The following is a 133,021-nucleotide window of genomic DNA, read 5'->3' as shown; positions in this document are numbered from 1 at the left end:
TGAGCCCAGCGAGCTACAAAGAATAGAAGGGACACTTAGGAAATTATGTATCCAAACATATCACTGTGAGCAGCTGGATTGGAGTGAGGAGAAGCAGTGATGGGATTGACTTGTCTTGTTCAGAGGAGCTGCCAGAATGAGCAGTAATTGCTGGTGGGTTAGGATGTGGGGAATCAAGCACAGCCATGCCGGAAATAGGCAGTTTCACAGCTTGAAGATAGCTCGTGTCAGCTCTTATCAATGTAAACACAGCTCACCTGAAGAATGCAGGGGTGTTCAAGAGTAGTAGGTAGGTCCTTCTTCCTGCAAGATCCTGTAAAATTAATCTCATCATTTGCATGGAAATGTCTTGGCAAATCCAGTCCTTGCCTAAGCTTTTCTTATTAATGCATCTCCAATTGCAAACAAGTGCATTTCACATGAGAAAAAAAGTGTTAGGGTGATACTCCATGTCTTCTGATGTGGTCATCCTGAAAGACCATGCCTGGATACTTTTGGGACAGAGTGCTTATTAACTCTAAAAGCAACGTGTGACTAAAATCACTACAATCAGAGCTGCTGACATTGGGGACAAAAATTTCCTCTTCATGGCATCTCTCTTATGGTTCCAAGGCTGGAAAACATAACTGGGTAGCATGGACAGCCTGCAGCTATAAAGCTGGAATTTGCTATTTTTATGCAAAACATTCCCAAACCGTGAATCATCTGAGGTTTCCCCTCGTCACTGATACTTGAGTACACACCCTGTGTTACCTCGCAGTGTGGGACCTCACAGAGCAACAGCAAGGGCAAGGAAAACAAAGTTAACATTTGTTCTTTCTAATTGACAAATTTATTAGGGACAGAAGTTAGCTAACAAAGACCTTTTCTTTGGACTTCAGCCCTGTATTTTTATTCTGCCTGGCTGAGTGTTGCATTCTGTGTTATAATATATGTCCTCAGCTCCTCAACCCCTGACATTCAGGCTGATTAAGTCCCTGAAGGTCATTGGGAAACATAGCAGGAGCTTGTAACATATGGTGCTGATAAACATCTCGGCATCAGAGATAAGGAGCTGCTCAGTGTAATCTTAGGAAGCTCAGGTTTTGTTGCCATAAAACTGTACAATGTAAAGCCTAATCCCTACACAGGTTTAATTAGCTGTTAAACATATCAGATTCATGATGAATGGTGTTCTGGTTACCTAGACATTGTTCATTGGCTGCCACCAGTTGGTTCAAATGTGAAGTATCTCTGCCCTGCAGCTTGTAGGATGACATGTTATGGTGAATGATGGCCGCTCTGTAAGTTCTGGGGAGGACTGGGGGGGAAATGAATTCAATTTCCAGACCCAGCTGCAATGTCAGACACAGCCTCTGGTGCCACATAAAATGGCAGTGCCATGTGGTTTCTTAAGTCCTGGTCAAAAAAGAGACTTCCTCAAAAGGTGGAACGTATGAAACGAAGTTCAGTTATCTTTTCCAAGGAGAGCTGAATCTGTTCACCATTCTACAAAGCTGTTTCCTTGGGCTCCATGCTGATCTCTTCCAGTATAGTCATGCTAAGTGGCATGATTAGCAATGGTTTCACAAAGACAGTTTAGCTTAATTTCTCTTGGTCTGTTTTCACACTACAGTCAGAAGCGTGATTGCCACTCATTGTAGACAGACGCAAGGTAGTTTTCATCCTGCCCAGCTAAGCAGCAGTACCAGTGAGGGTTTGGCATTGCCAGTTATAGGGATGACCCCATGATAGTGGGGCACAACAAAGTCTGTGCTGCTGCCACCAAGCTCACTAGCAGGATGTCAGCCACAGGGTAACCTCTGTATGTGCTGAAGTCACACCTTCAGCTGCAGCATCTCCCCATTTGGGAATAACCAGAGGAATGCAAGTCATGTCTGGTTTCTGGAGTTTCTTGCACTTCTTGGTATATTCCATTCCCCTGTTGTGTCATGTACTGCAGCAGCAAAGGTTATCTGTCATGTTTCACCTCTATCAGACTCATTTGAAGCTGAAGATGGCAGGTTGTTTTCCACCACTTATTCCAGTGTACTGGACCCTGGTTAACTGCAGCTGATGGAGGCCAGCAGGCAGCAGAGGCCTTGGTTTTGGGACTGACACTCTGCCTGGGCTTGGCAGTGCTGCATGCATGGAACAGGGGAGAGGAGCCAATGACTGAAAGAAAATTTTAATAATTGTGTATATCCTTTTCAAATATGCATGGGTCCTGGAGAGTTGTGCTTCAGCACCAGGAGCCAAGGAAGAACAAAGGGATTTTGCTTGTTAGAGGCCTTCAGGTTGCACTGTTGGATTGGAAGACCAGCACTGCTTTCTGCTACTTATGTAGACACTGCTTTATAGTGCATATTTCATGCAGAAATATGCCCCTTTATTCCTAGAAAGGATAATTCCTGAAGTTTTCCAGGTTTTCACTTGTGGACTTGCTCCATTTGTTTCTCTGTTCACCATGTTCAGGCTATGGTTTAAGAGCTGATCAGTTGGGCAAGACATCTGAACCAGCAATGGACTCTTATGTTTAATATCCTTTGATGGATTTTCCACTTTTTGAACCCGTGTGTAGCCCTTAACATTTGCAACATCCCACAGCAAGAGCTGTTTGCATGCAGATTTTCACTTGATGGCCCAAGCTGTTTTCCAGCACATTGATCAAGTTTTCCCTACTCACTTTCATCATGATATTCAGGATTTTATGGACAGCTATCCCCCAGTCTTTCCCTTTGAAGTCAGAGTATTCCTGAAAAATCTGTTTGCATCTCCCCAAACCTGTAAATAGGGCCCCTTGGTGGGAAGGTGACATCTGTCTGGCATGATTCCCAAGCAGGTCTCCACAAGATACCCGGCTTCCGTCGGGAGGAAGGAGGGTGTGGGACAGTCAGCAGAGGACCGCGTTTTGTCGAGGCATTCGCGTGACGGATGGACCGCAGCATTGGCCAGCATCAGTCAATGTCAAGACCTGACTTTGCTGGCATCTTCTCAGCGCTGCTATTTTTGGCTGGTGAAAGGTTTCCGGGGCTGGGCTGGGCTTTTCTCCCGTGTGCAGTGTCGCCCTGTTCCCAGGCTGTTTGTGCTGGCTCCTGGCTGGCTGCGGGGAGGGATAAGAGGCAGAAGGCAGGGGCTGGATAACTGAAATGCAGCACATTTACCACCATGAACCAGCCAAAGAGAGAGAAAGCCAGGCCTATCTTATCAGTTACTTACTGAGTTAAGACTCAGGGGTATAAAAGCTCTCTTTAAACTCTGGGTAATACCCATAAACGGAGCTCTTAGGAGATAACTTCTCCAGCAGAACTTTTTTGATGCACTTATGTGTAGTTTTGTATTACAATCACAAAGACATCTTTATATTGTCTGATAAACTTCTTAAACTGGCAACAACTATTTAACATTTCAGTATAGTCAAGTACTAAAACAGCAGGGAGTGTGTAGCTAAAGCAATACAATTATTAATGCATGCTTGCTAATGCTATCAGAACAATGGCTTTAGTAATTCCAAGCCTGCTCCCGGGCTAATGTTGCTAATTTTTCAGGAGGATTATTGAGTTTTATTAGCAATTTTCTTCTCAGTATAATTATATAGCTATTAGAGAAATCAATATTGTATCATGTGGAGTCCCTTAATAGCTATAGTTTGTAGAGTCTGTTGTGGGGCCAGCTTTGAAATCAAATAATTAGGAATCTTTATAATTCTGCTGAAACTGGGCTTTGCATGATGAGATAGATGTCTTAGACATTGAAGAAAAGGTTGAAAATCTGTCCACAGTCTTAAATCTTTGCATTCAATTAGCAGTTTTACAAGCAGACTGTAGAAAAACATTGCTGTATGTTTAAAATTTCCCCATCCTCTTCTGGTTCCTAGATATCATTAAAATTTCTGACCACTACATAGCTTTCAAGCAAATTAATATATTCATCTAAATATGTATATTCAAATCACTATGCCATAAACATATTTGTTAATTACTCCAAAAATTATCTAGCGTAATGAAGAACAGTTTGCCACAGAAGTGTCTGTGATAGATTTCTCATCTGAATTGATGAAGTGGTTTTTATTTTTCATTATATGGTGCTTTTTCTTTTTTAAGAGCAGATTCATAGGTTTGAGTATGTTAGAGTTCATCAGAGCTTAAATATCATGGTAAAAATGGAAGGTGTATTTCAGGCAGCTCTTGTTTCACAAGCTGCACTTGCAGTATATATACTTTCAGTATAGCTCAACCCAGCATTTCTCTGACACTTTGACATTAAGTGTCTGAGTTGGGCAGGTTCTTCCCCAGAAGAAACTCCCTAACTCTGGCTTAGGACTCTTGGGCTTCACCCTTACCCCATGTTCTGTGGGGATTTTTGTGCCAGCAAAGGATAGAGCTGACTGAAAACCAAATTGGGGTGGGGTTATTTGGATGGTTGATTGGTTTTCTCAGGTTATTTTGAACTCGGCTCCCAGGACATGGTTCACTGAGCATCACAGCTATAAAAAGGGATGTGGGAGCGGCAGGAGGGAAAGCTGTGGATGCTGGAAGTAGTGGAGTGGCACAGCTTCAGTCCTTCCTCCAGCTAACACTGCTTGTGAAACTAAAACCACTCAACCTTTTTCAGATGTAGCACAGTGTGTCTATGTGGCTGTGAGCTGCAAATGGGGGACAGTCACCCACTGCTTCCGTCTGGGGCATTTTCTGGGATGGGAAGAAAGACATTTTCCTCTGTCCACTCTGTTACTGTGTTTTCTTCAGTAGCTGAAGGAACTTCAAGTAAACCTGCAGATATTCCTTCAGATGTGTAAAATTCTTCATCAAAAGAGTTCTCTGCATTCATTTTACTTGTGTTACAGAGAATAAGATAATACAGAGAATAGATAATACTTTGCTCACGCTTCACATAGGTTGTGTCTTACAGTTACAGAGTTGTAGGGAAAAACTTTTTCTGACTGTTCCAGCATAAGAACTAGTGAGCATCGGCTGCAAATACATTAATATAGCTTTCATCTGTGCTCAGTAAACTTGTGAAATTCTTTTCCACAGGTTGTAAAAATTTACATCAGTTAAGCAAACTGTTAAGCAAATTAATGGAAGAAGAAATCATTCAGAAGCACTAAATATATAAAACACATCACGAGTTCAGGAAATCTCTGAGCTGCAAATCATGGGAAACTGAGACAGGGTGTTTGGGAGAAATTTTCTATGTGCTTATCCTGCTGATTTACTGTTACTTCAGCTTCCACTATCAACTGTAAAAGTTCCTAGTAGGGTGCTTTGGGTACTGCAATATGACCCCCTGAAGCTTTTATAAGTGAACTTGTAAGCTCTTGTTGTTAACTAAAACATTGTCTTGACACTAATTCTCTGCAAGAGTTACAGATTTTGGGCTGCATGTAAAAGATGATAAATGTGTGTTTTCCAACACACACTTAAAGTGCTCTGCAAAGAGCGCCGTATACATTGGTAAAAGAAATTCTGCTAAAATTGCTCTTAGTGCTTCCAAGCCCTTGGAAAAGGAGTGTGTCTTCAAAGAGAGCGTGAAGGCCAGTGGACCAGACATTGTCACAGACACCTCACATGGGTGGCTTCAGCCTGCAGTTTGATTTCAGTGATGCTTCATCACCACCAAGTACCCGCTTCACAGCTTGTATCTCTCTCAGCAGCTTGTTGAAGAGTCATGTAACCTCTGGGTAAGAGACTTTAGGCCCTGATTTTCAGCCTTTTTGCTGCAAATAAACACTGCATTCCTGACATTTCAAGTACACAGGCAGAATATCCTCAGCTCCATCAAGCTGCTGACATGTTGTGCAGAGGAAATCTATTACAGCCTCAGGAACTGATGGGTTTCCTACTCATTCTGAACAGATTGACTGGTGCTAAATATATATATCCTGTATTTCCACACAATCATGGTGAAGAAGTCAACCTGTTTACCATTTTTTTAAGATGGAAAAAACCGAAAGGTGAATGTAAATTGGTAATTCATTAAGGAAAAACTAAATCACATTTTTCTTATCACTCCATGTTTCTAGCTCAAAGTTCACCGAACACAACACGAGACCATGCTCAGCAATGCACAGAGAGGGAAAGCTCATTGACACCATTGGGATGCCTGTGTAGTTTGTAATTTTGCAGAGAAAAATTTCCTTGAGGCTAAAGCATGGAAATTCTAAACAACTGCTGAAAGTCCATGACATGGGAAGGCTGTTTACTTTGATGTCTTTGGATGTTGCCCTGTGGCATCCACCTTTAAGAGATAGTCAGTATTCTGGCCTTGGGAAAATCCCCAGTGACAAAACATAGCTAGATACACTGAGTCCTACAGCTGGAGGGACTTGTGCATCCACAGCCTCGCTGCAAACAAATGAATAACTGCCCTGAGTATGAGCCTGAGCAGAAACAACCCGTCAGATTTGCAGCTTGGTGTTTAGTGCAGACCAGCACCAAATATCTGGCAGTGCTGCTACAGCTCTGTCAGCCCATGCACAGCAGGTGTGTGAGAGGCCTGGAGCCAGGGGCTGTACAAACCATGTCATGCAGTACAGGTAAGATGCTTTCACAAGACTCTAAGACAGCAGTTAACCTGCCTGACTCCTTCCAAGCCTTTCCCATAAGACTGAAGAAGGGGAGAAAGGGAATTGAAGAAACAGACAGCCTGATAAAGCTGCCCTCTGGGAAACCCAGCTCCCTGTTTCAGCTGACACCTCATTACTATCTGTGCCCTTTTCCAGCAAGTGACTGGCTCACTTTAAGTCTTGTCCCATGTGAGAGGTATGATATGAGCTAGTAAACAAGCTTGTTCTGCAAATATCACTGTAAATCTGGTGTGGGACCACAGGAAATTTCAGACACAACTTACTTTACTCTCCCTTAAAAATACTCTACCTTAAAACTAAGATTAGACCATAGATGTTAATGATTCAAATAGGTTTTTTCTTCCTTATTCCCCTGTTTCGCATACACTCTAACACTTTAACATTCCAGTCATCCTCCCAGCTATGTTTAAAGCAAGACTCTAGAAACCTGGTATAGCTTTCCTTAGTTATTGCTAGGAATAGATGGAGATGCAAGCAAGGCTGTGATTGGCATTGTCAAAGCAGGAGCTAATCAGCCCCTGGGAACAAACATTTTCTGTTCTGCTTGGAAAGCAGTAGGGAAAACTCAAGTTACATCTGATTTTCTCTCAACTCAGCTCTTTGCAGACAAGGACATGTTAAAATAAAACTCATTAGAAGAATAATATGTTAGTATTACCTGAGACTGAAATAAAAGGGGAAAGCAGACAGGTCAGCCCTCTAAGCCTAGAATCAGTGAAGCTGAACTAGCTGTGGCTCCTGCTCTTGCCATCAGATTTTGTAATGCCTGTTAAGTCACAAACTCCATCTGAAGTCTTTCCCCAGCACTAGACTATATATAAAATTATAAAATGGAAAATGAATAGATTCAAGTAGTTAGTTGGCTAAAAGGTTACTGCAGGGGGCAGGAAGGGAGAACAGGCAGAGAGTGTGATCATATTAGAGTGATTTCCGGCCCAGGGTCTGCAAGAGACATCAGAGTGATGTTATGCAAAAAGTTAAATGCCATACATATTATACCACAACGACCTAATACATTTTTTAGAGAGTCCAGGGAGCCAGTTTTCTCTGAAGTTCACAGGATTGTTGCCCTCATATAAACCTCCTCCTTGTGAGGAACATCATCCTGCAGAAAGGACTGTGTGAAAATTTGTCCTCACTGAAACCCAAGAGTGTTTCACCTTGGATTTTAAACCAGCCAATATTTTAAGTGTTGCTGTCTCGGCAAGAACTGTGCATAGAAAAATCACCTTTCACTGGCCTCACAGTTTCTGAAGCTCATGGGACAGTATCTGTGGAAAAAAACAAGGCCAATTAGACAACAATAACCCAGGCTTCTCCCTACAAAACAGCAGTCCCCTCCCAATGCAGCTAAAGGAAGCAACAAGGCAGATGAGGAAGGTAAACTTGGGATCTGAAAGGAAAGAGTCTCTGGTATTTATAAAAGCCAGAGGTTCACACGGAAACTTGGTTACAGCACTGATCCTCTCCAATCTATTTCAGGACACACAGCCCCTTTTCAGCTATAGTATTTGACTCATTAGTGCTGGAATACTGCTTCTCTTTTTAACTCTTTAAGTGGAAAACCTTGTACTTTGATTTGAAACCATAGCGACAGCTAGAATATATGAAGTGAGAGCCGAGTGCTGAAATTCATTGCATGAGTAAAATCAGAGAGAAAACCAAACCACAGCTTCAGCATGTGAACTGTAAGCAAAAAAGCCATTTGACCCATCATGGTTTTCTGTGATGGACATACCCACGACATGGAAAAACAGAAAGGGAAATTGCCTGCAGCAGGCACTGTGGCGAAGTGCAAAGAGTGCTGATGCATGCTACATTTCAAATGTTAATACTCTCTGAAAGAACAGCATGAATTGCATTTAATGTCTTCTCACGGGATCTTGGGCTGACTGAGGTTTGAAGGGACTACAGAGGGTCTCTCCTCTAGCCTCCTGCTGAAGCATGGCCAGCTCTGAGATCAGATGAAAGTAGACTTCACCATCCTCTTTGAAATATTAATAATGATGTTAAATACAAGAATAGTTTACAAGAAGGACACCTGTGGTACCCGATTTATTACCAGCTCCTAGGTGGAGGATGACCCATTAACCCTCAAAGCCTGATTATCCAACCAATTTTTCAGCCCTCTAGTTATCCACTCATCCAGACTATAGAGCTCTAACATGGGATACGAGATCGTTGTGAGTGGCAGCCTCAAAAGCCTCACCAAAGGCATCTGCAAAGCCAGTTATTTTATCACAGGAGACAATCAGGTTGATCAGGCATGACTTACCACTCTTAAGTCCATGCTAACTGATACCAATCACCTTCATTCCTTTATATGCCAAAAAATTCTTCCAAGAGTACTTGTTTCAAAATTTTCCCAGGGATCAAAGTGAGACTGACCGTGTGCACTGGATTGTCCTTTTTGGTCTTTTTTGACCATGTGTGTGTAGCATTTGCTTTTCTCCAGTCACTAGAGAGAGGCCTCTCCCAGTTTCGCTGACTTTTCAAAGATCATACAGAGGGAACCTTGCATCTCAGTGGACTGTAGCTACAACTTCTCAAGGTACCAGAGTCACTTCAATCCTTTAACCCTGAAAGCCAAGAAAATATTTTGAGGTAGTTGGTCCTCAGCCCTGTGAGGTCTTCTGGGGTCTAATATCTTACATTTTCTATTTAATATGTCTATATGGTACTAGATGAGAAATAAAGGCTCTAGCTATGATGATTAATAGCTATCAAACAGCAAGCTTAAAGGATCAAACTATAGATGACACCTGACTCTTAAGTTTCTGTTGCTCCTGTCCAGGTGATAAGTTGACTCGAAGGATATGATCCTTTCATTTAGAGAGGATTCAATACTAAAACCTAAAAAAGAGCTAGATACCTCAATCCCCACAACAGGAATACACTTACATATGCCTAAATATCTACAGTAGGAATAACTGGGAAACAAGTGGGATGTCCTAAGGAAGGAGGTGTATAGCTATTCACAACCCAAGTGCAAAATGTCTTTATCAGAATCACAGAATATGCTGAGTTGGAAGGGACCCACCAGGATCATCAAGTCCAAATTCTGGCCATGTGCACCCAAGGGTCACACCATGTGCCTGGGGGTAAACTCCTCTTTCCATCCATAGATGACTGTAACATTTTAGCAATTAATGCTGGATTATTCATCACTCATACTAACAATGCTTCATTCTTGGATTTTCTGCCTTTGGACCCTGCACTGACCTTTGTGAGCTTTCTGCTGCAGTGGATGTAGAAAACGGCAGCCAGGCCAGCCAGAGTCACAGTAACATCCTTACATACATTATCCCACTACATAGACCCTATTGGTTTTCAGGTACTGGGAGGAGACCAGCACAATTTCATATGTAGCTCCTTGGAAAGCTCAGAAAAAGTGCCTGGATCCTCAGAAGTGCTAGGGCTTCCCCATGCAGTTATGATCCATAGAAAAGGCATGCCTGGTTTTTGTTGGCTCATGATTTTTCTGAGAGCCTTTTTGCAGAGATATTATCCTAGGAAGGACAGGCATGTTGGGAAAAATTCTACTGTGTGGGGACGATCCTCCTTTGCAAATGCTGATGAGGTATAAGGAAAGGTGCAGGCTCAAATTTAATCTATTGGAAGGTGGGTAAGCTTTTTGTCATCCTAGAGAATATCTCTTGGTTTTTTGCTGTTGTACCTGGGTAATTTCTTGTAAATAAGAGCTCTTGGATTTGTCGACCAACAGGAACTGTCTATAAAACTATGTCAGCATTAGCACCAATGCAACTCTGTAGCATGATTCATGAGCTGATGCCAAGGACTTGGTGACCAAACTGTATGTGGGGAGAGGAGGTTGCTTTGAACCATTTCTAATCTGACTCGGAGCCTGAATGCCCTTAAGTGGCTGGGGCATGTCTGTTGTGTTTCTCAATCCCACCCTTTTGTCTGGCATCATCTGAAGGGATCCTGGTTTACACATGCTATAATGGTATCAAAGAATTCAGCCATGGGCAGGAGTGGAAGATTTGCTTTCAAAATGTTCCTTTAAAAAAAGAATAAAATGCTAAGGTCAGTACACCCTAAATACTGGTCTTGATTGTAGGAGTTTCCATATCACTGTTAGTCCAGGTTCCTCTCCTTGTGCAGACCTTTTCTACGACTTGTTAATATAAGCCTTTAGCTTTTCTCAACAAATTGGTTTGAACTTTCTAACCTCAAAGGTTAAGCCTGCTGCTCAGCGAGTATCTCATATTATCTGCCTTTATAAACTGGAAGAATGCCTGTGTCATCCCAGCCCTAGGTGTTTGCTCCACTCCTGGCAGGATTTTAAAATTGCAGGTTACACCTGTTTATCATCTGGAATGAGAAAAGCAATGTGATTCCCTCTGTAGCAGTACTGTGTTTATCTGACAGCTCAAGCTCAGGATCATGAGATCCTCAGGAGACCACGTTTCAACTTGGCATCCTGATTTGTGGCCTCTAATTGTTTGTTTTGAAAACAGAACTGTCACCAGCATCGCTTGAAAACAGAGCTCTGGTTTTAACTCTTTTGTAGCAGTCACTTGATATTACCGCTAAAATGAGAGAGCACGTTGGTGTTAATCGAGGTCAGCATCAGATGTGTTTTATTGGCTTCTGATTGCTACCACTACAACCATTATTCCTACTGCTTACTTTTCTATAACCTCCTGCTCATCCATTAGGTAATATATCAGTTAAGCAGGTTTCTTCCCCTCATAATTATAGGAAACGAGGAAAATAAGAAAGTCAGCTTCTGTTCCTTGAAAGTAATGGAAATGTTGTCATTTCACCAGCATCATATCAAGCTAATTGTGCTGAAAGACATATTATATAATTTCCCTTCTTCAAAAAAAGAGAGAAAAAAAATTGAAAAGTTAGGATTATGCACTTAAATCAGTTCCTAAAACTTAAGAGCTATAATTCCAAAAAGGAATAAGAAAGAGGCAGGCACCTGTCAGCACCATCACCATGAATAATGATGGCCTCAGTTCTAGTAATAAGCACTTTTCTCTGCTTTGTCTTTGGGGAGACATTCATGCCTGAAAATAATCACAGGGCACATAATTCACAAGTACATTCAAATGTAGATGTGTCACAGGGAATTTGAGATATAACAGAGAGATGTGCTGGACAGAAGTGCTGGGGAAGGTCATACCGTTCTGGGCAATCTCAAGCAAGATCCTGAGATGATGGAGGAAAGATCTAGTATGGTCTAGCAGGAACCTTCCACAAAGACCTACAAAGAACCGAGGTGTCCCACGTCTTTTTCTGCTTCATGGCTTAGAGGATATGCTACAGCCCCTTTTCAAAGCATGTGGTCAGTTTCTCCAAAAAGTAGGATCTTATTTTTGCATCAGGTGTTGATGTTCCATGAATCCTTCCTTAAAAGGAATGATGTGCTTTGTAAGCAGTTTAAGATATTTCCAAACACTGCATTCCTCACTAAGTAAATACAATTTCTTCTCCTTCTGCTCCTGTTAGCTTGCATTTATCTGATCATATAAGTCAAGTTCCTGTGGTGTTTTTAGTCTTAGTGGTAATTTTGATTTATTTTGATTAACGTTTCAAGATTTTACAAGGGAGCATAAGAGAGAAGTTTTGCAATAAACCAACTCACATTTGCGGGGAGATAATGGAGTTTGAATTCATGCTTGAACATTCCCTTTTTTCTCCCTGGTGAGTAAGGTGAGAAGTCACAACTCGGGGGCTCAGGGTTGAAGGCAATTGGCCTGGGAATATCATGCTTATCACCTCCTGAACGAAGTGAGAACGGGTAAAGATGACTAGGCAGGGCAGCAGGTATGTTTCTGCCCAACTGGCCCTGCTACCCAGAGACACTGGAGGAGTGCAGTAAAAAGAAATGAAAAATAAGTGCTGTGAAGGATGACTTTTTGAGTTGGCCAAGTTGCATGTTAAAGTCAGATTTTGGGAAGAGATCAGGCTTGGGAAGAGATAAAAATTATAAGAGTGTCTTACTCTCTGTTGACAAGCCAGTTTGGGTAGTTGGAAGCTTCGATTTCTTTTGCCTTTTTTATCTATTTCCACACAGCACTTGTAGCAAATTACCTTAGAAGTGTGACCAGGATGGAGCTCACTCTGGCTGGTCAGGGCTTCACTCCTAACCAGCAGGGACAAGCCCCAGGGGCCAACAGAGGTGAAGTGGGATGTGCTTGGAGGGACAAGGTTTGAACACCAAGCTATGCCCAAGCACTTATAGGATAAGGGTCGCACATGGACAGACTAACTTTACTATCATTGTTTGGATGTCATCAACACTCATCTGTCCTGGAATTAAGCTGCATGCTTTTAAAATAAGGCACTGTGTTTATCCGGTTAACAAGATGACTGGCAATGACCTAATCTTGAGGTGTAATATTTACATAGTAAAAGTAAGGATCTTTGATGAATAAAAAATAGTAATTAATGGTAAGAAACCAGGGATTCATTCACAATAAACCTGAGCCTGACTGAAGAAAGGCACCCTAAACAAGGGTTGAAAGAACCTTGGGAGAAGAAAATCATCATTCATCTTTGCACATCTTTTGGTTGAAGTTGTTTTAGGAATCACGTTTCAGAAGGAAAACACCCAGAGCATATAAACCACTTTGGCCATTGTTTATCCAAGGCAAAACACAGGGACACAGCTTAAGTGTGTATAAACAGTTAATTTCATGGGGAATTAGTCTGTATTTCAGGGATCAACAGGGCAGCAAGGTACAATGTGCTTCAAGTTGCCACTGAAACTCAGAAGGTCTATGACAAAGGTTTAAGTAGAATTTTTAATGGTTTTCAGAATATTTATCTTTGTAACAATTTTTCTGCTCTGATGTTTACTTTTTACCCGCAACAGCACCTACCAAAACTGAGGTAACAGTCCAGAATATTTATCCAACTTACTTAGGACATTTAAGGTGAGGATGCTTCTCTGGGGGCTCTGAAGTCAATCTTTCACATTACGGTCTATGATAATATATTTTAAATTAAAAAATATAGCATAAAAATAAATATTAAAAAATCAAAACAAAGTTCTAAATTTACCATACAAATTTTGTATTTCAGGCAAATTTGAAATAAAAGTAGGAGCTGACTGGCTCTGCTTCTGTATGTGGCATTTAACATGAAAAAAGTCAACAAGAACATCATGGTTGTTACTTCCAGGAAGCAATCTATTTTTAATATTACAAATGATTTCCTGTTTTCTTTTATCTGAGATTTCTTAAGAGCAAATGAAATTCAAGGGTTTAAACATTTTTTTTTCTCTTTGGCTGTGGTATGCAATCAAAGAGCGATATCATCATTTGTTATTTATTTTAAGAAAGCCTCTGCACTATATCAACTGGGCAGGGTAACATTGATAGGCTTTATGGTTCACAAATATCACCCTTGTCCTAGGTGAAAAGCTACTGCTGCTAGAAAGCTCACGCACTGTGCGTGCACCCAGTGTACGTGGGATACATGTTCTGAGACTGAGAGCAGCCAGGACATCTACTGATCTGCAATTAGATTATCCATGTTATTATTTTTAGTTCTTATTGAATTGGAAGCAAAGTGAGCTCAAAAAGAAACCGTCAAATGGCTCCAACTGAGATCAGTGATAAACAATGTTTTTTTCATACAGCAAAAAGCAGAGTAAACACAGCCCAGGTTTGCTCTGGTGGTGAAACTTGAAACAGCAAGAACATCGTTTTCAAATTCTTGTCCAGACTGCTGCAACCTGCAGAGAGTGATGTGTTAGAGAGACTTCTGCAGGCTTTACACAATCTTTGTGACACCTGCAGCACAGTCTGGAGGTGCCAGGGGAGCAAAGAGGAGTATGTATACACATAGCTGCCTATACAGCAGGTACTCATGTAGATGGCCAGACAACGTGGGGGGTCCTGCAAATTAGGAGGAAAATCCAGTGATGGAGCTGATTGCCTTTTCTAGTGAAGATCTATGAGAAAATCACATTTCTTGTTTTAATTTGACAAGAACTTCCGTCAGTAAAGCCAGTCAAGTTGCTGGTGTCAGGATGCAGCCTGGTAGTTCCCTGATTTTGCTTTGCAAGGTACCTTTCTCAGTGAGAGGATCTTATAACTTCCAGAAAGCTGTTAACTGCTTTTGCTGAAAAATGCCCAAACTTAGCATAAACCACTTTTAAAAACAAGCGTGTTTGGATTTGTCCATGTGTTATACTACTCCAGTTCTTTACTGCAAATTCAGAAGCTGTAATGACGCCCAAATGGATCTTTGAGTTTACCTCTTCACTGAGGAATGAGATGTCTGGGTTTTAGCTCCAGTCAGAATCCCCGTCTCCAGAGAATCATTGAAGTTTTGCCTTGTGACTACACTGCTAATCTTATGCAATGTGTACTCAATATTGAAAAGCCTACAATTGTTATTTGTGCACCCAGACTTAACCATAAAACTGATTTTCATACACTCAGATGCTTCCTCAGTGTCCACTTCAGAGTGATCTGTATTTGTGTTGCTCCATCCTCTTCTCTCTGACCATTTTGTTAGTTCTGAAACAGAATTGTTGCCATTGCAAACTGAGTTAAATTATTTTCTGGTCCTTCATGCTTTGTCATGAGTCACACCAGAACTGCTGACTTTCAGCAAGACACAGAGCTGGAGTCATTAGGCTCATAATGATCGGCAGCCATCTTCCTTGCTAGCACCTGCTTCCTTTTCTGATGCACTACAACAAAAAATGTAAGCAATATGGCAAATTCCAGAGCCATTCACAGTCATCTGGCATCCCTCCACTGACCTTGGTCCACAAACTGAAGGCCAGCTGAAAGACCTGTGAGTTGATTCATTGCCAGTTTATCCTGGAAATCCTTGGTAGCTTTTTTATCCGCTTTGAATACATGACTTTGGTGGTCTTCCAGCAGCTCAGGTGGAGTCATCCATTTCCCTCCCAGCCCTAAGCCCCCATGCCTTTGTCTTCACTCTCAGCTGCTCCCCTGGGCTGTTCATACTGCTGGCTGTCTCCAAGCCTTCACTGATGGTCTGTCCACAATCCAGGTGGCTTAGACTGTTCTGTGACACGGTGAGGGAAGCACCCACCATTCATGCAAGGGCATTGACAGGCACTCCTGCTTCTGTTCACCTCCCAAAACCAACAATGAATAGAGAACAGCAGGTTTAACAACTTCAGTAATGACCTAGACCACGGGGCAGAGCACACACTCAGCAAGTTTGAAGGCAGTACTAATCGGGAGGAGTGGTTAATATACCAGATCATTGTGTTGCCATGCAGTGGGACCTGGACAGGCCAGAAGAATGGACTGGCAGGATCTTCATAATGTTCAACAAGGGGAAATGCAGAGTCCTTCACTTTATGAAGAGTAACCCCAGACACGAGTACAGGCTGGGGAGTTAAGATCTGGAAATCAGGCAGAGGTGGCCTTGAGGGTCCTGGTGGCACCAAGCTGAACATGAGATAGGCATGAGCTCCTGCAGTCTAGAAGTTCAACAACCTCCTGGACTGTACTAGGAAGACTGTCTCCAGCAGGTTGAAGAGGGAATCTTACCTCTCTACTCAACATTGGTGAGACAGATCTGGAGTGCCGGGTCTAGTTCTGGGCTCACCAGTTCAAAAAGCACATGGACATACTGGAGTGAGTCTGCCAAACAGCTACAAAGACAATTAAGGAACTGGGACATCTCTCAAATGAGGAAAGGCTGAGAGAGCTGAGACTCTTCATTCAGCGCGGAGAGCAGAAGTCTTGGGGGAATCTTAGCTGTGTGTGTACATACCCGGGGGGAAGGAGTAAAGAAGATGGAGTCAGACATTTCTCAGTGGTACCCAGTGGGGAGAGAACACAGACTGAAACACTGGAAACACTTTTTTATTGTGAGGGTGACTGCACACTTGCACAGGTTGCCCAAGGAAGCTGTGGACTCTCCATCTGTGGAGATATTCAGAATCTGACTGGGCATGGCTGTGAACAAAACAGCCTGAGCAGAAGAGTTAGACTGGGTGATCTCCAGAGGTTCCTGCCAGCCTTGCCCATCCTGTGATTCTCTGATATTTGCAGTATCTGGAGCTGGATTATTCAATCCCTCCCCTTTCCATGGTTAGAAACCAGTCATAATGATAAAAAAACTGATCTGACCCTTTATTGTTGTGGATGACTTCTACAATATCCTGCAAAGTGTCTGGTTTCTTTTGGGAAATATCTGTGTTTGTTTCTTGAGTCCTTGTAGGAGCTCCTTTCTGCTAGCAAGAGCCAAGCTGGGCAGAGGCTTCTTAGTGCCTCTAAATTTCTACTTCACGTCAGGCAGGCTGCTGTCCTTGTTTTTCCAAGCTGTGAGTGTTGCAAGGTGCAACGCTGTGAGTGTTGCAAGGTTCCCATTCCTCTAGGAGTTAGTTGATTTTATTCAGAAAATGCTTTAAAAAATGCATCCCAGGCAAAATACCTTCCATATGCTATTTTTGTGAAGCCTTAAAGTTCTGTTTGAAACTGTGCCAAACAGATTATTTAAATTCATACATCGTGGACCAGCTTTAAGGTATGTGAGAACCTCTACTATCTGTTTGTTCATGTTTCAGGAGTTGTCTTTCCACATTAAACCAGTCACAGTTCTTGACACTAGCTCATGCTATTTGAAGATCCGATCTTCCCAAGAAGATAAAATCAGGAGATAGAATCAGGGATGGGATATAATCTTGGATTCTCTCAGAGATGCATTGCCTTTTTTTCCTGGATTCTCCTGAATTCAAATAGAAAAGAGATCAGATTTTGTACCCAAAAGTCCTTCCACAAGTATATGACTCTTCCAGTCAACTTAACTCCTTCTGAGGGCAGTGGCACTTCATTGTCCACTGCTAGTGTATCTTTATTGATTAGTACTTAATTAATAGTGTAGCATATCAGTATTAATTAGTACCTTTTGCCTTTCTGCTCCTTTTCTCCCAGGCCCTTGGCATTGCTAGGTCACTTCCTAGGACAAACATAGAATATAGGATGTGAGCCATAGAAATACATGGATGCTTTGATTAAAACCTTCTTTGCACTCCCGTTTTGGCAGCAGCTGCTTTGACCTGACTGACAAGAGGAGCTCAATGGATTCTTTATGTTTTTCTTCAGTAAAAATAGACCAAATTTAGGGAGGTAGTCCAACACATAATAAGGTTTATTTCATTACCATGGACCTGGTTTTGGCAGACTCTGGACTTGGTGATCCAAGAATGATGCCACAAGTAAATGTCTATTCCTCAGACCTCACCTAGTGGAATAATACCTGACAATCTCTAGGGAGACTGCACCTTCAAAGAAAAGTTACTGATGACTAGAGATACCAAAATGGATTTTTTGTTTTTCTTTTCAGCACTCAGGGACTTACACTGTAGAAGTAACCCAAGGCTCTAGCAGATTTCAAACTACTGACTGTCTAACAGCAAGCATGTGGACACTTACCAAGCTATTTAATACAAAATACAGGCCTGCCCTGGCATTTGCAAACGGGTGTCTGTGGCTGATGTTCTCTGCTGTATGTCTTAATTTTTAATTCCTTCACTTTCATTACCTGCAAGTAGTGATTTTTCCATTATATTTTTAAAGATACAGACAGAAAAAAAAAAAAAAAGGCAGCATAAAACAAGTGGCCACTAGGCAGGAAATGAATCACTTTGACTTCAGTATACTAACTACAGATATTGCAAATATACAGAACCACTTTGAAAACTTTCCAAGGACAGTACTCTGTTAAAACTATAACATGTATTCTGAGGATATGAATGTATTATTACACAACTCTTTAAAAACAATAAACCAAATTAAGAACTCAGTAAAAAAAAAACACAGGGATGTGTTTGGATGGGAACATTTGTTTCAAATGGACTGACATCTACTACTCTCAAACCAGGTCTCTGTTCCCCTTTCTAGGAAGGACTCAGGAGTCTACTGACTGAGTTACATCAATTCTTGCCAGATAATTTCTCTTTTTTTCCTGCACAACAGTATCAACCCCAAAGGATATTGCCATAACCTGTTGGCATGTTTTGTTGGAGAATATATGATTTTTTTTTTTTCAAAAGGAGAAGTAAGGGTTTTTTCTATGCCCTCCTGTGACATTTGGCACTTTTCAGAAGATGACCTTGGCCATTTGCCAACATATGAACATTTTTACATCCTATTTCCAGTTTGATTTGTTTCATTGTATCCCATTTGCTCAAGAGGGCTGAAGATATACAGTTAAGATCTAAGGTTTCTCATAAACTTTTCAATCTCCTCTACTCCCAAGTTGTAATCAGAGGAGAATATTTAAAGAAAAGCTGCAAGCTATAGACAAAATTTAATCCTAACTCATCCTCGTTGATTCAATTTAAGTGATGGGAAACACCAGCAGTTTGAATAGGATTCACTGTTCCCAACATTTTACACCGTGTCATTTGTAGAAATCATGTTTATTTCATTATGCTTTTAGGTATGTGCAGAGGATTATCTAAAAATCAAATAAAATATTGACTTTCTTTCTGAGACTTCTTCGTTGAGACTCCTGTTTGAGCTGCCCAGATGTGGCCTGGATAATAGGTGACTCAACCAGGGATGAAAAAACTCAGCAAAGTAAAACATCTGTGGTTCATTTCGGAAAACATTGTAACAAATAGTATAAAGTGTGAAAGCTCATGCAGCTTTATTTGAACAGCCAGACTCAGAACAAACCTGCTGCGTGCCTTTTCCCTCAACTCTCCGCACAGAATGTGGTTTGTCCTGGCCATTTGGCCTTCAGCTGGACCTGCAGCTGGCTCAGCTCTCAAACGCAGAATTGCTGGAGGGATTTTATCCAAAAAAAAAAAAAAAAAAAAAAGCCCAAGAGGAGAAAAAACCCAGTTAGTAACAGCTGCTACATACTCAACAGAAAATTTTAAATTAGCTAGTCCAGACTATGGGAGAGGCTCCCTTTCCTGCTAGGCTGCAGGCTGCTTCACCACATGGAGTGAGGAGCGCTGTGCGCTGTGCCAGCACCACCACACACACCAGCTCAGGTTCCTGAACAGGTTCTTCAGGATCTCTTCTTCTTCAGACATGTCACCTCTGTCTGGCTGTGTGGGAGGCAGGGGCTACGATGCCTCAAGGACATTTCACAACTCTTTTGTCAACAGCCTGGCTTTACTACTCATCCAGAAAGGGTCATTATTTCACTATAACGGTTTGATACGTGTATGAGAAGCTCAGGTTTCACTGAGCGGTGTTTGGATGGACTCAGGGGATGACCAATGTGAGGACTTACAAACCCATGCAGGAGGGATATGACATGCCATCTGCCTCTGGGGACTGGTGGGGTTCTCCCCCTCACCCACAGCGTCCCTTGGCACAGCCCAGACAAACAAGGATCTGTCATCGAGCATGTTCACCTCCACTCTTTCTGCATGACCATTTATTCTCCTGAGAGTGCTCCTGCCTCGGCAGTCTCTGGAAGAGGTCCAGCACTCGTATAAAGTCAACAAGAGGTGGAGAATTCACCAGAGAATTGCCCTTGATCAAGCACTGAGATCAGAGAGTTATGGCTTTGGCTTCCAGCTGCCAGCTCTTGCTCCATCTCTGGACCTTAAAATTATTCCCTTGTCAAGGTAAATTCAGTGTAATCAAACCACTTTTTATTTTTCTATTCTCCCTCTTTTACTGCTTCCCTCTTCTGCACTTTTCTCATGAACTGCAATATCTCTCATAAAATGTGAACGCAGACCTGTACATTACCCTTATCTCTTCCTTGCACAGGAAAAAATGGTCTCTGCTGCTTCTCCCTTGCATATGCCTTCAGACTTGGCACTGAACCTCTGGGGTTGCTTCAGATCAGGATTATTTTTCATGCACAATAGTTACTACGGTGTTCCAGGATACTGAACCATCTGAGCTCACGGAAGTAAAGCAGGGCCTTTCCTTCATCTTGACTGTTAGGTTGTGTTCAGCCCATGGAAAAAAGGCACTGGCTTCAATCTTTGAGTCTGTACACTCAAATGTACATATTCAGATGTGTGAAGGCACTCTGGAGAAGTCACAACAGTCTCATACCATCACAAACACTCATCTCCTGCCTCACCTCCAGTGCCTTCCACCCTCTCAGGAACACCTTCTTCACAGAGATTCCTCCTGGACTTTTATTTCACATTTCTTCACTCTGATACACAGCATCAAAAGTCTTTTTAAATTAAGTCATCACTAATAGATATTTCAGAATGCAACAGGTAATAGGAATAAAACTAAGATAAACTCCACTTGGATATGGTTATCATTGAGATTTCAAACCTCACAGCCTGAAGAAATGCTTCTCTCAACCAGATGTCTAAGGAATGAAATGAAACAACTTTGTAAATCACAATATAAAAAAAACATATTCAGGTGCCACTCATGCATGTAATTAATGTTATTAGCAAATATTTGCATTATGAGTTTTAATAAGCTTCTAAAAAATAAGCCATTTATTCAAGGTTGTGTAATTTCTCTTCATAACTTGGATGCATAGAGAAAACAGTAGATAAGCCCCTAAAATTAGAAAATGAAGATGTATAAATGATGCACCAATTGATGGGAAGCCAGTGACAGCTTTCAGAGTGAAGTGATAAAGGAAGAACAGAAGAAAAGGAAAGTGACCTTCCCCAGAAACAGTGGTTTGGATGGATTGATAAAGGTGTAGTTCCCTAATAGGAGACCAACAAAAATACAGAAAGATAAGTTCAAAGTGACAAAAATCTAAGGAATTTTTTAGTAGCTTAATATAGCATGCTAAAACAAGAAGGACAGACTCTGTGCTGAGTGAAACCACATCCTTATAAACTAAATTACCTACCTGCTAATGCTTTTTCTGAGTACTGATGCTTTATAACATATTATAGAAAACTCTGACTTCAGTGCACCTTCTTCTGCAACTCTAAGCAAAAAGCTTACCAAAAAAAAGCATATAAATATTTTGTAATTAATATGTTTATTTTGTAATTAACATGTTTATTTTGTAATTAACACATTTATTTTGCATTGTTTGTTGTTTAAAAAACTTTAATCAAAGACAGGTTTTTAAGTTCCCTAAACCCAAACTGTTTTCAGATGTCCTGGTGTTCTTGTACTACTCACTGCTTGCTCACTGTCCTTCTGTAAAATTTGCCATACCTGATATTAAATTACTGATTCTTACTGAAATGTTTCAATGTGCAAGTAACATAATGAACCATGCTATGAGATTCACACGATCATAAAATCATAGAATCACAGAATGGTTTGGATTAGAAGGGACTTTTAAAATCACCTGGTTCCAACCCCCTTGCTGTGGTAAGGGGCATTTTCCACTAGATCAGGCTGCTCTGCCCTTGAACACTTCCATGGATGGGGCATCCACATCTTCTCTGGGCAACCTATGCCAGTGAATGAATGACCACCCTCACAGTGAATTTCTTTCTGATATTTAATCCAAGCTTACCTTCTTTCTATTTGAAGCCATTACCCCTTGTCTTACTCCTACATGTTCTTGTCAAATGTCCCTCTCCATTTTTCTTGTAGGCTCCCTTTAAGTACTGGAAGGCTACAGGGTCTTTTTGGAGTCTTCTCCTCTCCAGGATGAATAACCCCTGCCTGCCTTAACCGAGAGGTGCTCCATTTCTCTGTTCTTTGTGGCCTCCTCTGGGATTGCTCCAGCAGGTCCACATCCTTATGTTAGGAGCCCAAGTAGTTAAACCCTATTTTCTTACATACTTTAAGTAATCCAACTTTACATTGCCTATGTAGCAATGAAATGTATACTTTTATACACTGCATCCAATGACCTTAAATAAAGTATTTTCAAGGCTGTTATGAAGCACAAAGCACATACAATCAAAATAGATTGGCATAATTGAACTCCTTAATCTGGAAGATCCGCAGTTGCTGTGTTGCTCCTCTTTATTGTAAAGACAGACTGGAAGCCTTCTTACCACCATTACTTCCCTTTGCTGCTTTTATTTCCCTAAGTGAAAGGAGTGATAGCCAGCGAGGCAAGCTTTCCTCGGGGTTGCAGAGCCATCTAGTGCCAGATGAACAAGGTTCTCACATAAATAGTTTCTTTCCATTTACTCTTTAATTCCTTGAATGTGTTGTCAATCCATAGCTTAAGGATTTTATCACTGTTTCTCAGGCCTCTTTTTGTTCTATGCATTGCCTTCTTTTCTTTTCCTTTTATTTTCAGTCTTTAGAAATTTGGCGTGAAAGGACTATGCTATACCTGTACACAAATTATGGCACCAACTTTTTCCAACTTTCTGTATTTGTTTCTTCCCTAGGCTAGAAAAGCTGAAGGAACACAAACCGAGGGAATATAGGGATGGACCTCACCAAAGATTCTTTTATTGAGTTCTTTGCAATACCTAAGGGTCAATTATGCCTCAGCTAGCCCTAGTAGATATTTGTCTGTCCCATCCCCAAAAAGCATCCAGAACATCCCTATTCCAAAGGTAGGAATTTGCATTCTCTCTGGCCAGCCTTTCCCCTGTGGTTGCTCATTTTCACTCGGGAAGTTTGCTCTCAACTCGAGGTTCAGGCTGTTTCTTGCAAGTTTAGGTGGCTTCTTTTTGTCCTTTGTTGGAATAATAGGAGACACTTGACCAGTGCTGTCTTTGTTGTATCATTTGCCTGTTGGTGGATGTTCTTCCTCTTCTGCTTTTTCTGTGTGCAAAGCAAGTGTCTTTCTCACAGACTTTCCAGTCTGGAAGTGTTTGTGGGACCTCTCTGCCATGCCTCCTTGCTTCCTCCTGACCTGTCTCTGTGTCTGGCCTCTTACTCCCAGAGATGTGGCAGCATTGCAAACTGCTTCAGCAAAGGTGTTTTTAGTGCAGCCCAGAGGGATGCCTGTGCCTTACAAATGACAAACTTGGTGCTGAGCTTGGGTGACCACCTCAGGTAGGACAGAGACAGTCTGAAGGGCTGCAGACAACCCCGAGCATAGCAAGCAAAGGAACGTCTGAGTGCAGGTTGCTCAGAAAAAGAAGACTAGAGGATCTAATGCGAAATATTTTCTTCAGATCTATCTGGCTTATCAACACTGGTGGCCCTCTGGGTCAGGAGGAGCAGTGTATGTAAATTGTGCATAAACATGCACATTTTCTACTTAAAGTTTCAGGTCACTGGATACAAGATAAAAACTATTTTAGAGGTGGAATAAAACTGTGTGTTTTGCCAGATTGGCTTAAGAACAGGTCAGCTAAATGTAGGTGCAATTTTACTTTGTGACCAAAATACTTCTCCAAGTCAACAGAAAGTGTTTATGTAGATGTCTGTTCTGGGTCCATTAATTATCAGTTAAAAAAAAGAAATAAAACCTTGCATCCAGAAAGTTTCCTTATTTCAAAACTAGATTTGACTGTATAGGATTTAGCTACGGAGTCTGTGTTTGTATTTGTGGTGGTATGTGTTATCCAATATGACCCACAAAAGATAGGCTGCTCTATCCCACACAAGACAGAACCTCAAAGGGATTCCCTTTGAGGATACTCAACTCCAGCTAGAGCAGATTTCAGTGATCTGCTTTGGAAGTGATGAAGAAATAAATTTCACACAAGCTGCTATCCAAGAGCAGAGGCAAATGTAAATGACAACCTGAAAGGGACTGATGATAGGGGGAATATTGTTACCTAAACATGTGGATATCCGTGTTAGATAAAGAAAGGCATTTATCACCCATGATTCTGTTTAGGATCTGAAAATAACAAGCCCAACAGAATTTCAAAAGCACACAACAGGAGGCGGGCAACCTTGGATTTCCAATGAGATGATTTACTTTTAGGCTAGTTTGCTGAGAAAGATCGTGTGTCATCACACTGTCTGTCTTCCACTAGTAACTTCTGAACCTGCTAGGTAGGTTGGATGGAAGACTAGCAGTCTCAAGGACATGAAATTGCTGTATGCTCCATGAAAATCAGTCGCTGGGAGATGGAAAGAGACCCAAATGAGTATCTCTGTAGAGAGACAAGTCATCTAATGAATGAGCTGTTCTTGGTACAGTTTGTTCTACCAGAAAGTAGATACTGAGCAGACTGTAAGTAAATACAGGCACACACACTGCAGACCCAGGCACAGCAGAGCACTGCCTGCTGTCTTTTGGGGCTCTATTGTGCCCAGCTGCTAGGACAAAATGGGGTGTCCCAGGGGAAAAGGGGAAATATGAAACAGATGGCGAAACTGGAAAGGGGAGCTCTTACTCACAGAGTATGAGCTATACTCATTATTGCTGGTGAGTGGAAGATACTAGATCCTTTGCAGTATATAAAACATCTGTTTCTTTCTCTGCTATGCTACAAAAAGACATAATTTGTCTAAATAAAGCATTTGTCTAGCTTTTGTTTGTGTTATTTATGCAGCAATCAACAATTACATTAACTGGAGATTACTTTAAGAAGAAAAAACTCCACTCATTTGCCTCACAACCAGTGTGGTTTTTTCCTTATTACTCTTTCCTATCCTTACTGCTGTGACATACAGGAGGGGAAATGCAATTTACCAATGTAAAACCCCCATTTCTGCACATTGTGTATAGCACACACACATTTAAACCCCTTGGGCCTTTTGGTTCTCTGTATTTATGATGTGATCATGTAATGTCCTATGTGATCACCTGAGCATTCCCAACTTTCAAAGAAGACAGTAGGGTCTTCTCCATCTTCCAAGACACACCTGTTGGGCAAGCCAGGGGCCAGGAGATCTCTGCAGCCAGCAGCACTGTCAGCTCTTGGCTCACTGGTATCCTCCCATGATGATGAAGCTGGAAGCTTTTGTGGTAACCAAAATGTATTTGGATCAACATACAAAATGTCTGCAGTGGTCTGACAGTGAATTATGATGTTCACTGAGTGCTCTGCCCAGTGCGGGTGGTGCAGGAACTGGTGGCACAGCAGACGCCTTTGGGGACACTTTGCTGGTCAGTTCCAAACCCTTGTCTATCTCCCATCTTAACAAAGCTCAGTCTGGAGTTCTTGATGGCCTTCCCACGCTGCTGGAATGTGCAACCACTCATTAAAGACCAATCCTTGATGAGACTTTCTAGTGACTGCCCTGTGGTCTTGTGCTTCCCCCCACTCAGCAGCCTGTGTCTCATTCCCCTTTAGCCCTGGCAGGTCACAGCTCTGATATAGCTCCTCTCTTAATTAATGCATGGCATCATGGTAGATGCCTTATTGAAACCATAAGAGAGCAAATCTGCTGGGAATATCATCTGTCTTGTCAAAGGAAGACACTGGATTAGTGTGGCACTGTCTGTCTTTCAATGAACCTACGCTGCCTTTTCCCTGTTTGTAGCTTACCTTCATGTCTTGAATTACAGCTTCCTCCTACCAAGTGGCAGATCTTAGGAGGGTAAAATGCCTGTACTCAGGCCAGTACCAGTCATCAGCCCTCTTATAAACAATAGGGTTTTTCATCTGGGATATTCCTCAGTATTAATAGCACCTTTGGTCATAAACAGGAGCTGATTAATCAAAAAAAAAATCTCCACCAGTATCATAGCCTGACATGAGGACAGGATTTGTCTATAAAATAGAGGCAGGTAGCACTAAGGAGTCTTACTGCCATTGCTGGCTAGACTAACCCATCAATTCGTGTGCAGCAAAGAGGCGTTTGTTTTCAGCAACAGTGGTTAGATGAAGAGATGAATTAAATACATTCAGGAATTAATAGGGAAGATACCTGTCAAAACACAATCAGTATCTGGAAGAAGACGCTGAGATTATAGTGGTAATATAACCACCATTCACTCTATGTGGGGACAGGTTCCTACCTCTGCAAAAGGTCAGACTGTGTTTGATCTGTCTGCTGTTACTACCAGACACTAAGAGCCTGGTCTCACCCCAGCGGGTGCCAGTTTCCTGGAAATCACATTTGGTTTGCAAGCAAAAACTATTTGGTCCACTCTATGTCCTTAGAGAACCACCAATGGCAGTGAGTGATCTCTTCATCTCTTCTCACTGAGGAACATTTTCATTCCAGAGTTGTTTATCTCTGCAAGGAGACCTGAGCTGCTGTACCAGGATGGCAATTTGCTCCTCTGGATGTGTTCCTGAGGTACAGCTTGCTCTTTTTTCTTTGCACCTGAAGGCTGGGTTACAGCCACATGATGCAAGGAAGTCTGGTTAGGTCGTGTGAGATGTTCAAATGCTGTTTAGCTGATGGAAAAGTCCAGTTTCCCATGAAGAGGAAACAGTGGCCTATAATTTTGTGCCCTTGTTCTCTGTGGGGTTTGGGGCTGATAGCAAGAGAGAGGACATGGTGGCAGTCTTTTGTCTTTCAAGAAATGCCAACAGCCCCACAGAGTGGGAGTTCCCTTCTACCAAGACACTGAATTGGTTGTTTCTGAGTAAGAATGGGTAACCAGAGCCCTCAGTCTCTCTGAACTAATAAAGAATTATTGGAAGTGTGTTTCAGTGTCATTCTTCTGGAGATTTTCAGCTGCCACTCTGCAGCAAGGTGATAAACACAAGCCCTAGGAGACTTCACAACCTTCCTCTATGCTGTAGCGTATTTTGTAGATCTAAAATAGAACTGTTGAAACTGGCAGTGAAGCATTCTGCCTCCACTCTGCACACCACTGCCTCTCCTACATTGCCAGCTTGAGCTGGTTGGTGAATTTTGTGCTGTCCTTCAGCATTTTTTAAACAAACAAACAATCCTCAACCATTTAAATGAACTTCAGTAAATACAGCAGACCAGAGACTCAGATTCTAAAATGCTTGGGTCAGCAATCAGGTGATTGTTGTATACAATGGCGTAATAAGAGAGAGATGACTCTTATCCTGACTTTATGTGCCTCTGAGGCACATCTACATTCCAGCTTGGCAGCTAAGCACCCTTTAGAGTCATCAGAGTTAATGAAATGTAGAAAGCATAGCACTCTTGCCCAAAGTAGTTGACTAGATTTGCCCAGGTGGATTATGACATTTCAGCTGACAAGCTCTCTGGCAGAATGGGCACCTCGACACGAAGTGCAGATGCAGGCAGCTGCTGCTGTGGTGGATGGCTAATGCTGGGCAAGATGAATGTGGTCCAGGTATCTAATGCTTCCTCAAGATGACCAGGTACAACTGCTACAAGAGTGATTAAGAGGATGCTATTAGAAATAACCGAAACAGTGCCAAAGCAAAAGATTTTCAGAAAGAGGTTATTTCTCCACTGCTGACATGATTAGGAATCTTAGTTCCTTACTAAATGAAGTTCACCCTTCCTTGCACCTTCCTTTCACAGGCCTATTAGAGGTAAGCAGGAACCTTTGCTGCCCTTTCTCAAGAGTCCCATTCTTTTTCTTTCTGCTGCTGTTGATTGCGGGACCTGCACAAGATCTAAAGCAGAGATACTCCACGGTCACAGGCTAATAACAAGCTTCTTTTTTGCATTTTTTCTTAGATATAGGGAATTTGTGCCCCGCTTTAAAACAAACAAACAAACACACCAAAAAAAAATCATACAATGAGAAGTATACCTAAACCAATACTCAGTTCTGGATGAATCCTGTTTTAAAAAAACAATTGGAATCAGACAACATTAGCATATTTAGGCTGTTGTTCTAAAGAGTAGCAAGAGAGTTAATTAAGGAAAATCACCCTATATTGTGAGCAATATTGCATGACTGTAGCATGGACAAAACTAAGCAATTCTTTGATGAATACTGCCTCATAGGTTACTAATGTCAGATTTATAAATAATGCTATCCCGTGCTCCTGAAGCCTTGTTTCTCAGCAAGGAGCCTCCCTAAGGGAAATGCTAAAGAGAGCAGTTCAAAGATTTACATAGGTCAGGATGTAAATCTTGAGGGAAGTAACAGATTTCCCAAAGCAAAGAAACAGGAAAAGGAAAAACAGCAGCTTTCCTTCTTCTGAAAGGGGAAAACAGATAAAGGGCCCTGGTGGCTCCTGCCAAGTCCTTGTGCCTGCTGTGCTGCAGATAGCCCTGCTTTTTATGCGCCACAGAGCAGTGACCACTCATTATTAGAGAAGAATCAACTTAATTTCAATTTATTTTTCCTTTTTAAATTACAGGAACTGGCTTGTGGGAGAAGCTAGCAGTTTGGGTTGCTGTATTGTGCCAATAATGGTCCACCAGCAGCATTAAAAAGCAGCAGTAGAAATACAATTTTCTTGTCTGAGCCTTCTCTCTCACCTCCCCCCCACCCCACCCTGATGACTATCAGTGCCTGTAGCTTGATAATTAGTGTTCTAGAGAGAAAGTGCATGGCCTGGCTGGCAGCCATGGGTCATGGTACCCTGCTCTCCCCAGAAGCCCCTGAGGCCAGTGGTCAAGAAGTGGTGTGGCACTGACAGAGTAAGATGTCAAAACATGTGCCTTTCCTCAGAAGCCCTTTCATCTTGATGTCTGGGCACTTTCCTATGCAAGACACTTCAGTGGAAAGTTGATTCATATCTGTTTACAGCCAAATTCAATCCTGTAAGGCCAAATGTTAAACGTTTTTATGTTAAAAGCAAAAAATGCTTTGGTTGGAGGAGAGGGTTTCTATTCCAATAACAAAATGTTGACTTTTGGATGGTCTACTTCTTCTGAAATTTCTGCTAGTGAAATGAGCAGTTGTGGGTGAACAGAACACAAATGTGTTTTGTGATCGCAGGCTGCCAAAAACCCTTTTTCCCAGTTTTATATTCCCCATGGTATGGGGGTTGGAGCTAAGCGATCTTTAAGGTCCCTTCCAAGCCAATACTTTCTCTGATTTCTCTGACACTGCAGGGCAGTCCGATTAATAACCAGGAAACGTGCAAGCCCTCAGCTCCTCAAGGCACAAGAAGGAGTTTCCTAGGTGCTTTTCAGTGATTTGTTGGGAGCTCATGAAAACTGTTCCAAGACTGGACTGATACCCTTGCACGTTTCACAAGCTACAGCCGGAGGATTTTGCAGAACCACCTTCCATGCAAGCTCTTGCCACAGAGAGGCAGCCTCCACCAGTGAGACAGAGGGAGAAAAAAAAAAAACCCTAAAAAACAAAGCAGTGAATGTGAAAGAGGAGCTCTGCAGGAAGCATCAGTAAATGGAAAATAGGGACTGTATAGGCGGGATGTGGGGCTGTGCCTGAGCTCCCGAGGCACCCCTGCGCTCTGTACTGCGGCTGGAGGCAGCGCTTGAGCGAGGTGGTTCACACAGAGTAACAAGGTTAAGTGCTCCTGACCTGTGAAGGCAAAAAGTTTTATCCGGTGTGAAATGACAGCGTTGTCTTTGCCGCTGCTGGTGCTCAGGACCGGGGCAGCAGTGGTACCTATCCTGATGGTTTCTGTGCCCTCTCTGAAGGGTTTGGGGGATTCCTGGGCCCACCTTCTGAACCAGGGGACCTTGCTGGTGGAGACCACTCTGTCCTAGCACGGTGAACTGTCAAATCAGAGCAGGAATAATTTACAGCAAATAGGGATTGACTAAAAACATCAAAACCATACGTAATACATATTTTGTATGTATTATATTAAATATATTTATATTGTTGTATTATTTGTTTGCATTATATTGAAAGACTAAGATGAAGAATTCCCGGGTTTTTCTAACTGAATATATGGACCTTTGTTGTTGGTTTTTGGTTTTTTTTTTTTTTTTTTAACTGGGAACTCTGTGATATCAACATTTCTGAAGACAAAGTCCTTAGCTTTCCAGCTGCATTTCAAGGATGTTTTTCTATTAAATTCCTAATTGTATCAATGAGGTTTACTCATTGTTTCAAAACTACTAGTAACAATTAGTGTGCTGATGATCACTGATTAAGAAAAGAAGGGGGGAAAAAGGCTAAGGTAAATAAATCAACTTAAAAATTATCCCTTTCTGCAAACAACAGCTGCACAGGAAAAGGAAGACTGTTAGCCATCTTTCACTGATGCACTAGGCTGATCCAGTAGATGCGTTTCAAGTACTCTGCGGCTGCAAGTCAATATATCCTACACTCCACAGGAAACAACCATGCAGGAAAACAAAAAAAAAAAAAAAGGCAGAACAATTGTGTGAACCAAGTGCCCCATCTTATTCTGAAAACATCTGTGCCGCTGAACGTTTCGTTCATTCATTTGGTTTATTTGGTACAAAAGCTAGGCGGGCATTAGCAGCCTGTCTCAGATAATATAGAAAAAGCAAATGTTGGTGTAGAGGTCCTTTGCCTTTTATTTGGTAGGAAATGGACTTGGAAAACAGAAACCACTCCATGGCTGAGGCTATATAGTGTAGGATGAGATATGGTATAGGGGAGGACAGCTTGGTGTGTAATGCTAGGACTATGGAATGGATAAGAAATTGCAGGAGTTTTGCAAATACTGGTTTATGGAGAGCCTCAGTTCAGTAAAAAGTACAGCAATGTTGGAGAAAAAGACTGCAGAGGTGAAAGAAATGAATAAAATGCAGACTCTCAAAGTTTGGGACGATTGTGGTACAAAGCTTCCAAAAAGCTTTCGGGATTTTACCAGTCTACATACCACAGTTTCCAAATTCTGATATGCTCATCGCAGGACTCTGCTTTGGTGCAGAGGAGTATTCTGTAAAGAGTTAATGGTGAAAGAGCAACTGCTTCGTTTTATGTAGATAACACAACAAAGCCTGGAAATGCAAATGCATTCAGAAAAAGTCTTTGAACGGGTCTTCTTTTTCCTCTGAAAGTTGTTATGTTATGGAGATTTAAGAAAAGTCCTCACTGTTTATTGTCGAGTGTTTATTACAGAAGACGTCAGGAATGGCTGACAAGTTTATAGAAAAAATTCCGGATCTTAACATTTTCCCAGTTGTTACTTTTCCTTTCCTACTGCTTCATCTTTGAAGAAGAAAGGGATTAAAGTGATGTATTTTGTCACACTTTTTCCTGCAGTGAATTAACCCTTGGTCAACAATGACAATGAAGACAGCGCAGCTCTATGGAAATTAACTTGACAGCCCATAATCATGGGAGGCTGTTGTTCACTGGATTTCATTTTAATAGGCATTAACAAGGTTTTTGGGTTAAGTAAGCAAATGGAACTAGCCCTGAAACTATCATTTCATAGCCCTTTTCACAGGGATTAGATATCAGTCTGAAAGGCCTATGAGGCTTCATCTAGCTTTTTAATTCAAATCGTACTGAATCCATCACAATTCCCTGTTGTTCCTAAAATGCTACAAACATGTAAACAATATCCATTGTGGATGCTTAAATTTCTTGGTATGTGTCAGATTTTTAATGAGAAATCTGATGTTGGAATAGTGCAGATTTGCACTACTCTGCCAAGGGTAGATGCTGCCTTTTCACAGATCTTAAGTTATAGAGAGTCTGTTCTGTGACAGAAATTTTACTTTAGAAACTGTCAAAGGTGCATTGACAAGTTTAAGGAACAGCTACACTTGTTTCCCCTTCTCTCAAATTTTAGGCATGGTCTGTGTCTGTCTGGGCTGAACTTGCATTGGTTACAAGCTCTCTGGGTCGAGGCACCAAGCTTGTGTCGCTTTGCAAGTTAATCAAAACCAAAGAGACACCTCACTACCGACCTTGATGCTGTCGTTCAGCTCATCCTCCTTCTCAACTATTTTACCATCCCAGAAGTAATACAACAACTAACAGCTGGGTATGAACACAAGCATACTGTACACACTTCACTTAAGGGTTAAAATTGCAAAGCAACCACAATGACAAAGAATCAAGATGAGTGGTTTTAATAATCGCTTCTGGCTGAGACCAGAGTATGGGAATTTAAAATCAGGGCGTTTATATGTACTCAGACTGAACAAATCTTCCAGTCTAGAGAAAACATAGGGCTTCCTAACAATCAGGACCTTCATGTAGGAGGTGCCATTGGACCCACAGCTGGTGATGCTGGGACCATGCTGAATGGATGGCTCCAGTTCTGCACGGAGGCATCACACACTGAACACTTCGGTGACCCTGAGCAGCTAAATGGAGTTGTACCTCAGGGAGTCTGGCATTCCAGAGAGAAGCCCCTATTTCAAACCAGCCCTGTAAAGCTGAGGACCACACTGTAAGTGACATAGTGAGTGCATCCTCCTGTGACCATAAAACAAACGAGCCTGGCTGGTCCTGGGCAGAGGCCAGTTGGTGCTAATACCTGGTGTAGGGTTGTACTGGAGCTTGCTCATAGCCTGCTGCACAGATACTGCTAAATCAGGCTAGAGAATGGTGATCAGATGGTGCTGATACTGCAGCATGTGACAGGAGGGCAAGCTGTGTAGCACTACCATGTCCACTGATGCATGCTTCTCAAAGTGTTGAGTGGATAGAATTGGGTGATTGATGGAAAATTATTTTCCAGGGGATTCACAATTCAATCAACCATGCTTATATTCTTTTCACCTACCTTAATGCAATTGTTTGTACAGATATTTGTGAACAGACTTTTATTTATGAATAGGTATTGTTAACAGAGAAGTGAATGTATTGACACCTGAACAAATGGGTTCTCAGAAATACAAGCATGCTTTCTCTGGAAGTGACTGCCCTGCCACCCTATACATACACATCTACTTGATGATAATGTGACTAGAAAAACAAAATGTAAAGCATACAAGATTGCCAATAAATGCCATTTATGTGTCCTGGTCAGGAAGGAAACCAGCCATTTTTAAAACTGGGTTTTATAAAAATAGCCAAATGCAAGGCATGGTATGAAGAGGAAAAGCAGGAATTAAAAATGCTCAGTAGCTTTCCTGTAGTACACAGCTTATTCCCCATCTCTGCTACAGGCCCAAACTCAAATAGAACAGTGCCTTTCTTACTCCTATTAGTGTGATTTCTCCTCTTTTAGTTAATAGCATCAGCACATTAAAAAAAAATCAATCTGTGGAAATATGCAGGACAGGGCTTAGGACTTCGGTGTGGCTTTGATTCAGATTTCTTACTCATGATCAGAAGGGTTGAGAGCAGATTTTTCTGTGTTTCTACCTCATGGTGTCCTTAATAGATCTTCACCCTGTCTTGTGGCATACATGAACCTGAAGGTGGTTCTTCAGATGAATGGGCCAAGACAGCAACGCTTCACTTTTTCTCTCTCCTTTCTTTCAGGAATTCAGAAAAGACCCAAAGGAGTTAAATTGTCCAAGCAAAATCCCAATGCCAGCACTTGTGCCTGATGGCTCATTTAGCATTCTCAAGTCTCCAGCCAGAGCTCCCCTGGAAGACCCTGCCCTGCAGCCCCTGGTAAGAAGGATGTCCTCTGGAAAGGTATATGAACAGGATCCTTGGATGGGCATGTTGTCTGAGACTCAGGAAGATAAGGCACTCAGTGCCTGGAAAAGTCTGTGTCTCCGTGCTAAAGAGCAGGAATGTAAATAGTATATTCAGACCTTGTATTTGACATCTGTGATCTCAGCAGAGGGGAGGAGAAGGAGGAGGAGGAGGAGGAGGTTGTCATGAAGAAAACATCAATGCATACTACATGAAGGTTTCTATTTCAAAGATTTTTCAAAAATGTTTTGTGTGTTATTTGCAAAGTTGTATACTATGTAAACATGAACTGAAATATTTATTAAGACACTGCATATCCCTCTTGGCTCCCTCTCTCAAGCTTGGAACTATTATATCAGCTTTGGGAGGCTTGTGTGCAACTAACAGCCCAGAGACTTAATTTTGTGCAGCACTTCCCAAACAGCTACAACTGCAAGCTCTGCTTCAGCAGAGTGTGAGGTTAGAATATAACAAGATATTGCTGTTTTAGTGCTCCTGTCACATAGGTATATAAGGAATGGGGGGTAAACAGGAGGTGGTTATTAAAAATCAGTTTACTCCAGTGTGAAGTGGAGTCTAAAGTGCAGATATCCACCATTATAAGTAATGTAAAAAACCCCCACCAGCTTTATTGTGAATCTCCTAATACGTGAGTAACCTTTTTTTTTTTTTTTCTTGGAGTTGCAGTTCCTGGGAAAAAGGAACCCCTTAGTGAATTCACTTACTAGTGCATTTTTAGGTTTTTCTGTTCCACCTGCATTGACTTCATGCCATAATTACCAATGAATATGATACTTCGGTTTCAAGGTGATTTTTTTCCACTCTTCCAAAATTTGAAGTCTTGATTTTAGTCTCTAAGTTAATTCTAGCCCATAGCATAAGTTTTTACTTTTTTTGCTTGCCTTACTGCGGAAAGATTATGTCCTTCAATAAAACCTATTGCCCTCATGCTTTGAAATGACAGCTTACTTTCACACACATAACCCTGCCATATTTAAATGGCATTATAAAGATGACAATCTCATGCCTCATGCCAGTCATGTGAAAGGTCAGAAATGCCAGAATTATATCAACATATATTTTGAGGGGCTTCTTTTCGTGTTATGATGTTGACCCTATGCATAGGATCATGTGCTATTTCTTTGTAGAGGCTCCGTCTTGCCCAGCAAGTTGCTTTCACATGACTCAAACACATCTGATTTAGTGATAAATACTGAAATAGAGGAAGAGAAGCTTCTGTCTTTTCTTCTGCAAGGCTCTGGACATCCCTTTTCATTATTCTAATGAATATCCAGTAGAATTAGACCTTCATGTGTCTCCATTTATTGTGACATCACAGATGTCCATTTAACAATAAGTTCATTCAGTATTATATGACTCAGATCATAGCAAAGTAAGTAAAATTTCTTTCAAAGTTATTCTAGATTCACATTGGTGACTGTCTGGGGACAGACAAGCCTTGGCTACAGGCTCCTTTGAGGCATCCTGAAAGCCCACAGATTCAGAGTCCTTTGGCTCGTGTGCTCTCCATAATTTTTTTCCTTAGACAAGGAGAAGGCACTGCAACCAGTGGCCGGATATTCTTCCCCTTCCTCTGCACTCCCAACACACCATCAACCCATCAGCTGAGCAAGAATTGCTGCTGCACAGGAGGGGTTCAGTGGTCACATGCCTGTTTTTTTCTCCAAAAGCAGTCTCACACTGATCACCAGTCTGAATAGCAAACCCAAAGCAGACAAGTTAAGAATGCAGAAAAGGCAGGAACTTCACTCAGAGCTCAGATTTTGAAAAGCAGCAAGCCTCCTGCCTCCAGGTTGTGAGGACTGTACGGCTGCGTGTGCACACTGCTTTTAACTGTACTCCTTCAGAGAGGACTTTTTGCTGATCTTAGTTAAATGGCAAACAAAAGCCAAATAAGTGATAATTTCAAAAGGTACCAAAAACCTACTATTCTCCAGATGCCTTGTGACTGGAACAAGAAACAGTAGCAAAGGAAACAGGAAACTTTTTTCTTCACTTTCTGCCCAGGAGTCAAGTACTGTAGTATTAATGTGGGAGGCCGTGGAAATGCCATCCTGGAGCATTTTCAGGACAGGTAAGAAAATATCTCCCAGAAACAGGTTAGGAATTGCAAATCCCACATGAGGGTAGAAGAGCCTTCCTGGCTACCTGAGCGATGCTGGCTCATGTTCAGCTACTGTGGACCAGCACCCACAGGTACTTTTCTGATGGGCAGCTTTCCAGCCACTCTGTCCCAAGACTGACCCAACACTTGGCCTTGTTGGCCTCATACCAGTAGCCTGGGTCCATCAGTCCAACCTGCCCAGATCCCTCTGCAAATGATTCCTGCCCTCCAGCAGACCAACACTCTCACCCAACACTTCTGCCTCTCCCTGATTAACTTCCTGCTTCCTCACCTGCGCAACTGTGGCTGTTATGTGGCACACCCAAACAGTTTGGAGACAATTACACCACACTCAGTGGTGTTCAAGTGCATTCAGCATCCACTGCTCTGCATGACGCGACTGACTCATCACTGGAAAGACACACTGGAAGAGTAAGGTAAATCCATCTCAGTGCCTGCAAACTGGACTGATTGTCTTCCCATAAGAACTTTCTTTCAGGAACTGGATTTCAACACTTCTTCCATCACTCTCCATCATTCCCATAACCACTGAGATAGCTGGTAGTGTAAGGAGTCATAGAAACCTTAGTGTAGCTACTGTGCCATGCTAGAAGTAAACACAAGTGAAAAAGAATAGCTAACAGATTTTTTAACTCTATTAAGATCTCATTTTAAGATTTCACATCTCAACAGCAAAAAAACAGCGGGAGTGTGGCTCACACCGTCTTGAGGGGACAAATGAGCTTAGACAACGCGGCAGCCAACGAGCAGAAGATGGGGAGCTACTGAGCAGGACAGCTCGATGCCAAGAGCAAGCAGGGAGCTGATGTGCCACCAGCTTCATCTGAATATTCAGGAAAGTAAGTTAAATGGTGACACCTTGTCCTGGCACGCATCCTATCCTCTCCTGTAAAACAAACCCTGGCACACAGCACATGTCGTGTCACTTTCTTTTTTTTCTTTTGGAGGAAGAGTGAAAAAATTCTGCACATTTGTGAGACATCTGCACTTAAAGCCACAATAGCAGGGTATGTGGATGATTATGCCCTTCAAAAAAAAAAAAAAAAAAAAATCCTGGGGCATATTTTCATGGAGTGATTTGTGCCCTGCCCTTGCTAGACCATGAAGTTTTAAGACCATGGTCACAAGGACTAAGGGAGAAGCATTGCACAGACTGAAGGTATCCACCACACTAGGCAAACATTTCTAAATTTAGATGAGTAAAACCAATGGTACCTGAGATGTCAGAATGCTCCTAAAATTGGCTATGTGAGTTTTCTGGCTGTCCATGGCATGGAGGAAATGCTTTTGAGGACCAGGGTGGTGTTTGTGAATCAGCAGTTCTTCCTGCCAGAGAATTTGAGGGGGGAACGCTGTAAAAGTGGGATGCATTTGGCAATCTGTGGGTCGAGGTGGGAGGCAGCAAGAGCTGATGGAGGAATGCTTGGGCGGCACACAGGGAGGCTGGCAGAGGAGGCAGGCTCATTTTCAGAAATAGCTCTGAGGTGGTGCAGGTCTTAGTGGGGCAAAGCAACCGCTTTGTTCATGGAAAGTGAGGGCTGTAGGGAGGGTGGTAGCTTTAGGGGAGCTCACCCAGACCTTAGTCCCCTTTTGCCTCACCCACCATTTTCTCTGGCAAATCTAGAAAGTGCTTGGCAGTGCCCTGTTGCCCCTCATCCAACTCCCCTGGGAGAAGCCCAGTCAGCAGCCATTGAAATGCCTCCCATGAACCCTCCCTATCACTCTGAGTGCCCACGCATGCCCCCCAGTGCAGCTCAGCCTGCTCAGCTGGCTTCTGTGCTGGCTGACCCTGCACAGGATGCTCAGTCGCTGGAGCCTGTCAGCTCCACAGCAGCAGCTGCCCAGCCAGTGTGGCCACCACTAGAAAAGTAGACTGAACTCAGGAGCAAAGAGCCTGTTTTCCAGGGTTGTTATTGGGCACTTAGTGGTTTGCCTCTCAGGTGACAATGTTGGTTATAGTATCGGGGACTGTGAATTAGCTAGTTTCAAACACCACGTTCATCTTGCAAGTTAAAAATGAGACCAGAAAAGGTGATCAGAAAGACTCTTCAAAACTTAAAGGTCATGTCTCTGTCTTGACAGAGAAGTGGGTGTTTCTCTGGTTGTAGGAAATTATTCTTCTGTGGAGTATATATTTTGTGAAACATCATGAAACACTGGGTTCAAGCTTCCCCTAGAAATTTATACCTCTGTCTCTTTATCCAGGCCAAATCCAGGCTGAAGAAATGCCCATGTCAATCCATTTAAGAGGGAGGATCACAGCAAACACCTCATGACACCAGCTGACCTTACAAGAATGCCCCTTCACTGTGGCAGAGACTTGACATCCACCCTTGAACTTGCAAAACATTGTTGTTTTGTTGTTTTTAATGACTGCATTGGAACAACGCATCCCCAAGCCTTCAACCTGAAATCCAGTCTGTTTGGAAGAATTCAAGTGAATATTTTGCAGTATTTATTTTCAAGTATTTGAGCTGGCTTGAGGAAAGCAGGATTTTTTCATCTTCACAGTAGCCATTTCTCAATGGAAATACAAGGGTATTTTAAGGTAAAGGAATAGATTGTTTTCAGCTGGTTAATAATGAAAAGAAATTACATTGAAGAGTTTGCATTATCAAATCCTTCTATTAAGCATAGAGGGGGAAGAGTAACAGAGTACAGCTTCAGGCTAGGATGGCAATATAGCATTATTCCTATTCCCCCTCTATTACAGCTCTTAAAACGATCTGCAGACTGTGTCTCAAGAGAGCTTTAGACAAAGGGTCTCACAGAGCCAGAGATAAGCACCATGCTTGATGACTGCAAACCCCTTTGGTCCCCTTGACTTAAATAGAGGTAATCTAGACTGGGAGCCTAATGTTCATGTACCTTTTGATATCTTTCTGACTGTATAAAGGTACCACAAATGCAGCTTAAGTACAATTCATATATACTATAGCCTCACTTTTCATTGCCCCAGTGGAGACTTGCTAACTATGAGACTCAGGCCTAGAAAGCTCACATTAATTCATCCATTTGTTGTTTCTTCAAAGTGTAAAATGGAAGTTGTGTAGCTGAAAATACCAATGGCTGCACTGTAGCTTCATAATGGGAGACAAAGAAAGCATTCAGTGTTCAGAAAATATTGCAAGGGCCTGTCTTGGTGAATCTGCTGATCACCACAGCGTTCATCAAGCAAAATTACTCAGAGAGAAGTCATCTGTGTTTGAGACTTCTCATACATCTGACAGCTCAGGAGATGACTCACACACCGTGGGATGGGGGAGCTGAGGTAGAGTTAAGCTGGCCAGCTTTGGTCAAAATCATCTCTGAGAGCAGACACATGAGTGGGAAGAAAGAGGAATGGCCCATTGTTAGAGGCACGCCCATGCTGGGGCTAAGGCAGCAGGAAGGCCACTGCCACTTTTTTTGCCTCCCCCAAGGAAACCTGGGCTCCATATGTTTTGATTTCCTTCACTGAGGAGCAGTCAGTGCCACTGGGCTGCGTGAACTTCTGAGTCTGCACATCCAGGGGATCAGTGGCTGGCAAAGGCAGGCACTGACCGCTTACACCTCACCATGGCTCTGCCAGGTGGAGCCCAGGGATCATGGCACTAGGTGATTTAGTGTCAGTAGAGTTAGGAAGTATTTGCAGTCCCTGTGCCCAACCTGTGCTACCTGAAGCAGGGACAAGGAGGTCCATGACAAAAGGAAACCCAAGTGGCAGAATGGGGGAGCCTTCTGAGGTTTGATAGTGCTCCCCTTAGAGCATCCATCTCACCCTCTGTAGTCCTCTGCACCAGAAATGTTCTCATTTAAGTGGTTCTTAAAGGCATGCAGGCTAACTCTACTGTTTAACAATTGTTAGTAGCAACACAACTTCTCTTTATCTTCTTAATCTCACATTAATCCAGGAATGAGTGTTTACATTTAGGATTTCTAAGTATCATGCTTCTCATGTGTGCCTGATTGTTAATGACCTTCTGAATAATTCATTCTAAAAGCCTTTTTTTTTTTTTTCCCTCCAGTTTAATTAACCTCTTGGTGCAGTTAGTGGTATTTTGCCATAAAAGCATAATGCATTTTGCATTAGTGTGTAACTCATGCTGGAAGAATCTAAGTCTAACTAAGGAGTTAATAGCAGATTCTGACTTAATACCATTTTATTATGGATGATGAATAGTAACAGATAATTTTCTTTATATGCCTGAGCACTGCCTTAGGATACAAAGGAAGGAATACTCATTCTGCCCAGCACCCCGGCACATGTCTGCCACCTTGCACTGAGGCAAGGGCAGTATCCCGCATATGTTTTTGATAGAGTCATCCCCGCCCTTGCCAAAAGGCTGAAGAAGGCTCCCAAACCTCCACTTGTGCTCTGCCAGAGCTTCAGGTGCTAAATGTTATGAGTAACACAATTACAAGGTCAGGAGGCTCTTGACTGATACATGAGTTCCCAGGCAGTGCCATTCCAGGCTCCTACCAACAGGCGTCATTGAACATCCCGTCCAAAGACTTGGAATTCATCAGCAGAAAAGAGTGTTTCTCCATTGTGCTGTAAGTTGGCAGTGCTTATCAAGAACTGTGAGCTAAAGCTCCTTGTCCAAGGACTTAGACTGCTTTCTTCAATGAGAAATATTTTTTTAGTTTGCAAATAAAAGCTGCTGTAATGTGGTAGTGGCATTTATGTGGCCCATGTATGATGTATCTTACTTCATAACTTGTTATCTATTCTAGGGTGTCTAACTGCTCGGTGACTGCCAGCAAACTCACCTGCCTAATTTCTCAGACTTTGGGGATATTATTCTCTCTCTTACAGAAGTTGGGATATAGTGATACAACAGTGAACAAAAAAAAAAAAACAAAAAAAAAAAAAAAAACCCAACAAAAAACAAACCAACAAAAAAAATTGTCTCCAGTTCTGTTATATAGGGAAGGGACTCTCAGGGTCATTTGCTTGCCCATCCCCCCCATGGTACATTACTTGCAAAGTAAGGTTTTCTGCAAAATGTCCCCGTGTTCATACATGCTCTTAGCAGCTACAGGGGAGCTCTTGTCTGCAGCTGCTTCAGTGGGAGAAGACCTTCCTGATGCCATTGATCCCATCTCTGGGCAAGTTTCTGTATCTCTTTCTTTGTAGAAAGCTGTACTTGACCAAGTGATGGCTGAGTACCTTTAGTGCAATAATTCCCAATGGACCAACCAAGCATCACTTTGGTCCTGTGGTGAGGGATGACACTGGGGCACATCAGGCTGTGCTGGGCTAGAACCCAGAAGATGTGCAAGAGTTTGCAAGAGCAAGGATCTGTGTTTTTCCTTGGGATTGTGAAAGATAACCAACATTAGATATATAGGCTAATGATTAAGCCCCAGCTGGTTTGGTCTGGACTAATTAAGGCTGAATCTTTAACTAGAAAAAGTGGTGCTGGATTTCAACCAGCCGTGCACCGTTTCGGGAAACAGATTCTCCCAGGCTGCTTTCTTTTGCCCCTAACTATTGCCCGGGTTCAGATTGTCAAAACACGCAGTGGCAGTTATTCACTGTTAATTATTCGATCCTTTCTTAAGATCCTCTTATGCAACCGCTTGCTTATGCAATAAGCAGCGGCAGGTTGCCGCACAGCAGCCGGCGGGCTGCGAGGAAGCCGCCGTGCCTTAGATAAGCGGCGGGGGCTGGCGGCAGCGGGCGCGGGGCCGGCGGGCAGGGCGCTGGCTCGGGCTCGCCGCGGGCAGCGCTTCCTATGCAGAAGCTGCAGCAGCGCTTCGGCTTCCTGAGCATCTGCGGCTCACGGGACGGGCAGCCCCCACCGCTTTCCCAGTGAGGGCCGTTTGCTTCCTTTCCACCCAGACGAAAATATAATAAACCACCTACATTTTGCAATGGGGCTAAACTGAAACCGCCTGCTTCGGGGGTTTCTCTTCTTCCTCTCTCTCTGTGTACACATGTGTTCGTGTGTGTGCACAAATACACTCGAAAGACTGCAGTGTAGAGGTGATTTTCTCAGTGGTGGGGTATAATTGTGAGAAGAGACAATTTCTACACTGTTTTTCTCCTTTTGAAATCTTTTGTAATTCTCTTTACCAGACATTTTAGACCTTTATTTTTTCCTCGCTGCACAGCACATCTCAAACTTTAACCAGAGTGGCAACCACTGTCTCCGTGAGAGAAGCAGTATAACTGTACATTATTTTGCTCCCAAGACTTTCTGAAGACATTTGAGTGATTTGCATCCCGGCTTTTTCTGAGCATGGACGGAAAGCCAACATTTCTGGAGTCTTTGCTATTGCAGGCTGCAAAATGTCCCACATGTGGACCAGAGAGACTCAGAAGTGGACAGAAATGGCACTCTAGTGGCTCCATTCCCTGTGATTTAAGGGAGCTCAGAGAGGGCATCACAGAAGCCCAAGCTGGGCTACCTTTTGGCGCTCAGGCTCTCAACACAGGGCTCTTCTAACTTGCCCTGGAAAGCAGCTGGCAGGAACACCCCAGCAGGAGATGGGGAACGCCTGACTGCTTTCTGTCAGGTGCTCATTCCTGGCACGTAAAACCTCGTTTCCAGCTTATTTAGGGGAAAATGTAAGGGATAGCTTTATCTCTGAAGACTGATGTGGCTTCTGGGCACCAGTTCCTGCCCCTCTCCTCACAGAAAACACAACACAGCGTTTTTAGACATGGGCATTTGTCCAAATGTTAAATGCCAGGGTTTAGGTTGTTAGGATACCTGTATGTTTAAAAAGGCATTTTATTTTAAGATATTTTAATATTTATCTAAATGCTTATAGCTCCCAAGATTTCTCCAAAGACTAACTTAAAACTTTTTTGCATTGCACATGAAGGTGATCATATACTTCATAGAAGGGGATGCACTCATGGGAATGTTATGATGAGCTGTCTCTTGTGGTGTCTCAAATAATTTATGGTAAGACATTTTCTACTAATGCACGTTAGTTCAAAAAACTGGTGTTCTGTATCTGGAGTTTCAAAATTAAGAAAGTATTCAAATACTATTTTTCTCTGAAAGTTTCAAAGTGGTCCCAAGCAACAGTTCTCTGAGAAATTTGTATTTTAACACTTTTTTATTTTTATAATTTAAGGAAGTGCAAAATTTAAGGGATAAACTCATTGACTCAACCATTAAAAGCTGAAGTAAGCATAAGAAATATAGATGTTTTCATTTTTTCCCCTGTGTAAGGAAGTAAACATCGTGCATCCATAATTCAGTCTGATTGTGCTTTTGTCTTGTAATAAGATGTTTTTCTTTTCCCCAACATCCTAGCATTAGAAGCATATGCCCAAAGTATTGCTTAAATTCCAGCCAATCTAGATTGCTTGTTCTTGTTTGTTTCAAAGCCTCATTCTCAGTCAAGAAAGCTAGATTTCTGTGTCCTACTAGATATTGATTTTTATTATCAAAATTATTCGCACTGAATGAAAACATACGGGAAATGCAAATAGCTTGTGGGCTTTACAGATCACTGTGGAGGAAATTCAACATGCAATCTGTCTGTCCAGCTGTGACTCGCTATGTGTTGAAACCTTTACATGCTAAACATATGGTATACGGTTGAAGTCTGCTCATGCTATGGATAACACATCCTTGAGGGAGTGACTTTAAAATGTTCCTTTGCTTGGGAGAGTTACCAGTGTGCAGCAGAGCTCTTTGAGCTGACTGTCATCGAGTCTTTACCAGCAAATAAACTGGGGAGGGGAACAGGCTCAAGCACTGCATTTGGATGATTTACACGCTGCAGGGAAAGGCCTATAGCCCAATCAGGGACTGTTTTATAGAAAACCTCAAAAGCTGAGCAGTGCTGTTGTTTATGTACTGAAAGTGTGAATTTTCAAAGGAAAAAAGACACTCAGAAAGTTTCCATTGCTGAAATGCAGGTTTTCCTTACTGATGCATGTGTGCCAGCATAAACACTGCTGTGTTGTGCATTTAGAGATTTTCCAGATCACCCCAACACAAACCTCCTTGCTGAATTTTCTAGCTGTAAATCAGCTTCCAAAATCTCTGACTACCCCATGCATTTCTTTATGGGACAGTGTTGCAAGGCTATAAGAAATGTCATCTAAAGAGCATAACGTAATCCTCCACCATAAATTATCTTAGTCAGTCTTCGGGAAAGCTCAATTGCCAAGGGCAAAACATCGCCTCTCTGCATCTGTCAAACTGGGCTAATAGTAATGCTTACCTAAATCACCAGGGTGCATTTAGGATGAATTACTCCTCTTCATGCCAAGGATAAATTTATCCCATGGTGTTTGGTGCTGCCACCCATTAGTGGTAATTTGTATAACTCATTATTGCGATGCCTGCCTGCCTGCCAATGTTTTCACACACACACACACCCCCCTCCCCCCCATACCAACTTCCTTCTAGAAGACTTCTTGGCATTAGCACAAGTTCTGAGCAGATCTTTCCCAGCTAGGTCTCACTTACGTTTTCTTTATCTTTAAAACAGCCTTGACAGATGAGTTCCCAAGCAACCTGGGCTGTTTTTCCATAAGGCAAAAGTATTTCCTGGTGACATTTCAGGATACACTTTTCAGCCATCTTTTAGTAAAGGAATCAGAGCAGGATCCAGAAAGAGCCTGTCCAAAACCAGGCTGTGAATCTTTCTGTTCTAGCTAGTGACATGAAGTTATGGCGTGCAGCTCAGTAAGAATGTACGGCTCCATCACATCAGGGCTGAGGTAACACTCGGTTCCCCAAGTCAATTGGAAAACTAATTCCCATTTCCAAAAGTCATTTACAAACTGACTGAAACTGTTAATGTTTAATGGATTCACCTCCCACAGCCTCAGCAGTATAAATGCCTTGTTTGTAAGCTTGAGTGATTCATCCTGTCACAGGGTAAGCATCCAAGACAGGTGAAACGATCTCTCTGCTGGCTGCAGAACTAAACTGGGGCAGGAGCTTGGCAAGGATGCCTAACATTCAGACAGCCAAAATTAACCGAAATTAATCCTGCTTTAAGATGCTTTTGAAGATGGGTATTAGTTTGTAAAGTCACGGCAGCCTAGAACATCAAAGGTCAGTGAGCACTTCTCTTGGGCTCTTCTCTCAGGTCTGAAAATGTTCTTTCTGTATCACATGAAACTCTGGTGCTCAGTGAAAAATGCCTTCCCGCTTGTAAATTTGAACATGTAAATACAAAGTCCTGTATATAGCACAGCACACTATACTGTTTGCATTTATTAAATCCTTTTCCACTGGAAAATTGGCTCTGTGGCTTTGGATATGCATGACACATAGGAAGGATGTCTGTAATCACTTACACAAATGTCCATATCCTTCTGTTCTTCCTGCTCCCTCCTTACTGTCTCTCATGTCCAACCAAACTGCACCTTAAACTGGGAAATGAAAAAGCCATGAAGTATTTTCAGTCAGCTAGAACTATGTCTGGGTCTTGAGTATCATAAAAGCCAGAAAAACTGCATTTACTGAAACCTTTTTCTCTGAAAATATATTAATAATGTATGATCATACTTTGTAGATAATGCAGTAATTGCTTGCTTGATTATGTAGCCAAAATAATCATTTTCAGAGATGCTTGATTTTTGCCTGGTGACTTCATTTTGTAACATTTTCAGGGTAACAGATGCTCAGCTATTTGTTCTGGTTCAAAAATCAGCCCTAAATTGAAAATGAATTACTGTAAATCTTCCACCGATATCTAATTTTACTTTAAAAATACATGCAGACTAAATAGTCTTATACTCAGGAGGGGGAAATCCACACACAAAGCCCATGTTCAAAAGAGCTCAGCACACTGCAATTAGCATCACACCCTTCCAAACAAGACAAAATATGTACCCAGAGAGCACCCATTCACACACGCACACATGCAAAAACATGTGCTGTCTCTCAAACCTTGTTTTCATGTGTTGATTCTGCTTCTATGCCCCAGAATAACAGTATTTTATGTAAGTTTTTTTAACTATCTGTCTATTTAATTATATAAATAAATGGATACATAAATAAAGGAAAACGAATACATATAAGTAAATAAATAACTAAATAGAAGTTAATAAATAAAAGCTGTGGTCTTGGCTAGGCTCAAATGCATTTGAAAACCTGTTTGGGTGGGTAATGCTCTAGAAAGTAACAGACTATGCAAAACCTGACCTCTGAAATGGAACCAATCCAACATACATCTAAGGATAAAAAAGTAGTAAAAAAATACTAAAAGAGCAAAACTTACAAAGAAAATGAAACTTTGAACTGCCTGTTTCCACCAACTTCATAGACTCAGTCATTTAGACTGAAAAAGACATTCAAGACTATCTACTCCAACCATTAAGCCAGCGCTGCCAAGATCACCACTAAACCGCATCTCCACAGAGTCTTCTTTGCCATGATGGTAATTAATAAGGGATCATCATCCTTTATCTCAACCTATTAGCTTTTCCATCTTGATCTGTTGCCCCTTGCCAGTACCACTATGACCAAGGCTTCGCGAAGGTCCCAGTTCACGAGTGCGTGCAGATCAGCTTTCTTGCTAAGTGCATAGGTATCCTTTTACTGTTCAAATTCAAGAGCAAAGCTCCCTGAAGAAGGAACTTTCCCACCTCTGGTGTGGTGCCATGCAGCAAGAGTGTCAAGGAGAGCATACTGCTGGTAGGCAAAGCCTGAACAGAGAGGGCATCCACTCTCATGCCAAGGGACAGCATGGCTAGCGTGTCGCCTGGTGAAGCTGAGCCTCCCACTTGCAGGCATTGCTGCCCCAAGGAGGAGGCTATTTGGAAATCAGATCTCACCATGGACTGCTGATTTTTTTACTGAATTCTGAAAACTTCTGGTCTTGGTTTTGCCAGCTACTTTTTATTAAAAAACAAATTGCTTTATTTCACTCTCTACAACTTCCTGACAGGTGGTTGTAGTCAGGTGGAGGTTGGTCTCTTTCTCCAGGCAGCAACTGACAGAATCAGAGGACACAGTCTGAAGCGGCGCCAAGGGAAATATAGGTTGGATATTAGGAAAAAGTTTTTTACAGAGTGACAAAGTTCTGGAATGGCCTGCATGGGGAGGTGGTGGAGCCACCATCCCTGGATGTGTTTAAAATAAGACTGGATGTGGCACACAGTGCCATGGTCTAGCTGAGGTGTTAGGGCATGGGTTGGACTCGATGATCTTGAAGGTCTCTTTCAACGTAGTGATTCTGTGATTCTGTGATTTTTCACACAGTTGTGGGTACATTGTCTTCTCCCTTGTTCACATTTTCACTGTGGCCAGGCCTGAGGTAGGAGGCAATTAGGAAGCGAGCTGTGACCAGATGTAGCCAGTAGTGTAAATGGGCTCCCCGCTACTCAATTCCACATATCAGATCCTCATCCAGGGTGCTGCAATTAGATGAAGTAATGTCTGAGACTAAAAGAGGGAGAATTATCTTTTCTATGGTTAGTTTTCCAAATAAGACATTGAAATAAAATGTTGCACTGAAGAGGAAAATAGAAGAAAGAAGTGGCCAATCTGGTTAGTGATAGACTACCTAAGATCTGTTTCTAAACAGGAACTTGGGCTGGAAAAGCAGAAGAAAACATCCCATAAGGTACATCTGGTCATGGCATGCAGACTAAAGATAAGGGCATCAAAAAGAGAATCTGTGCTCAGCATGGAAGAGGTCAGTGCTCAGAAATTACTCCATACATTTCTTGTGGGAAGCAATGAGGACACACTCTCACCCCTTCTCCTGTGGGCATCTGTCCCAGCCTGGTGGCATTGCCTCCTCCTTGTGCTGCCTTTGCCCAGTCCACTGAGAACATGGGAAAGACTGCAATAAAAATGCTAAGTCTTGGAAAATAAGCTTAAATAAAAGAAAAAGTAGAGGCAATCTACTTTGGTTATTACCTACATTGTTATTAAACACTTCATTTAAGGGGTAATTTTGCAGTCACTATCTATCTGATTTTGAATCTTAAAATGCAATTAATATGGTTAAAAAATATTTCTGGAGTGATCTACCTCCAATCACAGCCACAGGTCGCTGTTCCTGAACAACAGGTAAATGCAGACTAGGGAGCAAACTAGGAGGCAAGAGCTATGATATTCTTCATTTCAGCTGGTGCTTCATACCATGCAGCACAAAATCCTACCTGCTGAAGCACCAGATGCTGGTTTGTGTAGTGCCTAAGCATGAACTGAGATCTTCTTTAAACACAACACAGTGGGAACTACCTCTGTTTCAATAAAGCCCTTAATGGAATGGCACAAGCATCAGTATTAGATCTGGACTTATTTAATATATTTCATAATTCATTATGTAGAATTTTACAAAGTAGTAAATTAATTACAGCTGAAGAACAAGCAAAACTGGAAAGTACATACTACACTGCTGCCAGTAGTTAAACTACTTCTCTGGCAGGAAGATTTTTTTTCCTTTCAGCCAAAATTAGCTGTGAAATTACCCCAAATTGCTCTCTCTCCCTGTCCTGGGAGCAACTCCTCCAGGCAGTAGAGCTGGGTGCCATCAACCCTGTGGAGTGCCTCCCAAGGGAGCTGCATGTCTGACGGTGGTGCCTGTGCCAGACTGTTTCAGGAGCTTGTTCAGATTGCATGGACAAAATAGCACAGAATCCATGCCTTCCACACATTTAGCCTATCTACTTTTATCCTTTCTGTATACTTCTTCCCACATACTTCCGTGGCAGGCACAGAGGGGAAGAGCAGCTGCGCAATGACTGCAGGTGGGTATTGGAATGCACTGGTAAGGATGTAATGAAGAAGACGCGTTGGCAGGAGCTATCCTGGTAACAAGGAGTATCCTCAGAAGCAAACAGTTAGTTTAGCAAGTTGCATCTGCAGGCACTTGGTAAAATAGTTTTTGTGACAGACTTGTCAAAAATAATCAGATTTTTTTACTACAAAAGGCCTCTTGATAGCAAGACTAAAAATGCTGCATCTAAAGGATAGGTGAAAGAATAATGCAAATTCCAAAGTATTTCTTCTTCTTGTAAAGTGTCCATGGTTAGTTTGCCATGCATAGTCATGTCATAATATGCATAATATGCATAAGTCATGATGCATAGACATAGAGCTGGCTGTCACAGCAGTCCTGTAGAGCCCGCTTTCTACACTTGGGGTAAAATGCTAACATCTACTTCAAAAGAGTTATATTGAGTCTGTCTGCTTGGAAGTGATAGACTTTCTGAAGCTTTACGGATGTTCAGGAATGATCTTTTCAAGTTTAGCATATACTTAATCAGGAGAGAGGTTTTGGACATTATTAGACAAAATGAACCGTATTCATATGGTGTTTATAAAATACACTTGGTTGTTATTTCCCATTGCAGCAGATGGTACCCAAAATAAGAAATGACCTGGAACCTCATTACCAACTGCATCAAGTCTGCACAGCACTGCTCAGGGAAGTAGGAAAATACTTGACTCATTTTAATTTGAAGAAGGCTTTTCTTACTTTCAGGCTCTTAAAAAAGAAATTTAGTGGAAGAGATTAATCACAAATATTCACCATGCCACTGGGCAGGATGGAAAATTAGAAGAAATATCCAGCCTTGTGGTGCAGAGTACCAAATATTGGTCACTGCTTTGGGTTAAGAAGATACATCCCTGCCATGAGGCAGCTATTCCCGAGGTGCAGGTGATGGACCACTTGTTTCCACCCTCCCCTGAAGCAGCTGATGGGGCTGTTGTCCAAGACTACAACACTAAATACCAGAAATAATTTTCCAGGGAAACAGACGAAGTTTCTATAGATGATCAGCTTCGAGGCTGGATCTCCCCACATTTGGGGTCTTTGTTGGGTGTCTGACACCACATTCTCAGTATGCCTCCTACAACTCGGCTTTATTGCAGGACTCCTTCACTCCTGCAAACTTCTGCTGTCTTGCCTTTCCATTTCATGCAAGTTTGCACAAAGTGGCCTTCCCACGGAAGGAATGACCTCCAGCTACACTGGATTTCACAGCAGGTACAACTGCCCCCTGAGAGGCTCAGCCCAGCCCAGCCAGTCAGCCCTTACATCACAAAGCTTGGCTGTCCTGCCTCTTCTCCTTCCTACTTTTTGATGCATTGAGCAATTTCATATTTTGATATGAATTTGAACCTAGAAAAATGTGCGCTAGTGTGAAATTCATGTTTAATCTGCCACCAGAAAAATTACTCTTTTTAATATAAAGTAACCATTTACTCGATGACTAAGCTTTTCAGTTTTTACTGGATGAAAAGATATCCCAGAGGAACAATGCTTCAGTGTAGGAAAGCTGGTTTTAGCCTGTTTTCTAAAACTTCCACCAAGCCCCAGAGGCTATTTTTTTGTCATGGAGGAGAAACAAAATAGTTTTTGTTCAAGTTCCTTGTGCAAAGGAGCAGATACATTTTCTTCTCCAGCTGATATGCTGTAGATCAGCTTTAACCATATTCGCAGGTATTGCTGCGGTTAGGCTTGTATGAAGCCACAGATTACAATTCGGGTGCCAAACTATCTAGATAGCTCATCATACGACTGTAACGATCTCATAGCACAGCACAAGAGGGGTCTGTGGTTGTCTGTGCCATCTTTGCTCTAGAACTGGCTGCACACAAGTATAAAACTACAACTTCTTCCTATCTCTTCTTGACTGGAAGGAGAAGGCTTGGGTAGGCAGGCAAGGTGTGCCTTGTACTTGTCCACAGTTCTAATTTGTGCATATCCATGGGCTTGGGCACAAGTCAGGCTCAGCTTCCGTTAGGCTTTTGATATCAGAAGAAAAAAATCTTGAAAAGATGATGAATCTGCACACGCTCTCTTGGCTGGTGATACCAGTCGCATGTGTTGCTTGACAAGACGTGGGCATCGGGCCAGAAAACATCCTTGGTGATTTTATTTCTGAAAATATTTCTCTTGTCACATAAGTGGTTCCTTGGACTGTCCAGTTACTAGATGGTAAATAAAAGCATTGAAATTCTTACTTCCAACTGGTTAACAGATATTTTCTTCATAATTTGTAACTACATTACTAATGATCCTCTAATGTATAATGCAAAATACTTTGACTTTCTATCAAGACTCTCATTTTTCTCTCTCTAACTCTGAACAAAGGGAAAAGTGTAATGAAGCAGGCATGTCTTCCGACTGAATTATTTTACTGCCCTGAAAAACATGACAAAACATGGTTCTTCTTCAGCCTTCCCTTCCCTCCCCTCCTTCCATTCAGGGGGGAATGCTCTTTGCTTTGAACAAATGACAAGAGCATGTCCAAACCACTGTCACATGGCTGTTCACACAGGCATTGCTCAGGGCAGAGCTGACAGCGCCACTCTGGTCCCAAGGAAGTGGATCAATCTATTACTTGTGATTGGAAAAGTGCCGGGGTGGTGATCGGAGCACATGACTATCACATGGCCTCAGGATCCCACGTAATTGCAGCAATAGCTTACAAAGATGATTAAAAGGAGATTTGTTCCTAAAGCCATTCAAAGAAGAGGCCAGAGGGCCTTGGGTCAAACAGCGCCGGCAGTGTGTTTGCCTGCGGGACAGTGCTTGCTGCAGCTACAGCCCTACACAATATGCACATCCCAAAGTGAGAGCTGAGCCTCCTCCTGCTAGAGAGAGCCCTTGAGCAGTTTGCCTAAAACCAGCAACTTTTCCAGTATTGTACTCCTTCACAGAAAAATCAAAAATATGGAACCCAGCAAGAGTTGAGGGTGGCAAGGCAACTTTATAAAGGAGCAATAAAAAAATCAAACCAAAGCAACCAACCAACCAACAAAAACAAACAAACAAACAAAAACCCAAACAAACAAACAAAACAAAACAAACAAAAACAGACAAAGAAAACCACCAAAACCAAAGAAGGATAGAAGATACTAAGTTTTTTTTTTCCTTCCAGCTCTTTGGGGCAGAGGCTGTAAAGAAGCAGATAATATGCTTCCTGCTGGGATTAACTGACAGAGTAACAGAGACTACCTGGGAAGCAAATCCTCTGAGTCAGCTCTTCTCAGTGCTAGAGAAATTGCCGCTCCCTGTCAAGTGCTGGTGGCATCTTTGCAAGAGGCCAGTGAGATCCAGTGCAGATGTTCTTCTTGACCCTAGAAGTGCCACATGTGGCTCCACAGAGAAGTTGTCTGGTGAGTGCTGGTGGGGATGCTCATCCCCGTGGTGGAATCCCACTGCTCTTGCTGCCTTGGTCCTGCTGGTGCCTCCCAGAAGGAGCCACACAGCAGAGTGCAGGCAGTGCAACGCTACTTGCAGTCAATGGAGGAATCCTGAAAGCGTGTTTTTTTGATGAAAAAAAAAAGGTTTTGTTTTTTTTTTCTTCCACTCAAGTGACCAAAAATCAAATCAGCTTGGTTCTTTTTCCTGCAACCTTACATGTGAAATTCAAAACAACTGCTGCCATTCAAAGGGATCTGAGAAATGCTAGGAAATCTCTCTCTCGATGACAGTCAGTGGCCGGGCAGGATGCAGCAAGGCACTGGCCAGCCATGTCCTCTGGCTCCTGCGGGAGCTGCCTCCCACTTCTGAATGGTGACTGCCCATTACCAGGCTCAGGTATTCCCTGGATTTGCTGCAGCCCTCTGAAGTCTCCAGTAGTTTAACAATAAATTTCTGAAAGGTAATTATAGTCCTTGTGTTCTGTCAATTTCCTGGGGAGGGAGGGGTTATCAGCACTGCTCATATTTTTCTATTTTATCCATGCCCCAAAATGCTAGAAACTCTAAAAGGAAAAAATAAAACTTCAAATTTAGATAACTGCTTGTAGTGAAGCTATCAGATTTTATCTTACTTAATTTATTTCATCAATATAGGTCAAAGGATGCTGACAAACATCCTCTACAAACATTTGTTTTCATTATTAAAAGAGAAGGTAATGTAAAATACACTTAATTCCCCACCCCTACCCTTTTTTGTGTCAGCGTCCTCAGATTGAAGAGCTAAAATGTATTACACCAGTCATTTCTCTCTCTTCCCTCAAAAGAGAAGCTCTGCAAACACCAGGATTAGAGAGGAAACCTTTACAGGCCTGACTTCTGAAGGGATAAAGCCAACATTTCTTCCTCTGCTGCAGCCAGGCTTTCCCATGTGCTGGTATCCAGACCAGAGCCTTGACAGGCTTCTGCTTCTCTTAGCAATGCAGCAACTCCAGGCTGTCCTCAGACAGCAGGGGCTGTGCAACTGCTTACTGCTTTTGGTGTAGCATTTGCCACTTTTGATGTGTTGTTTCTAGTCCAAGTCCTTCCCTGGGTCCTTTGGCTCAGAGACATCCTATTGACCAGAGTGACTTAAAAACCAAAATACGTTACACCATAATATGGGAAATTTCAAATACTGTTAATTTCTAGAAGTAACTAGCTAGTGTTTAGTCCCAAAAGAAGAAAAATGCAAACAGTTTTTGAATAAAAAATGGCTGAAGGGCAAAATACAAATATGCTTTCATCTCATAAACAAGTTTGAATTGGCTTTGCTATTTTAACTCAAAAGAGAAAATGCCAAAACCAGCATCTGTGAGGTTACAATTGCCCTTTTTTATTGCACTCCTGTGAAGAACTGGTTTAATTTTAAAATATTAATGCTTCAACGTTGTTTAGTTTCATTTCTTGAACTGTGGGTTATGCATCTGCTATTTGATTATCAAATGGAAAGGTACCAGAAGGACACACGCCCTGGCAGTAGCAGCACATGCAGCAGATGCACAGAAAGGCTCTGTTGCCGGGTAAGCCCCTGGAGGGGAGGAGAGGAGCGGGCGTCCTCTAGGCCATAGAGAAGGGTTCTGATGGCCACCCCAGCTCCACCCACAGCCCCACATTAGGAGCAAGGCCCCCTGCCCAGTAATGGCACTCGAACCAGTTCCAAATACACAGTTCAGATGCCACTGGCACGCCTGCATCTCAAAATGCACAAATTTGGCACTTTCTGCAGCTGGAGAAAGTGCTGAGGGTAACTTGTGCTACACAGTGCTGTTTGCTGGTCTATAAGGGACGTTACATGCCGTGCCTTCCCGTGCGGGGACCCGATGGTTGGATAACGCTCAATGTGCCCTGCAAAGCCCTTATCTGATGTCGCTGACAGCGCTTAGCGGGGAGCGCACACTCCGAGCCCAGCGGGCCCCTTGGGCTACACTGCTTTCTGCTGCCTGTCACAACCTAGCTAAAATGATTTCTAGGGCACAGACTGAAAATTCAAGTGACTGGAGCTACTGCTGCTAGTAAATAATCTCTGCTGCCTGGCTTGTAGCTGACAGATAATGATCCTCACTAAGAGTGAATGATAATCAATTTAAGAAATATGGACAATCTTTCAGGAAACAGCTTCAGAGGAATTTCTGGACAGAAAATTGCTAGTTACAACATAATCTTCTAAGAAATTAGTGCACAGGAAACATGGCAATTGAAGGCCATCTTTTAACCATTACTCATAGTTACAGAAGTTTCTGTAAGCCACAACTGAACTGCAGAGTAGATTATCAAATTTTTGTTACAATTTGGGTTCTAAACCAGAAGCTAAAAAGTCTGTGCAACTGTTCCTTCTCCTCTATTGAGACTCAAACTTCCCTACAGGACAAGTAGGAAGATCCCTAATCCATATATAGGAAGATGGAAACATTTCACTCTCTGGGTTTCAGCCTACAACACACTAGAATTAAGGATGCTGTTGTCCAGCTTCTCCAGTGATCAGTGTGAACATTTTGTCCAGGGTGTGAATGGTTATTCCCTGGTGACTTGGCCCAGGAACATGTCTCCATTTGCCTTCCCAAAGACCTATGTAGAGATGTAAAGAAGAACCAGAAACAAACAAACAAAAAAGCATGTGGTGGTGATGGATATGATACTGATCACTAACTCCATGTATACCCTAGTGTTTCCATGATCTTTCCTCTTCTCTCCCACAGAGCTTACAAGTATTTTCTTTTCTAGCTAGTAAAGGGAACAGAAGACAAGTCACTCTCTAATGTTCAGCATAAGGCGGGGGGATTTTCTTTTCTGCTTCTGGCTGAGTACATGTTACAGCTGAGATTCTCCAAAGTTCCCTTGGCTGATTGCAAAATCACAGAAGGGTTGAGGTTGTAAGGCAGGTCATCTGGCCCAAGTCCCCTGCTTAAGGAGGGACACCTAGAGCCCCCTGCCTGGGACCATGTCCACAGGGCTTTTTATTATCTCCAAGCACAGAAACCTCATAATCTCTGGGACAATCTGTGCTAGTGCTTAGTCACCCTTACACTAAAAAAAAAAGGTGTTTCCTGATGTTGATGGACATTTACACATTTTCATTTGTGCCCAGTGCCTCTGGTCCTGTCTCTGTGCACCACTGTGAAGAGCCTGAACCAATCTTCTGCACTCTCCCTTCAGACATTAGGTCCATGATAGTCCGTGGCCCTGATGGTCCATGATGACAATATGGTGATGGTTGCTCTTTATAGCTGGGTACAATAATGCTTTGAAGACATATTAAATGTCAGTATGTGCTTTTCCACAAAAGCTATTGCTTAGAACTGGCAACAAAATAATTCAGAAGGAGACGGGTTTGACCATGAGCAGGAATGGAAGTAGTAATCACTGCAAACCTTGTAGTAAGAAAATAGGAGCAAGATTTTTTCAGAAAACAGAGATGCAATATCCTTGGGTGTTTCAGAATGGGAAACATTTCAGGAAAATAAAATTAATGATGTGCTAACCAAATAAATACATAAAATAGCTCATTTGGCTGTGCTAAACAAGAATTCACAAATTATTTGTGCAATTCAGCTGCAGGAATCCCTCAGTATGAATTCTGCTTGAATGTGGGGGTGAACAAGATAGGAAAAAAATGGTTCCATATCAGACATCATCCTGGTATTTTCTGAAGCATTATTAAAAACAATGAGAATGCCAGTTGTAACAAAGCTTGTACCTCATGGCCCCTGACAAAACTAGGTTATAATTCCCTTAATTAGTTTTAACAAGCCAAGTAAAGACCTGTGTGGAAGAAAAAAGAAAAAAAAAGAAAAAGAAAAAAAAAAAAAAAAAAAAGGAACATGTTTTACAAAGGAAGCTGAAAAAGGGGAAAAGGGGAGCTTTCAAGGTGGCCTGCTGACAGAACAGGAGTGTTTAAGGACCAAAACAGTTGAGGTCTGTCTCCCATATAAGTTAGTAGGGGCTTTAGTAGGGTAATTCTAGAGACTTATAGGCTCTGTAACTATTATTAAATCATATACCAACCAGGCAAACCCTTGGGCAGCACAGGAACAAGTGTGAGTAGGGGAGTCACAGATTTCAAACCTGGAGTAACTACATCAGAGGGTCTCTCACAAAGACACAGAGCACCTGCTCAAGCAAGGGAAGCTTTCCCTTTATGACCCCTCCCACTGCAGCAGCCCCAGGTATCTCCAGCCGCCTCCCAGCAGCGCCGCACTCGGCCAGTCCAGCACGAGCTCTCACTCCAGCCTGAAAGAAGGGCCAAGAGCATATGCATTTTTTAAACAATATTCAGCATCACTGCAGCCTTTGAGTGGCTCCAACTGCCTCGTGCAACTATTTCCTTAGCAATGCCGAGAGATCTTCATTTTAAATACTATTCATGACACACAGACTGCACCAACAGTCTACAAGATCAATCTTTTAACTGCAATTTTCTTCCAGAACAAAGCTGCATTGGAATTTTCAAGTATTTGTCCCACTCATTCACAGGTAAAGAACTCACATAGCAAATAAAAATTTTTGACAGGTACTTGCAAAAGTGTTTCAGAATGCCAGATTTGACCTGTGTGTGGCCAGACACTGAGGTTTTGCTTCAACCCAGGAATTTATTAAGACTTAACATGAAAATATTCAGTTTTAACATAATACACATCATTAGCATTTGAATACATATTTACAGATTTATTTGAACTTTTCTTAACTGCAATTCTACAACTGAGCAACATATCCATAAGTGTTTCATAAACTTTCAAACACTTACATATTTATACATATAGTTTTTGCATATATATATATATAAAAATATTTTTGAGACTTGAGGACTGAGAATAGTCAAAAGGACATTATTGCTACATTTCCATATTTACAAAAACAATGCATAAACCCATTCAAAACACCAAGCCATTGCAAAATAAGTTTCAAACCCCCCCAAATTATAAAAATATAAATTTCAAGAACAAAAAAACCCAAACCTCTTTCAGCTAAGTGTCTGTAAAGTACCGAGACATCTATAACAACTAGTTTGTCTACAGTTGCTCCAAAAGCCAACACGTTACAAAAGAGCTTTTATAGCATTAAACTGAAAATGCTCAACAACTAGTATGCCTAAGAGTGCATCCAAACAAATGGCTAACTTTGGAAAGGTGCAACAGCCTAAGTAAGTTCAGTGCAAATGGCTAATTTTTTTATTTAACTTTGAAAGATGGATTCCTGTAACAATAAACCAAATGCACAGTCACAGAAGGAGCGCAGTATTCAATGTAACCCAAAATATACTACCAGTGTGTGTATTTACAATTGCCTTGTATTTGGGCTGTTAGTTACACATTTGAATTGCATGTAAACTCAACCAAAATCCTGGTAAAGTAAGTTACAGAGTGCTTAAGTGCATTGTAAATAAATAAGTACTCAAGTAGTACTCTGCCTCTGAGAAATACTTCTCTCAATGCCTTTACTTAATTTTAGGGGTCAGAAACAAAGGAAGAAAAGGACCAGCAGTGTTCCTGGTGGGAAGAAAAGGGGTTAGAAAACACTTTTAAGCACAATCCTTGGCTCAACAGATGCCGACCCCAATGCTTCATGTCCGTCAAAGAAGAATGAAAGGATTCTTTCTTTTATGCCATTTATAAATTTGGCACTTCTCAGTTACACTCTTCTTGATTATCATCTCCGGACTACCAGAGAAACAACTTGGGGTGGAGGAGAATAGCCCTTTCCAGTTAGCACTATCCAAGACTGCCTGTGGGAAAGATTCACCTGGGTAGGACAAGATAAAAAAAGGGCCCCCAGGAGAGCATTATTTTTCTCTGCTCTCCCTTAGATAAGATGACTCGTTAAACGGCCTCTTCTCCAGACACAGTTTACTGGAAGCCGCCTTCCTTCTCTTTTTTCACCAATTTGGCAGGATCCACCTATCTCTATCTTTGGTGAACACTTTTAGATGCAACTATTAGCAAAACAAATGTCAAAGTCTTTGGGCACCCCAGGCAGAGGGCCACAGAAGCAGTTCAGGCTCCATGGTGGAGTGAGACCCAGCAATGGGCAGCTTCATCCTGGCAGGGAATGCACCAGTGGGAAGTAGTGCATCTATCCATGGAAACAGTGCAACTGGTCTGCAAAGGTGACAGCACAGGTGGGAAATAAAAATGAAAATCCATGCTCTTCCTCCCTTCTCCTCTGGTTTAAACCCCAGAGCACCCAGGAGGGTTTCCAGCTGTGCAGATCAATTTTGGAAAAGTCTTGGTTCCTTCACCTCTTTCTCCCAGGTAAATACAGCACCCTCACTGGCCTCCAACCTATGATACCTGTCTGGGAAAGCCTCTCAGGCTTGGTTGGATGTGGAAAGGGGTTTACAAAACCATCAACTTAATACTTGTTTATTTTGTAACTTCAGAAAAACAAGATTAACTAGAAAATGACTGTATGCATTCCAGGCACAGATCCAGAGACGAATCACTGCAGATTTGGCTTGATCTACAGACATCCAATTCCACACCCTGGCTTATGATTTCTTTTGTCGGTTGTTTTTTTTTTTCCTTCACATCTGGCTCTCTACTGCAAATACACACAATATAGCTAAATATATACAGCTTCAATTAACACTGCAATGATGCCTGTAACCGTGCTCAGCAGATTAAGTTTATGTGTAACAGTGCATGGTAAAGGACAGTATTACAACAACGTTTCAGCTACACAGTGGTAGTAGTGAGTAAAAGAAAGAGAAATTACTGAGGTTGTCCCTCTCTCAGCCCCTGCACAATACAAACAGCTAACACATCTGATCTCCTCTTCTTCATGTGCCACTCAAACATCTTCGCGTACCAGGAGAGGCTGAGTAGAGGAAGCACTGCTGCCCACCGAGTTAATCCTCACCGAGTGATCTGGAGCATTTCCTTGACTGGAAGGTGGGGTTGAGAAGTTGGCATAAACCTGCAGAAGCCAAAGACTGGTGTCAATACTCTGCAGACTGCTCCCTTCACACATTCTCGGAGAGCATTCCTGTCTTAGCCTTTTCCCACTGTGTACTACAGACTGCTGTGGAAGGGTTCCAGCTCAGGAGCTTCTTTGCAAATCAAAACAGTGTCAAAAGGTCTTGGGCTTAACTGCTACTTTAAAGAATCATGAAGCTCAATCTCAGTTACTAAAAACACTGTAGCTTCCAACTGCATGTCAAATTTCAGCTAAGCTCAAAAAAAAAAAAAAAAAAAAAGCTCAGGTTATTACTAAGCTCCCTCAGAAATCTCACTAATAATTCCTTCAGATTTCTTGCTTTTGTTTTAGTAATGCCTGCACCTGCCAAAAATACACTACAGGATGCAATCGAACACCAGCAGCTTTCAGTTTCCTCTCTTCTCAAATTGTCAGGAAGCCATGTACTCTCTGCCCAAACGAGGCAACCAGAGGTAAAAGGAAGCTTTATTTTTAAATCAGGTTTAAATGTACTTTTGTAAACCCTAGTAATACACAAAGCTATGGAGAGAGAAAATCCAAGTTTAGGATGTGCCTCCAGTTTTCCTTTGGACAGTTTTTTCCAGTTGCCTGCTCAGAATAAGCTTTCACTATGGAATGGTTGAAAGAGCAGCACATACAATTTGTCACAATGCTCCTCCAAGGTTATGTAAATGGTATTAGGGGAAGCAAGTGAGAAGATAGAGAAGAGCACCAAAGGCTCCACCCCTTCATCCAATGGCTTTCTTAATAAAAACTAATAATGCTTTATTTCCGAGATGCTTCTCAGATTAACAGGATTTTTCATAGTTTAGGATAAGATGAATTTATGCAGTACCGCTGCATTTTGTAACATCAAAATTGTTGTGACAGGTCTATTTTGTGTGAGAAACATCAGTAATACAAAAATGTTCTGCAGCTAATAAATGTTGGGTATGGGCTTAGATAGATACTGTCTAATGGAATAGCCCAAACATCATTCCTACGGCCCACACTGATGCTGCAAAGCTACATAAGTAATACTAGAACTGCAGTGCCTGGGCTTTTTGCTTCTCACGGCTCTAGTGTGACATCTTGCTTGAAACTGCTTAATCCATAACTTACCCGGGGGGCATTATCTGAAAGCTGCTGCTCTATCATCTGTACAATTTGTTTAAAAGTGGGTCTCTGTAAGGGATCAGCATCCCAGCAACTCTTCATTATGTCATACCTGTAAAGATACAAAAATTAAATACTGCTCACGAAGAAATCCCTAGTTCTTATCTCTCCTGCATTATTATTTGAAACGAAAGTGTTGCATCTTCTTTAAATGACTTTAAGAACAGGAATGGTGCTGCTAACACCTGTGTTTGTGACAACAGAGAGCTCACCACTAATGAGAGGCTCTGGACATAGTGTTCTTTGACAGCTTGTTAAATGCCAATCCATTTACAAAATAGCGGATTAAGAATGTCTCATAAAGAAGATCAGTAGCCAGTCCTCCTGTTGTCAGGAAGTACAGCACAAATGCAAATGCTGTAAATCTGGTGATACATATCGCTGACTTCTTTATCTGAAGTAAAAATGTTTAATTATGTTCTGTGATCTGTCAATAATTTGTTGACAGAGAGCAGGTGCCATGACAAAGTGATCAGATGGCAAAAGCCATGAGCGTATTTCATTGCTCGTAACAACACAGGCATGTATTCTGCTAGTTAGAGTACATGAATTATCTGCAACATGAAAAGAACTTTAAAAAGTGACAATGGGACAGTGCAATGAGCCTTAGTGCAAGAACAGAAGCTTCCCTTCCTTCACATCTTTACTGATGTTTGGATGATTGGAGGTGCTGGTCGCTCACTTACATTTCAGGCGGTGCACACTCAGGGCTGAACATCCTGTATCCCTCTTTGATCATTTTATAGAACTTGGAGTCCACGGGTATCCCTGGATAGGGGCTGCTTCCTGTTGAGAGAGCAGGTGAGCAACATGATTTCTGTATCCACAGTAAACCCCAAGATGAAACAGATAGGAAGTACACATAAGGAGCTTACCTAAAGAAAAGAGCTCCCAAAGCAATATCCCGTAAGACCAGACGTCACTCTCAAAGGTGTAGACACAATTGAAAATACTTTCAGGTGCCATCCACTTCACAGGAAGACGAGCCTTTCCAGGGAAGAGGGAAAAATTAAGACAATGGACATAAGGAATAAAAAATTGACAAGGTAAAAATCAACTTGTTCTGTTTTTTATGTGCATTAAATATTTTTAAAATCTAGAAGTATCCAACCAAAAAAGAAACTTTTAGCATTTTAGAATCTCCAAGTGCTGCATTGCTAGTGATTCATCTTCCTGTGGGTCTACCAAGCTAATACTGTTCCTTGCACTCTGACTTTCTGAATACTGTTTGACTCCTTCTGTCTAGTTAATAAAGGATATCAGGAAGTCAGAGGGAAATAATATAAGTGATCATGGCATGGGTCCTTAAGCATGTAAGCAAGTCATCTTTGGTGGACTGGCTGGCACAGGCAGCCAAATAAGATTCACATGGTCGAGATGCTTCAAGGCTTTAGTCAATACATCTGCATTAACTCCTCAGTCTATCAGCAGAAAAAATAAAATTCAAATTAAAGTAATATATATTAATATATATATTTTGGGCAGACGTGTTGATCTGCTGGAGGGCAGGAAGGCTCTACAGAGGTATCTGGACAAACTGGATTGATGACCCAAACCAATGGTATGAGGTTCAAAAAGGCCAAGAGGTGGATCCTGCCCTTGGGTCCCGACAGGCCTATGCCTTGCTACAGGCTGGGGGACGAGTGGCTGGAAAGCTGCCCAGCAGAAAAGGACCTGGGGGTGCTGGTGACAGGGGCTGAACATGAGCCAGCTGTGCCCAGGTGGCCAAGAATACATCCTGGCCTGTATGAGCAATAGTGTGGCCAGCAGGACCAGGGCAGTGATTGTCCCCCTGTGCCCGGCACTGGTGAGGCTGCACCTCAACTCCTGTGTCCAGTTCTGAGCCCCTCACTACAAGAATGACATTTAGGTACTGGAGTGTTTCCAAAGAAAGGCAACAAAGGTAATGAAGAGTCTGGAACACAAAGCCCTACAGGGAACAGCTGAGGGATCTGGAGTAATTTATCCCAAAGAAAAGGAGGCTGGGGGAGACCTTAGTGCTCTCTGCAGCTACCCAAAAGGAGGCTGTAGCAAGGTGGGGATCTGTCTCTTCTACACAACAAGTGACAGGACCACTGAAAATGGCCTTTAATTGTGCCAGGGGAGGTTTGGATTGGATATTAGGAAAAATTCTTCACCAAAAGGGCTGTCAAGCATTGGAACAGGCTGCCTGGGGAAGTGATGGAGTCACCATCCCTGGACATATTTAAAAGACATGTTAGATGTGGGGCTTAGAGAAATGGTTTATGGGACTTGGTAGTGCTGGGTTAGCAGTTGGAGTGAATGATCTAAAAGGTCTTTTACTACCTGAACAATTCTATGATTCTGAGATTTTTCATTAAGTTTGTGTGGGAACAGAAACATCCCTTATGAATGCTAACTGGAGCAGAAGAAAGGACACAGGAAACCTTTGCATTTGCTTCCACCTTCCTCTTGCTGGTTTGCCCTTTCCTTGTCTGACTGTAGGAGCTGGTCAGACTTCTGTCCTAAACACTCTTCCTGCTTTGGAAGAAACTAGACCTCTTTCTTCCAGTGATCACAGTGCTTGAACACATCTCATGTGAAGAAAGTTTGAGAGAGCTGGGGTCTCTCAGTCTGGAGAAGAGAAGGGAGACCTCACTGCAGCCTATATAAAGAGGACTTATGACAAAGATGGAGAGAGACTTTTTACTGGGGCCTGTGATGACTGAACAAGGAAAAGTGGTTTTAAACTGAAAGGTCATGGATTTAGATTGGAAACAAGGAAAAAAACATGATGAGGATGGTGAGACACTGGAACAGGTAATCCAGAGAGGTTGTGGATACTTCATCTGGGCAACATTTCCAACACTGGGGATGTTCAAGGTCAGACTGGATGGCGCTCTAAGCAACCTGATCTAGTGAAAGATGTCCTTGCCCATGGCAGAGGGGTTGGACTAGATGATCTTATAAGGTCCTTCCAACCCAAACCATTCTACAATTCTGTGATTCTGTGAACTCAGGAAACTTAAAAGGATAACCTAGACAAATAAAACGCAATTGCACACTTCCCTCCTAAGCTGCTGGTCTAAACTTCCTACTCCCAGGACCCTTTATGAGCAGGCAGCTCTTGACCTGACCTTGAGCCTGAAAGTAGCTTGGTTACACTAAATGCTACTCAATATTTTGTCACAGCAGGCATTCATGAATTATTTCAGCTCCTATTGCTCCCTAACCTGAACTTCCAGGCAACCGGTGGCTGGCACTGACATTTTGAAGAAAACCAATAAACCTGTCTGTCTCACAGCCTAAAATAAGGAAGCTGTAGGTACCTGAGACATCAAGGCCTGCTGGGTAACAGCACTGCAGCAGAGTTATGTCATACCTGAGGTACCACGGATTGACTGAAGTTAACTGAGTGGCACACCCCTTTGGTGAGAGATGCTCAGGTGTGGGATTTTCTCTCTTTATCAGCTTGCCAAGGTGAGGACAGGTAAGCTTCAGTTCATGTGTTGTCAAACCCCTAAGTAATGACCAACCCCTCATCATTAAGATCATGGAGCCCTCAGCTGAACTGGGGAAAGGGCTGCCTTGCTGAACAGGGATCTTCTCCTTTGAAAAACAGTGCAAGTGAAAGCATATGTACTCTGAAGGCAGCAGCTGGCTGAACCTATCTGACACAGACTTAAAACACTAAGCCAGGCAGCATAAATCAGTTTGAGATGCAAAATACCTATACTTCATAAACACTTCCCCAGCTTAACCACAGAGAAGTTCAATTTTCTTTTGTAGTAGGGCTCTTTTTTCTGCACTGGCACATTAAAGGGGACCGCAAGTGCTGCCAAGGTAATCTGCATCACTTCAAAGTGCCTTTGTACCCCTCCAGAGGTTTAATAGGTACTTGTGAGGTCGGTACTCTTCTACATGGGAGGTTTTAAACTCTTCTCATCAAAATATAGTGTCTTGTTCCAACCCTGTTACAGGGTTTGAACTACAGCTGCAAGCTAAAGTTGTGTTTATTACACATACGAGGTTGTCTGTATTGAATCGGAGAAAACCAAGATGCTTTTGCCTCCCATTGATGCACTTATCAGTAAATTCATGCTTCAGTTTTCATTGTCTGAGTGCTCCCTTACAGAAAAGGATAAGCTGCAAAACCCTGATTATTTAGATATTTTTTAAAGAAACTATTTCAATAATGGTCAAATAGTGCAATGCCCAGGGAAAATGTTTCCAAATAATTCCAAAATTTAGGACTGGGATACTAGAGTATTTCTATGTCAAAACTAGCAATTACTTACAGACCAGTACCTTTGAGAAAATTCATGTATAGTAAGAAGACTGGACATTATATTGGTGCAGCAAAAACATTTCTTCCACTACAATACACATTCAGGTATGAGCACATATTTTCCAGTATAACAAGTATAAACCAAGGATTTTGTCAGCATACACATCTATGTCAGATATTTCCTCCCCTAGCCAACTTGGATATGTATATATACACCAGAACTGGAAAATCCAGATTTCCATCTAACTAAAAAAGACTTTTATTTGTACATCAAGACAACAGGAACTTGCTTAACTTAAAACAAGTGTATTAAGTATCATGTATACTTACATTTCCTTTGACTACGTAATTTGAGTCATTCCTTATATCTCTTGCCAGGCCAAAGTCACAGATTTTTGTAATTCGACCATGAGTTAGAAGAATATTTCTTGCAGCCAGATCCCTATGAATGCACTAAATAATAGAGAAATAAACAAAACTAGTTGATAATATCCCTAACAGGCTTGGTTATATGTTTACTTAGCTATGTAACTTACTGTATTATGCATTTTAAGGCAAGCTGTAAGTCACAATGAAGCCATGTGCTAATAAGCTTACTCAGATGAGTAAACATTTGGATGTCGTATCTTTACAATAATTACATCAGTCCCCAGTAATACGGTTGTCTGTGCATTTAGTTTAGAAAATACCAGTCGCAGTCATTGAATTTTGCAGTGTTTCACATTCTCAGCTAAAATCTAATGTACTTTTTTCTGATTTATCAAAATCATCACTGGCTTGTTTCCTAATACAGGACAAAATAGAGGGAAAATGTGGTTTGTTTCCAAAATAGTCCCAATATTCTATTAAGTAGCTATTGTCATTGATATAGAAGTGCTGAAATTCTGAAAATAGGGGAAATTATGGTAACAACTTCAAAGCACACAAACACAGAAACTGAATCTGTAACAGAAATACTTGTCTGGAAAATGGAATTATTAAGTACCTACAATAGCTTAAGCAGACTTAAATATTTTAAAATAGTGGAAATTCTCACATGCCAGTATCTTTCAATGGATAGTCATGCATTCAGTGACCTAACCACCTTATATTCCAGTTTTTACTTTAGAAGTGGGCATGTGTTGGTAACTGCAGTTCCAGAAGGGTGCCTGAGTTTCCCAGCAGCTGTGTTTCTTTGTATAAAACCTGTGGAGCCCATGTGTGTTTGTTAGAGAATGGAGGTGATTCTCTAACAAAATGATTTCTTCTTTCATCTGGAAAGGAAAGTATTAAGCTTCAGCTTTACTGATGGTATTTAGCACGCAGGCCACAGCTGTCTAAAAAAATAACTAAAGACAGTTCAATTTTTCTTTTTTCCTTGAAATACATAACTTTTGGAATTTATAACCAAAAAAATTACCTAAAGTATCAAAAGTTATGAAAATCAAGCTGAGAAAGTAACTGCAGATTGCACAAGTAACTTAATCTCTGTCCCTTTAGCATGCTTAGACAAGGAACGATTTTCAGTAGTTCCACTGTTTTGGTAGACTCTCATTCACTTCCGTATACAATGCATTCTGCACTTTGCATATGTACAGCTGTCATGCAGCTCTGAAGCAGCAAGGCAAAGGAACAGCCAAGAGTCAGTAGGGCTCTGCCTTGCTCCTCCAGAATCAGTGCAGTTTGCACTGAACACAGGCTTTGTCCAAGGGAGGAGGCTCTGTCTTGCGATTAAGGCACCAAGTGCTTAAGGCAGTTGCCCTCCCAGAATAAGCTCCTATCTAGACTGCTGCACAGCCTTGACAAGTAGTGGAAGAGCAGCTGGGTACTCTGCGTGCTGGTCTTCATGGACCCGCCTGCCTCAAGGATGTGAGGCAATCTGAGGCACCTTATCTAGCAGCCCACAGCAGTCTGCATCAACTAATTTAACTGCTGGAGCCAAGAGAGTGCAAGTATACAACACCTGAAGAGGAGCAGTAACATATTAGTGCACTGCAGTTTAACTCTGCGATATAGGTGTTAACTTGGCACTGCCAAGGCAATACTGCACATTACTTCCCACCCTCAAGGTGAGGTGATGTTACATTCTTTACTGCCTTTGCTATTTAACGCCACAGTGTCTGTAAAAATGGAAGGACTATAAAGAAAAAGTCACCAGGAATAATACATAGTGGATCCAGGGCTACTCTTTAGGAACACAGATGAAATACAGAATGTCTGTGCTTGGCACTGCATGTCCTCAACAGTGAAGGATTCAGGAGCGTGGTGAATCTGTGTATCATCTGTAATATGATATGTTTGCATGTCAGGCCTCTCTTGAATGTGTTGATAGATGAAAAACAAACTAAAGGCTTATGCTTTGGTTTGGAGGAAAGAAGAGTGGGAGAAAAAACACAACTGCAAAAACAAGTTTTAATGTGCACTTTCCTCAGAGCAGAGTTCGAGACAAATTTCCCAATAGTAACACGGGACTCCAGGATTGTCTTCCTTTCCTTGAATTGCCTAAGTTTGGTTTTACACTTTATTTAAGGTGCACTTGTGGCTGCATTAGTTGTAATGTTTACATGTTAAATGGCTTTTTTGCAATAAAATGTAAGAATAACCCAGGAACATACTAATTATGCTGTGCTTAGGACTTCTTTATAAATCCCCTTCTGTTATGCAATACCTCTCCTATGAAACCCAGAGAATGTCTACTATGTTCAGTGTAAGCAATGAAGATTTTTTGTGGGTCTCTCAGCTGATCTTATCTTTCCAGAAAATTAAAAATGAAGACATCTCCTGTGAATTAAGCCGTGCTTACAAAAAAGAGCACACAATGTGATATCTCCCATGTTTAAGGCAGTATTCTGCATGAGAGAAGTAGTAAGTGCAGCATTGTTTAAAACTCATGCAAATAGATACCTTTGCACTGATTCTACTACCCTCAGCAGTGGATATGCACTAGCACTGCTTCGCACTGACTTCTGTTTTAGGGGATATAAAACATCACTTTTGGCCAATAAACAGTACACAGCTCCAGCACCATGTAAAGTTTCATGTATGGGAGGGAGCCTATCAGTTTGCAATGCTTGGTGAAAAGAACATTGAAATATTCAGCATTTAAACACACAGATTGCATTAAAACACTGACAGTGACCAAAAAAAAAAAATTACTGATTCTGTCCATCTCTGAAAAATTCTTAACTTACGTTTTTGGAGGCCAGGAAACTCATGCCTTTTGCCACCTGGTAAGAAAAGCTTAGCAGATCTTCTACATCTAAAGCAAGTTCATCATCTTCCGGCATAGAAAGGGTAACATCCTGATCATTGTAGGATCCTACACAATGTAAACAACAACAGCTTTTGAATTAAGCAAGTGTAATCATGCAGAAATCACATAGAGTTGTTTTGACATTAAACAAAACAGCAATTTTAGTAAGTACCAGTCTAGAATCACATAAATAGCCCATCACCAAAAAGTAAAAAATAATCCTGATACTCCATTTAAGTGTGAAGAAATACAGGACACTGTAATTTAGCATATTGTTCTTTTTCAAGCCTTCTCACATCAATTACTGAGTTTTTAGTGTCCCCATTCACAAAAGACAAATATGCTAAAACTGAACAAATCCACGAAGCCTGTCTTCCTGCACTCCCATCGACAAACAGAATTCCTTGTCACTGAACTCACCAGACTTCACAGGTCGTTTTTTGTCAGCCTTTGGTGGGACTGCATATGACACTCCTGGTTTCATATCCATGTACTCATTGGCAACATCACTGTAGAGGCAGCAGAACAAAAGAAACATAGTTTAGTGAAAAAGGTCTCAAAAGCTATACAAACAAAAAGCCAACATCAGGCCAACCTTCTGAATAATTGCTTTGCAGATGATCAGTTGACTGGAAATTCGTGGGTGTCTGAAAAAAATGAGGAAATGCCTGTACAGAAAGAGAGGTTTGTTAGTACAGTTAATGGTACACCTCAAAGTTTGGAGTTGGCTCAGGTGAGCAAACAAAACCATTCACATAAATACTGTTTATACAGACTTCATTCTCTGTAAATTAACATCCAGATGTTTCAAAGGATCTGCTAGTGCTTCCTTTTTCTGCGAAGGCCAACTTCTACCAGACTATTTCAGCAGCTCAATTGGCAATTGAAATTCAGAAAATAAATGGTAAAAAATGTTAAATTCATAAATTCCCAAGTTCCATAGGGGATTCACATGTATTTCAAAAAATCAGTCGAGGCTTGGGACAGCCATCTGCTAGATTCTTTTAAGTTTAAATTTTCTTATTGCTATATATAATTTGAATGTACAGATTTTCATACAACATGGGTTTATAAATATACAGTTAGGCACCTTTAGAAATGATGGATGTACTTTGGCATTTTTCACTTCATTACCATTAGAATTCATATACTTCCTTAGGCTGAAACATCTGCTTAGTTTAAGAACAGTAAATGCAGCCACAGAGCTAACATGGGAAGGAGCAATGAGATCACCAATAGCTTTAGTTACCACCAGAAATATATCTGACACATTCAGCAGCAGTAAATACTAACATGAGAATTTTGTAAATACTCTTCTGTTAATAACTCAATTTACAAATTGCAGTTTGTAAATTCAATTTACAGTGACTCAATATGCTTAAACAGCAAGATCCCTTCACTGAACAGAGGGTACACCTCCAATGGCAAATCACAGCCTTATGTTCATCACCCCAGTGGTCCCAACCTCTCTGGGGCATCCCCAGCTACCCATTTATTGCCACGGCACAAACAGCTTCACCAGTACTATACCTTGCTGGAGAAAGAACTCTTCCAGCTCCTTAAGTCTGCCTGCTTCTTTCATGACTGCCAACACAAAGTAATGGGCCCACTGGGGCAATAAAAAGACTAAAATTTAGAATGGGCAGGTATTTTAATAGGCCCTGGGTTTTGGTAAGATGTCTCTCACTTTGCAAACGGAAGGAAATCTGCTTGGAAACGCCCTTGGAAAGAACTCTGGGATGGTATATAAAACACAGAAGTTAAAAATATACAGATGAATTAAGTACAAGAGCTATCTCAGTCATGACACAGGTTGTTTCACCACAAAATGCAGTGAGCTGTCAGTGGCAGCCTGCTGCTGACATTTTAAGACACTGGTTTGATTTCATAAAAAAGTCATTTATGAAGGCAGGAATTTGGGAGAACTCAGGGTACTAACAGCCTGACACTGGGGAAATTGTCATTCAAGCTGCCAAATAAGAACTACCAAAGTTTAATAACAATAAACACAAATATGTACAAAAATTGAAGCCAAGGAGGTGCATGAAATAACTGCAGAAAATTTGATAAAGAAGAAAAACAAAGAGCGCATACAATCCACTCTGTATATAATGACACTCTGTTCGAATAAACCACCCCCTGAACAAACAGCCTCTTAATTAAATTGTTTTCTTGTGCGGCAGAGAATCTTCAAAGCCTGCTGCATTAAATGTTTCTCCACACTTCTTATCCCTAATAAACTTTGATTTCTCCTCCTTCCCAATTTTCTAAAAACACAGGTACAATTCAGCAGGTCATACTTACGCTGCAGGCTCTGACTGATGCAAAAGGTTCTCATAAACAGCTGCATCTGCATGTTCTTCATGTTTTGGGCAAATAAACGAATCTCGTTTTCGTCTCAGAAAATTTAAAAGATCGCCATAACAGCAATATTCTGTAATGACCAGAGTGGGACCTGTAGATGCATATAAGGTTTAGAAAGCTGGTGAGTGTTGCTTTTAATGCAGAAAACCTTACATAAAGCTAGCATTCAGTGAAGCACACAGGCTGGACTATTAAAAAATCACTGTCCAGCACTGTCTAGACTTGAAAAGTTATAGAAAAGTAACCCAGCATCTTCCCTTTCAGAGATGAACAAGAATGGTCCAGATAAAGCTGTGTCCCAATTAATGTTCTGCCCCTCAATAGCATTGCATTGTATAAAAATTCAACAAATAAGTCTTTTTCCATGTGATAATGTTTCTGGCCAGACACATCTGTTTGATTTTGCTCGCTTCCTGAAGGAAGTTATTTGTTCCAAACATTAAGAGTAACTCAAGCTTCAAACATTAATCCTTTTGATTCACTTCTGTTTACAGTAGAGCTTCACACTCCTTCAGTAATGTTTTGGAAATGATGTAGAGTGTTATATTCTGCAGTATAATAGGAAAAATCATTCAAACAGAACAGCCCACTGCAACAGAAAACTGCATTGCACGAGGTCTTAGAATATTAAAATGAAATCAGAAAAGGAATTAAGCCATCTTCAGCATAGATGTTTACAGATCAAACATATGTCTTTTGAGTGAATGAATCCAGCTACAGACCTTGAATATATAATTACACTGTGTGTTATTTCATCTCTAAGTTTACTCTGTACCATCATCTCCTAACCTCACTGGTTTATTTCCATTTTCCTGCAGTTAAAAATTATAGCTTTTACAATAGCAAAATAAGTGTTTGTGGTGTGATTTTATTACAGACACCACATTTTTCTCCACTGAGAGAGACATGCATTTGGGCCAGTGAGTCAGTTGGATGCTTAAACAAAATTGTTTCATCCTATTTTTAAATAATTAATTGTGAGAAATGTTTTGCCTCTGTCTATATGAATTTTTACAAGTTCCTTTTCTTTGAAAAATGTGTAAGAAGCAATACCATCTTTCATATTAAATGCATACAAATGAAAAATACAAGCTTTTATCACTCTCTATTGACACTTCAGGAGGTTTTGTAGCTGTAAGATTTGTAGTTTTATTGTGTAAGAAAACAAACTTATGAAGTTAATACTAAATATGAAACATTATGGTTGTGCAATACTTTTTTTGGCAAATTACTTTTCTCAACTTTCTGCTGCTTAGAATTTGTACTTTTAGTGGTGCCTTAACATATACGTTTGCAGTTTAAACAGAAGGCTGGAAGACTAGACAAGACAAGCCTGTTGACTTCACCTTGGACACCAACTAGGAACCAGATCTCATTAATGAGGAATAGTGTGGTGGAGGTAAAAATTTATACTGTACATTTTGTCATCTCTCAAGAAGAAAGCACCAATGGTTCACATTAAAGAGAATAAAAGCAACCTTCCTGTTTAGCTGCAGCTACATCGATCTTACTACTGTTTTTACAGTAGTAGTTGAGCCTAAAATCTAGATTCAGTAAATCATAGGTGATAATCATGATGATCTGCAACCTGTCTAAGCATGAAATGTAAGATTTTAAGATGAAATTTATCATTTCTACACTTAGAGCTGCACCTTAGATTGTTCCTCACAAAGTTCATCCTCCTGGCAATTAAAAAAGAACAGAAATAAACAATAATCTGCAGATAACCCCACCTCCAATAGTGCAAGCTCCAAGCAGATTCACAATATTAATGTGGTTTCCAAGGTAACTCAGCACTTTGAGCTCTGACATCAAGGCTTCTCTCTCCGTTAAATGGGCACTTGCTGCAAGGCGAAGCACAGCGTTCAGCACGTAACACACCAACCAGGTGGAAGAGAGAAAACACAGTGTAGTATACTACAGCAACTTACTTTTCAACATCTTTACTGCTACTGTCATAGCAGCATCAGACTTAAATAAACCATAAGCTGTGGCTTCAACAACTTTCCCAAAAGCTCCAGCGCCAAGGGTTTTACCTAATAAAGCAAACAAAATACTCTGTAAGGACTTTGAGTTCTTCCTCCTGTAGGGCTCAACATTTTACTTTATCATATCAAGGTAGTTATTGCAGACACGCCTGCTTGCCTTTTGTCCCAAGGCAAGAATGAGCAATTATCACTATGTGCATTATTGTGCAACAACTTTGTGACAAAACCCTGCTGTGTTTGACCAAAGTCTCATATGAGACATGAAGGTTCCACCTTGTAGATGAAGTTAAATAAATCTAAACTAACCAAAACTCAAACGGTTTCTAGGAAATTCCCATTTGTGATCATAAGGAAGTTGTGTTGGATCTATGTAAACATAGTTGTTTCCATTTATTTCTTCAACAACTTTCCACTGAACTTCATACTTGGGTTTCTGGAAAAGAAAGAGAATGGCTGTTACTACTGAAGACTCAACAAGTAGCTCACACACTTTTTTAATTCAGGCAAAGGGGCTTCTGGTTTTACCTGCAAATATATGTACACCAGGATCACGACTATGATGCACATCAGTCCTGCAGCAACTCCAAATGCAGTTAGTAAAGGGGTGAAAAGGGTATGTGTACGGATTTGCTCTGAAAAGAAACAGAAAATTCTCCTAAAATACTGAACAAGAAAAACTACATTTAAAAGATGCCAGTGAAAACCTTTCCTTGGCTCTTCTTTGTGAATTACAGTTTGGGGTTTTGACTTTCCCCGATGTGCTCCAGGTGTATCAGAATGTCCTTCCTGAATGAGCTGTGGGAGATGGAGCTGGCACAGAAACCATGCAGTTCAATGCCTTCGGAGTCTCAGCTTCATTAATTCAGGGAGGTTTGGCACTCAGATCAGTTAATGCAAGGGGTTTGCATGATCTCAGTCAAGATAGGTTAAAGAAAGAAGCTTTTATCTGAAGTCCCAAATTCTTCTCTTCCCCTTTGCCCCACCTAAGTATGATCACTACACATAGCACAGTCTTTACAAGGAGAGGTTGTGCCAAGTAGCGAAGAAATACCATTCTACTACAACCCATCTGCCCCAAATCTGGAGTATTTGTTTGTATGTTATATCTGGGTGTAACAGAAAAAAAAAAAAAAAAGAAGCAGAACATTTGGTTTTGCAAAGAAGAGCACAGCTTTACAAACACATTTCAAATCATCTATATTCTAGTGGGTTTTTCTTCTCTCTCACAAACCTACAAATACCACGACAAAACTCATAAGCCCTTTTGCAGTATGTTGTTGTTACTTCTTTTATAGCAGCAGGACACTTAGGCTCCAGGCAAGTTGGGGACCACATTTTTCCTGAGACATTGTAAAAACCTAATATAAAATGCAATCTTTCTTTGAAAAAAGAAATGATAGCCTAAATAGTCAAAACAGAAAAACAAGAAAACAAAAGGGAGAGAGAGGGGGAAAGCCAGGGTAATGCTGTAGGTGGTTTTCCTCTGTGCTGCACAGACAGAAGAAACCCACCCACCTACTGCACTGCAGAACAGGTGCCATAAAAAGACAGTCCTACAACAGTCATTGAAAAATTAAAGCAAGACTTTGACAGGCAGAACATACAACATAGTATGTTATCATGTGCTCAGCCACAGTATTGTAAACCTTCGTACAGCTAAACCACTTAAAATTCTTTTGCAGATAGAGCCACACACCACCCGTGTTTTGTGGACGTTACCTTTAATAGCAAAGTTGAAGAAAGCAGAGCTCCTGTCCCCGTTGCTGGAGGCCTCACAGCACACAGTGCCGGTGCTCCTGAACATGCTGGCGTTAATGGTGCTTTCAACCAGAATTCGTTCAAATGACGGTGCTGATGAATTTGTGTAACCAATTTTGATATCCATGGGGGATATTGTTGGTGAATCAAAACACCTGGAGAAACAATACTGACAGTTACCTGCAATGGATTGCTACCTGAAGTGCTAGACCAACAGAAAACTGAACAACTCTGGTCAACAAAGTGATTCAGCTGAAAATATTAACCCTGAAACAACCTACTCATGGTGTCTCATGGTCTTGTATGTAGTGGGAGAAATGGATGCGTACACTTAGCCTGGCCCAGCTGGAGACCACGATGAGTGAGAATCTCAGGTTTTTGCTGGAGACCATGTCTTTTGGTTAGACGTACAGACGTACGTCTGTTACTTCTCTGGGGGTTTTATGCCATACAACAGACATTTTCAGTTTCATTGCCAAGCAGTTGTGGTCTATTACCCAGTTCTGAAAATGTTCCCCAAGCATCATCTTATTACAGCACAAAAGAAGTCCATGATGTACATAAACACCATTAAGCTTATATGCAGTCAGAAAATAGCCAGTTCTTTTCTCTCAAGATGTTGCTTCTCCTTCATATGTCACATATTTACTACATAATCACACATTTACGATTTTTAAAAAGCTACTAATGTAAACCAGTAAGGGAATAACAATTATTTTAGACATAAAACAAATTACAGTGCTGGGAAGGAGATCCGTTACTTGCTAGTATGATATCTATAACCATGGGGGAAGTCAAGCAAAACCCTTAAAACTTGCTTCACAAATGCTCACTCATTTTACAGTGAAACTCTACCATCTTCATATAACACCTGGTTTTAAAAACATCCAACTTCATTCATAACAACACTGGACTTGTTTACTTGTCGTATATTTCATGTGAACAGAAATCTAATTACGTCTGTAAAAATTACTTAATTACACAATAAAACAAAGTATAACAGCCATATTTGCAAGTGATTCTGTGATTGCCATTCTGTGAAACTGCACACAGAACACGTGTCATTTGGAGCCAAGCTGATAAAAGCCATAGCTAGCTCGCAGCAGAAACTCTGGCTTTTACTTTTACACAGCATAAAGTGTTGGTTATTCCCCTTTCAAGGACAGAATACAAAGGAGAAAAATGAAATGTATTCCTGCCTTCTCACAAAATACTGCAAATAATGCAATGCCAAAAGGGATGAAAACCACAATGCAACATTTGAATGTAACTATTACCAAGTCATTTAATGTTCTTGTAATTAGTAATTAGATGTGTTGCACCTAAAATAACCTTTGGAGACTCTTGTTTACTTAACTTACCTCTGCTCAGTTCCTGGGCAGAAATACCAGTATATGGTAGGGGCTGGGAATCCAGCTGCTACACACTGGAGAACACCATTGCTAAGTATATCCAGAGTGAGAATCTCAGGTTTTGCTGCAATAAAGAAAAGCAATAGTCATCCACTAGGGGAATGCAGAATGTACACTGCTATTTGCTCTTCACACAAGCAACCTGTGAGCCTCATAATCTATGGAATCACTCAGGTGAGCAAGACCTTCTTATGCTCAAGGATGTCTGGGTCTGAACTGGTGTCCTGCAAAAATCTAATCTCTGTGAAAATATTAGTTCTTACACTGAATGCTTCGGCTGGACATTAGAAGAATACCTCATCTCCCCGTAGTATTTGATTTGATGAAAAATCCTAAACCATCAAAGCCAAGAGCTTAAACAACCCAAAGAAGTGTGTGCTTGGAACAACAGTAAAGTTCCCATTCCTGCACAGCATGACTTTACCCATCTGTAAAAAGGACAGTTTCTTCCCAGTAAAAAGCCTACTAAATCTGCAAACCACACCCCTCTTAAACCTGCCCGGTGTATTCGGTATTACCACTGCAGCCAGGAAAGGAACTACAATGCGAAGCAGCCAGTGCAGACCTCCTGACAGAGGACGTACACCCCTCTAACATACTGAACTGCCCAACTGCCTGATGCTCTGGAACATTGCAGGTAGAGGAAGCCAACACTTGGCTGAACATATTAGCTTTCCAAATGACAATTTTGATTGCTCTGGTAGTTTAAAAAGCAATTAATCCAACCAATGCCCACTGTCACAGGAGTTAGTCCTGCAGTTGGTTTAGGAGCCCCTGTCTCGAGTATGGCAGGCAACCAGTGCAGTCACGTGGACTTCAGAGTCATTCGTCCAATGTCATAGGCTTCAGCCAAGAGTACCACCAACACAGTAAGGGCTTTTTCCCTGATGAAACTGGAATTAGTGACCTTACTTCCCTTAACAACCTTAGCTTCCTTGCAAAATCACCTAAACAGAAGCAAACGAAAGATACTATGAAAGACCACATTGCAATGATTCCGCTCACCCGACAGATACAAGTTAAGAGCCCATTATCAGTTAATATGGCTTTACAGAAATGTAAGCTGAACTCCTAATTCTAGAAAGTAGTGTAGCTGTATAGACCGCAGTGGGAAAACATAGATTTATTTCAGATAAAACCCATGTCTGAAGACTGCACAGCGTTAGTTTTTAATGAATATTCTACTCTCTGATTAAATTGGAGTCAACAAAGCACACGTATATTCTCAATCACATACCACCTCCTCGTGACTTATGTTACAGGAACCGAATGTTCTTTCATTTCTAAATCCGCATGTTGTGTTTTATGCAAAACACCAAGAACCAAACATTGTTGCAAAATGTTGAGACTGATTTTCAGCATTACTCATTTGGTGAGGAACTTTCTGAGAGCACACAGCATCTCACCCAGCCTCAGTGCTCACACAACACATGTAATTCACATTTCTGAAATTCCAATCAAAATGGCTGGATTGTGAAATTGTAATTAGCTAAACTACAACCCATGTGCTATTTGTTTAGATATATGCTGTGGTTTAGGCAACATTACAGCACAACGTAACTCAAGAAATGAGAGAACTGAGAAGTCAAATATAAGAGGCATCTGTGCATTAAGCCCTGGAAAAAATACTGTGCCAGAGTTGGTCTGCATGTAACATCTGAAGCTGAGTGAGGGAAACGAAAATGCCCATATTAGTTAGGCTCTTTCCACTGTAAAAACCTAGTGCAATAAAAGCCTGTCTACGTGGCCATGAACCCATGGACTCATCCTGCAAGAGTGAGGAGATGAGAGGCTACGCAGCCCAAGCAGAGTGGTCCAGACTTGGTGCCACGGGAAGCTGAGCTGCAGCAGCCTCTGAGAAGTGCTGACCAAAGAGCAGCTCTGCCTATCATGTGCCTAGTGAAGCACTTTGATGTGGCAATGAGCATGATCAGCCTCTCCCCACCAGCACTGAGGGCTCCCAAGCCTCCCTGGCTCAGAAATATTAAGGGATGCATTTCACCTGAGGCAGCAAAGAGCCCTTTGCACCAGTACCCAAGGGGACCGAGACGGCTGCTACTGCAATCCCCGCCGGCTGCTCCTTTGCCAGCTCAGGCCACGCGTCTCGGCAGCTGCACCCCTTTCTGGCAGCCAGAGCACCTTCCTCAACCACCAGTGTAGGTACTTCAGGGGATGCTGGAGCAAAGAGAGACTGGCTTTCACAAACAGATGCCAAGCTGTCATCATGCATCTCCTTTTTAAAAGGGATTTTACTGTGCTAAGATTTTATAACTTGCACTGCCTAATTACCCCTCCTGCTATCAGACTCCTAATGACTAGATGTTAACTGTTCTAACTTTAACCCCTTAAACATTTAACATTTTATTACATTGCTCAGCATATACACATACTGTCTTCTGTAATCAGGCATTAAATGCCTTAAACTTCTAATTTCACTAAGTTTATTAATTGCTTTTCAACTTTTATTAATGTTGATTCTGAATACATCGAAGACGACTTATAAGAGGTCACTCCTATTTTAATTCAATGTTCTGTATAATGACATTCTGCATTTAATTGCTTTCTATTGCCAGTTTCCCTTCCTTCATTGTTAATGAAGTAAATGTCTAAAACGTTACACTTAATAGGTATTGTCAGTCAACCCAGACAAAAAGAGAGTTGTTTTCCTGCTGGAGCTACACTTTCTGGATTGTAACAAATCTTTTCACAATATCGTGGTGGTTCCTCATTGCTCACTGCATAGCTCAATGACAGGAAAACAACTCAGCTTGGCTTCATGGGATCTGTAATACCATGTCCAGTTTTCTCTTTGCAGCAGGAGCCCTAACTGCATAGATGATGTTTTGTTGACTATAATTAAGCTTGAGATATTATTTTGCACTAAATTCAGTTACTAGCTGGAAGATCCCTCTGCTAATTGCTAGACACACCATACTTTGCCACTCTGGAGATTTCTACAGTTTCTTAATTGTAATTGAGTGCAGTATGCTGCTTGTCAAGCTGTAATTTTCTTTTTGGCTCCTAATTTTAAAGCTGCTTACCTCTATACATTTATTATGAATTACTACACTATTTTAAAAGCAATTTAGTATTGTTTCAGATTAGCATATGCAATTGCTAAATATTTTTAAATCCAAGCCAAGTACTTCTATACTGGGTTTTTCATGTCTTTTAGGAAATGCTTCAGCATCGTTATTTGTTTACGTGAAGACATTCTTCTGATTATGAATCTGTTTTTCCTGTTTGGTTATTTTCTGCTGATTACATGCCCAAGCCAGACATGTAAACATCACGAGCTATATCTAAGCAATTTATGCAAAATCCCTGACAACAATGTTAGATGAGGACACACCATCAGATCAGGATCTGACCCACCCACACACGACTCACCTTTGGCAGTCACTCTTTTATGTCAAATAATATGGTATGTTGTCATGCAGTTTGTATTTCACAGCTAAATGATGAGCATTTTACAAGCCAGTGAAAACCCCTTTTTTAGGGGTTGTTGTTGTTGTTAAAAACAACCCCTAGAAAGACCAATCTATTAATCTCTCTCTTTCAAAATGAAAAAATGTTTACAGGAGCTCAGTCAAAATGCCAAAAGAAACTTTTTGAGTCAAGTGCATCACATCCAATTCCTTCAGCCATGGCTGCAATCCACCCAGGGCCCCAGTGCATGACAGCATGGGCTCTGTGAGACTGCTTAAGTGTCCTCATGGCATCCCAAGACTGAACTTGCTATTTACATGACCAGTAGTTGAAGAAAGAAGGAAACAGACTTGACTGCTGCTGGTTGTATGGACAAGGGATTCAGAAGAACAAAAGTGTCTATGCTCCATTATGCCTTGTCCATTCCGCTTCTCTATTCTCTTCCTGGTCTGGTTTCCTACCCACGAGCCACAGGGATTTTCAGCTTTTATTAAGTAGCACATGCCTCAAAAGCAGCAACACGGAGATCTGCATTGAGAACTGACACCTGATGATGCCAAAACTGAGATAGTGGTTTTTTTAGTTCTTGTGCCCAGACAATAGGCAATTTCTCACATTCCTTCAGAGAAATTAAAACTTCTGGCTCAACATTTTGCTGCATTAATCTTTTAAACACTAGAACTATCCCTCATGACTGTGACCCATGCTCACTCACTGAGATAAAGGACATCTGTGATCACCAGTGCCCTTATCTCAGAAATCAGAGCAAGGAAACATAGAAGACACAATGCAAGGGTCAACATTCATAGATGAAGGAAGAAATACCATGTTCTGAAAGGAGTCCAAGTGACATTTCTAGATCCAAACTATGTCGTCGCTAATAGAGATGCTACAAATGTTATCTTCAATGATAAACAAGAAGAATTCAGAAATTAACAGCAAGGACTTGATGCATTTGTGGAAGTCTTGACAACTCTCTGTATAAAACTGTGCCTGAAAAAGGACACATTGCTGCTAAAGCACAGCAGCAACACAAAAGTGCATTTGCAGCACATTTACTTATTTACTTTCGATATGGTTCCTCTTGCTGGGCTCAAAGTCCCTCTTGGTTTAATTTTCCTTAAGCTTGGCCTTTAGCAGAAGCCAATATTTGTCAGCTGAGTGCATGAAATGCTCTGAGAGGATGGCTCTGCTAAAAGCAGGGTTTTCTGAAGGTTTCATTGAATTAGTTTTGAAGTTTAGCTTTTGTCTTGAAGAATGCTGTTTGGAACTGAGGCCAGTGCTCCGTCTTAACAAGCATGTCCCAAAGATGACAACAAATGCATTTGTAAAGCTATGCAGATTTCTCTAGAACAATGGTGATTTATACTATTATACAGAAGTATTTAGATGCCAAAAGGCATTTAAATGTGAGTAATTCTCCTGACAAGCTTTCAAACTCTGCATCCAACTCAAAAAATTAAGGACAATTAAAAGCTTAACTTGGTTGCCAAAAATGCAAATTATAATCCCTGTGTATCCTGCTCCACCTCAAATTATAAAAGGTTTGTGATATGTACTTATTTTTGAGATCATGTTTCCAGGTGCTGCAGGTTTTTTTCTCTATAAACAACCTAGCTGCTCTCTGGTAATCTCTGGAATACATTCGCCAGAATATAAGGTCATGCTGGATAGTAGGTGGATTTGTGTGAGTACTCTGCACTTTTATATCTTGACATTTAGTTTTCCAGCATGTGCTTCACTTCAGAAAGCCTCTCATATGCTGAACCACACTGTGACATCTTGTGCATACATTATGTTGTATAAAATACAATGACTATGATAATGAAATATTTCAGACTGTTCACTTTACTTACTTTTCACATAGACATTGAATGTTACAGAGGAGCTGGCATCAGAGTTGGACACAAAAAATGTGTAAATGCCTCCTTCTGTTCCTTTTAGTCGTGTAAGGTGAAGTTCACTTGTGTAACTGCAAAGAAAAAATTTAAGCATTACTAAGACACACAACTTGCTCCGAACAGGCAATTGCTGCAGGGAGAATAAGGAGGGAATTTTCTGCAGACATCATCCATGCAAACACTCTTATCTTACACTATGATTGCCATTGCACTTCCAACATCCAGATGTTTTGCCACTTCTAAGACCCAGATGTGTGCCTGCGTGGCAGCTGAGCCTCAGGCTCAGACCATGCATGCATCACCACCTGCTCCTCTTCTCACCGAGGAAGGAACACAGATTCACAACCTAGGCCACATGCTCTAGGTGCTTCACTGGATTTCTGGAAGACAAGGGATCAGGAGAGAACAGTGCCCAGCAGAAATAAAAGCATAAGCTTTTTTCCAGAACACTGGGGTCTGCTGTGGCAGTGAAGGGAGTTTCTACACACAACCAACCTTAATTCTATTTTTTGCTTACTGGACAGGAATGTAGGTGAGCTGTGAGTAAACAGCATGCTGGTTCTCAGATGGTGCAGTTAGCTCGATGCTGTTCCAAATGTAGGTCGGCAGACTGCACCAGTTACTGTGGCAAGCCACACATGCTACATCTTTTATAGTCACAATTTTCTCACCATCCCCACTTTCCTCTTTCCAGAGCAGACTCTTGTCTGCTGCTCCAGAGTGAAATGGACACTACAGCCATGCATATTACCTGTTATTGCCCACAGTCTTGAACTTGACATCATGGTCTGAGGAATTCTGTAATGTTTCATTCATGTACATCCAGACTTCTTCCTTTGGTTTTGGATATGCCTCATATTCAACTGTTAAGTTTCCATTTTGTCCTGCATTTATATCTATTGTGGTATTCATTGTTGCAAACAAACGGACAAATCCTTTAGCTGATGGTTGTAAGAGGAGAAAAAAAAAAACAATTTCAGGGCCATTTAGAAGTTTGTGAGTACTCTAACCACACTCAGATGACTTCAAGATCAGTGATCAAACATCCAAGTGTGAAACAGGAGACCTTATCTGCAAAGCAGTACTTAAACACTCACCTGCCAAAACCAACATTACTAGCCACGTATAGCATGAGGCACAGAACTTAAAGCAGCCTTGAGTGCTTTAGCACCAATAATTCCATCTTCTGGTGACAAATATCTTCTATATGCATTTGGAAAAATGCAAGTATGTGTTTGATTCTACTCAGGTGTTTCTATTTTTCCAAAAATTTGACTTGCTAACTGTCTGGTGTGAAAGAAACATTACGAAACAAGCAAACTAAAATAATTTATTACAGCATACTAGAGTATTAGAGGTTTCTTTGTCAAGTGTAATTAAGAACAACATTACAAATTAAGCTATTAAAAGCTGTAATTAGAGAAAAATGTGCTAAGTCCACAGGCCTGGATACCAATCATCTTAAACTAAGGCATTTCTGTACATCTGCTGCTGGGTCTTAATCTTTCATTTGGCAGATACCATTTATCACTACGCAGTTCCGTTCCAAAATATCAAGTCTAACAACATCCTTGCTGTAGCGGTTTTAATTTCATTAATAAACTCATCAGATTGAGGATTCACTTTAAAAAGACAAGTTTTTCAGTCCTATTACAGAAATTCATATGGGAATCATCAGTTTGACAGGCAGATTGCAATTACAAGGAAACACATTTACTGAGAGCTTGAATTTAGACCTAAAATCAATCTCAGATCCCTGCTTTTTCCCACTTTCTAGTAATCAAACTGCTGTGGCCAGCTGGGCACCCGAGCTTGGGAAAACCAGAGCTAGTGGGGCTTGGTGAAAGCATATGGATCTGCCAGAGCGCTTGACAGATGCTTTGAAGAAGAAAGGATGAAGTAAATTCACAGCAGGCAGGTATGCTCTAAAATGGTCTCCATCATTAGAAAAGAGGAAAAGATTTCAAATCTGGAAACTGAAGGTTTGCAGTTCCTTTGCAGTGCTTTTTTCAGTTTTCTGTATTAGCACAGCATTACCTATGCAAGCTGTATTCAAAATCAGACCAAACTCCCTTCAAATAAAATTTTATTATAATGCTATCAGTCCCTGCAATGCAGTTCTAGTACCTTCTCCAGTTAGATAAATTACCTGACAGAAAAAACAATTAGGAATTTTACAAAAAATACACATTATTTCTTGTAAAACTTTTGGCTAATGTTAAAGCCACAGTGATTTAGTATCTATTGCAATCCCAGATCTCTCTCCATGTACACACCATACACCACTTCCCAGGACCCTGGGTGCTGGCACACTTCAGGTAAATATACTGTCAGTTTGACAATAAATAGTGAAAGGTATCCAAAAGTTGGAGCTTATTTAAGTCAAATTTGAGAGGGTGGAGAGAGAAAACTATCTCAGAAAGGGAAGATTCCACCTTTTCTCTGACATTTTTTATTAAATACAAACTTTGTATTTTACTAAACAAAAATTTTATTTCCTACTTTTTATAATGCCATGCTTTATTTTAAACCCCAGACTTTCCAAAATCAATCCTTTTTAAAGCTACATTTGCATATGTAGTAGTACTAAGAATTACTGTAGTGAAGAACTTCCCTCCTCTTATAATAAAAGCTTTCACATTGATCCCCTTGGGGAGAAGATTTTCTTTCATACTTCACACTGTTTCACTCTTTTACATATGAATGTAGTCTCTCCTGTAAAAAAATGTGGAAAACATCCCTTTCATTGTGAGCCCTACCCCCTCGACTGGCACAGCAAGGTTAAGGGCATGCAAACCTCTGCCTGTTTGCTGAAGATCTGACCAACACAGGTCAAACACTTCTGTTTTCTTTACGTTACCAGGGAAAGCAAAACAAGCAACAGAAAAACGGATTTGAAAAGGAAAAAAAGAATCCAGGGCTACACTTCCCTTAGTTACTACACCCTTGAATGGAACTGAAACGGTTGTAGCAACTACACAGACCAGAATGATCTTATTATCTATATGTGTCCTTAATTGTACTCAATTTATCAAATGAGGAGGTTTCAGCAGCTTTAAAATTCAAAAGGCACTGTGTGTCACCCAAGTTAATATATAGCAGACTCTAACCACATCTGTTATTAAACAAGAGGAGGAAGAGAGTTTGCTCACTGTTTAGGGACATGATCCAAAACATGTAGAAGTGATGGATAGTGGGTTTAACAAGAGGGTGACCTTCAGAAAAATTTCATGCTGTCTTTGTGCACCACAATGTTGCTCACAGTGTTATTTTAAATAGATGTACAAATACAGATTCTACAGAAAAAACATTGACACGCTGTCAGGGAGATTCCCCATGCTTGGAAGGCAGGTATTGAAGATGTGCTTTGCACTTGTGCTGCCAAGTTACTTGGGCATAGGGGCAGTACCAGAAGCAGGTAAATTAGTTGCTTTGTTAAAACTGGTTTAAATCTTAGATTAAACCAGGAAGGATGAGACAAACCAGAGGGTCATAAACACTGTTGGATGGTTGTTCTAGTTATCACTTTCCAATAACGAGCGAAGGGTTATAGAAATTAAAGCAGTCATACACACCACAACTTCCTGAGCCATCCCATATCGCACCAGTCAGCAATAACCTTTACAGAAAAACAACTTAACTCACTGAGCTTTGGGGAAAAGGAGAGAGGAGGAAGGGAAGACTCCCCAGTGTTCTCACTTTTCATCTCCTGCTCTTAGAAATGTTAAGATTTCTATAAGAAGTATTTACCTAGAGCTTTCAAGGTTACTGTGGCATTGGTTTTTCCAAAAGAGTTTTCTGCTTGGCATGTGAATTCTCCAGAATCATTAACTCCCACTGAACGGATGTTCAATGTTAATTTCCTTTCGTATCCATAATCACCCAAATTTCTGCTTTTGCTTGTAACAATCTGTCGGTAAAAAACAATTAACATCTAAAACACTGTGTGTGCATCATCTTTCCTAGATAAATTAAAAATAGAAGTAATTATAACTTTGCTATATTAATATTCATAACTTTAAACCGGAATAGTAAGCCAGCACGACAAACCTGTCACTAGAATCTCTCCATGCAAAACAAGTGTGTGATCAGCTGCCTTTGGGAGATAATGTCCTCTCCTAAGTTCTATCCCCTTCCCTTTTTTTTTTTTTTTTCTTTTCCCCTCAATCTCCCTTCTAAGGCAAGAACGTGGAGGGACATGGAGTGGAGTGAATTTGGGGCTATGCTCACCTGCCCCAAGAGAGCCAAATGGAGGAGACCAACCCAAGACAAGAAGAACTAGACCTCTAGCTTCCTCAAATGTTCCAATTACCTGATGACAAGGCTGTCGTGCCCAAGGTCAGACCCAGATCATTCTGGCTAGATTTCCAGTACTAAGGTGAGTATTGGTGAGAGGATGAGTAACCAGCTGAAAGTTTTATTTGCACAAACAGCACTTCTAAACTGCAGTGCTTGATGCAAAATGATCACTGGGTCCTGACTTTCCTAATGCTCAGGAGCTGAAGCTCTTGTATGAAGTCATTGCATCTCAGAAGTGTCGGTCACCCCTCAAATGGTGCCAGAAGTTCAGCAACTCTCTAATGGTTGCAATGCTTCCCAGTGAATGACAAGAGAGAATTTAAGGTCCTGGGGCTTCATTTTAGCTATGTTGCTCTATGTCCAAGGCCACAGCATCTCCCAATTGCAGGCATGCTGCAGAGAGCCCTGTTGGCAGCAGGCTATACACAGCATCCTCCCTCTGGCACCCGCTCTGATTCTTGGTCCACAGCAATATAAATTTATTAATCCTAAAGGAAACTGGAAACCTCATTCTCTTAAATATGTCACGATTCTATACACATGCACAGAAAAAAGCAAATGCTTCGAGATGTTGACTTTAGTCTCTGTGAGAACGTTCAGTATTGTTGGAATGACTGACAAAATTTACACTGATTAAAGCAAATGCAGAGCTGGACTTGTTATGATTTTCTAATTGATTATTGCAATTCTTGGATGTTCCAAGAGATCCTAGACAAATTAAAGCTTCTCAATGCAATTTTGATTCCTCCTGACTTATAATAACCACAAGAGAAGTATATTCAGTATGGATATGCTTGCTAAGCAGTCAGTCTCCTAATTTTCCGAAGTGGTGGTAACTTCAGTCATACAAGGAAAAAGCATTTTGGTTTTTTTCTCTCATCTACTCAGGACAAAATGTAATTCTGAATCTACTGAAGATGAAATTTATGTGTTCTCTTCCAATACAAAATTTAATTTGATAGTAATTCAAAGATAGCAGCTCCTACTATTTACTAGAAAGGTCAGAAAAGTCAAAAATATTGGGAAAATACTTTTCTTGTGGCTTTTAGACATTAAATAAAAAGTTATAAAGCACAAAAAATGAAAAAAAAATTCATCAATCTGTAAGACAGGAAAGGGAGGGGAATGAGAGAATAAATTAAATTCTCAGATGAAGGTCCTGCACAAGAACAAAAGCAGATCTGCATGTCCCAAGCCACCTTCATGTCACTTAGGCCTTCTCAACATTCAGAGCTGTGGGGTGGGATTTCTGGAGCAGCGAGCACTTAGCAAGAACAGCTTTGCCAGAGCTGGTGGATTATCTAAACACAGCATGCCCAGCCCCAGGGAACAGGACTCCTGTTTGTTATGTGCCTGAGGAGATGTGATTTATCCAAATATCACAGGAGTCTTCCATATACATGGGCTGAGAATTATGTATTCTGGTCACTAAGATTAGCAGTAAAAGAGCAGTCAATTAGCATGTGAAAGTATATGGTAGGAGTTACTAAAAAGTCTTCACAAGGGCTTTTAATTAATTTAAATTTCAAGGTATACCCAGAAGATCAAGAAGCATTCTCAAGAACAACCCAATGCCTGCTGCTCATTTCAAAGCAGCACAGCTGGCAGCACACTGGCTTACCAGGGAAGGGGATCTCTCTGCCCCTTTTCAGCAGAATAGTTGCACTGCCTGTATCAAACTTCTGGAGCACTGAGCCTCTCAACAGTTTAATTTGGTGATGCCAGTCAGTAACTTCATCTATCGCTGGCAGACAGAAGCCAGTTCACTGGTTCATTTTTCAGAGCTTTTCCAGTTAGTGAGGCACACCATGAAATTTAAATGAATTAATCATTCCTATGAATGCCTACTACTATTCCTGTCACGCACAACCCCATGCTAATTAGCAGGTATTTTACTCTTAATGATAACAACTAGAATATGTAATTTGCAGTCCATGTGTTGAGATTTGCAGCTCCCATTGATTGCAATGTGATGTGAAGGCACTCCACACTTCCGTATTTAGGAAGCCCAACAGAGGTCACCTAAACTTCACATTGAGGAGCCTAACTTTAATTTCTTTTTGGGAAGAGAAAACCCATGCAGATGCTTTTCCTCCCAGCCATCCTCAATGGCACAGGACAGTTGTTACCCTCTCACCAGTCTGTGGGATGCTGAATCTTTGTAAATGCAAAAATCCAAATCAACACAGCATCAGGTACCCAAGACAAGCATGTGAATGTCTACAGAGAGTCTGTGTACTGTGCTGAGGCACACATGATACATGAATTAAAGGAACTTACCCCACTTTTGTGAGAAATCCAACTAGCTTGTACACTGCTATCCACATCCGTGATTATGCATGTAACTTCAAATTCTTCCCCTTCTTTGAGAAGTTCATAGCTTTTTGATAAGGTGATGACAGGAAGAGTTTTGTGAACTGGAAAACAATTTAGAAGTTTATTACTTTTCACTAGTCTCAGCTCTTCCGGGGAGATAAAAATCAACAGTCATTAATTAACTTTCCAATAAAATCAAGGCTCTGAGATGTATTCACATTTTTTAATATATTACACAGTTGTTCCTTTACAACAAGCACATTTTTACTTCAACCTTGCTTCAAATTACACTTAAAAGTTAGATAATACTTGTTAGAGCATAGCAACTTGCATGAAGAAACCTGAATGATGTTGATCTATCAAAGAGACTAGTAATTTTGTGACAGTGATGAAAAAGTAGCACTCTGGAACTGAAAACACAGTGAGGATCAGTCACTGAAGAACAGCAGGCCAGCACAAACTGCAGATTTTAATTACAAAACATTGCAGCCAACAGGAAGTACTGTCAGACAGGTCCCTGAAAAGTTCCTGATGGACAGCCCAAGAAGGACAGGTGCAGCGCTAGGATTTCTGCACGCCTGTGCCTGAAAGCACCACAACCTCTGTTCACAGTGGTGGCTCACACTGTGTCACCCAAGAAGCAGGTGGTGACATGCAGACGTGGGGTAGCTGTACCCTGTTCTGCTTCAGGATGTCCTTTGTCAACAGTCAGGTGAATCGGAGGACTATGTGTCTCCTGCCTCTGCAAGGCTCTTCAGCTCTTCCTCTGTTCCCTTCGTGGTTTGTTTTTCTATTTTCATCACCCTTTCTTCAAATTTTCCTCTTTTATTATACTCCAGTTAACTTCACTCTAGGGCTTTTACATAAGAAGACAAACTGTGAATGTAGCATGTATCAGACAAGGTCTTCCAGACTCTCTTTCTGCCTTTGACACAACTTTTGCAGTTATCTTAGGTAAATTGTACAAAACTTAGGAAAACCCCATGCCTCTCAGCCATTCGTACTTCAACAATAATGTTTTCCTCATGTTCCTGTAAGAAGCTACAGAAGAGAACAAAGAAACATGTTTGCTCTCTTCAGATATAAAGGCTCACACAAAATCCCCCTCAGCACTCAGCAGTACCCAAGTGACAGGAGGATGCCAGTGCAGAAGGCATTCGGTGTTCTCATCTGCCAGAAACGTCTCTGGACATCCAAGAAAAAGCCCCAAGTCCATAAAGCCCCTCATTGTTGTGAGAAGGGCTGTGAATAAACACTCCCTGTGCTGTAATAGTTGTTGTGTGTCTGAGTACTCCTGCAGAGCTCCCTGTTTCCCAGATGCCTCTTCAGTCTTTCTGTTTCAGAAGCTCACATCTGAGGGTCTGAGTGCCAGGGTTGTAACTACAAAACATTACCCACCAAAGCATCTCCAACGCATTTAAATGTTGAGCCAAGGAGAAAGTGGGAGTTTTCTTTGATGAGCTCAGTGAAGACCAAATACTACATCACACTAATTACAATACTGAGAGTGACAATGCTGAATTTCCAAATCATGATGAAAAAAAGATTTAAAGTTGTCACAGCAAACTCCACACTAGAGATGGTCCTCGCTCCTCAACCTCTTGCCCCAGCTCCAAACAGAATGGGCAGGTTACACAGACCCTGCCATGGAGCAGACGCCAGCATGTGTGTGCCCCCATCACGCCACAGGGCAGCCCTCCTTCCCCAGCACAAGGGGACGTGCTGCTGTGGCCTGGCCTCAGCTCCCAGCCCTGGCACGGTGCAGGCAGTGGGGATGAGCACACCAGCCTGCTGGCCCGAGCCGTGCTCCCCCTCTTTCGGCAGCAGCCTCAGCTGCAGCAAGAGCAGCCTTCATTCCAAGCGTCCAGAGCTACACGGAGAACAAACTCATTTGCTTGCCCCTGAGGAGATGCCAAGCCAGCCTGGCTGGCTGAACTGCTCCCTCCACTTCCCTCCTGGGTATTTACCCAGCCCAGAAATGACACACGGGGTAAGTGCAGGCTCCAAACTGCCCAGACAAAACCGGCCTGTGAAGTCTGGCTGACACACATCTGGCTTCTCCTCCTTCCCAAACCCACCGAAGCACCCAGCCCTAGGGCACAGGGTGTGGGAAGGTCAGCTGTAGGGTAGCACCAACAGGTTTGCCAAGCATAGTGCTGCATGAGGCAGCTCAGCCACAATGCACTCCTCATCATCATCTGTGCATATGGTTGCTGTTCATCTTCACTCAGCATCATGAAGACAAAGACCTTCTCCTTCCATAAGCCCTGCATGTCCACCAAATCCCTCTTCTTCAATGCCATCAGTCAGTTCCTGCTACTGTCACTTGTGGGTAACAGACACAGGAGTCAGGCACTGAAACAATTTTGCCTGTGCAAACTTGTACAAACCTCAGGGTGCTGGTTTGCCCTCAGAATTTAACAGCATAATCAATGTTTCTTATAATGATGAAAAAAATGCCTGGAAATCACCAGGAATAGAAAATAAAGCTCATCATGGCCAAACCTTCTGGGCACAGCCTCAAGCTAAGTGTCATGAGATCAATCTGTGCCCTGACACAACTTGCCCAAAAGAAGTTTTCTGAGCTCACCACTTTGCTCTGGACAGCAGTGGGGCTTCAGAGCCCTTCTCTACACCTCCTGGGAATCAGGTTCTCTACAAGAAGGCAAAAATCCTGTGTTACCTGGTCTCACATTCAAGAAAATCTTCTCCGATATCTTCTCAACTCCATTGTGCTTGGCCAAGCACTGGTAGCAGCCCTTGAACGACCTCTGTACGTTCTTTATAACAATGCCTTTCTGGGGATTGGGAATGAACGTCATATTTCTGGGGAGACGTTTGCCATCACATTTTTTCAGTGTGAAATTCGTAACATTTGGGTCTGTTAGTGGGCACACTAGCAGGATGTCACTGTCTTCTTTTCCATAGATCAGAGAATCAACAAGGAAGAGCACATTTGGATCTGTGAAGAAACACAAAGATCTGTCAGACAAGCTGGCATGGGAACTTCTGATTACCCTAACTCCATGATTGGGCACTTGTCAAAGAAAGTTTTACTTTCAGCCAGTAAAACTGAGTATTGCCTAATTCATGTTTACCAAGAGACATAAAATTTTCTCCTAAAAGAGCAGCATGACAGGAGACTTGCAGTAGCATTCAATACCAGATACACTGAAGAATCATGTGCACTAAAAATAATCTTACTGCCTTTTTATTTGGAAATGGAGGGCATTTTTTGCCTTGTTTAGGTCCAAAATATCCCCACAACAGTAAACAGATTTTCACAGACCACTAGAAGTAATTTGCTTTTAGCTAGTAGCAGGGCTGTAAGGTTTCATGCCCACAGGAGGATTTGAAAGAAATTTATGAGCAAATGGAAGTTGAAAAGCACCTAAATTATGGTTTTCACTTCTGTAAAATACATAATCTAAATGAACACACATTGCTACCAGAGGAAGCAGCAAACAACTTCTCTCTTTCTCCCTGCTCCCTGAAAGCAGAGATTATTTTTAGCCTGCTTAGAAGAAAAACTGGGCACACAAACAGCACATCTGATTGAAAAATAATCATGTAATCTTTCACAAGGTAATTTTTCTATAGCATTTCATCTCAGCCAACCACAGCACACAAACATATACTTTAAACCCTTCTACAACCAAAGTTGAAGCCCATGATATGTCATGACCTTGAAATGCTAAGAAGCTGGCAAACACAAATATAAAGGAATGTGTGATGACAAACACTCTGTAAAAGTTTATTTGAGATTCCATCTGCCCTCTCTACAGAGTAGAATGAATTAGAAAAAAAAAAAAAGAGAGAGAAAAGTTTTCTTTCTTTTTTGCAAACACGCTTACAACTTGAATGATTAGAGATCAACAAGCCATGGCTTACCAAGGAAGACACAGAGAATTTGTTTAAGATGATGGACAATGTGCATCTGGTTTAAGACAAGAAGTGCCAGGCTGAAAATGAAGCCTGGGATGTTTATGTAAGCAATTCACTACATCAGGGGTTACTCATCACTGAACAGAGAAGTTAGTGGCTGGTTTCTAGCCTAGCATGAGGATGTAGCTTTAGCTGAATTTGATATTACCACCCCAGAAGCCCCACAAACTACAGGTTTTGAACCATCAGTCTAGAATTAGAGGATGCAGACTACTAAGAAATGAAGAAACACCTAAATAATTTCTGATCAGAACCAAAAGGTGACATTTTGCACACAGAGTTCTTAAAAGAAACGCTATGACTAGCTGTCACTTCTGAGCAGAAAGAGGATGGATTAAAAATGTCCCTGCTAACAGATATAACTGATTGCTTTCTACTCAGTCCCCCTTTCTGCAGTATGGACAGAACCAAGATATTTTCATTAGGCAGAAAGTATGCCTCCCTGCAACAACAACAGCAGAAAATGAATTTTTGAGAATAGCAGGAACAAAGACCTGTTTCAATAAGAGCTGACATTGCAGGCAAAGCCTTGACTGGAGCAAGGATTGCTGAGGTGCTCCCCTTACATCTTCAGTCCCCATCTGGAAGGGAACAGCACAGTGAGAAGACATGAAAGGACTTCCTATAAAGAATCCAGACACAAACAAGGCTGCTCATGGTCATGTTCTTCCTTTCAGGCCATCTTGGGTTGCCATGCAATCTTGTCCACCCCATGGACATCTTGGGTTGCCCTTGCCTTCTGGGCATACCTCAGGTTTCCAACACAAGATATGATAGTGCTTATCAGTGCTTCCATCTGAAAAGACTTGAGATAAAAATCAAGAGATTTTTCTCTCTTATGCAGGAGTCTTAACTAGGCTTGCTTGGATCAGGAAAAAATATGGTTTTGTAGATGCAACACAGGTATTTTCTGCCAAAAGAAAAAGGTGAAGCAGGTACACATCCACAGTCTCTCAACACTGTGTCATTCTTGGTCACAGAAACAGAAGAAATTTGGATTTAGTATGTTCAGAAGAACGTAAGATATCAACAGATGCTACCATTTTAGGTATCACTATGTAGGATCGAGGTTCTTGGTCCTGTTCTCTCTTCACTCCCACCTTTACAAGCAAAAAAGTATAACGGGGTGCTTGCGGCAACCCCACAAGCAGCAGAGCATATGGCAGCATCTTCCAGGTGATATGTCATTAAACCACACCTGATGCAAAATTAGGGTCAACCTCACAAACATACTTATTTCACTGCCAGGAACTTGTTAAAGTTAAGACTGCACGTTTTTCACACAACTGAGAAAAAAAGATAATAACGTGCTGTGCATGAACACAACTTCACTGATGCTTTGGTAAGCATGCTCAGGAGAGCTGCCTGCGATCCTGAGGTGAAGGAGTCACTCATGTAATGGAAGGCAAAAACACCTCTATGATCATAGCTGTCTGAGATAATTACCATAACCTTCACAAAAAAAATCAGGGTAGGTAAAGTGAAGATTGTTTACCACATATCGGTAAAATACACATCAGATTTCCTTTAGTCACAGTCTGAGAGAAAAACAGAAAGTCAAGAAAACCTATGGTAGCTGCACGGCTATTTGGGGAACTCAGGAGCAGTTACAGGAGCACTGTTTAAATTTTGTGGCCACTATGCCAGATATCTTCCCTCAAGAAAATAACCTTTGCTGTGCTGTGCTGGTATCTCCCTGTCTTGGAGAACAACCTTGCAGTAATTCTCAAAGGACTAGCAGGGTTCAGAGGGGGCTCTTTGAGACAACCCCTGTTGGTCAAGGAATGCTGTCTTCAAGAAAGGAGATGCCGTAGGAGTTTTTTCCATCAACAAGTTAGGAAGACCACCAAAGCTATGTGAAGGAGAAGCAAAATAACCATTTTCCTAGGAAAGTGCCAGGCATGGTAAACTGTGAGTTCGGTGGCAGCTGATGTAGACATACATCAACAGAGAAGAAATCTGAAGAAAACACTGCACAAAGTAATAAAGGATTGAGGAATGTGTCAGAGCAGAAGCACTTTTTTTCCTGTCTGAGACATTTCTGATCAGTCACAAGGTAGATCAGAAGCTGAAGGCAGAGGAATCATCTCTGTTTGCTGCCTTAGGCCTGGGAGCAGAGTCTCAAAAGACCAAATCCTTTAGGCTGACTGCCTCAGTAAGTTAAAAGCTTGGGACCAAACTTAACATGACTTCATAGTGATGAATGGCATAGAATTAAAAAGACATTTCTACGTATTTCTTGCTTCTTCACTATGTAACTGACTCATAGAACAGAATCAGGTCCACTTAGGTAGTGTCTAGAAAGGGAGCTTGGATAAACTTTACCACAAAATTAATGGGGATGTAAAGAGGAACTCATCCAGAACTTTGCGCTGCTGACGAAGGCCATTGCAAGCAAATCAAAGAATGAGGTTTCTTCCTACTGAACAGGGAGGAAGATTTCTTCTACCAGTGTTCTCCTGCTGTACTTCAAATTCAGTCCGTCCTCCAACGTTTATTGTCCTATTATTTTGGGAGTGGAGATGGAAGGGAGGGAGGGGGGAAGGGGAGGGGTGGGAAGCAAAAATAGTACCTTCACTGATATTTACCTTTAACAAAAACATAATAGGAGGAGACAATACTCCCTCGGCTTCTGCATGTGTATCTGCCTATGTCTCTGACTGTTGCATTTTGGGTGTACCACTCTTTCTCACTGGAACTCCTTGCTTTTGCTGATGGGTCCGAGTTCTGGAAATTCCAAGTCACGGGTCCCTCCTTGTTGCATGTCAGCCTAAATGGCTCCCCTGTATTCACAACCCGTATAGATTCTACATGGGACAGTGCACCACCTGGGAAAAAAAAAGCACAAAATAGAATGTCTGTCAATACAACATTCTCTTTTTTTCTGCAGCAAAATTATTATTTATAGCTGTATATGTGCAACTAATATTTTGGGATTTCTTTCTTAAAAATACTAAGCTGCAACAGCACTGTGCAGTTCTACAGACACCTTTTGGCTTGTAAGACCTTTGGCACACAGAAAAAATAACCAGTGAAGGTGGAAACTGACCTCTAAAAAACCTTTAGAAACTAAAGTTTCAGATGCACCACTTTCTGCAATGTTTTGGCTTCTGAATGGGAACAGACCCAAGCTATTTAAAAATTAAATTCAAGAACATATGAGTCTGATCCTACATGGCAGCACTTTTAATCATTCTTTGTCATTTGCTCAGTATGTTGCCAAGAACTAAAGTTTCCTTGCTCAACAGTTTTCTTTTTATAACTGCTCTCTCATGTATTCAGATGCTCCACTCATGCTCTTGAATTAGAAGTGTCCAGTTTAATGAAGGCACCAGTACATGGTTTCCATACTTGCTTTTTTCTTTACCTGAAGTGCCAATTCAACATTTCTTACATAAAAAACCCATGCAAAACATTCTCCAAGTTTCCATCCCAATGCTACCGAATTAGTTTCTCTGAGGCACCAATCTCCCAGTCACCAAAGCTGCTCTAATTGACTATTTAGCTTCTTTTTCACTGAACACACCCTAACACAATGTTTTAAATGTTCTCACAAAATAAACCTCTGTAAAATTAGCAGCTCCAGTTCACAGTTCCCAACCACTTCCCAACTGTCTACACAGAGAACGGAGCACATTTAGGCTTCCTTGGCTCTAGTGTTAGGGCAAGCTAATGAGGGGGTTGCTGAGTTAGCATAGCCGTAATCTGAAAGTCTTAGTGAGCCTACAAAAATGGAGTTCATAGTTAAAAATCCAGAGGAATTCTCACTGTTTAGGACCTACTTGAATATCAGAAGAACATATGCAAGTATTGAGGTGATTTTGCAGTAACAATCCGTTCCCCTTTCAGAGTAGCTCTTCAGTGCTATGAGTAATCCTTAGCTTACAATAACTGTGCGGTTTGCTCATGTCACACAGTTGTACAAGACTGTACAACATCCATGTGTAGTAGCAGAGTCACGCCAGTGAAAATGCTACTTGCATGCAAAAACACACTCTGCAGCTCCATTCAGAGGCTGAATTTCCCTACCCACACAGATAACAACAGATGTTCAGGAAAAACAATCGGATAATTATTTGGGATGAGGTTATACACTCCAGACTTAATTCACTCATCTCACAGCTTCAGTCTTTCTTAAGGTATATATGGGATTAAGACCAGGTCAGGTAACTGCTCCTCTTCCTGACAAATCTGCCACAGAATAGGAAGCAAAAGATGGCCAGGCCACCTGCAGAGACTAATTACTTTGTTTGTAGTCTGAAGGGAGCCCTCCTTGGAATTAGAATTCATCAGTGTTAAACTCAACTGGCACTCATTCTTCCAGTGTCATCAAGCAATTTTCCACATGAGGTCCACTAATCCTGCATATATGGTTCCATGACTGAACGCATAAACAACCATCCTAGAAATAAAAATTGCCAGAAAAAGGCAGAAAAAAGCAACATTTAATTTCAGATCTGCTACCTCAATGTGCAGGTGTGTGTCTGAGCTGTGGTACAGTAGCTCAAACAAGAAGAGCGAAAAGTCCAAGATCTGAGAAGAACAAGTCCCAGCCAGCAGTGGAATGGTAAACAGGAAAGTTGGAAAAATCCTTTGCCCTGGGCAAAGAGGTGCCTGACAGAAGGGTTAGGCAAGAAGACCTCTGATTTTCAAACGCCTCAGATCAGAGCCAGGAACTTCTGGCATGTGACAAGACAGAGGGCAAAGACCTCTGAGAAGGGTTCCTGAACAACCATACAGGTCCTTCATGGGGACCTCTTTGGAAGACTATTCTGCTCACTCCCCACAGACCACAGGGCAGTTCAAGTGACAAATCACATGAGCTGCATAAAACAGCAGAAGTGTGGTGTACAGCTATCCTGGCACTAGCTTAACAGATGAATCAGGGAGGACTGAGAAAGCAGAATATGTGGACAGCCTTCACTGTCATCACTCCATGCCTGCAGCCAGCAAGGTCTCAGCTCGGGCCCTGCTAGGGAGGCGCTGGACTGGGATGGCCCCCGCTGCCCACAGCACAGTCGTGGGCAGGTTACACAGACCCTGCCATGGAGCAGACGCCAGCATGTGTGTGCCCTCATCACGCCACAGGGCAGCCCTCCTTCCCCAGCACAAGGGGACGTGCTGCTGTGGCCTGGCCTCAGCTCCCAGCCCTGGCACGGTGCAGGCAGTGGGGATGAGCACACCAGCCTGCTGGCCCGAGCTGTGCTCCCCCTCTTTCGGCAGCAGCCTCAGCTGCAGCAAGAGCAGCCTTCATTCCAAGCGTCCAGAGCTACACGGAGAACAAACTCATTTGCTTGCCCCTGAGGAGATGCCAAGCCAGCCTGGCTGGCTGAACTGCTCCCTCCACTTCCCTCCTGGGTATTTACCCAGCCCAGTAATGACACACGGGGTAAGTGCAGGCTCCAAACTGCCCAGACAAAACCAGCCTGTGAAGTCTGGCTGACACACATCTGGCTTCTCCTCCTTCCCAAACCCACCGAAGCACCCAGCCCTAGGGCACAGGGTGTGGGAAGGTCAGCTGTAGGGTAGCACCAACAGGTTTGCAGAGGAAAAAAACACCCATTAGAGGCAGCAGTGTAAAGATGAAGGTCATAATTGACCTGCTACCTGTGGATGTCAAACCATACATATCACTGTGTTGTGTGTAAATGCTGACAGGTTATGCAGTAACAAACCCTTCCCCTTTTGAAGGCCAGCTCAATGGTCCTACAAATACTCACTGCCATGTCCCTCTAATGCGCAGCACAGCTTTGCATGTCCAGCTAGACTGGACATGTAACAGCCAGGCCTGAGCCAGGGGGAACATTTCTCAAAACCCAACACCACTTGCACACAAAAACACACTCTGCAGCTCCATTCAGAGGCTGAACTTCCCTACCCACACAGATAACAACAGACGTTCAAGAAAAACAATCGGATAATTACTTGGGATGAGGTTATACACTCCAGACTTAATTCACTCATCTCACAGCTTCAGTCGTTCTTAAGGTATATATGGGATTAAGATCAAGTCAGGTTAACTGCTCCTCTTCCTGACAAATCTTCCACAGAGCAGGAAGCAAAGGATGGCCAGACCACCTGCAGAGACTAATTACTTTTTGGTTTCTTGTTCTGTCCCCATCTCCCTCTGATGAAGATTTACCAGCGCTAAACCCAAAAGACAAGTCCACCAGCGCATGTTTTTCCAGCACTACCAGAATTTTTCTATGAGTTCCACTAATCCCCTACATAAACTCACATGACTGAACAGATAAAAAAGTATCCCACAAAAAATAATTGCCAGAAAGATTAGAAAAGCATAATTTCATATTCTTATGGAATGTTTATGACTCTTATCTAATCTTTCCCCTAGTCCTCATCCTATCCATTCTGGTTAGGAGTTCAAGTTTTTGCAACACTTACTAGCAGGACTATCTAGCAAAATATTGGTAAGTTTTTAAAGGTAGTAAACAACACAGCAGATCCTGACCTGTCCAGAGGCACAATAAATACATTACGTAGCAGAGCCAGAAAAAAAAATGAGGAAACTAGCACAATGTGGCAAAGTATCACTCATATTTCGATATTATTTTGCTATGGTTCCTTTTGTGCAGTCTATGAATTCTCAGGAAAACAACTTACAAATTCAATAATGCCTTGTGCAAAGGATTGCCAGAGTGTAAAGGGTTTTTTTTTCTCTTGCCTTCTGAAAATAATGTCTCTTCAAAAAAACTATGACAGTTTAGGGACAACCGGTTGTAAACACAATGACTATTAGATTTGCTTAATGTTATGCACCAAAATATCATCTGTCTTTAAAAAGAGAATTAAAATGGTGTTTAGAAAGATGAGAATGACTTTGTATCTTCTTTTTGGAGGAATAATTAAGTGACAGAAATCTGAGAGTTTAACTAACAACTTGTAATCCGGTGCTCTAATCCCCACAGCATGTGTCCATCTGCTCTCTCCTCATCTTTCTCAGGCTCATGTGTAAAACTGCTCCACTTGTATGGCACCCAAGTGATGGGGCTCTTTCCAGGCCCCTGTTGCTCTTGGGGACTCCAGTAACATCAACCATGTAATCACAGCCATGACACCAAGACCCATAATTCAGGAATCAGTTGGGTTGGCAGCGTATATGCAAGAGGTAGTAAGGGATCTCCAAGTGCCAAACCCCATGGGATACAGCGTGTTCTCCCAGAGCTCTGTGTTCATGATCCCACGTGGGATCATGGCTTTACCAGTCACTAGCAGGACTGTAAACTTTCTGAGCAGTGGGATGGAGGAACCCACTGCTGTGAAGTTTTCCAGATGTGGGTGTGCATCCTTACTTTGTTATCTACCCCACACCTGGGCATGCCCCACCCTCTCTGTACCTCTTCACACCTTTGAAAAGGAGGTAGAGTACTACTTCAATATTCAACTGAGCGTCCCCATCTCAGTGAGGCTCACCTGACCACGAGAACAACTCAGGACAAGGAGAAGACAGGAAACCTGTCTTCTGTCCACATGGGTCCTGTGGTCTTATGTGGTGCAGATGATCCCATTGTTGATCACAGATTGTGGATCCCACTGTGACACATTCAACATTCTCCCCACACTGCATTGCCAGAGTACCACACTGGGATTCTGAATGACCCTCTAGAGTTGTCAAGGGCAACTAGAGTGTCTAGTTATTATATGCCAACAAAAATACACTGATAATGGCAAATAAGTCACAATTAAAAAAAAAAAACTAAAATAAACTAATAAACTCAGAGTTGAACAGCCCAAGTTCCTTTTGGATGTACTAAATTTGAGTTCTACAGCTGAAGAGCTTTACTTCCACAACCCTAACTTCTTGTAATATAACAAACTTGGGTTAAAAACTACAATGCTGGGATCATTTGAGAACAAGGCTGTGTAAAAAAAGAATATATAAATATATTTAAATGAAGGGAGAGGGAGGAAAGAGGAGGTGTACAGCAGTTGTGAATTCTGCATGCAGAAGGAACATCTGGAAAACCAAGCTGGAGGAATTAGAAAATCAAACAGCTGTAGATAATACTGATAGGATATGCAGGTCAAATTGCAGGGATATGATTAAGGACAGCAGAATGTTCCTGTAACAATTAAGGGATGTGCAAACAACAAAAGCTCTGGCTAAGGAGTGAACCATCCTGGGAAAAAAATACAGTTTATACTGGAGCTTTTCAGCCTCAGCACAACATTGTTGTAGCGTGGAAGAGCACATCAGGTGCAAGTCCCCATCAAGCTTGCAAGAAACTGGAAACCATCTCCAGCTGCCAAGCAAACAAAGGATGTGGGGACTGCCATGGACTAAGATGAAGAGTCAAACACTGTGGATTTTATTCTCAGCTCTGCCACAGATTTCCTGCACAACCTTAGGCCAACAGGTTAGTCTCTCTGTGGCCACTTCCTCTTTCAACTCTTATCTAAACATTAAAAGGAACAAGAAGTTTGTGGCAGCTCTATAACACAACAGATTGCTTCCAAAGAAAAATAAAACAAAAAACCCTGTGCCTTATCCCACGCCCTTCCACTCAGAAGTTGTGTCCAACATCTCCCCGGGCAGAGGCACAGTGCAGCTTCCCAGCGCAGCCACAACCTGCTCACATCCAGTACCAGCCTCTGCCAAGCCCACAGGACTGGCAGCGTCCTGCCAACAGGTTCATTGCTGCTCAGCAAGGGCAAATCCCTCACCCTGCCTCCCCAAGGGCTGGGACACATTCAAAGGGCATGGCAGGCTCTTCTGAGCTTCTGCCTTTCCCCTTTGCAGTTGTCCATAACCTCCACAGTCATCATCATTTAAGCTGTACAAACACCGCAGAACGAAAACAGTGACCTGAACATGACCTGATCCTGACCATGATTTCTAAAGCAGTTAACGTTTTTCTATCATAAATGCACAGAGGAGCTAAACTTCAAGTGACAAAATGTCCACAACTTTTGTGTAAGATTGTGGGGATTGGATACAATTAGAGAGACTATTTTTTTTGGTGCCTATACATTCTGGGCACTGGCTTCATTTCAAGGGCTATCACACAGACCTCACTCACCATGGTTTTTCATCTACAGCAACATAAGAGACCAGAAACAAGAGATAAGCTTTATCAGTTAAAGTAGTGGCACTGCTGTAGATGCAATGGTCCAGGGATATCAGCAAGACATGGCTTGCAGGGAAGTAATATCCTCTTTCAGCATACCCAGCACTGCTGGAAAAAATGAACGTGTTTTCAGACACACAAGTCCCCTGTAGGTCTGAAAAAAGAGCAGAAGCAAAACCATCTCTTTTACACAAGTGCAGAGGTCCTAGCCAGAAGCCTGCTCATTCCTCTCTAGAGTATTTACACACAGGTCTAATTGAGGAATGTCACCTTTCCAACTCTGTTTCTTATTTGTTAAAGCCACTATGACAGTTGGCATATGCTATGATGGACATGAAGGTAAGATCCTTTCAATTACATTTTCTTTGTCTTGCCATTTTATGCCCCAAGAAAAAATATAAAGTGTCAAACTTTCATGTTAATTGCACTGAAACAACTTGAATTTACTCTGATGTATAAAATCTCCCAGATTTTTCAAAGGAGACATGGTATCATATGCTTACTTGTTTTGTTCCACTTCACTAAACATACACTCTCCCTTATGCTAGATGCAAAGTTTAGCAATGGCAAATGTCAGTTTTAAATTATTTGATCTGAGAGCTACATCAGATCCTGTTGCAGCCAGGCTGTGGGGATAAAGGTGGCTAGCAAAAGAAACCACCCATACCAACACCCACACTAGTGTCTTCCTCAAAGACATAGACCAAAAAATACCCAGCACATGATTGATTGTGCCTGAAAGTGTTACGGACTCTCAGTATATCCGAACGACACAAATCCTTGCTGACTGTCTCCTCTGCCCCAACTTCTTTTCAGAGACTGAAAAATTATCTGTCACTGGACACATACTTAAGTCTAGGCTGATTAGGCTTCCCTGCAGAACTAAGCGGTTTGTTTCTAACCAATCTCCCAGGGCTGGTGCTATCTGCTGACCAACAGACTCTTCAATGCCGTGTTTTCCAAGCAGAAACAAAGAGTTCACGAGCTTGTGCTCACTCTGAAGTTTTGGATTCTTGGAAGCTATATATTACTAAGCAGTAGACCAGTGCAGAGAATTAATGAGGGCTTTGACTTTTACCCAGCTGCATGAGAGCAACCCCTGTCTTCCCAGCCAGCCCTGCTTGCCCCCTCATCCCCAAAGGAAGGGGGCAGAGGAAGGGCACTGTGGAGAGCAGGAGGAGGGAGCTCACCAGCACAGCACTCAAAGGCACAGCCAAGCTGACTCCATCTGCAAACAGCATCAAGGAGAAATGAAGATCTCCCACACAAAGAGCAAGCGTGGAACCAGCCAGCTGATTCCCACCCATGGCAAACCCAAGAGAGGAAGTGGCAGGAGGTTAGAACAAAGGTTTCCTTTATCATCTGTGGAGGCATGAGCATGGGGAACTACAGAGGCTGTGGCTATGAGGCACCCCCTTTTGCACTGGGGCCCCATGGTAACCTTTGAGCTCCATAGTCTGGGCTTGCACATACATGGACCTGCCTCATGACACACCTCACGCCCTGGTAGGGCACTTCACAGAACAAGTAAGAGGCACTTGATGCTTAGCACTTGTAGAGAAAAGAGCTCAGGAGACTGATGGGACACCCAGCTACACCTGGAGAGAGGTTATGCACCCCCCACCCCCCCAGAACAAGATGTGGTGAATCAGGAAGAACCAGTATCAGAGACAGGTAGCAAGAAGCCAAATCCAGCCAGCTCTATAGACCCTGTACATTCCAGTCTCCAGGAGAAACATTCACAGAATCTTCAGGCAGGATAACCATGAGCAGCTGGGACAATCCCTGGATTGTGGGTGGAAGCCAGCAGGTCCTCCTGCAGGGGGTCTTGTCACACCAATTAGTGATGTAGCTAACAGCACTTTGCTTCTGTACTTCAGAGGCGGGCTTGGCAGAGCAGATTCCTTACATGACCTCCAAACCCACGCGAGAGCTGCTCTATGCATTCAAGTGCCACACTCCCTCGAGGCCAGGGGCTGGGGGAAGCGAGTGCACCTTCCAGAGACAGACACACACCTTCCTCTTCCCTGCTGGCTTTACTTCCCTTGCTGGGGTGAGCAAAATCCAGCCATGCAAACAGGCTATTGCTCCTGCCTGCTGAGCAGCTTGCCCTTTCTGACAGGCATCCTTCACTCTACAAACAGAGCCATTTGAGAAGGCAGACATGTAGCTGGATGTAATTCTAATTTAGCACACATACTAAATGGCTACAGCAGGATCAAACACCATGTTTCTTTCCAAGGCTGAGTATGGTACTTCCCTGAATCCTCCTTTTTTGAGAAGTCACAGCTTTGGGGCTTTTTCTGTTGTTTTGGGGTCTGTTTTTTGAAGGAGTACCATGTGCACTACAGTAGCCCAGTCACTTATCTTGAAGCACTATGTGTGACAACCTACGCTAGGTGATTAATTATTTTAATTATATTACATTGACACACTGTGGTCTCTTATACCTAAGCTTCCCACCATGGAAGGAATCTACAGGCAATGTATTAATGAATAAAACCAAACCCAATGCATGACTGACCTGCCAGATTTGGTTTTTTTTTAAAAAACTAGAATGCTCTATGCTTACAACAACTACCTGATAATTCTTATTCAAAGAGAAACACCGAGTACAACCAAGTATGTATGTATGTACACACACAAGTAGATTTGCAAAAAAAAAAAAAAAAAGAGCAACTGTATGCCACAGCACTTGTCAGCATTTAGATTTATACATTTAGACTGATTCTTACTCTTACTGAATTACTGCCTTCTTTCCTCTAATTTCCAAAATTACTTATTAACCAGCTGTCCCCACGGTTAGTTTTGTCAGCTGTTAGACACATAAATAAACAAATTATGAAGCAAGTATGGAGAATGATTAGAAGGAATGAAAAAGCACACTAATGCATAGCGTATTCATATTCAGCTGTCATGCACCCCATCTATTCCTTTAATGGTTCTTTCTTCTCACTTCTCTTTGCTGACATTTACATTTAAAGGTGCAGCATCTTTCAATTTTCATTTTGAACGAATGTTCCTTGTAATGAGAAACATAGGCTAGAAAGCATGTTTTTCTGAAATGAAATGCAGTGAAAAGGTAATTTTAATGAAGAGAAATGAGAAAACTGGAGAACAGTAAATCGCTTTGCAATCTGAATTAATGCCGATTTGGAAAAGGCTCAACCGAGGAAGAAGATGTAAGACTTTTGGCAATGCGAATTCTAATTATTTCAAGTCTTGGCAGTAATTTTATCAAATAGTAGCAATTTCATTAAAAGGTGCACTGGTAATCATCTACATAAGGCCTCCAGAGGGGAAAATATACCAATAATTGCATAATTATGTTATCACTGCTCTTATGATGGACCACATTAAATACCACAAAGAGGAACACTGCTTTTTACTTTCTCTAGATATTTAGTTCAGTACATTTTCCTAGAAGATTACAGCAATAAACAAGACTTTCAGATTAACATGTTCACCAAATTTTGCAGAAAAGACACAGCTATCTTTTATGTCCATAATACTTTGTATTCTCTTTTCCTTCACTGAAAGAACTGACAAATTAATGAGAAAAAATCTGGGTTTAGTAATAAGATAGAGTATTTATATAGTTGTATTACCAAAACAGAAGTCATTGCATCATGTCATGCAGGCACATGGCACAGGATCCATTTAAGAGGCAGGTTTTAGGATATTTCCACGTTTGTCCATATAAATTAAGTGTACCTATTCAGAAATTTTTGATAAGCCTGAAAGAAGTTAGATTTCCCTTATCTAAATAACACTTAAACTTTTATATTAAGATGTTGGTAAAAAAATATTGTAAAAGCATTGTTTTGCAGACAATACTAAATCTAGTAAGTTGGTTTTTAGTAAGGTACCCAGGATATTAAATAAGTATCTTTGCTGTGACTAGGACAGTTTCGGGGGGAGTCATTGGCACATTTTTCAGAACACCTCAGGTGAAAAATTTCACCTCAGACAATCACACCAACACTCAGTAACATCTGTCACTGATGTTGTCTTAGATAGAAGTGCTTTTAATACAGAGACTTGGATATATTTCTGAAAATTCAGCTTCATTTCCTCAGTCTTCTGGCAATTCGATAAATAACTCTCCAATATCACTAAAGTCCAACTTGTAGTTTTTGCTTTTAAACTGTACTTTATTTTCTAGTTTACTTATAAGCCTTATCACAAATTGCATATATACAGGTAGCTGCTTACTGAAAAAGTAGTCCTTCTTCCTGCTCCAGGAAAGATACACAGAGGACAACTTAATGTGAGTGCAGCCTGAGTGCCTGCTTAAACAGGGAATCCCATTTCAGCATCTCTTCTGAATAGATCTAGCTTGTAGGAGGAGACCAGAAACACAGGGCTTACCTCTGCTCCTTCCATTTGACCTCTTTTATTGTGCTGCATACCTCAAATCCTAGGTATGATAACATTAATATTACTGCAAAGTCAGCAATTTTATGTATAATACCTGGAAGTCAGACATGCTATGGAATAGGAAACTTTAACAGCTTGTGTTAAAATGAACACAACTGGGAGGAAGCTTTTATTTTGTGGAAGATAACATAATTTCTTTTCCAAGTATAAAAGTTATGCTCACCCAGGCACAGAGTGCCCTTCCACGATATAGACAACTGCAAACAAGCACCAAAAGTGAGGAAGAGAATCAGCCAGCCACTGAGCAGCAAAAAATGAGTGCCCCAGGATCAGGTATTAGCACAGAATTGTATATAAGGCATACAAACAGAACCATTTCAGGTAAAAATACCCCATTAAGCTGCCTATTTAATTTAATATAACATGAAAAAGTAAAACCACGGCATTTTTATAATGTACATTTTCCTTTTAAAAGGTAAAAATACTCAACAGTGATTTTGAAAATACAACAACATAAATTTAAACTTACAGCTCCTCTAATCATTAAAAAAATAAAAGCAAAAATTTATTCAAGCTGTAAATTTGCTGTCAACATTTTAAAGATAATATAACTACTGGATTCATCAAAGTCAGCCCCTGAGCACCTTCAGGCAGGTTGTGCTGCAGCAATAAACCAGCCTTTGGCATGTGGAACTCCTAGCAGGTGCAGAGAAAATATTTTCTTTATTTCAGTTCATTCAGTACAACTCAATTAAGCAACTGGTCCATTCAAAGAGGAGCTACTGATCTGGGGCTGAAAAAAGCCATGAATGTTTCTTTCCATTGCTATTCTAAGAATAAGGAGAGAATGACATTGACTAGTTCTAAAATTTTTGTAGCATAGTGATTAGAAGCCACCAGTTTTGACTACAGATAGGCCTTTCAGGCATTAATTATTTTTTTCAAAACATTTCTCAATGAGTTTTTTCTTCTGAATTGGCTGGCTTCTATGTGGTGCTATTTTTTATCTAACGGAAGAACATTTCAGAATTCTTGTTTCAATCATTGTAATCGATGCAAATCATCAGTAAAAATCAATTATCTAATACAAGAAATGTCAACATTTTCTATTTTCATACTAAAACATACACATGAAGAATCAGGATCAGTGTATATATAACAAGCTACATAATTGCTTAAATACAGGCACAGTGATTAATCAAAGTAAGAATAACATTAACTGCAAAGGCTATATTTAATTAAAACTCTATCTCAATGGTAATAAAGGAGGTTAAACCTTTCTTTGCCAAATGATTAAGTACAAATGCAAAACAGTTAAAATGAGGCTTACTGTTGGCTGATTTAAATCATGATTAAAATCAGATTTACAATGCTTTGAATCAAATTGAAGCACATAGTACAGGGGGAGGTGACCATTTTATTGAACCTGGAAACACTGCATTTCTCATCTGCAGTCAGATGTCAGTTTTACACATCATATCTGGAAGAAATGCAAACATGTCTGAGAGGGCTGAGAAGAGCAGGAGGAGAAGGAGTTACAAAAGACCCTCCAAAAGAAAATGTCTGAAAAGATTTATCGTAGAAAAGAGAAGCCGAAGGGTTTATATTATTGATGCGTAAAATGTCATTATAAAAAGGATAGTGACAAGTAGTTCATATATCCAAAAGACCAGGAGAATAAAAGAATGGAATTAGGCAACCAGCAAGGGAGATTAGGTATCAGAAGAAGCTTTTGAACTTTAATAACTATTTACTAGAAAAAACAGGTGGTAAGAGTCTGTAGCACTAATCTGCCTTAGAGCAGGTTAGAAGGAAATTCTGTGTGGGGAGATCTGCTCCACCTGACTACAAGGAAGAGCTGAGGACAGACCAGATCTCTGCAGGTCTCCTCCAGCCTTACTCATAGAGTTCTATGGGAGCTTCCTAAGACTTGCCATGTCTCCTAAAAACCCAGCTGCAGGAAGAAGAGGAATGCATGAAAAAGTCAGATTTGAGGCAGCAAAGAATGAAGTTTCCAGTCCTGAAGCCTGCAACATGTGACATCCAGTGCAGCCATTAACTCCTAAACAAAAAACAGATTAAGTAAGAGAGCCAAGTGCAAGTTTTAGATCTCATGATACCTGTCAGCAGGAATCTGGTTAGCTCTGAATGCCCTAGGTATGCGATCACCCAAAACGTTTCTATTACACAGCTCACTGGGATTTTCCACCCTTTCAAAGCATGCAGGCTCTGAATGACAGGTTATAATCAGCCAAGCTTGATTTCTTTTTCCTGTGTGGCTTTTGCACAATGCCTTTCTGTAAAGCAAATCCACTCCAGCCTTCTCTTCTCCAGCCTGAACAGCCTGTCTCCGAGCATCTCTCAGCCTGTCTTCACAGAAGACTTGCTCCAGCTCTCTGGTCCCTCATGAGGAGCACTGCCTAGCATAACACAGCGACTGACAGGAAATGACAGGAGACTAACCTGGCATTTGCCATGCTTCCAAAGATCCTGTAAGAGGTGCATCTCTCTGATTTTCACATTTGCCTGCCACAGTTTTCATCTCTTCTTAACTTAAATCAGCCCATGCATCCTCTTTATCACTTAAGATTTACAACTGCCAGTGCCTAGTTGACCGGAGAATTCTTCTCCATATCAGATATTTGATTGTGTTACGTGATTACAGATTCAACTGCCAAGATGACATTTAAAATTATACACATTGAATGCAGTCAGCTCCCCTGGTGACAAAAAACCCTGTAGCTCCTAATGTTACCCAGTGATGCTTCATTTTAGTTCAATTTCCAGAAATGATCCCTATGGAGCAGCCCAGAAGTTGCATAGCATGGTAGCAACATTAGAAATTTTTCTGTTATTTACATATCTCCTTGCTGATAAAGTCAAGAGCCTAACACGCTGTAAAAAAAAAATCTTTTGCAACATGAAAAATATCATTAAAAATCCATTAAATCTGAAAACCTGTGTTTTCAGAATAAATCAATATAATCCCCAAGAGGAAATCCACTGAGAAAATAACATTTACTGAGCTTTCTAATTGGTATCCATAGAAAACAGGAGTCACATTCTCCCCTCAAACACAGATGTTTACACTCTCCTTATGCTTTTATCACTAACGGCAGCAATCTTGGCCAGTGGACAAACAATACACTTCAGTTGTCATTAGGTTTGGCAGCCAGCCAATGAGACCACTCACACGCGTAAAATTACGTTCATTTATGACTGTTTGCAGGATTCTTTGTCAAATAGGGTCCTACTGGAACAAAAACTTCTAGTTTCCTAAAAGTCACTGAAACAGACAAGAACAATACTATATAATACAGTAATATAGAAGAATACTCGTCATTTTAAAATTCCTTTTATGTCAAGTTCTCATAATTTGTGTGTGCATTCTCTTCAAATTGTTTTGAATAAATGACCAAAGATGTAACACACTCTCCTTAGACACCACAGCATCAGCTCTTCTCTCCCTCCTGAAGTTACAATGAATACCTTAGGCTCGGTTACAGCTGAGAAGCCCCAGCTAGGGAAGCTGAGTTTCTAAGGGACAGAAACATCTGCAACTTGTTTCTTGTGCATGGGAACAGTCAGAAAGACATTCAGAAAGGTAAAGTTATGTACTTAAAGTGAGAGGGTACTTAAAGTAAATGCAATGCATTAGGATATCAGACCTCATTTCCTCTAGCCATTCTCTAAACAGCTGAAAGAGACTTAAGGAAATGAGTCAAAATCCTGGAAGATGTTTGTATTAGATGAAAAAGAAAACAACATCTGTAAAATCATGTGTCACATCCATAGAGCAAGACAATGTGTAACACTTGATCTCTGCAATGGTATTCATCTTCATTCATCTTTGTGGACAGGGAAAAAAAAAGCTGAAAAGTGGCTTAACCTTGAGCAATTACTGCCTCTCTTCTACAAGACTGATATGAGATTATATCAGTCATTGTGTATTGCAGATAAACATATATGTTGTTGAAACTCTTTGATGCTGCATGGTTCTTGTTTTATCCAGAATTTGTTGTTCCTTACCTTCAGATTCCATCAGACTGTTTACTGTTCAGACTAGAAAGCAGCTTTCCTTCAAATTACGAATGCCTACTATTTGATATTTAGTTTGACAGCTCCAGATATTCCTTAAAAATCTTTCTAATAGCTTGCAGTAATGACAAATTATAGTTCAGAAAGAAATCCAAATACTATAGCGATATCATCAGTCCTTCAGAACAGACCAGAGATCGAAAATGACAAGCTTCACTAGGAGAGCCTCCTATGGACTGGAATAGGACTCAGATGTTTCCCCCAAGACCTGTCCTAGCTCATGTTTACATGTGCTAAAGACATATCCCTTCCATTTCCACCTGTATCCTGGTGCAGCATGTCCCTTCTGGAGATGACTCAGGATCCTTTGCTTAATTCAGGCACCTGCAAAGAAGTGTTACTGTTTGGACAATCACGAGGAGAGCCGGAGTGAGATGGAAAACCCACAGAGTGCCAATACAACCCAACAGTACTACAGCTGCAGTCATCTGTCGACAAGAGGCTCTCTCTGGCAAAATAAGTACATGGAAATGCCTTCAGTCTCTGTGAATGGTATTTAAACAGGATGTAAATGGGAGTCTCACTTCTTGCCAAATTTGTCACATTCTTTATTATAAAGCCCAAACAAAAATCACTCATGCACTTGCAGGGAAAAGGTTCCCAGTGGCGGTGCAAGGAAAAAGATTTGAATATTGAGCAATATTTGACATTTCCATTCTGCTCCCAGCAGTGACCTTAGGCTACATTTCTTCACAGGAGACCCTGCACTGCCACAGGGGAGGGAGGAAAAGGAGAAGGAGAGAGCAGAGATGGAAATGGGAGTAGGGAGAGCAGGATACTCAGATGGCTTAAGGGGGGGGGTCAAGCCAGTGACTGAATGACAGCAATCAAAATCCTCATCAAATTCAATCTTCCTCCTTCAAGCTTCCTCCCTCACGGCTGATAGGTAACAGAGAGCATCATGAAAACAGACATTCTTCCCTCTGGGCACAGGGAGAGTCTCCTATTACTCTGCAGCTGATTGGGAAAAAAAAAATGTTGCATTGATGGATGGATGCTGAAAGGAGCCATGTCCAGTCTTCCATGACCACAGGATGGAAATGCAAGGCACCCTCACAGAGTACTGGATGGTGGGGGACAAATCAAGCCTTGAGGGGAGGACAGGAGGAGAAAAGATTGTTCCAGAATACTGCATCAAAATGAGGACAAGGCAAGTCCCAAATGAAAGGAAGTATGGAAGCATGTCAGTTTGCAAGAAAAACAAAAATTAGGAAGGGACTATGGACAGAAAAGATGAATGGTTTACCCTTTGAGAAGCTACATTAAGCTGTTTTCTACATCCTCCTTCCCAGTTTCCAACCAAAGGAAGAAGCTCTTGACCAACAGCCAAAAAAAGATACTTATTATAAACCTGTACACTGATAAACAGGATAGGTCTCAACAGGGAGATCATCCCAGCCAAGTGTCTACACTGAGGCAAAACCAAAAGTAGCACAGGGTCAAACTAGCTCTGGAGCAATCCAGAATAGCACATCAGTTCTGTCCTGTCACTTCTGATGTTCCTATGCTGCTGCCAGGACTTGAACCATCACACTGATACCTCGTCCAGCACCACAAAACTAGCCCAGAATACTCCTACATCTGTGTGATGCACAGATGATGCACATACATACCCAAGGACAGCTGTCTTTTGCAGTAGCGAGTGATTTCTTACAACATGGTGTGGTTTCATTCACACAAGTTTTTGTCTGGTGTGTCCCTGAAGTCTCCCCCAAGTAAGTGTATAAACCCAGAACGAGAAGGAGGATCATCAGAAAGGTTCCCTCCTTGCTTCTCCAGTACTCTGGAAATTGCACCTCTGCCTTCCAGGACATGCTGCCAGTGTGATCTGTTTCCCAAGCCTTCCTTAAGGACAGTCTAACTATATGATGAAGGGTAACCTTAAAGTGCAGGCAAGAAATTCACGAAGTAAAGAAAGTTGGCAGGTATCAATCATGTCAACATTTTAAAAATTTCTTTCTAGTAATTAACTCATTGGTAGGAGACTTTTCCACTCCGGTGGCCAGAGCATTTTGCAGCCTTATGTGGGTACTTCTACATAGGAAAGCCCAAGTTGCCAGATACCACACTTACTCAGATTACCAATAAACAAAAGGCAGCAAACACAAAAAGTTACCTAAACAAAACCATTAAGGCATCCTGAACTGTTTTACAATGAAGTGCCAATTGTCACTACTGTTGGTTTCTGGTGTTTCAGCGGCGCATGGGGGAACCCTCCCCGTGTGTGTCACACAGGGTGCTCTGCAAGGCTCCTCTCTGGTGGTGGCAGCAGACGTCAAACACCTATCGCTGTGCATCGCTCCCTGGATCCTCAGCTCGTTCTTAGGTAAGCGGCGAAAGAACCTTTCACATTATCTCCTTTCAGACTTCAGTGCCCAGAGCTAAATTCCTCCCAGGTCTAGCAGCGACCTCCTTCCAGCACCTTCCCCTGGACACCCCAAACGCCTCCTAAGCCTACAAACCATGAAAGGAGATGCACGGCGGCTCTGAAAGCCATCTGCGAAGTTGCCCAGCTCCGCAGCCAGATGCAGTATTTAAAACCGTTAGACCTGTGCTCCAGGGCTGTGAGGTCAAGCAAATAAAGTCCCTTTTTAGAAAGGAATGGAAAGGAACCTACCCACCAAAGTTTTTGCACCAGCTGACCCCCCCAAGGCCTGAAAGGCACCCACCGCCCTCCTCTTCACCGCAAAGGTCCGTCAGTGCCGGAGCAGACCAGCCCTGATGCCCTGTCCCGCGGCGAGCCCTGCACCCGGGGCACCTGCCCGCCGGCGGGCGCAGAGGGCACCGAGCCCACCTGCCCCTCCGGGGAGGCTGCACCCCGCTGCACGGCGCTGGACACCTGACGCCGGCCGCTCGTTCCTGCCCATTGTTCAACGAGCACTTAACCGCGGGGACATTTTGTCCTGATCCCCGGACAGTTTATTGTCAAAACAGCGCGGCCGGGGAGGCGGAGGGGGGTGGAGGGGTTCCCTGCAGGTCTCTCTCCCAGCCCCGGATAGCCGCGCACGGCAAACAAAGGACTTTATTTCCCCCGGCGGGGCGTCCCACAAGGGCAGCGCAGGGCGATGCCGGGCACACCACGGGCTGCCGCCCGACCCCCGGCGCGGCGCTGCCCCGTGGAAGGGGCCGCCAGCGCCGAAGTTTTCCCCGCCGCCGCCCGTGCAAGCCCCGGCCCCGCGGGGCTCCGCGCCCGCCCGCGCCCGCGGCTCCCACCTGCGGGTAAGAGGCTCAGCAGCAGCAGCAGCAGCAGCAGCAGCAGCACAGCGTGCGCCAGCTCCCGGGCGAGGATCGCGCCCTCCATCGCGGCGCGGCTGCCGCTCGCACCGCCCGGCGCGGAGATGCCCGAGCCCCCGCGGGAGGGAGCGGAGTAGAGCCGGCCCCGCCCCGCGCCCGCGCCGCGCCCCCGCCCCGCCGCCGCGGGGATGGGCGCAGGTGAGGCGCTCCCCCGCCCCCGGGGAAGGACGGCGCTCCGGGCTGCCGCCTCTGGGCTCACCGTAGAGCCCCTAAACAGAATGGTTTAAGGAAAGAGGACAGAGCCCAGTGGCTGAGTGTGCGCACAGTGCTGCCGTGAGGGAGAGCTCGGCATTCTGCCATGCCGAGCACCCGCGGGATCGGGGCCGCGGGGCTGCGTAAACCCAAGTGGAACGTGGACCGGAGAAAGGTGGGGGGAAGCGGCCGGGCTGGGCACGGGAGCTGGAAACGGAGAGAGCGTCTCTTAAAGGGCAGGTACAAAGCCGATTGCCTAGCTTTGAAATCCTCGCTGATCGCTCCTGGAGGTGTTACAAGCAGATTCCGGAGACGCCAAAGGTATCGCCTCCGCCCTGGCTCGCACTGCTGACATCGACTCAGCCCCCTGTGAGCCACCACCTATTAAGGGCCAGTGCACCTCGAGTGAGACTTCAAAGTGTGTGCTGTGGCACAAAGCGAAGACTTGAAAGAAGTGGCTGATTTGGTATGGAAACGAGAAAACTGATAGGGAGCTTAAACGTGGAAAGGGTCCTTAAGAAAAGGATGCTGAGCGATTGTTTTCCATGTTCCTAAAGGGCAAAATAAAAAGTTATCCATTTAGTTCTCGGGGGGAAAAATCTCTTAAATGTAAGGAAGGCAATTGCAAAGAGCAAGGAGGATTTAGACTACAAATGCATTGCGAAAAGGGGTTGTGGAATCCCACAGAGGGAGTTTTTTAAGCACCGGCGAGACCACTGACGAGGATCTGGGAGCACTCGCTCCTGTAGCTGCAGAACTGGAGTGGAGCTGCTCTGCAGGCAGAAATAACACAAACTACACAAATGCCTAGCTTTAACGCCGCTTTAGCAGTCCGTGTCACACACTGTTGAGGTGGAAGAAAGGTATAGAGGTGACCCAGGCAAAGGAGTCATGCATGCATTCACCAGCCATGCTCTGCCCAAGGTAGCCACAGGCAGCACCTGAACAGGCAGGTGGGCAAAGGACACACGGACTGTCAGAAAACCCATAACAATACTTCTGGATGTACAGGAAGATGTAGAGGACACAGGGCAAAACTTTCACCCCTGCAAAAGCATAAATGTAGACTTCTTGAAATGTGTTGGTACAGATCAGAAAAATTATTGAAGGTAAAATATTCTTATTTTTTTTCCTTCATCTTCCTTTCTTTTTCACTCCTGTCAGATTTTTTCACAAGGTTAATAGCGCTGTCCCACATGGTCCAGCATGAGATGAAAGTCTTGTCTTACATGTTTAAAATGGCTCTATCCATTTCTTTACTCTCTTTCATCTCTGACAGCCAGTCTCTTTTGATAGGTGAATCCTTCCTCTGCTGCAAAATGGAATACTTTTTGTTAGCACACCAACAATTTCAAAATCAAATAATGTTTTAAAATCCTATGTCTTACTAGGTGCTAGCCTCATCAAATTAATCTTAGGGAGGAAAAATTTACTGAAATACTTAATTTATCAGTGTCCCCCCCCATTTTCCAGGTGTCTCTGGATTTTGTTTCTGTAGGAGCTGGAATTTTTTAATGTAAACACTTGGAGCATTTAATTTCTTAAAGATGCAAAGGCAGGGCACTGTATACTGTAAGAGGTTTTCAGTAAAGCATTATCAAGGAACATGTGATGTTGTTATTGTGGCAGGTTTTTCCCTGTTCTCCTTGATTAGGGCTCCGTCAGTTAGTGGCCTGCCTTTAGGTCCTGCACATCCCTGATCACATGAATCTGAACTCCGCGTGGCTCTGCATCATATGCCTCGTTTTCATGAACATTAGCTCAATGTTAGATCTCAAAATCAAAGTGGCAACAGTATTCTCCACATGCTTTGACTGACTATAAATAGCAACAGTAAGTGGGAAACAAAGGTGAATTGCTTTTAACCTTGCCCCTTCATTTATTTTTAATAATTAAAATGATAAATGCAGTTGCCCTTTCCAGTGTATTGCTCTGAATGCTCTAAGTTCTGTCGTCTATATCCTGTTTGCATTACAGAAGCTAAAGAAAGTTGCTTAAGCAGTGGAGGTTTCTCTTAGGTCTTTTTCCTACCTTTGTCCAAAATATGTCAGCATAATTTGGAAAGGTTTTTCTTTGGCTTTGCAGCCAGCCTCACATGTTCCTCTCTTCAGCTGTCACTGTGGTGCTGTGGCAGTACGTTAGGACAGGTAATGCCACCTCTCCTCATCATCTGCTGGAGACAATTTGCAGTAGGTTGACATTCAGGAGAGTGTGGAATGAAGAGAGAGATCTACAGCCTTTGAACATGATACAGATTTGGAGATAAGAGTGATAAGCTTGGAGAAATAAGTGAAATTATATTTTAAAAGTTCACTTCAGCTTGAAAGCCTGAAAGTGATTTAAAATTTGTGGGCGAGCTCCTTTGAAAAGTCAATTCAAAATATTTCTTTTAGATATCCATGGGAATGCTTGATGAAGTAAATATTGAATAGGTCAATAATATTGGTAAGATTAAACTAATGTCATCAAAAAACTGCTGCTCTAATGAAGGGCTTGTCATTTCTGTATCTGAATGGAAATGCATTTAGAAATGAGCAAGTTTGATGGTTTAAAACAATTTATTTGTCAGAGCAATGAAAACCTTTTTTACAGCATAAACAATCTTAGAATCTTTTTATCTATGACAAAATATATCTATTGAGAAGAGAAGAAATACTCTTCTGATACAGCCAATCAGTGCTGGCCAGAATCCTTCCTGATAGCCCACGATAACAACTTTTTCTATAAGGCTGTAGTTTCCTTTTCCTAAATTGCAGATTGACAGACTTTAGGCTGGAACATGGCTCTTTCATATAACCCGGCAACCCCAGCAAACGAGACAGCTCCAGAATTAACTCCTCTGTGATTCCTGAAGGCTTTGAGAAATTACGAGAGTTCGAAACACGTATTGATTTACCAATGTTGTGGTAAAACCTATCTAATCACAGGCATAAAAGTTTGTTAAGCTTTTAAAAAGTAAAAAGTGCTTAAATTTCTGCCTTGTGCCTTCATCTAAAACATAATTTCTGAAGAGTGAGTTAGGAATGTCATATGACCACTGTGCAAAAATATATACTCAGCACTCTGCAGTATCTTGATCCAAATTGACTAAACTGTAGCTGTGAATTTTCTCAGCCTCTTGTTTTATTAATTTAAAAAAAAAAAAAAGTGTGTTAAGTCTGCTGGTCTAAACTGTTGGTACAGGAGGGTATAATCCAGCTGGACCTGTTTTCTAGAAACTTTAAGATTTTGGGACATCCCATTTGATTTTTTAAATTAATCTCTAATCTTCTGCTCTCCATGCTGACATGTCAGGGTGGGTAAGTGGAGAAAACTGGTAGTATTTGATAGGCACATGTCTTAAGACTTCATCTGTAGATGGCAGGATTATAATGTCTTCAACCAGTTTAACTGATGAAACATCTGTTATTTTTAGAGAGATGACACTAAAATAAATTCAGATAAAGTGGACTCCTTTATCTCATTCGCCCTGGAATATGAATCTTCAAACTAAATCCATTCAGTATTACTAAAGTGAGAGGTGCATCTTATTCCCTTTTAATCCAATTGTGGAGAATTCTCACTAAATCCCATTGTGCCTGTGATCTTAAACCAGCATTGCCATCCTAGTTAATTAAAGATTTTTTTCCAGCATTGAATGTCAATGAGAGCCTAGATATAGTCATCACTGAAGCTTGAAATATATGCTGGTTTTGAAGACATCTTGTATTATCACATGCATAGCACACTATTGTAAACACTGTTTTATCAGTCTAAGCTTGAGTGGAATATAAAGGCTCTAATCTTCTTGATAGTATATTTTTGTTAGTTTATAGCCTGCAATCTTACTAAGAAAAGAGATTTGTCTTTATGAACTGCCAAGTGTAGATCTTGCCTTTATCACTTGCAGCTTTATTTGCACAGGCCACTGTTGAGAATTGACTACGTGCAGCAACCTAGGTCTTTTCAAGTGTTGTTTTGTCTTACTTAATTTTGTTGCTGGGTTGTTGTTGGGTTTTTTTTTCCATGAGTTGAGCATATGAAAATAATTGTGGGAGAAACAGCTGATGTGGCTTCCTCAAATGCATTCTCCTTTCCCAGCTTGCTGCCTTACCCGTTCTTCCCTGGCCTTCACATATACAGCAGCTTTGGGCTGCAGACCCAGAGAGCCTTGTCCTTGCCTTCTCTGCATGCTCCCCACAGGATATTAATGTCTTGGCTGCTGAAACCATATCCAGCCTCTGAATCTCGTGACAAGAACTAACTTTGCTTTGCAGTTCATAAAGAGTCCTTCTGTGTTTTCTTACAGTGCTTTGCCATATATGCAATCTAAATAAATGGCTAGAGAGAGGCTTGTCAGGCATTTTTCTCTGAGGTGATTAAAGCCACATGAGATCCAGTTGACTGCTTTGACATATTTGCTAAATTGCACTATTTTGCTTATAAATCCGGGGATCAGATGAGAAGAGAACTAAAACAAAAGCAAAGGAACTGCCTTGATTGAGATAATATATGTCAAAAGCATGATGTGGAGAAGAGGGTATTTCTCATGCCTATGTTCCCTGAATAGATGAACTAAAAAGCTTCGATTTTTATCATGTCTTGTTTGTCACCTTGCCTGTCAAAGTGTCTTTCTTTAACATATTTTAATTTAGCATTCTTTAGGTGTATCATAAATTGCTTGGCTCATTTTTAGGTTTGCAAAGTATCTTCAAGGCTCTTTCGGTACCATTTTGTTTATGGCTCTGTGCAAGTTAGAAGAAATGTGTCAGTTCCCCCATATTCAGCTTTAAAATTTGTTACTAACTCGGGTTGTACTTTATGGGCAAGCAGCCTGTTTTGACTTCCCCTGTTAGTGCTACTCTCACATGTCTGTTGTGGAGCCTTCAGCCTTTGTCAGAAGAGCATCATATGAGCCTCCTGCTCTATCCTCATCCCATCTGCAGGGCCTGCTCTGCCCGTCTGCTTGTACAAAGCAAGGTAGATTTGTCACAACGCTACCACCTTGTCTGGAACAAGGATATCAGTGTTTGGCCTTAAAAGCAGCTGGTATTTACTTAAAAGAAGACTGTTCCTGGAGTAGTAAACAGACTTGACATGTGACCCATTTACTATTTTTCATAGAAGGACCCAGAAGCCTGGTCTTCTTGGCTGCCTCTCCACAAAGCTTGTCTCAGTTTCTGCTCAGTTTTGTTCAATTCCCAGGATGACGAGGGGTAGCTGAACTAATTAGAGAGCAAGACACTTACTAGTTAGCACCTCCGTCTTTGGGAGGGTAACTCCTGTCGTGAAAGCTAGCCTTGCAGCTTGCTACAGATGGGTGAAGCATCCACAGAGCTACCTTTGTCTCTCACTTCTGCACCTGCAAGCTTTTTGAGTAATCCCTATTAAATTAAAATACTGTAAATGCTGTTGCCCCTCTCTCTGGAGTAGGTGACCCTTACCAAGGCAGTGCTGTGGTGTCTTCGGGGACCACACAGCAGGTACGTATGTATTTAGGCTTTCATTACTATCTGGCTTCACAGAGACTTGGTAACCAAAAGTCTCTAAGAGATTATTTTCCTATCAGTCTTACTCCATTTTCCTACAGCTATCTTGTACTGTCAGAGGCTTTGAGGTCTTTTTATTTTTTTTCCAGCTCTGTGTATTTGTGAATGCAGTATATATTATAAACCCCATGCCACAATGTTGGTAGGCATACACAACACTGAAAGAGTTAAGGGCTGTCAAAAATGCCTCTTCATTAAGAGGATCGTGTCCATCACATTTATCATCCAGTCCTTCTCTTTTTTCACCTGTAGAAGGTTTCTCAGTCCTTTTGATAAGAGTTTTCAAAATGGGATGGTGCAATGAGATGGAAATTTCAGTCAGCAGCCCATTATGTAGCATAAGTGAGCTTTTGCAGACGCTTTGCTCCACAATGAAAGCTTGCTGCCCAGCACCTGGAAAGGCCTGCACCAAGGGGTTGCACCTTGATAAATTTGCATTTTGATGACTTAGTTTGTCTGGATAGCCAGAAGGAAAAGAACAGTTAGTGAAGATGCTCAGCAGTAAAAATGGTATTTGTCCTTGTGAGACAGGTATTGTAAAACCTGATGTTCCTAATGAAATCATCTAGATTTAGAAGGCTTGTGAATTTGGATATTCTGTTAAATAGGATGGCTACTCATCATTTTTTCTCCCCCTTTTCTGAGTTTAAGGATATTTACTAGGGTCATATCAATTCAGTATGCTCAAATTCAGACAAATGAGTTTCAGGATATGCTTTCTGTGATCCTTTTCCTATTTTATCTCAGTTCTTTTAGGGAGTTGATTTTAAAATGATGATCACTTAGGTGTGCAATTTATCTAGATGTTTCTAAACATTTTTCCCTATAAATCTGTCTGATATGCAATATAAACAACTGCATTAGTGTAAAAAAATTCTAAAGATCCTATCTGTTTTTGTCAGGGTATGTTAAGTTGGTTCCCTCTGCTTGGTTTCCTTTCTGCTTCTGAATTCGAGAGCACTGCTGGAAAACCCCTGATCCCAGTTGTGGACACCACGCCAGGCTACAAATTGTGTACAGGTTCCCACACTCACCTACTAGGAGGTGACCTCCAGCATCTGTACCAAGCTGTATTTTCAGAGCTCTCCAGTTTTTTGTACCTGCAGTGGAAAAGCCATGATTTCACTTTTGCCTGATATAAATTTTACAGATATTTATATCTGAAAGTCAGGGTACCTAATTAACTGCCTCTACAGCCATCCCCTGCTGAAAGGCAGCTGCCTTTGAGGAGGGAGCTGTTGTCACCTGGCAGCACACAGCACTGATTTAGAACCCAAAAGTGCCCAACTAAAATGGAGATTATGGATTCTTTAGGGTTCAGGTGGAAATTACAGAGCATCCCTTTGCCATCTGCTCCTTGTTGGAAATAATGCAAATGTAAATGTCAGCTTGGCATCCTATGAGCCCTTTACCCCTCCAGGCCTTTCTTGCTGAGGGGAGGTGCATCCACTGGGACTGGGACTGGGTTTTCACAGCTGATAGCGTGGTTTCTGTGTCTGTGTCCATCCCAAACTACTCCTGTGTCATTCAGGCCTGTGTTTGTTACATTAGTTTGTGAGACACTGGCCATGAAGTAGGCTTAGGAAATTCCTGACCCTTCTTGCCCTATTTCTGTCCCCTTTTGAGGCACTTTAACTTGCTAGCTCTTTGTTTTGCTGTCACAGATATTTTGAGGAACCACAGAAAAGGCTACTTTTCACTCTAATGTAGTTTGTGATCTGGTTTACTGTGTGGCTTTGTGAGCAAGTCTGCTGCCAAAGTGAGGGAGGAAAAGCAGTGAGAAGAAAATTACACTGGCTTGTTGCTAAAGGTAGCATCTCATACAAGCAAACACTTTTTTTTCTACTGGAGCCAAAATACCAAAATAAATGCCTAATTCCTCTATCTGAAGCCAGGTGTGAAGGTACTTGCAGGTGGTTTCCCCATTGTAGGTGCACCTAAATAGCCAGGGTGGTTGAAACAATGGAAGACAGCAGTCAGCTCCTCCTAAGAATGGCTATTTTGGTTATCTTGGAGTTGTTTCCCTTGCCTCAGGTTGGCTGGCTCATTGTTTTGTGCCCAGTCCGAGTGGCTGGTGCCTCTATTTACTCTTATATTCAATGTTATACAAGATGTCAGTAATAGGTGCAGTCTGTGAAATGCATGATCTCAGGTGTGTTACCAGCTCTCTTTGTACAGCCTGCATATGGCCCATTGTTAACACAGATGTCAGCCCAGGAACAGCTTGCTTTTCTTGCTACACCTCAGAGAGCAGGCAGCAATTCCCTCCCAGATTTTGCTCAAGTTCCTGTGTCAGAAGTGGATCATTTGGACTGGGGCTTTGGAGATGAAATTAGTATAGCAATTAGGATGTGGCTGTGGCAAATGCCCACTCAATAGTCTATGACAACATGCCCTGGATTTATGACAGTGACAAGAAATCAAAATAACACGGTAGGGTAGCTCCTTTCAAAGGCAAATTTAAGAGGGGCTGTTAGCTGAATCTGAGTCAGAGTCTCAACCTGTGGTCAAGTCTTGGGGCATTTTTATCTACAGAACTTTGATGCCTTGTTAATAATCCTCACTGCACAGCCACTGTTCAGTTGATAAGAAGAAACATGCACAAAATGTAAACAATATGTAGAAGTTTTCTTTCATCTTCTTTAACAGATGATTTCTTGGTTTCTCTAACATAATCATATGATCAAGGATGTGTCATTTTGACTTTTAGAAGCATGGAAGAACATGAATATGTCAAGTTCCTTTCCAATCACTTCAGGAATCCTGCAAACAAACACTGGGTATATCCAGAACTAGCAACACATCACAGTCCTTGGGTTAGTTTGGCTAACTAACCTAAGTTATACTATCAATCACTGATGCAGGAGAAAACTGCAGCCTATGTTCAAAGCAATAACCAGATCCTGGATCAACAAATCAACCATCCATTTGATGCCTTTTTGCTGGTCCTAAAATCATGAGCCAGACACAGTTAGGTGATAAAAAGGGATCCTTTATAAGGATCCTTTATAAGGATCCTTAGGTGCACAATTCACCAGATGGAAAACACCAAAGTGCACCCATAGCATAATGCATATACAATTTTTATATGTTTAGCACATCAGCATTTCTGACAAAAATCCCCAGTTGGAGACATAAGTGGTGAGGTAATTCCCCCCAGTTCATCCCTCTTTGAATTCCCCCTCTTTTAGATAGGAGCTTATCTCTGTTTATGAAAATGTGTCTCAGACAGCTAGTTTCAACCTTCTCTGAGAATCTAACCTTGGAGCCACTGGGGAATTTATCTCGTCTTTCTGTTTAATAGAATTGGTTTAATACTATGATAGGCTACAGAGCTACAAATATATGTGTAAAGAATATAGAAAATATATAAAAGAAAAAAGGCAAAAATCAATTCGGCATCACGTTCATTTTGTATTCATGTCATATTGCTCTGTGGTCAACTGCAGTGGATAAAATGTCATTGATTCAAAGATCATTGAGTTTTGCTTCTCTTAGTTACTTAATGAAGACAGGATCTCTATTGAAATGAGCCAGCTGAGGCTAAGATTCACTTGTGTCTAAGCTAGACAACTTGTTGCTGTTTATACCTAGTGAAGAAATGCAGGCACCTCTGGAGTGACAATCACCCAGCCTGTTGCAGGTGGGATGAACTGTCCTCTGAAGATGTCTTTCTCCTCCTCAAAGGGAATGTAGACAACTGGTTTAGAGAGATGTCTCACTTTTAGGTGTCTGAAATTATGTGAAAGTTGTCTATGCTGTTTAGTTTTAAAGGTTAACAGGCCTTTGAATGTCTAAAATCCAATTAGGTGGAAAAATATCAGCAATGAATTTTCCCTGTAAATAAATCCAAAGCAAAACTAACCAATATTTGGACATGGACACTCCGTTACAAGCACAGATCTGTCCAGATCTTTATCACTACCACCTACATTTCATACCCCTTTACTGTTTTCAGCTGTGACCCACACAGCCTTAAAAAGGTTTGCAAGTCTCCTTGCTCAGTGGGAAAAAAAGGAACCTGCAACTGCCATATGGCAGTGGGATTTTGGATCCCATTTGCCCTGCCCCTCTGGAGAAAACATTTTTTGAGCATCTCCAGTGTGATCATTCATTTCCAGTATGCTTCATGGCATTTCCAGAGGGCCTTCTCAACTGGGTGATACATACTCCTCTCTGAAGCTGCTCTGCTTTCTATGCATCAAAACCAACATAGCACAAAGACTGCGGGTTGCAGATGCCCCATGCCACTGACACATCCCACTGAACTTCCCAAAGCATGTGCCTGAGCAGTCATCCTTCCATTAACAGTGATGTGGTTTGAATAGAATGTCCTGATGGAGGCAGCAAGCTTAGCAGCTCTGTTTGTAGGTAAATTCCTCCGCTGGTGTGCACTGTAACATTTCTCTAGGAGTGCTTGTAACCCAGTGCGACAGGGTATAGCTGGGTGTCAGTAAGCTGCTGCTACCTTGTCTGTGACTTGGCTATCTCCCCTCCCTTGTGCTAGGCAGAGCTCTGTGGGGCCACATTGTGGATCTAGGCAGGGAACTAGCTGAGCTAAAGTATTCCTGTAATACAAAAAGGGAGGTAGAGAACAGGGTTGATTAAATTTACATCACAGTCAGTGAGGAGCACTGTGGGCTGCAGCCCCAGCAGTTGTATTCTAGTTCTTTGTTGTTTCCTAGCCCTGGCAAATTCTGACCACTGCCTCTGTTTTCGGCTCCTTTAGCTAGGCTGTGGTTTCATATAGATTTAATTTCCTTCTGCAGAAGATGTTTGAGATAAATTGCATCTCCTTTTTCACAGACAAACTAAAGGGCAGACAGGGAATGCTCTTCTGAGTTCATCTGCACTGAATCTATTGTCCAGTTGTGGAGCATCATCAAGCAGTATGCACTTTGAGGCAAGAGAAGGTGAGAGGGCAGAGAAGGCTCCCCAAGAAGTCGGAGATAGTATGGGATTATCTTTCCTTCAGTGGCAGCAAGGGTCTGAACTCAGGAAGCTCTGCACTATTATGTTTCAAAAAGGGATTTCCTTCTGGCACTAGCTCTTCAGTGCTCTCCAGTTTGCACCCAAAGCTCTCTCACCTGTGTCAGCTCACTGGCAGGCTGGAAGCAGAGGATTAGGGCTGCTTGTGCCTTGTCCACGTGATCCCCTTGGCAAGGGGTACTACCAGAAAACTGATACCCCCAGTTTGTGACATAAATGTTACATCCCTGATGCCACTACATTAAACAGCGTTGGCAGAAATATACCCGTGTTGAAAGGACCCTGGAAACAAACTATTTGTGCAAAGTTGCTGGTAGACCTGGGTACTTTCTCAGAAATGAAAACGCTCAATTTACATGTTACATTTCCCACAAACAACTTTAATTCATATTAATTCATGGCCTGTTTGCACTGTTTGATTGACTGCAGCTGGATAAAAAGGAAAATGTTTGCTAACTCCTTTTTAAACAAGTATGCAACAGTATCTCAGTTTTAACAGCAAGTGTATCTTTAGAGGGCATCTTTTTGTTACGCAAATTATAGATTTTCCCAATCTATAAAAGAGCACTTTCAGTTTTCTTCTGATTCTCTTTTACTTTTATGATAATCTGAACATTTATAAGACCAGACATCTTTTAGATGTTCAAAATAGAACAGTATTTTTGGACCGTGACATCAGTTTTTATGCCATTTCACTCTATTTTGAGCTACAATTAAAAGTTCTTTTTTAAACAAACTGTATCTAATTTCTACACTAAATCAAACCAGGCAACGAGAAATGTTTTCACTTTTAACTAGAATGTCATTAGAGTCAAGATGTGCAAATACAACGTGGAATTGTAAGACATCTCTGCCAAAAAAGAAAAAAATCAACTGCAAAGTCTTTGTCTATGCTAGAAGAGGGCTTTTATTTCTAAAGAAATCCTGGCAAACCCTCATGAAGAATCACTGCTTTTACCAAAATAAAGTGATTTCCCACTAGAGCTTGTTCCAGTTTTCTGAACAGAAGTAGCAATTCCAAAAACAATTTTGCCATCCCAGCAGCATTTGCAAGCACGACTGTGTTTTTGAGAGCTGTGTATTATCGACTCCTCCTTGACATCATTATTTCATCAAAAATTTTGGACCCGGCTAATGCTGTGATTAGGAACATAAACCAAGAGAACTAGCATGGAAGTCACACTCTGTTTTACACATGGAAACAGTATGCAGAAAGCATGCAACAAATATTCTTTCCTCATAGAATATTAAGTTTGTGAATAGACCAATGCTCCAGCTGTATGCTGGGCCTAAATTCCGTTGCAGTATATCTTTAAGGAGACTCACACTGCATATATATATATATATATATATATATATATATATATATACATATGCTGTATATACTTTTGTCATTTCTTCAAACATATCTTTGTTCTCTGAGAATAAAGCCCATGGCAAAATATGAAGTTTTTAAAAGCAACTTTTTAATATAGATTTTCTAGACATAGAAATAGTGTGTGACCAGTGGCTCTTGCTGCAACCAGCACTGCAGTTTTTACACCCAGCTGGCGCAGAAAGGTTTAGCTGCATTTAACTAAAGTCCTCAAGAAATTGTGCAGATTTTTTAGCCACTGATGGCCCAGGACAGAATTGCAGCCCCTGGAGATGTGTTGTCTTCAGAATGATGCTCAGCGTGCGAGACTAAGTGTAAAATTCCTCTCCCAGATAACAGTAAAGAACTGGAGCATTACCTGTGACCCAGGGGAAGGCTGTAGTATCTGGAACTTTGATGTCACTGTTGATTAAAGTCTGGCTTTGAGCTAAATGAGAGGCATATGAGTGTGCTTCGTTAGCTGTAGAAAGAGTCAAATATTCAAAGCCTTAAACAACAGTCTTAGATCTCTACCTTTAATACTCTCCCTGGCTCATGGGGAGACTCTCAAGGTCATTCAGCTCTCTCTTGCATTGCACTGGGTCTCCACAGCTGCTGCTGCAGGAAGATGTCTCTTCCCACATCTGCCATGGTGAGCCATGCTCCATGGTGGGACATGACCTGAGCTCAGACTTTCATGTCACTGATGATTATGAGCTATGAATTCCTCTCCTCCACCCACTGCCTCATGTTAGTGTGATTTTTTTTTTTTGTTTGTTTCCAGCCTATCCTTTCTCATTCCTACCCTCCCATCCGCCACTCCAGCCCCTTCTCCTGTCACACTGCCTCACTGACAATAACGATTTCTGAAAGCTAAACCAGTGAGTAGTTATTTCAACTTTTGATAATTAGGAACATCTCTGCAGGTGTTCAGGATGGGATGCTACATTGAGCTGAATGTGAGATACTGCTCCCCAGCCAGACTGTGAACATCCAAGTAGGAGAAAGTAAATCCCACTTTTTCTAATATGCCAAGGAAATCGCATCTCAGCTAACCCTAGGAAATCTCTCCCAGACACACACAAATTACCTTTGTTTGACCTGTTTCCTATCTATTAAGCGGGCTGACTGGGACTTCCCCCAGTTTCCTGTTGGTCTCTTTCATCTTTTCTTTTCTTTTTTTTTTTTCCCTTTGGCTTCTATACTCTATTATAAATAAAAATTTCCTAATTATTTCTGATCTAACCCTTTAAGACTTTCACATGATGATGACACAGTAAGGAAATTAAAGAAGAAAGATGTATTTGTGAATTGATCTGGTCACCCTCAGGCTTTGAAGTGGGAAAAATTTAGGTCTAGGCAATCCATTTCTGATGTAAATGTTTCAGTCATGTATCTGGAGCCCCCATTAGCGAAGGGCAATCTGTCTTAGGCTCTCCCTATATGAAATGCTTTGTGCCCTTGTTCTGTGAAGAAAGAAAGAGTTGTCAACACAGGAGGTGACTATTAAATTGGGAAACTGAAAACATCACTAATAATGTTCATTAATGGGAAGAGAATTACTTTTTTTTTTATTAACCTAGAAGAGAAGCAGAGAGATTTTGTTTTATTGATATCTGCAAGATAAAAAGAAACAAAAAACCCAGTCTCCAGATAAGCATATTTTTGTGCAACATGAAATGTATAATTCCATGGAAACAAATACACAGATATAAACTAAAAATGCTTGAGGGCATCTTTAACTTATCAGCAGAGGAAAAAGGGAAAGTAAATATAAATGTCACAGAAGATATAACCAAACTTAAGAGAGCATGCATTGTGTTTAAATTTTATGGATAATGTGCTAAGGATTAAGTTGCCTACTAATAACACACATTTTAAAGTGGTAGCATACAAATTGGATGAAAAGAACCAAAACCAATTTATTAACATAATAAAATTACAATCATACTAATACGGATCTGTATCTGGTGCAATTTCTACTCACCTGTTTAGGAGGGAATTAGTCAGAAAAATATTACATTAGTCCCACTTTTTTTAATTGCAAGCAAAACCCAAGGTTGCAGTTTTGTATTAGAAGGGTTTAACCTCTGTAAAATCCCACTGGGCACATTAGACAGACAAAGTTTACTACAACTGATGTCAGAATATAGAAATCACTATTCTAGCAGCTGCTCTTCTTGCTGATGCACTACAGCAGCTTTTGTTTCATTGTTGCTATCGTATGTCAGAGCTGAGGGAGCTTCCCCGTGGGAATCCTGCTGCAACCCCAGATATTAGCACGAGCAGCTGAGTTTCTGCCAGGTTTGGTGACCCCGCAAGGAGCTGCTGCAAGCTCACTCGAGCTTGGAAAGCAGCGCTGTCCTGTAGATGGCTTGCTGATCATTTGTCCTGGCCTTTGATACCCCTGGTGAAAGGTTGGAATAAAGGAAGCTAATAATGGCACCTTTTTCTCCAGATGTGATAGTGGAGCCTGTGGGCAGGCACATTGCTTTTATGTCCATTGCTCAAATTGATTTGACTTTTACAGTGTCTCTTTAGTGAGACGGGCCAGTGGCTGCTGCCAGTGATAGAAATACATGGGAAGGTGGCAATACTTTGTACATGGGAACCATGTAGGGTCTCCCCTCATTTTTCTAATAACTCCTGCATCAAAAAAGGCCATATTTTGAAAGACTTTTCATAATTCCTAGGGACAAAAAAGTGAGGAGGGACTCTTTCCAAAAGCCCTTCTTGGAGCTTCAGCTCTGGTAGATATATGGGATGCTGTTCAAGGCTGACCTCTGGCTCTCTGGGTCTTGTCAGCAAAGTTGCAAGCCCCAAGTCCAGCATAACACAGGACCTGAGAAAAGCTTGGTTAGCTTCTGAATTCCTAGATTTTCCTGCCAGTTAAGAGGTCATACATCTGGAGCAGCTTGATTCTGCAGCATCTAATTCCTCCAGAAATATTCCTAAAGAAACTTAAAGTTACCTTTCTTCTCCACTTGTCTGGAAAAGGCACTGAACTTCTGATTCAAACATGTCCAGCATCATAATATGCTGGGGAAGATGTTGCTGGCATTCACAGCTTCTTCAGGCACTACCTGTTGTATTTGGATTCAGATTGTAATTTAACTTTTCCTCTGCATATGTTGTATGTTTCCAGCAAACCTAGTTTGATAGGAAAACTTCGTAATATGGTTTTGCAGAATGCTTTTTGCAGGCATCTCTAAAATATTAGGAGTTTCAATCAAAGAGAAGGGAAAGTGAAAAGGTGGGGGGAAAGTGAAATTACCAAAACATTCAAAATGTTTCCTGCAATTACCAGCAGTTTTCAATGTACCTAAGTGTTGCAGTATGAACTATGTCTTCAAGTAGTTCTTGAACCTTCACAATACAGATTTTCAGATATATTTGTTTATGACTGAGGCTTACTGCATAATGCAAATAATGTAGCAATACAGCAGGCGTGAAGCATGACATGAAAGATACGATTAATGTCAAGCTCACAGATCTAGTCTCTCTGTGATGCATCCTCAAAGAGCCTTTTGCCTCTGAGTTACACATTTGAAATCAGGAAGACATAGCCTAATTTTCATTATCTTTGGATGCTCACAAGTGTTTAATAAGAATGAAACTTATGCATGCATTTTCTCATAAAGATCAAATCTCGCTTGAGAAACCTGATAGCTTTTCTTTGTTGACTCTTAATTATTTTGATAAATTATCAACTGAAAAAAACATGGTAGGGGTAATTTAAATTAAAAACGGCAACAACATTTGATACAGTGCCTTGAAAAGCCTTGCTCTTAAAATTAATTTATAATAGCTTAGCCATAAAAATTGCTTTGCAATTTGAAAAATGTGAACCTTAAGCATAACCAAACTGGACATCTATGAAGTTTTCAAAACCAGAAAGTTTTTTGTCCTCCATGGGAAAAACTTTCCAAAACACAGTAAATCTTTGTTCAAAGAGCTGTGGTCCAGACATGAGAACTCAAGTCTTCTTAGAAAATGTTATCGGCTCTGTAACTGTTCAAGGCATACAGCCCAGTAAGGTTTCCTATATGATGAAATTCGGCCAGATCAATATTGCCTGACCCCTTGGGAGTTCTAGGCTTGCCAGGATTCTGTTATTTGGAGTGTCTTCAGCTCCCTGACAGACACGCAGCTTTTTTTCATTAATTTTCCTTGCTACGTCAAAATCCACTACACCAGATTCCTTTGCTTGATCCTGTTTTAATTGCATAGAATCATTTTTATACCATTTATGATTAGTATAAATAAATAAATAAGGTTTATGCCTAGGGTGCCAAGTGTTTAGATATGCTTCCCTCTATTCCAGTCTAGAATAGAGGAAGAAGAACCATAATTTTCAAAGGAAGATCCTTCGCAGCAATCCTCTTTGAAGTATGTTAAAGGTACTTTAGAAAAGCAGGTATTATTAGTCAGTATTATGTCACTGGACTGATGAGCATTTTCTGCATTTCTAGAGACGGTGGCAATAAGGCTCAGATATTCTTCAAATAGCAAGTATACTTTCAGACACATACATCTTTGTAGTTAAATACACTTTATTATGAACCTATATGACATTAGATATGTATTTTCAGGTGTCACTGTTTTGGACAATGATACATTGCAGCACAGTAGTCACAACTTCAGCAAATAAAAGGGATGTTCCTCATCTTAGAAATGTTTTCAGAATTATTCAGTCCCTTCTGTAATGTAAATAAGTAAGGCAAGAGGTTATATGGATTGTGAGCTCTCCAGTCTGGTACAGTTTGTAACACAGGACAGAATTTCCAATGCCAGGTAAAGGCAAGGTGGCTTCTAACAGTGTAACAATGATTGATGTTAACTGCTTCCAGTTAAAGAGGCTTTACCTAGAGAAGGCTAATTGCCTTGTCTCAGGAGGTGAGAAAACAAACTGTTCTTGAACAAGCATCCACTTAGAAAAAAAAGAGGAAAGGAAGCTGTCAGGAAGACAATCCTTTTGCCCTTGTATTGTAAGGCCCAGAGACCAAAAGGGTCAACTCTTCCTGAGTCTGGGGACTGACTTTTTGACCTCCAGAAGCAGCTCAGTTTTTTAAGCTTGTCTGAGAGGCCATTGTTAAGATATAGGACAAGTTTGGTGGGGCTGGACATGAAGCTACATTCACCCCTTCTGCCCACCTGGAAATCCCATTGTGAGCCAACTCAGGCTGCTTAGATTAGGGATGTTGCTCAGGGAATGTCTATGTCTCAGGACATAGACATGTCTGTGTCTCAGCAAATGAGAGTTTTCCGTGACCAATGGATTTTCAAATGTGGACAGACATTTATTAGTACCCGTTTGAAATTTGTTATACAGAGTTCAGCAGTGAGATCTCATGTGAATAAAAGCCAAGCATGAAAAAGTTACCAATATGCTTTATGCCTGTTTTATGAAGTCTAAGATTGTTCTAATTGAGATTCCACAAATGTGCACCCTTGGGTGCTTCCTATTTTGATTATCATTGATACAAGGCTTGGAGGAGAGCTTTGCAGATGGACTTTTCTGTGGCTCTAGCATTTATCAGAAGGATTTCATTGCACAGATGCCTGTGGGCTTGCCAGCTTGCTGAGGGCAGTCACACATTAGCTGCATCTGCACCCAGGGCTGGCAGGACAGAACCAAACTTAGCTACAGAGGTCATTCAGCAGTCTGCTAGACTTTCAAATAGTGTCATTTGCTCTGGTGCAGTCCTGGCTGTGCTTCTGAGGCTGAGCCACCTCTATGGCTACAAGTAAGCAGCTCATGGGCTGAGCCAGCATGTATGACAGCAGCCTGGCTGGAGGAGAAGCTTGTTTTGATGAGCAAGACAAAATCCAAAGACCCTTCTTCCCACCTTGCTTTCCACAACACCTTTGGTGCCGTTAATTTGTGGGTCTTTCCATGAGCACCTTTATCATGCTCCACTGATTCTGTTTGATGGTCTTCAGCTCCATAATATGCAGCCTTTTTTATATGATGTGTGTTTGAATGACTTGCAAACATGGACAAAGAATGCATTGCTGCTTTGTTGCAGGTGACAAACATTCCCTGACATGACAAATTTCTCTAGACAGTATGGGGACCACAACTTATCCATGGGAAATGCTCAATAATACCCTCACTAGACTTCAGCTACTGTGAGATCCACAAATTTACCCACTGCTGATCAGCAACACCTAAAGCCAATTCTGTGCTGAAAAACTTTCCATCTGATACTTTAACTGCCATTTTCGAGCACTGAATGAGCGCTTGACTGCACTGACTGCCTGAGTATATTTGCTGCCTGAGATACACTTGAGAATACTACCTGAAAGACACTCATCCCTCCATCCCAGCCAACACTTCAACCATTGTGGGAGTCTCCCTGTACCACAGAATGTATCCTCACTCTAAGCTATCGTCTTGCCCCATGTGTTTCCATGAAAATTTTCCATGTTTATGAATCCACATTTTCTCATGAGAAACTGTTTCATCAAAGCATTCCCTGTCAGCTGCAGTTTTCTTTCACTTCAAAGGCAAACACTGTGCCAAAGACCTGCATGCTGGGAAATTTCTAAGTCAGATGTCTTGTCTCAAATGTTAAAAGGAATCATTCTTGGTGGGGTGGGGGGGAGGTTGTTCACAGCACATAATGCCCAGTGTTAAGTATTTGAGGTAAACCACATTAAACTAGAAAATCATCAACAGTATGTAAGATTTAGCACTGCCTGAACTGTGACCCGGAGCCATCTTTTCTTTTCTTATCATAAACTGTGGTGTCATCAAAGTGTTGACTGTCTAGAATAGTGTTTAAACCCATATACTTACTAAACTCCCTGTATTTGCTTCCAAATAAAACTGTGTGTGTGTGTGGTGGAGGTGGGGTGTTAGCTGTTGACATGCTGGATTGTTAGTCTGTTTATCTCAGTCTAGAAACCTGGACACATCTTGTTCTGGACATGTGCCGACTCCCGTGTTATGTTGGAAATAGAGGTCTGGCCCCTGGAGAGGCAAAGACAGCCATGTGCAATTTTCTACATTCTCTTGTCAGAAAATACACCTGCATCCTGATTTAGGAATGGCATTCCTCGGTTTAGTGTTCCCACTGATATACCCCATACCCCAAACCATGCACCACTCACTCACTCCCTTCTCCCTGCCTCCTGTGGTGGGATGAAAGGGTGAATTGGAGGCACAGAAGGTAAAGATTTTGGGTTGAGAAAAGAAAAAATTACTGGAAACAGCAATGAGATAAGAAAATAAAGAATTACAGCAACAATACTAATAAAAGTATGTCCAAGAAATGAACGGTTCACACATGTGTTCTCACCAACAACTGACTGCTCCTTCCACCAGGCTACCCTGTCCCCTGTCCCCAGAAAATGAGTGAGGTGGTGTAGAATAACCTCTAGATCCTACCTATGCCCCCTCCTGCCTACTGCAAAAATTAGCACTGTCCTGGCCGGAACTAGGACAACCTGCCAAGACGAGCAGGAAGAGAAGGTGAAAACACACCACCATCAAAAATAGCTTGTGAAAGTGAGGTACCCTCTCCAGATCACAACATTTGGAATTGTTCAGCTGTGTCTGCTCAAAGTCACTGCTTTGCTGGTAGGCAGCTGGAGAATGTGCCAGGGGAGACAAGGCTTTGTGTCAAGTACATTGGGGACATAACTCATACATGGCTTATTTTCATAGAAAGTACTGCCAAGAGAGTTCTTAATAATACTCTGACAGAAGTCAAGTAGGCTTTCCTCTTCCAGAGCAAGTTCATTATACATGCTGAGATAAGGATTAGTGTCCCTCACCATCACAGCTCACATTTTATGACAGAAAAATACCTCTGGCTTCTCCAAGTAGTTGTCCAAGGCTTCCTTTAGCTTCAGGCACTCAACCATTTTGTGTTCACAAGATTTTTTTCAGCTCTTATGGCAAAAGCCTTACTTATTTATCAAAATGAAAGACCAGCTAGATTTTGAGATGTATACATATATATATATTCTGTAGGTCAGTGTACCAGCCTAGTCTAAGCTCTCAGAAATACCACTAAGCCTTTTGTCTTGAAACCAGGCTGCCTCTGGTAAAAGCCTTTTGGGCCAGTGTGTGTTCAAATTTGTGCTACTTAAAATCTGATTACATCACAGCTCCCTCTGTAGACTCATTCCAAGCATGGATCTAGATGATGTTAAACAGTATCTACAAAGATTAAATATTTTAAATCAGCCGGTCTGGATAACCTGCACCTGTGATTTTTGAGACAGCCAACCAAGGAGCAAAGATGGTGATTTTCAGCATACCGGAAAACTTCCAGCAGTGTCCAGAAGATTGGAAGAAAGTCAATGGCATGTCAGTATTTTAAAAACCCATAGCAGGAAGCTTGGCTATTACAAGCATATCAGAGCTATTTGGAAGCAAAACAAAATGTTGAATTGTGAGTTTAGGACTTGATTTTAAGGATAGAAAGAAAGCTGTTTCAAATCAAAATTGGTTTATGGAAAAGAAACCTTGTCAAACTAAAATATATTTTTGTAATGAGACTGACCATTGCTGGAATCAAGTTATTAAAGTAAAGGGAGATGACATGGTACTACTACTTTTGCAGAAACTCTACATCATCAGAAATTTCATGTTTAGATTGAGACTGTAAAATTTAAAGACATATTCAAATTGCTTAGCCAAAACCTATAGAAAGGGTTCCAGAAAGACTGAACACTTATGACAAAACCTTCTCTCCTCTGCTAATAATTTTGAAACACAGGAAAAGGTAGGACCCATATTTCTCACCCATGCAAATGGATAAATGATGCAAAAACTAATGATAGCAGGATAGTGATGGCTTTGATTGCTGCTGAACAGCTCAAGTTATGCAAGTATGCAAATACTGTTCCAACAAATGAGTGAAGGGCAGTGGCAGGTAAGTTCACCTATAATAAGCTTTTCTTGAGGTTGTTCTTTCTCATATATTCTCTCTTAAATAATCCATGGCACTATGCTGCAAAATAAATATGAGTTACTCGTCTGCTACACACCAGCAGTATGCACCAGATGTTTGAAAGCTGTGAATGCATTTAAAATGCCATTTTACAGTGTCTGATTATTAAACAGGATGAAAATTTTGGGCTCTATGCAGGAAGCTCCAATGACTATCTTATCTGTGAAGGATTCATTTAATTTGTGGCAGAATAGCTGTGTTTCC

The 133,021-nt window shown here is 41.6% G+C and overlaps 1 protein-coding gene across 1 annotated transcript; it reads right to left on the bottom strand.

Moving 5' to 3' along the window:
• Positions 1 to 56,603: 56,603 nt before the first annotated feature.
• On the bottom strand, positions 56,604 to 106,873 carry KIT (KIT proto-oncogene, receptor tyrosine kinase). Its single transcript, XM_068189194.1, has 21 exons — positions 106,860 to 106,873; positions 93,519 to 93,814; positions 89,669 to 89,947; positions 86,950 to 87,086; positions 84,121 to 84,280; positions 81,122 to 81,311; positions 80,326 to 80,441; positions 74,990 to 75,104; positions 73,590 to 73,783; positions 72,396 to 72,502; positions 72,177 to 72,303; positions 71,814 to 71,918; positions 71,616 to 71,726; positions 69,823 to 69,973; positions 67,939 to 68,027; positions 67,457 to 67,584; positions 64,617 to 64,739; positions 60,913 to 61,024; positions 60,724 to 60,823; positions 59,984 to 60,089; positions 56,604 to 58,861 (listed from the first exon to the last, which is right to left on the bottom strand). Exons 1-21 carry the CDS (start codon positions 106,871 to 106,873, stop codon positions 58,736 to 58,738), a joined length of 2,886 nt encoding a protein of 961 aa, XP_068045295.1. The 3' UTR covers positions 56,604 to 58,735.
• Positions 106,874 to 133,021: the final 26,148 nt, after the last annotated feature.

The sequence above is a fragment of the Anomalospiza imberbis genome, chromosome 4 (assembly GCF_031753505.1).
Source record: "Anomalospiza imberbis isolate Cuckoo-Finch-1a 21T00152 chromosome 4, ASM3175350v1, whole genome shotgun sequence".
In the NCBI taxonomy this organism is placed as follows: Eukaryota; Metazoa; Chordata; class Aves; order Passeriformes; family Viduidae; genus Anomalospiza; species Anomalospiza imberbis.
The sequence above is the reverse complement of the archived record's forward strand: the minus strand, read 5'-3'. Positions and strand labels throughout refer to the sequence as shown.

Excerpts from the sequence above, each read along its gene's own strand:
- KIT (XM_068189194.1), bottom strand. Across the intron at positions 72,503-73,589 it reads CTTCAACTTTGCTATTAAAG|AGCAAATCCGTACACATACC; the intron begins GTAACGTCCACA and ends GTTTCTTTTCAG. Across the intron at positions 64,740-67,456 it reads GTTTCCTGGCCTCCAAAAAC|TGCATTCATAGGGATCTGGC; the intron begins GTAAGTTAAGAA and ends TCTATTATTTAG.